General features: G+C 41.7%; 7 protein-coding genes and 1 non-coding gene across 8 annotated transcripts; 2 read left to right on the top strand and 6 right to left on the bottom strand.

The window, feature by feature from the left end:
• Positions 1–20,573: 20,573 nt before the first annotated feature.
• LOC149389909 (uncharacterized) lies at positions 20,574–21,935 on the bottom strand. The gene has a single exon (XM_089623627.1). The coding sequence runs from the start codon at positions 21,730–21,732 to the stop codon at positions 20,728–20,730; it is 1,005 nt and encodes a 334-aa protein (XP_089479753.1). The 5' UTR covers positions 21,733–21,935; the 3' UTR covers positions 20,574–20,727.
• A 44,564-nt stretch (positions 21,936–66,499) lies between these two features.
• CLPP5 (nuclear encoded CLP protease 5) lies at positions 66,500–69,912 on the bottom strand. Its single transcript, XM_089624049.1, has 9 exons — positions 69,686–69,912; positions 69,131–69,250; positions 68,834–68,948; positions 68,173–68,265; positions 68,025–68,070; positions 67,861–67,933; positions 67,702–67,736; positions 67,512–67,600; positions 66,500–67,019 (listed from the first exon to the last, which is right to left on the bottom strand). Exons 1-9 carry the CDS (start codon positions 69,808–69,810, stop codon positions 66,810–66,812), a joined length of 906 nt encoding a protein of 301 aa, XP_089480175.1. The 5' UTR covers positions 69,811–69,912; the 3' UTR covers positions 66,500–66,809.
• A 3,397-nt stretch (positions 69,913–73,309) lies between these two features.
• LOC149389911 (uncharacterized) lies at positions 73,310–74,323 on the bottom strand. The gene has a single exon (XM_089624662.1). The coding sequence runs from the start codon at positions 74,159–74,161 to the stop codon at positions 73,328–73,330; it is 834 nt and encodes a 277-aa protein (XP_089480788.1). The 5' UTR covers positions 74,162–74,323; the 3' UTR covers positions 73,310–73,327.
• A 211-nt stretch (positions 74,324–74,534) lies between these two features.
• LOC149389912 (Protein kinase superfamily protein) lies at positions 74,535–82,141 on the bottom strand. Its single transcript, XM_089622096.1, has 8 exons — positions 81,837–82,141; positions 80,773–81,153; positions 78,599–78,970; positions 77,993–78,208; positions 77,517–77,891; positions 76,920–77,163; positions 76,676–76,823; positions 74,535–75,359 (listed from the first exon to the last, which is right to left on the bottom strand). The coding sequence occupies exons 1-8, from the start codon at positions 81,850–81,852 to the stop codon at positions 74,988–74,990; spliced, it is 2,124 nt and encodes a 707-aa protein (XP_089478222.1). The 5' UTR covers positions 81,853–82,141; the 3' UTR covers positions 74,535–74,987.
• A 2,046-nt stretch (positions 82,142–84,187) lies between these two features.
• On the top strand, positions 84,188–85,801 carry LOC149389913 (uncharacterized). The gene has a single exon (XM_089622761.1). The coding sequence runs from the start codon at positions 84,188–84,190 to the stop codon at positions 85,799–85,801; it is 1,614 nt and encodes a 537-aa protein (XP_089478887.1).
• LOC149389914 (small nucleolar RNA R71) lies at positions 84,197–84,300 on the bottom strand. The gene has a single exon (XR_016301117.1). It is a non-coding gene; the product is annotated as a small nucleolar RNA R71 (small nucleolar RNA).
• Positions 85,802–88,068: 2,267 nt separating the features above from the next.
• LOC149389915 (uncharacterized) lies at positions 88,069–88,997 on the top strand. Its single transcript, XM_089622762.1, has 2 exons — positions 88,069–88,404; positions 88,464–88,997. Exons 1-2 carry the CDS (start codon positions 88,069–88,071, stop codon positions 88,995–88,997), a joined length of 870 nt encoding a protein of 289 aa, XP_089478888.1.
• A 14,737-nt stretch (positions 88,998–103,734) lies between these two features.
• LOC149389916 (HIT zinc finger and PAPA-1-like domain-containing protein) lies at positions 103,735–108,002 on the bottom strand. The gene is made up of 7 exons (XM_089623522.1): positions 107,523–108,002; positions 106,171–106,915; positions 105,029–105,671; positions 104,802–104,902; positions 104,607–104,696; positions 104,277–104,404; positions 103,735–104,177 (listed from the first exon to the last, which is right to left on the bottom strand). The coding sequence occupies exons 2-7, from the start codon at positions 106,831–106,833 to the stop codon at positions 104,033–104,035; spliced, it is 1,770 nt and encodes a 589-aa protein (XP_089479648.1). The 5' UTR covers positions 106,834–106,915; positions 107,523–108,002; the 3' UTR covers positions 103,735–104,032.
• Between the last annotated feature and the right edge of the window lie 6,237 nt (positions 108,003–114,239).

Below are 114,239 nucleotides of genomic sequence, written 5' to 3' on the forward strand. Positions count from 1 at the left end.
AATGTTTATTTTGTTCCTACCTTTGGGAAGAACTTAATATCCGTTGCTCGTCTTCGTGAGCAAGATTATTGTTTAAAGTTCATTAAGAATGGAATTCGTATTTCGTTTCCTGATAATTCTTTTGTCACTGATGCATGTATGAAGAATGCTCTTTTCTACATCTATCCCACTCAACCTTCTCTTTTAGACACCGAAATAGATAATGATCTAATTAGGGAGTCAAAGAGGATCAAACTTTCTGAATCCTCCTATCTAACAAAATCAACACACCTATGGCACTTAAGACTTGGTCATATCAGTCTAGAAAGGATTAAGAGACTTGTGAGGGATGGTCCACTCCAAGTCTCTGCAATAGGTTCACTACCTACTTGTGAATCCTGCATAGAAGGAAAAATGACTAAGCGACCTTTCTCTGATAAAGGTCGAAGAGCCACTGAGTTGCTGGAACTAATACATTCTGATGTATGTGGTCCGCTCAGCCAACAGGCACGTGGAGGATACGAATACTTCGTTACCTTCACTGATGATTACTCAAGATATGGGTTTGTCTATTTGCTTAAACACAAATCCGAGACCTTTAACGTATTTAAGGTCTTTAGGGCTTTAGTGGAAAAGCAAACTGGCAAAGTGATCAAAACCCTTCGATCTGATCGAGGTGGTGAGTATATGTCTGGAGAGTTCGATGACTTTCTTAAAGAAGAAGGTATCGCTTCTCAGCTTACCGCACCTGGCACACCTAAACAAAACGGAGTGTCAGAGAGAAGAAACCGAACTCTTATGGAGATGGTTAGACCAATGATGAGTTACTCATAACTCCTGCTTTCCTTTTGGGGATATGCCCTCGAAACAGCCGCTTACATTCTGAACCAAGTTCCGTCTAAAACGGTTCCTAGTACTCCTTATGAAAGATGGACTGGCCGTAAAGTTAGTTTGGGCCACATCCGAATTTGGGGTTGCCATGCACACGTGCTGAGGCAAAAGACTAGCAAGTTGGCTAGTAGGTCAGAATTGTGCCTGTTTGTAGGATATCCAAAGGAAACCAAAGGTTTTACTTTCTATAGTCCCGAGGACGATAAGACTTTCGTTAGCACGAATGCTCGTTTCCTTGAGGAGGACTTTATGAAAGATGCAAAACCTAGAAGCAAAATTGTGCTTGAAGAAAAGTTGGGTGAGGAAGCTTCTACCTCATCTGTAAGAACTGTTCTTACCCCAACTGAAACACAACCTAACTCATCAGAATCTCGTCAAGTAGTACTTAGACGTAGTGGGAGGGCTACTCAAAAGCCTGACAGGTACATGTCTTATGGAGACTCTCTTGTAGCCGTCTCCGACATGGATGACCCTGTTTCCTATAGCCAAGCGATGGCTTGTTCTGAATCAAACCTTTGGCTTGACGCCATGAAAGTTGAAATGCACTCGATGTATGTCAACAAAGTCTGGAAACTTGTAGACCTTCCTGAAGGGATTAAACCCGTAGGGTGTAAATGGATATACAAGAAGAAAAGGGGCCCTGATGGGAACGTCGAGACGTTCAAAGCACGACTTGTGGCAAAGGGTTGTACCCAACAAGAAGGGATTGACTATGAAGAAACCTTCTCGCCAGTCGCGATGCTTAAATCCATCCGCATACTCCTATCCATAGCTGCAGCTCTCGACTATGAGATCTGGCAAATGGATGGCAAGACAGCCTTCCTGAATGGCAATCTTGACGAGCGCATTTACATGGCTCAACCAGACGGTTTCATGGATAAAGGTCAAGAGACCAAGGTTTGTGAGTTGCTTAAATCCATTTATGGACTAAAGCAGGCATCTAGGTCATGGAATATTAGATTCGATGAAATTGTAAAGAGCTTCGGCTTTGAACAGTCAATAGACGAGCCATGTGTTTACAAGTTAATACACGAAGGCAAAGTTGTGTTTCTGGTACTATATGTCGATGATATACTACTCATTGGTAATGACGTGGGCAAGTTATCTGAGGTTAAGGTCTGGCTGGCAAAGCAATTCGATATGAAGGATCTAGGAGAAGTCGCGTACATTCTGGGGATCCAAATCTTTCGAGATAGGAAAAACCGGACCCTGTCGCTCTCTCAAGCATCTTATATTGATAAGGTGATGGATCGCTTCTCGATGCAAGACTGCAAGAGGGGTCAAACACCCTTTAGGCATGGAGTTTCACTCTCTAAGGACCAGTCTCCCAAGACTGCACAAGAGATTGAAGACATGAGGAAGATTCCTTACGCCTCTGTCGTAGGAAGCCTCATGTATGCTATGCTTTGCACTAGACCTGATATATGTTTCGCCGTTGGCGTAGTTAGCCGTTTCCAATCCAATCCTGGACCAGAGCACTGGATTGCTGTTAAGCATGTTCTTAAGTATCTTCGAAGAACTAGGAACTTGATGCTTACATACTCAGGTACTGACCTGACTATGACGGGATATACCGACTCCGATTTTCAAGCGGATAAGGATTCCAGGAAATCCACTTCGGGATCTGTGTTCATCCTTAATGGTGGAGCTGTTGTGTGGAGAAGTATTAAGCAATCTTGTATTGCTGACTCCACAATGGAAGCAGAATATGTGGCTGCTTGTGAAGCATCCAAAGAGGCTGTATGGCTTAGAAAGTTCCTTAAGTATTTGGAAATTGTTCCAAACGTCGACGAGCCCATGACCCTTTACTGTGATAATAGTGGGGCTGTCGCTAACTCAAAGGAACCTAGAAGCCATAAGCGCTCTAAGCATATTGAGAGGAAATACCATTTGATTCGAGAGATCGCGCAGCGCGGAGACGTGGAGGTGAAGTAGATCTCTGGCAGATCTATTCACCAAGGCCCTAGCGAACAAGGTCTTCGACCAACTTCGAGATGGATTAGGCATGTAGGACTACTCACATCTTCTTTGAGTCAAGTGGGAGTTTGTTGTCAATGGTGCCCACAAGAAGAGTAGTAGTGTCTATTTATGTACATTTGATGTCATATAGTCTTACGAAGACTCTTGCTTGTAATTGCCTATCTATTCATTAATAAAGTTGAAACGTTCATTCATTCTTTCTTTGTTTGAAGCTTTATGATAAAACCTTAGTCTTTTAGTCCATAAAAAAACTTAACAACTTACGAAGAGACAAATGTAGATTTGCATGAACAAACTCTTCGTAGTTTGCTTAAAACGATATATTCGCAATCTTAGGGTCAAAGGACTATTGACCTCAGTATGATTGTTAGAAGAATCTATGATGTCTGGTTATGAGGCATTGAGAGTTGGGGACTCTATAGTTCTTCTAGGTATCTTCCGAAGGTACTGAATTGACCAGTGCACTTCTAGAGACAATATAAGAACAAACCATTTAACCTCTTATGTCTCGAAGTCACTATGTATGAATTGCATCATGCTTACCTTAATCCTGAAATGAGACATGCCATTTCACACCTTAGTATTCTCATTTGAGAAAGTCAAAGTTCGGACTCACTATGTGATTCCGAACAAGGCCTATTGGTGAAGTACTAAGTTGTGAGTCTGTCATGAGTAACTTTGTGAAGTTCTCATAGATATGGAATTCATGTACAAGATTGCTGAAATGCAATGTATGTCACCTCATGCTTTGTTCCTTGGAGTGTGAATAAATGAAATGGCCAGTGTCCAAATTGAGTCCTGACTCTTTTGGATGAAACAATGTGACTTGTTAGCTCCTCGTCAATACATTGTTTCTAACTTATTCACAAGCGACAAAGGAGTTGAGGAAATAACAGCTAGAAGGGTAAAATGGTAATTTAGTAAATCCCGACTAGCTGATGACATTCATGAAGGGTAAACATTGATAATATTCTGTGGATCCGCTCATTACAATTAGGTTGAATTCTTGAGTAGAAAATAAATTCATTTGAACCGAGAGATTTTCAGTGTCGTTGACATTAAGCTAAACTTGGAAAAGGTTTGTGAACTTTTGAGTCCAAGTGTTTAGCTCAAGCTTTGTTCATTTGGGTCCATGAGGTCACTGTCACGAATCACATCGAGTAGGAATAGTTAAACTGGAAGCTAAGCCAAAACAAAAACGAGACAAGTTTTTCGAAAATTGTCAAAAGGGTATTTTTGTCTTTTGGGACATAGGACGAAATGAATGTCAATAAATTATTTTTGACATTGTCATATGATGACAAATGAAATAAATATTGCTCAGCCATATTAGTGTAATTGGGTCTTGAGGATTAATTTCATTTCATAGAATTTTACTTGAAAATTCTTAATGGGCTTTTCTTATGTTGTCATGAACAATTGAAGAAACATCTAGAAGCTCCTTCTAGAAGCTCAAATTTCGTCCAACCCAAGGAAAATAAGGCTGAATTTCGTTCATGCCATAGTGGGAAAGAGAGTTTATTTTGTGCATTGATGTATGAAGATACTTGCCAAAAGAAAAAGAGGAAACAAATTTCCTTTAGAAGGAAAGTGCATTTTCGGCCAACTAAGAGAGAACAAATGAGGAAACAAATCCAAGGACTTGCATGACATGTCATGAACGTCCAACATGGGTAGAAAAGAGGAAATAAGATTTGCTCATGCCTCCCCTATAAATAGAGGCCTCATTCCTCTCATTCTAGTCATCCCACATAAGTTAGAGATTGAGAGCTTCTCTCTCTAGACCTTGTGGCCGATCCTCTCTCTCTCTCTCCCTCTAGTTATTTTCGGTTTTTGTTTTGGCACCTAGGTCCTCATTTGACCTAGTGGTTTTAGCTCTTCGACTCCGAGACTTGTTCTCGAGTCGTCGTGTTTAAAAGTGCCCACTCACTAATTCCTTTTATTTCGAGTGATTTAGTGATAGAAACTTTCGTGGTTGCTCGAGGTGCCGAGGAAAGGAAGAGAGACATGCTGCGAGGTAGACGAGCGTTGCAACTTTCCAAAAGCTTCTCAAAGTTCAAGCTTCATGAAAGGTTAGTAAACTTCTATGCTCATATTGGTTTTAATTACATGTACTTGCTCTTTGTCTAGGTTAGTAAAAACTGGTTTTACTTGTAAAGAAATTTTTTAAAATTCCGCCGCTTACCGAAGCGTTAATTATTTTCTTAAACCCTAGATCGATTCCAACAGCAGTGGTGGCATTTACCAATGCTTTCATGCTTCTTCTCTTTTCCTTTTCCACTTCTCTTGAAGTTCTTCCTTTCCTTCTTAGCGGGACCTTTCCCCTTTGAAGTATTCGGGCGTGCCTTAGATGACTCAGCACCAGAAGTCAACTTTTTTTTGGTTTTAGGCGAAGAACTCTTCTTAGCATAGAGAGCTGACCCTTCGTTCTTCCCATGTCGAGTGATAGACTCGAAAGTCTGTAGTTCATTCAACAGCTGTGACAGTCCATACGTCAACTTGTTCATGATGTAGTTGGACGTAAACTGTATGAAGTCACTCGAAAGGGAATTCAGGATTATTCCCACCTGAGTAACCTCATCCATCTGTGCCCCATGGAGTTCAGCTTCGGTGAAGTAGTTATCTTCATGACATGATCCCTCACCGGAGTTCCCGCAGTCATCCTAGTGCTAGTGCACTTACGGGTGAGCTCAAGACGGGCTTGCTCGCTTTGCATCCCAAACATTTGTTGCAACGAGTCAAGGATCTCCACAGCTGTCTCCATCCCTTCCATCTTAGTTCGCAATGCATCAGATATGCTTGCGAGCATGTAAGCCACCGCCTTGTTATTGGCAGTAGTCTACTTGTCATAGTCCTCCCTCAAGTTCTTGGAGGCACCATGAGCAGGAAGAGGAGGTCTGTCTTCTGTGAGGATAAAGCGAATGCTTTCACTGTTGTCAATGGTGCCCACAAGAAGAGTTGTAATCTTTATATTGTACATTTGATGTAATAAAGTCTCATGAAGACTCTTGCTTGTAATTGCTTATTCATTAATAAAAAGTTGAAACGTTCATTCAATCCTCCTTGTCAGAAGCTTTATGATAAAACATTAGTCTTTAGTTCATAAACAAACTAAACAACTTACGAAGCGACAAATGTAGATTTGCATGAACAAACTCTTCGTAGTTTGCTTAAAACGATATATTCGCAATCTAAGGGTCGAAGGACTATTGACCTCAGTATGATTGTTAGAAGAATCTATGATGTCTGGTTATGAGGTATTGAGAGTTGGCGACTCTATAGTTCTTCTAGGTATCTTCCGAAGGTACTGAATTGACCAGTGCACTTCTAGAGACAAGATAAGAACAACCCATTTAACCTCTCATGTCTCGAAGTCACTACGTATGAATTGCATCGTGCTTACCTTAATCCTGAAATGAGACATGTCATTTCACACCTTAGTATTCTCATTTGAGAAACTCAGAGTTCGGACTCACTACGTGATTCCGAACAAGGCCTATTGGTGAAGTACTAAGTTGTGAGAATGTCATGAGTAACTTTGTGAAGTTCTCATAGATATGGAATTCATGTATAAGATTGCTGAAGTGCAATATATATCACCTCATGCTTTGTTCCTTGGAGTGTGAACAAATGAACTGGCCAGTGTCCAAATTGAGTCTTGACTCTTTTAGATGAAACAATGTGACTTGTTAGCTCCTCGTCAATACATTGTTTCTAACTTATTTACAAGCGACAAAGGAGTTGAGGAAATAACAGCTAGAAGGGTAAAATGGTAATTTTGTAAATCCCGACTAGCTGATGATATTCATGAAGGGTAAACACTGATAATATTCGGTGGATCCACTCATTACAATTAGGTTGAATTCTTGAGTAGAAAATAAATTCATTTGAACCGAGAGATTTTCAGTGTCAACTCTTTAGTGGAGTCAGTTGACATTAAGCTAAACTTGGAAAAGGTTTGTGAACTTTTGAGTCCAAGTATTTTAGCTCAAGCTTTGTTCATTTGGATCCATGAGGTCACTGTCACGAATCACATCGATTTGGAATAGTTAAATTGGAAGCTAAGTCAAAACAAGAACGAAAATTGTCAAAAGGGTATTTTTGTCTTTTGAGACATAGCATGAAATGAATGTCAATAAATTTTTTGACAAGTTCATTTGATGACTTAATGTCACTCGGCCATATTAAAATAATTGGGCCTTGTGGATTAATTTCATGTCATAAGAATTTTATTGAAAATTCTTAATGGGCCTTTCTCATGTTGTCATGAACAAATGAAGAAGCTTCTAGAAGCTCCTTCCTCATTTGACCTAGTGTTTAACTCTGCGACTTCAAGACTCGTTCTTAAGTCATAGTGTTTAAAAGTGCCCACTCACTAATTCCTTTATTTCGAGTGATTTAGTGATAGAAACTTTCGTGGTTGCTCGAGGTGCCGAGGAAAGAAAGAGAGACGTGCTGCGAGGGGAGACGAGCGTTGCAAACTTTCCAAAAGCTTCTCAAAGTTCAAGCTTCAAGAAAGGTTAGTAATCTTCTATGCTCATTATAGTTTTTATTTATATGTACTTGCTCTTTGTCTAGGTTAGTAAAAAACTGTTTTTACTTGAAAAGAAAATTTTTAAAATTCCGCCGCTTTCCGAAGCGTTAAACTTTTTCTTAAACCCTAGATCAATTCCAACAAATGGTATCAGAGCTATGGTCAAAGATATGCATGTACATGTATTTAAAAATATGAGATTGAAAATCGTTTTCGAAAGTTTACTAATTTTGTGACAAGTTAGAATTGTTATCTTAGATTTTTTTTTATAATTTATTGCTCTTGCCTTTAAATTAAAAATCATGTTGATTTTCTATGAGTTTGGGATGTTATTAAAACACATTGGAATCAGTTCTAAAAGTTTTTAATTTTTTATATTGATAAACGTGTTTTAAAGGTTTGAGAATTTTCGAGTAATTTTTGTGACTAGTTTTCTTGTCTTGCTAGTTTCTTTTATTTACTTGAATCGTTTTATGCATGTTGTTATTTCTTTTATATCATGTTATTAACTTGCTAATAAAATACCAATAAAATCTTTAACAACATCCTAAAACGTTCCGTTACACTCGATTCTTTTTCGCACCTAAAAAGGACCAAAGTTTAATTATTTCTTTTTCTTCGAGCTGGAGTAAACCCGCAGTAAAAGTGGAATAGCTCTCGGCTCAGAAATCAAAATTTAATGATTCCTGAATCAAATTAAAGCTCTGTCTGTCCTCTGTCCAGTGCCACTGGTTTCAGGTCAAAAGGACATCGGAGCCGCCAGTTATGACGATTTTACTCCGAGGTGCGCGGCTGTTCCGAAAGTCCAGTTTTTTAGAATTCCGGATTTTCAGTCCCACTACCATGAGTTATAGAACTCTAATGAGAAAAATTTCTTGAGCAAAAATGTTTTTCATAAGATTATAAACATGATGTGTAAGATTAAAATGTTTTGATTTTTGAAAGTTTAATTGAAATTGTTTTTTTTTTTACAAAACTAGTTTGAATTTTGAAAAACCGTTTTCGCTTTCAAACTTGAAAAATATTTTGTCATCCAAATCAAATAAATTTTCAAAACGTTTTCAAAACTATATCTATATCACATATGTTCAAAATCTATATGCTCTTGAAAATTTGAGTGGGATGTCTCTTTGTAGACAAGCCAAAAAATAAAAAGATGTGTAATCTCAAACTTTCAAGTGTTCGAGTGAGTTGAAGTTCACACTTCCCTCATGCACTTTCCCGAAATAGAAAATAGGAAAAGATCGAGTATGTACCTTGTACCTTTATGCACTAACACTGCTCTGAACATGATGATCTAGGATTCTCTTCTAGTTGTCCGCTCTGTCGCTCTCTAACTAGGAAATCCGTTTCCGAACTTACAAGAGTCAATGAACTAACTCCAAAAACTAAGTGGGAGGGTTATACTTGTTGTTTGTAACCCACGATCCCCAACACTAATGAAAGAAGCAATTAACGTGGGACTAGAGCCGCTCTTGCGACCCTCTCTTAAATGGGAGTACTCCAAGGCGTTTTTCCTTCGATCATTGCTCAATGAGCTACGTCCGAGAGTGAGACGATGATGACAAGGCCTCCCCTTGGGGGATTGTTTTTCAAAGTTGATCTTTTGAACTAAGTGGTTGGTTGCACACTTAGGCACAATCCCTAGTAATCCTCCCTTGAGGCTCTGCGAAAGGATTTGAGTGATCAAACCAATTTAAAAGGTGGCTAGTAAAAAATGATGTATTGACATCTTGGCTAAGCATTAATGATGTGTCATTTACTTATAAATGGAGATTTTTTGCGGCCTTCTCTTGAGGGAGTAAATTATCGTTTGGTTTATAACACCTTTGGATTTTATCAAGTCTTAAAATCCTAAACCAATGACTAATCATAAACTTGTTTCAACTTATTAAGCAACATGTCTCTCAACACTCTCTCGATCAACCTTTCCTCGAACAAACTCGAAAACAAAAACTACGTAGATTCGAAACATAACCTCGACATAATACCTACCATTAACAAGCACAAATGGGTACTCACCACCCCGTGTCCTCTTCTGACGAATGATGATTCAACTCAAGAGGACAATGACGCCTTAGCGGCCTGGCTTCGATCCGATGAGATTGTGAGGTGCTATATCTTAGCATCTATGAACAATATTCTGAAAAAGCAACATCGTGACATCGAGACTGCCGCCGACATGCTCTACAATCTCCTGGAGATGTTTGAAGGGCAAAGGCGTCAAGCAAGGCAACAAGCAGTCCGACGGTTTATGAACTGTCACATGAAGGCTAGGACTCCTATTGGAGACTTTATGATACTGATCATTAGTTATCTGAATGAGATGGAAATCCTAAGATCTAAGATTAACGAGGAGATCAAAATAGATATGATCTTGGAAACTCTCCCCGAATCTTTTAATACCCTCAAGTGGAACTACTCCATGAACAAGCTAGAGTACATTGTTACCGAGCTTATGAAGGAGCTCCACATTGCTGAAGGTCTCACTAAGAGAAAGAGGAATCAAAGAGAGGCACATGCTACTGAGCAAAAAGCCTCCGCCTCTGGAACTAATAAGAGACCTCACAAGGCCGATAAAAAGAACTGTCCTGCCTATCTCAAAGCAAAGGAACATAGTATTGTACTAGTTACCGAAGTATGCTTAGTAGCTGATAATGTATCAACGTGGATTCTTGACTCCGCTGCTACTAACCATATTTGCTGTTCCTTGAATGGTTTCAAGAAAACCAAAAGCTTAGAGGAAGGCGAGTTCTGTTTCAAATGGGGTGATGGGTGCCTGGTGTCTGCGAAGGCTGTGGGATCCGTGACGCTGTCTTTTGAAGACCGCAGTTTAAACTTGAATAATGTTTATTTTGTTCCTACCTTTGGGAAGAACTTAATATCCGTTTCTCGTCTTCTTGAGAGAGATTATTGTTTAAAGTTCATTAAGAATGGAATTCGTATTTCGTTTCCTGATAATTCTTTTGTCACTGATGCATGTATGAACAATGCTCTTTTCTACATCTATCCCACTCAACCTTCTCTTTTAGACACCGAAATAGATAATGATCTAATTAGGGAGCCAAAGAGGATCAAACTTTATGAATCCTCCGATCTAACAAAATCAACACACCTATGGCACTTAAGACATGGTCACATCAGTCTAGATAGGATTAAGAGACTTGTGAGGGACGGTCCACTCCAAGCCTCTACAATAGGTTCACTACCTACTTGTGAATCCTGCATAGAAGGAAAAATGACTAAGCGACCTTTCTCTGATAAGGGTCGAAGAGCCACTGAGTTGTTGGAACTAGGACATTTTGATGTATGTGGTCCGCACAGCCAACAGGCACGTGGGGGATACGAATACTTCGTTACCTTCACCGATGATTACTCGCGATATGGTTTTGTCTATTTGCTCAAACACAAATCCGAGACCTTTAACGTATTTAAGGTCTTTAGGGCTTTAGAGAAAAAGCAAACTGGCAAAGTGATCAAAACACTTCGATCTGATCGAGGTGGTGAGTATATGTCTGGAGAGTTCGATGACTTTCTTAAAGAAGAAGGAATCGCTTCTCAGCTTACCACACCTGGCACACCTCAACAAAACGGAGTGTCAGAGAGAAGGAACCGAACTCTTATGGAGATGCTTAGATCAATGATGAGTTACTCATCACTCCCTCTTTCCTTTTGGGGATATACCCTCGAAACAGCCGCCTATATTCTGAACCAAGTTCCGTCCAAAACGGTTCCTGGTACTCCTTATGAACGATGGACTGGCCGTAAAGTAAATCTTGGCCGCATCAAAATTTGGGGTTGCCCCGCACACGTGCTGAGGCAAAAGACTAGCAAGTTGGCTAGTAGGCTAGAATTGTGTCTTTTCGTTGGATATCCAAAGGAAACCAAAGGTTTCACATTCTATAGTCCCGAGAACGATAAGACTTTCGTTAGCACGAATGCTCGTTTCCTTGAGGAGGACTTTATGAAAGATGCAAAACCTAGGAGCAAAATTGTGCTTGAAGAAAAGTTGGGTGAGGAAGCTTCTACCTCATTTGTAAGAACTGTTCTCACCCCAACTGAAACACAACCTAACTCATCAGAATCTCGTCAAGTAGTACTTCGACGTAGTGGGAGGGCTACTCAAAAGCCGGACAGGTACATGTCTTATGGAGACTCTCTCGTAGCCGTCTCTGACATGGATGATCCTGTTTCCTATAGCCAAGCGATGGCTTGTTCTGAATCAAACCTTTGGCTTGACGCCATGAAAGTTGAGATGCACTCGATGTATGTCAACAAAGTCTGGAAACTTGTAGACCTTCCTGAAGGGATTAAACCCGTAGGGTGTAAGTGGATATACAAGAAGAAAAGGGGCCCTGATGGGAACGTCGAGACGTTCAAAGCACGACTTGTGGCGAAGGGTTATACCCAACAAGAAGGGATTGACTATGAAGAAACCTTCTCGCCAGTCGCGATGCTTAAATCCATCCGCATACTCCTATCCATAGCTGCAGCTCTCGACTGTGAGATCTGGCAAATGGATGTCAACACAGCCTTCCTGAATGGCAATCTTAACGAGCGCATTTACATGGCTCAACCAGACGGTTTCGTGGATAAAGGTCAAGAGACCAAGGTTTGTGAGTTGCTTAAATCCATTTATGGACTAAAGCAGGCATCTAGGTCATGGAATATTAGATTCGATGAAATTGTAAAGAGCTTCGGCTTTGAACAGTCAATAGACGAGCCATGTGTTTACAAGTTAATACACGAAGGCAAAGTTGTGTTTCTGGTACTATATGTCGATGATATACTACTCATTGGTAATGACGTGGGCAAGTTATCTGAGGTTAAGGTCTGGCTGGCAAAGCAATTCGATATGAAGGATCTAGGAGAAGTCGCGTACATTCTGGGGATCCAAATCTTTCGAGATAGGAAAAACCGGACCCTGTCGCTCTCTCAAGCATCTTATATTGATAAGGTGATGGATCGCTTCTCGATGCAAGACTCCAAGAAGGGCCAAACACCCTTTAGGCATCTCCTTCACTCTCTAAGGACCAGTCTCCCAAGACTGCACAAGAGATTGAAGACATGAGGAAAATTCCTTACGCCTCTGCCGTAGGAAGCCTCATGTATGCTATGCTTTGCACTAGACCTGACATCTGTTTCGCCGTTGGCGTAGTTAGCCGTTTCCAATCCAACCCTGGACCCGAGCACTGGATTGTTGTTAAGCATGTTCTCAAGTATCTTCGAAGAACTAGGAACTTGATGCTTACATATTCAGGTACTGACCTGACTATGACGGGATATACCGACTCCGATTTTCAAGCCGATAAGGATTCCAGGAAATCCACTTCGGGATATGTGTTCATCCTTAATGGTGGAGCTGTTGTGTAGAGGAGTATTAAGCAATCTTGCATTGCTGACTCCACAATGGAAGCAGAATATGTGGCTGCTTGTGAAGCATCCAAAGAGGCTGTATGGCTTAGAAAATTCCTTAAGTATTTGGAAGTTTTTCCAAACGTCGACGAGCCCATGACCCTTTATTGTGATAATAGTGGGGCTGTCGCTAACTCAAAGGAACCTCGAAGCCATAAGCGCTCTAAGCATATTGAGAGGAAATACCATTTGATTCGAGAGATCGTGCAGCGCGGAGACGTGGAAGTGAAGAAGATCTCAAGGGTGGACAACTTAGCAGATCCATTCACAAAGGCCCTAGCGAACAAGGTCTTCGACCAACATCGAGAGGGATTAAGCATGAAGGACTACACACATCTTCTTTGAGTCAAGTGGGAGTTTGTTGTCAATGGTGCCCACAAGAAGAGTTGTAATCTTTATATTGTACATTTGATGTAATAAAGTCTCATGAAGAATCTTGCTTGTAATTGCTTTTTCATTAATAAAAAGTTGAAACGTTCATTCAATCTTCCTTGTCAGAAGCTTTATGATAAAACATCAGTCTTTATGAAATAACAGCTAGAAGGGTAAAATGGTAATTTTGTAAATCCCGACTAGCTGATGATATTCATGAAGGGTAAACACTGATAATATTCTGTGGATCCACTCATTACAATTAGGTTGAGTTCTTGAGTAGAAAATAAATTCATTTGAACCGAGAGATTTTCAGTGTCAACTCTTTAGTGGAGTCAGTTTACATTAAGCTAAACTTGGAAAAGGTTTGTGAACTTTTGAGTCCAAGTATTTTAGCTCAAGCTTTGTTCATTTGGATCCATGAGGTCACTGTCACGAATCACATCGATTAGGAATAGTTAAACTGGAAGCTAAGTCAAAACAAGAACGAAAATTGTCAAAATGGTATTTTTGTCTTTTGAGACATAGCATGAAATGAATGTCAATAAATTTTTTGACAAGTTCATTTGATGACTTAATGTCACTCGGCCATATTAAAATAATTGGGCCTTGTGGATTAATTTCATTTCATAAGAATTTTATTGAAAATTCTTAATGGGCCTTTCTCATGTTGTCATGAACAAATGAAGAAGCTTCTAGAAGCTCCTTCTAGAATGAGTTTGGGCGCCCAACATACCCATAGGTAGAGAGAATATTTTGTGCATTAATGTATGAAGATACTTGCCAAAAGAAAAAGAGGAAACAAATTTCCCATGCTTGTATAGGGAATTTCGGCCAAGGCAACCAAGAGAGAAACAAAAGAGGAAACTAATCCCTTGGGGATTTGCTTGAGGTGGGCACCTATCTTGGATAGGAATGGGCAATAAAAGATTGCTCATAAAGGCTTGGAAAATAAGAGGAAACTACTTCTTTCCAAGGCCAACCCCTCTCTTATAAATAGGACCCTCATTCCTCTCATTCTATTAATTCCACATAAGTTAGAGATTGAGAGCCTCTCTCTCTAGAGCTTGTGATTTCCGCCCCTTCCTCTCTCTCTCTAGTTTATTTTCGATTTTTAGTTTTGGCACCTAGGTCCTCATTTGACCTAGTGTTTAGCTCTGCGACTTCAAGACTCGTTCTTAAGTCGTAGTGTTTAAAAGTGCACACTCACTAATTCCTTTATTTCGAGTGATTTAGTGATAGAAACTTTCGTGGTTGCTCGAGGTGTCGAGGAAAGAAAGAGAGACGTGCTGCGAGGGGAGACGAGCGTTGCAAACTTTCCAAAAGCTTCTCAAAGTTCAAGCTTCAAGAAAGGTTAGTAAACTTCTATGCTCATTATAGTTCTTATTTATATGTACTTGCTCTTTGTCTAGGTTAGTAAAAAACTGTTTTTACTTGAAAAGAAAATTTTTAAAATTCCGCCGCTTTGCGAAGCGTTAAACTTTTTCTTGAACCCTAGATCAATTCCAACATTCACTCACAAGCACAATGTTGAGATTCGACTTCCACTTAGGGAAGTTATCTCCAGTCAGGACGTCTTTTGACAACATGGCCATAATAGGGTTCGACATGATTACTAAAAACATAAAAGTACATTTATTAACAATATGAAAAGAAACAACCATCAATATAATTTAGGAAATAAAAAATATAATGCAAACATGCACGGGATAAAATACTAATAAAAAGAACCCAGTTTTTATATTCCAAGGTAATTCGACTAATAGCCACAGTCCATTTCACTCTGGTGACGTAACGGAGTGCACCTAGTGAAAATGAGAACCATATCAGATTAGTGAGGAATCATAGTACATGCACCTTTATAACTATGCTCACTAACTACCAATTTTATAGGAATCTTTGGCCACATGAGTAACCACCGGTCAATGGCCGGCCCTAGGGTATGCTCGGCCAATGGCCGGCGCTAGGGTATGCTCGGCCAATGGCCGGCCCAAGGGCCTACCCCGACCATTGGTCGGCTCTAGGGCATGCTCGGCCATTGGCCGGCCTTGGGGTATGCTCGGCCATTGGCTAGCCCTGGAGCGTTCCCCCGACGGTCGGCCGACCATGACTCACACCCGGCCATCGGCCGACCCAAGCCATGCCCGGCCGATGGCCGAGTATGGCTTTCACACGGACAAGGAGTCTCTAAATCACTCCTTGGTCGCCTATAAATAAGAGGCTCGATCCCTCGAATTAGGTAATCCAAAATTGAGTACTGAAACACTGTCAAACTCGTACTTCGCTCGTTTCTCTCAAGCTTTGACCTTCTAAAAACTAAACCCTCTATACTCCATCTTAATACTCCTAATGTTGATCGTCGGAGAGGTAAACAGAGGCAACCCCTCTGTTTTCCCTTTGTAGTCCACGTGTTCTTTCTCTCGTTTCAGGTGTTCCGACGAATGCCATCGACATCCAAGCTAAGGGACGACTTGGGATACCAAGTCCGACACGTTCGAGCTAAAGCGAGACCACTTGGTCCGGCCTTGGGTCTAACCGCTTAAGGCTTCTAAATCGTTGTCCGAAAACGAGCGACAACATAGCAGAACCTTGAGTCCTGTGTATATTGAATATGAACACGACCAATAAGGATCTGCTATGTAATAACCAAGTAATGGAAATTGGTCAATAACAGTTCTTAAAAATATGTTCAATGATATCACACTATAGTTAGTGGTGATGAGATTGAAACATGTTGTGGTACAACTAGTCTTGGTGCCAAATGGATGTACACCTGTGATAAGGGACTTATTATCAAGAAGATATAAAGTCTGGTGTATGATCTATCTGTATGCGAAGTGTTAATGTGTTCTATAGTATATTGATTTACTAACGAACAACTTGACTTGACATTAAAAAGGTAAGTAAAGGATCACTTGCGAAGTAGTATGAACTAAAGAATGTTAAAATGAGAAATGCGTTGTTGAGACAAAATATATTAAGGTGAGACTGCATATGATGAGAATCTCAATCCTGCTCTGACTTCTAGATGTCTGTATGATATGGCTAAGAATAAAATGACTAAAAGGAAATGCCTTATCCTCAGTGGTCAAAGTGGGAGATTGTTAGGAATTCTCGCTCACGAGAGATAATAAATAAATGATTACTAAATAGAATAATGGTTTACTTTATTAGCATCATATGATTAGTGGGTTTAGGTCTGAATATCAGAATCAATAGCAACTAACATCCATAGGTGGAGTTTGATCAAGATTAGACAAATCGATATGGAAAAGAGAAATATTTTTTTTCGTCTTTTCGTTAGATTTGTTAATCTTCTATTAGTAAGTCCATAGTCTCCGATTCGGCTTCGATAAGTCGAATAAAGAAGATCTAATAATAATGTGTTATTATTATTATACTCTCACTAGCTGTAATTGTGATTGACAGCATCAATTATGAAATATGGGTATTTGCTGAATTAAATAATTATTTATGGTAGTATTAATTATTTGTTTATTGTTTGACCAAGTAAATAAATAATTAATTGAGTTTTAAACAATTGGGCCTTGAACAAAATGAGGAAGTCGAAATTTTAGGGTTCTGGGCACATAGGATTTGCATTACTCCCTCTTAGTCATGTGCCTCAATTTTCGTCCATATCCTTAATTGGTACTTACCAATATTTTCTCTTTAGTTGTTTAAATAAAGGAGAGAGAAAAATATATAAAAGGAAATAAGATATTTTCATTTATTCTCTCTCGTGAATATTAGGAGAGAATAATATTTATAAGGAAATACGGTATTGTCCTTTATTCTCTCTCATGAATATTGGGAGAGAATGATATTTAAAAGGATAAGATATTTCCGTTATTCTCTCATTAATAAATATTCTATAATTAAACAAAAAAATAAAATCTCATAGATATTACTCTGTGGCTAAGAGAGAAAGTAAGATTCATGAGATAAGGGGGTTCACTAGTATAATATATTTTGGAAACTACCAAGAATATATTCTTTGCACTACTATAAATAGGGGGTTCATGAGAAGAGAAAATCCAAGCTTTTGGAAGCCCAAAAATTCGTCCAACACAAGTGTGTGGCCGATTCTCTCTCTCTCTCTCTCTCTCTCTCTCTCTCTCTCTCTCTCTCTCTCTCTCTCTCTCTCTACCCCTTAGAATGGCTCTATTCCGTTCTTAGAAAATAAGAGTGAGATCTTGAAACAACATTTGTTTCTTGATCGTGTGAGATTAAAGAGTGTGGTCTCACGCCGTAATTCTTTATTCGTCCGAAGATTATGTTTTGTAAGACTACAGTGTCATCAAGAGGAGTACGAGGATCTTAAAGAAGGAGATCAAGGCGTTCAAAGACGAGGATCTGAAAGCTTGAAGAAAGAGATCAAGGCGTTTGAAGACGGATTGTGAAAGCTAGAAGTTTCTGTTCGTGAGCCCTATCCGTTCTCTATGAACCTTGTCCTTTATTCTTATTGGTTACCTCACATGTTTGAATGCTTTCATTATTTAATTAATAGATTTTGTTAGATAACCATACTTTTAATTATCTCTTGTTAGCGTAATTAATTTATTCTGCAACTTATATGGTTATCAAGGTGAGCATATAAATACAACAAGTGGTATCAGAGCAATTGCTCGTGTCTGATACCACTCGTTCGTCACCAACAATTGGTATTGGAGCGATTGTTCGTGTTTGATACCACTCGTGTTTTACCGACTAGTTGTGTCGGAACAATCGTTTGTGTCTGATACCCCCCCCCCCTCATTTTCCTGCAAGTGGTATCGGAGCGATTGTTCGTGTCTGATACCACCCTTGTTTCTCCAACAAGTGGTATCAGAGGTAGATGATTTACTTTATTAATCGATTCGTTCATGTGATTAATTTAAATGGTTTGATATTGATTTATTTTTTGGACATAGATATGGACCCATATTCTATCCGTGAACCGATTTGATATTGGGTTCATCTCTTTTTATTTATAAAGAAATTGGCTCGCCTCGGATCCGGCATCGACGAAGAAAGATTGTGGACTGTCAAGATCGAATCATTATCTCGACCGACCGTCTCCAGAGACAAAGTCGGGGTAATCGAAGATACGCCTCTGTTGACTTGGATGAGCCCAATGATGGAATTCCTATGAAGAGGGGAACTCCTTAAAGACCGTAAAGAAGTTGACAGATTGAAAGCCCTATACGTACTCTACAAGTGCGGCTACTCGATGTCGCTGCTCCGATGCCTCGACAAAGCCGAGTCGACCAAAGTCCTCTATGAAATCCACGAAGGCAACTGCGGAAACCACTCTGCGGGACACTCCCTCGCCCTTACACAAGCACGGCTATTTCTGACCGACAATGAAGAAAGACACATGCAAATGGTTGAAGAAGTGTGACAAAGATCAACGCTTCTTCCACATCTCAAGGCAGTCGCCAACCCTTTTCCAAATTGGGCATGGACATTATTGGCAAGCTTCCAAGAGCACCAAAGCGGTACGAATATGCCATCTTCGCCATCGACTACTTCTCCAAGTGGGTGGAGGCCGATCCGCTAGCCAAGATCATCGAAGCAAAAATAACAAAGTTCATCAGGAAAAACATCATTTGTCGCCACAGAATCCTGACCTCGATTGTTTAGAGATTCAGGTACACAATTCGACAACGCCTGAGTACGAAAAATCTGCGATCAACTAAAAATCAGAAAGACATTCTCCTCTCTATTTCATCCCCAAGCCAACGGCCAAGTCAAAGCAGTCAATAAGACGATAAACAGCAATCTCAAGAAGAAGCTCAAAGAAAAGGCGCTTAGGCCGAAGAACTACCGTTCCTCCTCTAGGCTTACCGAATGATTGCCCGGAATGCCAATGGAGAAACTCACTTCTCACTTACATACAAGATCGAAACCATGGTGCTGATTGAGATTGAGATCCCCACATTCCGAGTTGAGACTATATACAATGACAACAATGAAACCGTGACTAATTCAAAGAGGTCTCATAGCTACAAGAGAGGAAAACATATATAAAGAAAGTATCAGGTCATCAGGTTCAGGTTAGGCCTGTGAGACAATCACCCCCTAAGACGAAGCATTCTCGGCTACCGCATTAAGCCATCTCGATGGCCCATTTGAGGCCATCTGAATGATCTGCGATGACTTAGGCAAATCATGTCAAATCTCTCTCACTCATCACTTTTTCTCTCTAAAATCTAAAAATGGGAATTAGACCACCACATCACAGTAGGCAGTCTGACTAATATTGAGTGCCGAAAAGTGCATCACGGAAAATCCCTCCATGCCCCTCTAGCTCATTTTCTTCTATTTTACAGGTGACGACAACAAGAATCACTTTTCGACCAGACAAGATTAGCAAATAGACAACTTCACAATCTTTCGATGTGCGGTTCTAAATGTTGATAAAAAATGACATTAATACTCTGATACCATAATATGATCGTGAATGACACTAGGACAAAAAGAGCTTTTGGATGCGATGAAAGTTACATCCGCATGCCCGAAAGTCGCATTCATTGCTCTCAATGGATGCAACATTTGGATGTGATTAGTTGCATCTATTTTGACTCCGTTAAAACTATTTGGCGTGATATCTGATTTTTGGATGCGACAAAAGTCGCGTAGAAAGCCTTCCCACCAAAACGCGGGTACTCTTTGGATGCGACTAGTCGCATCCATTGGTCCTCTCGCGTTTGTTGGTCCTCCCCATATCAAGTCGCATCAAATTGACCAATGGATGCGATTTTGTCGCATCTGAGTGTAATTAAAAATAAATTGGGGATAACAATTTCACGTCATTAAATGAACGAAAATTAAAGGGGAAATTTTATCCTCTTTTAAATTTGGACTTTTGGATGTGACTTTGTCGCATCCATAGATAAAGTTCAGTATTTTATGTGACTTTGTCGCATCTATTGGCCAATATTCCCACTTAAATGAGAAAAAAATATTGTTGATTCTTGACGACCCTATTCGATGCGACTAGTTGCATCTATATAGTCGCATGCAAAAATCGTCCGACGCTAATAACGCAATTTGTCCTAGTGTGAGAGAATAGTATGACTGTGGATGAGAGAGAATGAGAGGTAGATCGGAGGAGAGACAGAAAACGGTGAGAATTCTCTTCAACTGAAAAAAAATGAATAAATAAGAGTATAGTTATGTACACAAGCTAGCTGAAATTCTAACTACCTAATTGATTTGTACCACTAGTACCGATTAACAACAACATTAATATACACGTTGACATCACTAGTGCAAGACTACGTGAATGGTTTGGTTTAGCAAATTTTGTAAACTAATTACTAAATGATTGATAATCAATACGTTATCGCGAAGAGTGTAGATGGCCTTATAAAATAATAATATATATACTTATAATGGAAACATAATGGAAGCTAACTTAGTTGCAATGATACATATTTATTCATTGTTCCATTATTTGGTTGACCATCACACTCGAATTTGATCAACAAGAGTATAGAATTAATGGAAAAAGAATACATATCTTAAAAAAAAAGTATCTTTGAAGCAAAGCAAACACGCCAACCAGACTACTATTCATCAACATTGCTACCTCTTGAGATCATACCCTTTTCTTCATCATCATTATCATCATCGTCATCATCATCATCATCATCATGATCGTCAACTATTATATTTCTGGATCGACCAATCAATAATCTCGTCCTAAACAAGGACATAACAACCCACATAACGCCTTTAACAACCCTAACCATACCTACCGTGACGGTCAAGTAATACAACCACCAACCAACAAAGTCACCGAAACCGACCACCATCAACATCTCTCCTTTGACCTCGGCTGCGACCACCAAAGACTCAACCTCGTCCCTGAGCCGCCAGTACCAAAGGCTCCCAAACCCACCGGCCAGCGCTCCCCTCCGGGCCCACTTCTCCGTGTGCCCGAGAACCTCGTCGGGCCCAAGAACAGTGTCGTCCACTACGGGCCTCACCACGAGACTGCACCAATGCAGCATGGTCTCGTGGAGGCCCACAAAGAATATGACCCGGCTGAACAAAGTTCGATGGTCCTTCTTCGGCGCCTCGAGAAAGGCTGAGAAATCAACCCCGAGTGCGACACTCCCTTCGATTCCTAATCCTACGCAGATTTGTAACGTGCATAGGAAGATCCACGATGCGTAGAGGCGGATCGGACGGTGGAGATTTCTCTTCTTATTGTTGTTGTAAATCAACGGTGGAGATCGGTTGATGTTGGTGAGAAGGGTGGTTTTCCCGGTTAGGTTGTGGATTAGAGTGGACAAGCTCACGGCCGAGACGAGGAGGTAGAGGAGAGCCGGGTTTGTGTAGAGAAAGATTGAGAAGAAATTAGGGTTTTGATGAGAGGAATGATTGCTATTATTATTATTATTAGCTATGGCTAAAAGAAAACGAGCACATGAAAGCCTTGCCAAGAGAAGAAATGAGAGCGGAAGCAAAAGGCTTAGAAATGTTATTGTGATAACTCTAAATGGTTGTTTCACCATTGGCGAGCTTCCGAACTTCTGGGTTTTTATCTGGATTTGAGTACACAAACCCATTTTCTTTTTATTTAGCAAAAGCTTTTGGAATTATTTGTGTGACACAAGAAATGTATATATATGCTGTACTACTTAGGATTTTTATATATTTCTGTTGTCCGAGTCAATCATTAGTTGGGAGATAGAGGAGAAAAAAAATTAAAAGTTATAGTTGCCACGTCTATGTTGAGTGAATTATTTGAAACTAGGCATGTCATACTCATACGTGAAATATATTTTAGTCGTTTCTTTTACTATAAATTATAGATGCTTAGCTATTAGTATATCTTAATGTTTGTTGCGATATTACGTATGTGCATTATAACTTATAATTTATATCATTAAATAAATGATAATTTTTGTGGTATATATCTGCACAGTGTGTATAATATACATATATATATATATATATGTATATATATATATATTGATCGTTACGTGTTGGATCTATTTTCCGTTGACTTTATATATTCCAACTTGACCATAGTTGTAAACCCAATCGACGTGAATGTATCAATTTATGTATTGACATGTCCCATATTTATATAAATATATATATATATATATATATATATATATATATAAACTAATTTACCTACGCAAAATGTACAAGATAATGCAGCTAATAATAATTTCTAGAAAGTATGATCTCAAAGGGGTTTTTAAATTAACATGTATATACATATAGCTGTATTATTTAAGATATACAATTCCAAAGTGATAGAATAAGAACTAAATTGCCATTTTTTTCGTGTAGCATACATGTAGAATATATATATATATATATATATATATATATATATATATATATATATTCTTATATACAGATATGTGTGGATGTTAAGCAATTTAATCCTCAATGGGTCCTCAACATGCTTCCTTAACACCGCTTTATATAAATTGCGTTAAAAAAGTTGGCTGATTTATAACAATAAACGATAATATATAAAGGGTCCTCAACATGTTCAATGATAAACGACAAAGCTACTTTATGCAAAAATGTAACTATGCTCATTTGGCTGATGTTGATATTATGTAATCTTTTCTATCATTACACATGTCTCAGCCTATACTAATATATGTCGGTTTTATTCATGATCAAGTATTTAAACTTTTAAAGTTATATATATATATATATATATATATATATATATATATATATATGTAGATATATTATTCTTCCAAGTTAGGAGCCATGGGAATTTTTCTTTCATTAATGCTAAATTTACATTAGAAATGTAGAAACCGTAATCAAGAAAAAGAAAAAGAAAAAGTCTGACACTAAATTAAAAGAAAAAGCTTTATAAGCTAAATGAAAAACAAAAATTTGAAAATATCTAAAAACAATATCAAAACTATTTGATATCATATCAATTTACATACATTTTTCTCTCAACAGTTCTATTAAAACGTTGATTTTTTTTTCATGTACACATGTAAGCACAATACAAAAGTTTTAACTTCATTTAAAATACATTTTTAGTTATATAATTCATAATTATGCTTATCTGAGAAACAAAATATTGGTTATGAATAAAGATCTATTAAAATTGAAGGTAAATTATGTTTTAAACTATTTGATCACTTTAATTTTGAATGATTACTATGAAATAGATCCTAATTATACAATATTTGAATAACAAAATGCAAAATATATATAGACATAAATATTTCCTATAAATGATTGCAAACATTATAGTAAATTTTTGCACGTGTTTAACTTTCTACATATATATATATATAAATATATATATATATATATATATAAGCGCAATATATGAGGACAGTTATTTTATAACATTGGATATTCCCTATTTACTATAATGGTGTCTAGGGCCGTACAAAACCGAATCGAAAATCGGATAAAACCGATATCCAATTCGAATCGAAACCGAAATTTGGAGCCATGCCAGTTAACCGAAATTCGGATTCGGATAACCGATCCGGTTTACAAAACTGGACCGGATATCGAATTTGATTTTGGGAAAATCTGGATATCGATCGTTTATTTGACCGATTTTTTTATTAAAAATAAATATATATTAAAAAAAAGACTTGATCATGTTGTATTGCGAGAATACATGGATGAAGTGGAAGCATTAAATGATTCTAAGCAAGTTGTTTCGGGTAAGATAATTAATTTGATATTTTATTTGACATATTCATTTTTTGTTTGTTTATTAAAACAAATTTATTTTAAATTTATGTCATTATTATCAACACCTACTGTTACTACAACTTGATTATGTGATCTATAAAGGTAGCATGCAAATTCAATTGTTGTATGGTTTATTATGATCATTCGGGTTGTAATTTTAATTTTATATTATGATATTTACATGTGCATGTAGTTGGAGGGGAGTGTCCTTTTGAATTTTATTTTTTTACTCAGTTTTAGATTATGCATTGTCATTTTGGAGCTTTATAAGAGTCGTTTGTACTCGTTTTTTGAATTTTTACAAACCGGATTTGGATTTTAGAAACTGGATATCTATTTTATAAAATTGGATATTAAACTGGATCTGAAATTTTACAAACTGGATAACCGAATTTTAAAATTTGGATACCGGACTGGATACTGGATTTAAGAAACCAGATAACCGAATATTTAGATAACCGAATTTCGGTTTTTGACTAAATTGGACCGGATACTGAACCGAGTTTTTAAAAACCGAAAATTCGGATTCGGATATTAAAAATATCAAAAACCGAACCGAACCGATCCAATTTCACCCCTAATGGCATCTATGTTTCCCGGTTTTGCCCATATATATATGGTAGGTAATTTGTCAGGTTCATTAACAAAAAAAATTATTTATTTTTAGTGGATGACTGCAACCTATGAGGAATAATATCGGACAAAGTCTAGCTGCTGAAATATATATATATATATATATATATATATATATATATATATATATATATATATATATGAATACGAATAATATATTCTTATTTTAGTTTTGTTTTGTTAATACCAAAGAAAGAGGCAGAGCTTTCTTGGATTCATAGAAATGATGTACAAAATGTAATAGTGTCACAGTTATACCCTGTATATAACGAATTTAGAGTCCTCGCCAATTTTATAATTAAATGTTATCGATGCAAATTCTATGTATATTCTCCTTGAAAAATAGCTCGGAGATTCCTAAAAGAATTAGTCAACGGCGCGAAGCCAACATGAGAGAGTGAGAGCGAGCTATAACCCCTTCTCAATTTTTTTTTTCATTTTTTACTCATTTTTATTTTATTTTTACATTTTTTTACCCTCAAAATTTATAAATCAACCTCCCTAAATTTTTTGTTACAAATCAGCCCCCTAATCTACATTCATGACTTCGTTATATATATATATATATATATATATATATATATATATATATATATATATATATATATATCACTTATGATATATTCTTAATTTATGATTTTTATCCATGTACATTAAACTCTTCCTTGACTGCCAGTAGTTATTCCTGAAATGTATGTTTCAACTGAATATTGTTCTCTTTTATGTGACTGTTTAACAAACGTCACCTACTAATACTTATTTTTCTATGTTTTGTTGATAATACTATTTTTACTTGTAAAATATGATCATTAATCAATCTTTTTTTTTTAGTTCTTTTATTGAAAATTGAATAGGTGTTGCAACTAACCAGTTACCTACTAATCACACAATTGATCTCGGATAATGCCTAATTTTTACATCTTTATTGTTATAAATTATAGATCACAGTGGCCAAAATTATTTAGGCTGAAAAAAAAAATTATTTTTTTAAGTCCGAAATTTTTTGCTTGGGAAATGAGTCTCTTGAGGCTTGCACTTGGTTCCGCCCCTGATAGATCAATACATATACCAATGTTTTAAAATACCCCCCTTGATTTATCACGATATTTGAGTTACTGGGACATGAAAACCAAAGCTTATATTGAAATACCCCCGTAGAACTAGAAAGGAAAATATGCTGAAAAAAAAAATCGTAAAAGAAAGAAAAAAAATTACAGATGGAAAGAATATGATAATATAGGTGCAGAAGAAAGATTAAGATGCGTAACCTTAGTGGACAAATGTTGTAACTGAACCTACGTGCCTTAGCTGTAACACTTACACACAGTAGGAATATATCAAATGGACTTTACATGGCCGTATGGGCCTCGTAACTACACATGTAAATCTATAAAGTATCGCTTATGGGGGATTTTCAAAACTAGGAGTGTTTGAGAAGGGATTTCCCTTTTCCAATAGACTCAAAATTTACCAAATTAGGAATAGTTAACTAGACCTTTACCTCAGTCAAAAAGAGAAAATAAATTTTTCTAATTCTAACCTCAAGTTCTATATTTAATTACATTTAATTTATTTTCTCAAATATATTTAATACCTCACCAACACACCAACTAAAAGATTCTTCTTTTCTCTCTCCACCTATCTTACCATCTTCTCTCTCTCTTGATTTCTTCTCTTTCATGATTCACACGGCCAAGAGAAAAATTCACTCTTCACTTTCTCTCTCTCCATTTCTCTCATCCAAAACTCTCTCTTCACCCACTCTCTTTGCTCCCTCGGAAAACCCCATTCTCTATTCTTCCTCACCGGCGTCTTCGTCTCTTCCCCCTGTTACGTATCGGCCTGCATCTGAGTTCTTCGTCCCATTTTCGTCCAGTTGTGCACGGCATTCCAAACTCATATCAGGTAAGTTCTGTTTTTATATTTTAGAGTTTGTTGAGTTATGGGTTCTGGAATTAGGTTAGGAAGTTCCATCTAGGTTTAATTTGACAAATATTGTTAAAATTAGCGTTATTAAGCTTCAATTATGAAAAACCCAATCGAAATAGTGAATCTGAAATCTAGGTTTCGTTTGAAGAAGTAGTGACAAACAAGTCACTAAAAGCTCAACAAATAGATGTAGTGACAAAATTATCACTAAATCTTCAAACATAATCTAGGTTTCGTTTTAAGATTTAATGACAAAGTTATAACTTTGGGGGCTACAATATTAGCCCCCAAAGTTCGTCGCCGTCAAGATGGAGCGGCGTGGTTGGCCCAGAAAGGATTTTTTTTTCCTATTTTCCATGCTTCCTCTTCCCCTTCCTTGATGGAGTAGGATTAGGACTCCTACTTTATTTACACCCCCCTTATGTCCGTGTAAATCAAAGCAGAACTCTATATATTTTTCACAATTGCACGTGCTTTCTCATACTTTTACGTCTCTATCTGCACGAGTGCATAATGGAAATTGAATTTCTATTCTCAACCGAAGATCCTGAGGTGGATTTCTCTCACTTGTTTCGGGATTCTAAGCACGCAGAGAGCGATATATTTGGGGGATTGGAGAAGATTCCTGTGCACGTGGAAGAGGATCCAAGTGGAGCCAAACAGTGGCTCGGAGCGGTCGAGGCAGACGCGACTGCATCCGTCACTCAGCCTACGGAGCAGGAGGAGGTGCGCGCTGACTTGGCATGGCGCGGTCGAGGAAGAAGGTCGGCGTGGTGTGCCAGGAAAAGGTGTGTCCCGCCTTGTGATCAACCTAGTTGACGGGGGGGAGGGGGGGCGTGACGCGCCAAAGTCTAGTGTGTTGTGCCGAGCGTCCGACTTGGATGCTTCGGGCGTGATGGAGGGAGGCGTTAATGCCGCTTTTCTGGCTTCGTCAGAGTCTGTTCTCGACGAGATCGACTGCATGGACGCCTTTGGTGTTGTCAGTGGTGCCCACAAGAAGAGTATTAGTGTCTATTTATGTACATTTGATGTAATATAGTCTCACGAAGACTCTTGCTTGTAACTGCTGAATAATTAATAAAAGTTGAAACGTTCATTCATTCTCCCTTGTCTGTTTGAAGCTTTATGATAATCTATAGTCTTTAGTCCTTAAACAAACCTAACAACATATGAAGAGACAAGTGTAGATTTGCATGAACAAACTCTTCATGGTTTGCTTAAAACAATATATTCGCAATCTAAGGATCAATGGACTATTGATTCAGTACGATTGTTAGGAGAATCTATGATGTCTGGTTATGGGACTTTGAGAGTTAGAGACTCTATAGTTCTTCTAGGTATCTTCTGAAGGTACTGAATTGACCAGTGCACTTCTAAAGACAGAAAAAGAACAAACCATTTAACCTCTTATGTCTCAGAGTCACTACGTATGAATTGCATCATGCTTACCTCAATCCTGAAATGCGACATGTCATTTCATAGCTTACGTATTCTCATTTGAGAAAATCAGAGTTCAGATTCACAATGTGATTCTGAACATGACCTATTGGTGAAGTAATAAGTTATGAAGATGTCATGAGTAACTTTGTGAAGATCTCATAGATATAGAATTCATGTACAAGATTGTCGAAATGCAATGTATCACCTCATGCTTCGTTCCTTGGAATGTGAATAAATGAACTGGCTAGTGTCCAAATTGAGTCATGACTCTTTTGGATGAATCAATGTGACTTGTTAGCTCCTCATCAATACATTGTTTCTAACTTATTCACAAGCGACAAAGGAGTTGAGGAAATAACAGCTAGAAGGGTAAAATGGTAATTTTGTAAATCCCGACTAGCTGATGATATTCATGAAGGGTAAACATAGATAATATTCAGTGGATCCACTCATCACAATTAAGTTGAATTCTTGAGTAGAAAATAAAATCATTTAAGCCAAGAGATTCTCAGTGTCAACTCTTTAGTGGAGTCAGTTAACACTGAGAATCTCTCGGTTCAAATGAATTTATTTTCTACTCAAGAATTCTACTTAATTGTGATGAGTGGATCCACTGAATATTATCTATGTTTACCCTTCATGAATATCATCAGCTAGTCGGGATTTACAAAATTATCATTTTACCCGTCTAGCTGTTATTTCCTCAAATCATTTGTTGCTTGTGAATAAGTTAGAAACGATGTATTGACGAGGAGCTAACAAGTCACATTGATTAATCCAAAAGAGTCATGACTCAATTTAGACACTGGCCAGTTCATTTATTCACATTCCAAGGAACAAAGCATGAGGTGATATACATTGCATTTAAGCAATCTTGTACATGAGAAGGCCGCAAAAAATCTCCATTTATAAGTAAATGATACATCATTAATGTTGTCGCACGAAAATGAACAACGATTAAATACCTCGGGCGGTTCGATCCAAGGCCGGACCAAGTGATCGCGCCCGGGCCAAAAATGGGAGCTCGTAGACCGAGCTGCACCCTCCAGACCCTGAGGTGTGTTTTGGGGGGTGTTACCGTGCCAAAGGTTGGCTGCCTACGTACCCTTTAGTCGGGATCAGGTCAGAACGTAGTTCAATTTGTGTATGGGGGCTATCTTGGGCTCAAAGGCTTTGGGAACCCAAGTCTTTAGAGTAGGACCCGGCTCGTAGCTTCTGGTGAAGACTTTAGAGGGGTCGCGTGCTCGTAGCTCGGAGTTCTAGCTCAAGGGACAAGAAGCTGGAGAGCAGTGCGTACTGCAGAAGCTCGGGTCGCAGAAGAGGAGCGTGCTCCCTCTCGTGGGGGGGGGGGGGGGGGTCCTTGTTTCTGAGCCGAGGGAAGAGGAGTGCGCGCTCTTGGAATTTCACAAGAGCACGAGAGAATTCTTCAGAGAAGAGAAGTATTGTTCTCGAAAATGTATGAATGTCCTTCCTTTTCTCCCCTAGGGGGGGGGGGGTATTTACAGTATTAGAGGGGAGGCCTTGGGCCGGCCCCTTGAGGCCCACCGGGTGGCCGGGAGCGAGGCGCGCGAGGCCTCACGCCCAAGAGGGCGCAGGGCGCGCGGGACATGTCGCCTGGATGGGCGCGGGGCGTGCCAGGCGCGGCGTGCCTGGCAGCGGGCGTGCCCGGCCGAGGTGGCAAAGACGCTCGGCCGAGGTGGCAAAGACGCTCGGCCGAGGTGGCCGAGCTGACGAAGACGCTCGGCCGAGGCGGCCGAGCTGGCGAAGGCGCTCGGCCGAGGCGGCCGAGCTGGGGAAGGCGCTCGGCCGAGGCGGCCGAGCTGGCGAAGGCGCTCGACCGGGGTGGCCGAGGTGGCAGGGACACCCGGCTGAGGCAGCAGGGGCGCTCGGCCGGGGCGCCGAGGCGCGCGTGAGCCAGGCGCGATAGGGCGCGCTGAGGCCCATTGGGCTGGGGGCCTCAGGGCCGGGGACGCAAGTGCGCGCGACGGCCGTGCCGGGCTGTGGGTGCGTCGGGGCGCTCGGGCCTGGTGGGCCGGGGCCCGTTGGGCTCCCGGCCGGCAAAGCCCGGCCGGCCTTGAATCGTTTTTGAATTTCCGGTGTTCCGATAACGACCGGTAACATTAGCCCCCCAAGTTTATGGCTTACGGGACGTAAGTCGTGAACTTTAGAAAAGAAAAGGGCGTTGAGGTAATTTCACCTTCGATCACATGTGATCATCCGCACGCATATCTTTTGTGGCCGGACCCTTGGGGGCCGGACCGGGCCGGTCGGGCAGCAAGACCCGCGCGCGGCCTGGTGCTGGGGGACTGGCGCGCGCGCGAGGCCGGCCCGCGGGCCTGGCCTTGTGTTGCGTGCGCAAGGGGAAGGAGCAAGGTTTGCTCCTCCTCTTTATAAATAGGAGAGTCCTCGCTCTCTCTGTTCACACTGGCGGCCTGTGGGTAATTGGAAAATTCCTTTGAATTTGAAATTTCCCCCGGGCAGTTGACTTTTTTCCTTTTTCTTGATGGGGAGTGAGCTTGTTTCCCATGTTGATGATCCCGAGGTTGACCCTACCTGCCCTCTCCCAAATAATGGGGGGGCGGCCAAGGGTCCCTTTGAGGAACTCGACGGGATTCCCATCTTTGTCGAGGAAGACTCTGGTGCGGCCGACAAATGACTCGCGGAGTTGGAGACCGACGTCGCGGCGATCGCCGAGCTGGCGGGGCCCGGGAGCGGCCCACCTGCTAGGTGCGGCCCCGAAGGGGATGACGAAGGGTCCAAGGACCCGCGTTCGTCAAGGTTGGTGATCAACCTGGTCTCCCGCGAGGCGTCCTTTGACGCCCCCCCTGCTCAAGCAGCGGGGTGAAGCGGCGGTGAGCGCCAAGCTCCCCCGGGCGTCTAACTTGGACGCCTCGGGTGTCAAGCTTGCGATAGTGCCGTCTGAATCTTTCTTGGACGAGATTTACTCCGAAGATCCCCAAGGGTCTGGCTCGGAGGGCCTTGAAGAGGACTCGGAGGCTCCTCCCGCGAGGGGGAAGGAGAAACATAATGGCAAGGTGCTGGCGACGGCATGGCCGGCCCTCGAGTCCGCGGAGGCTTCGGGCTGCACTTATGCCCGATCGCTGGAGAGGACTCATATGTACGGAGTAGGCGACTCTGTCGCCCCCGTCGGCTTAGACTGCAAGGGAATCGATGATGCGAGCACGCTCACTTCTCGAGTCTTCAGCACGCTTCGGGAGATGTATAACATCCCTCCCTTGGTGGGATTGCTTAGGCCCGCTCCCGAGGACAGGCCCTCTCGCCCCAGGGACGGGTATGCGGCCGTGACGATCGGGAGTCTTGTCTGCGGGTTGTGTCTCCCGTTTCCCACGATCGCCCAGCAGATCCTGACCCGACTAGGGGTCCATGCATGTCAGATGAGCCCGGCGTTCTATTGCCTGTTGGCTACATGTTTCATGGAGTGGCACTGCCAGACGCAGCGTGCCATGACCGTGGACGACTTCCGTAACCTGGTCGCCGTCTTCCCGGCGCCGAGGCAGCCGGGATTTTATATGGCCCGTGCTCGGGGCAATGTGAGGCTGGTCGAAGATTGTGACCCGCCTAGCCGCCGGGCGTGGGTGTGGGTCACCTCGGACGCTTTTGGCGAGGCGCCCCTTCGCTTCGGTCGTCTGGCCGAATTTCCAGCGGACGAGGGGGCAGCGGAGCTTCCCTTCATGAGAGAAATATCGGGGATGTCGGAAGCCCGTAAGGCTGGCGAGCGGTTCCGTTCCCCCGAGTTGATGGCGCTCACTGGGTGGTTCCCGCCCTTTGCTCCGGGCACCGAGGAGGCGCTCCGGGCGAGCAGGCCCCCGAGTCCCGTGGTTCAGCCAGCCGCTCCTGCTTCTCGAGGTAACTTTTACGGTTTTGTAAAAATTTTATGTTCGGCAGAACTTGACTTTCGTTACTTTTCCTTGCGTAGCTGCGAAGAGACGAGCTAGGAGGTTGGCTCTTGCTACTCGGGACCCCGAGTCGATGGCGGAGATTCGCTCTAGGGTCGCTGACTGCAAGGCGAAGGGAGAGCACGTCGAGACCGCCGGTCTAGTCGAACCGGAGTCTCGGGCTTCTTTAAAGAGGGTTTCGACATCGGCACCTCCCGACGAGCGTTCCGAACCCAAGAGGGCGAACTCGGCGGTGGAGCTGGAGGCGATAGAGGCTCAAGGGGATTGTTTCTTCCACCTCAAGGGATCCCCATTATCCTGGTGGAAGGGCGTGGTGTCGAAGGGCGACATCGCTTTCTTCCAGGCGGGTGTTACCGACGCTCAGAGGGTCAGTACTTCTGTTTGTTTCGTTATAAGCGTGGGTTTTAGTTTTAACCCTTGCTTCTTTGCCGTCGCATGCGTATGTGAGGGCCGTGCAAAGAGACAGGATTTTGCACGACTTCATCCGGCGCTTAGGGGCATCTCAGGAGGAGCTCGCCCGGACGAAGGCTAGGTTGGCTCAGGTCGAGCGAGGTTCGCACCCGGGGGCGGAGATCGAGACGCTTCGAGACCAGCTTTGAGAGGCCAAGGTGGAACTCCAGATCGCACAAGGCCAGCGCGACGGAGCCCACCTTTCAGTGGCCAAGATGGTGGGCGAGCTCACCGAAGAACGGCGAGCTTGCGAGGTGGCGACCCGATCAGCGGAGATTTTTCGCACTGAGGTTACCGACCTTCGGAGGCAACTGGACGCTCGATCCGATGCCTTGGAGACGTCGCACCGCCAGCTTACCTCGAGCGAAGCGGCGCGTGTTAGGGCGGAGCGCGAGCGCGACTCTCTGGCGGAGGAAAACGCTCGACTCTCATCCCAGCTTGCTGAAGCAGAGCGGAGAGCGTCCGACTTGCAGGATGACTACGACATAGGGACCGAGGAAGCCCGTCGTGCCGGAGCGGTGGAATGTCGAGACGCGACCGCGGCCGAGAACGAGGCTCGGGGGGTCACTTTTGACTTCTTCGACACCTTGTTCCCTCTGTTGGACGAGGGCGCTCCTTGAGCCGAGTGGCTTTCTTTTTCAGCGCGCATGTTTAGCGCTTTGCTTTCTCTTCCTATTTCTAGGATTTTATTAATTTTTCACGCACTTTTTGTTCAGCACGTGTTTATCAGAGTCGTGGCTCTTTTTATTTATGAGATATTTTCGTTGCTTTCATGTTGAATGCTATCTCATTTTCCGAGCAATTTTTACTCGCATGTGCCTTCTTTGTGGGCTATCGTGGCCCAGTGACTTCGCTTCGTGCCTTTCGGCGATCGAAGAGGTCGTACCGGGTAGTCCCCGGGGGCTTTGCATCCGTGCCATTGGCGACTGGATGTGTAAGTCGCACCGGGTTGGGCCGGCGTCTTTTGGAGCCCGTGCTTTTAAGCGACCGAACTCGTCGGGTTAGGCCGGCGTCTTCGAGCTCGCACTGCTTGAGCGACTGAGCTCGCCGGGTAAGGCCGGCGTCTTTGATCTCGCGCTGCTGAGCGACCGAGCTCGCCGGGTTAGGCCGGCGTCTTTGAGCTCGTGCTGTTTGAGCGACCGAGCTCGCCGGGTTAGGCCGGCATCTTCGAGCTCGCGCTGTTTGAGCGACCGAGCTCGCCGGGTTAGGCCGGCGTCTTTGGGTTCGTGCCCTGAAGCAAGCGAACGCGCTTTGCGTCGGGTTTAGGCCGACGTCTTTTTAGTGTTCACGCCCTGGAGCGTCGGAACGTAGGTGCGCCGAGTTAGGCCGGCGTCTTTTTAGTGTTCGCGCCATTGAGCATCGGAACATAGGTGCGCCGGGTTAGGCCGGCGCCTTTTTTGGTGTTCGCGCCCTTGAGCGTCGGAACGTAGGTGCGCCGGGTTAGGCCGGCGTCTTTTTAGTGTTCGCGCCATTGGGCGTCGGAACATAGGTGCGCCGGATTAGGCCGGCGTCTTTTTTGGGCCCGCTCACCCTGGAGTGAGCGAACGCGGGTGCGTCGGGTTAGGCCGACGTCTTTTGGGCTCGCTCACCCTGGAGTGAGTGAACGCGGGTGCGTCGGGTTAGGCCGACGTCTTTTGGGCTCGCTCACCCTGGAGTGAGCGAACGCGGGTGCGTCAGGTTAGGCCGACGTCTTTTGGGCTCGCTCACCCTGGGGTGAGCGAACGCGGTTGCGCCGGGTTAGGCCGGCGTCTTTTACTCAAACCACATGCGCCGCGTTAGGCCGGCGTCTTTTGGTGTTCGTGCCCTGAGGCTAGCGAACCTTAGTTTGGCTCAAATTTGGCCTTTTTTCAGGTTTGAGCCAGCGCCTTTACGCGACTTACATGCGTCTCGGAAGACGTCTTTCACCTGCGCCTTTACGCGTCTTACGGCACGCCGGGAAGGCAGACGTTTTACTCGAACCCGTATGCACGAAGGGCCGTCGGGGTCCGAGCTTCCTAAGTCTGTATCCCCGTGGGGGACTTAGGCCTTGTGCGTCGGGTTAGGCCGACGTTTTTTGGGCCCGCTCACCCTGGAGTGAGCGAACGCGGGTGCGTCGGGTTAGGCCGACGTCTTTTCTCGGACCCATAAGTTTGATGGGCCATCGGGGGCCCGAGCTTCTTAAGCCTTTGTCTCCCATGAGTGGGGGGCTTAAGGGTTTTTTTTTTTTGAAGGGTTGGCACAAGGAGTATCAGTCGACTCGTAGACTCGGAGCTCGACTCGAAGAGCGAGCTCGACTCGAGGAGGCGTAGATTCGGTGTGGGGAGTACCAGTCGGCTTGACGGACTCGGAGCTCATCTCGAGGAGCGAGCTTGACTCGAGGAGCGAACTGGACTTAAGGAGCGAGCTCGACTTGAGGAGCGAGCTCGACTCAAGGAGCGAGCTCGACTTGAGGAGCGAGCTGGGCTCGAGGAGCGAATTGGACTCAAGGAGCGAGCTCGACTTGAGGAGCGAACTTGAGCTCGACTCAAGGAGCGAGCTCGACTTGAGGAGCGAATTTGAGCTCGACTCAAGGAGCGAGCTCGACTTGAGGAGCGAACTGGGCTCGAGGAGCGAGCTCGACTTGAGGAGCGAGCTCGACTCGAAGAGCGAACTTGAGCTCGACTCAAGGAGCGAGCTTGACTTGAGGAGCGAGTTTGACTTGAGGAGCGAGCTCGACTTGAGGAGCGAGCTGGACTCAAGGAGCGAGCTCGACTTGAGGAGCGAACTTGTGCTCGACTCAAGGAGCGAGCTCGACTTGAGGGGCGAACAGGACTCAAGGAGAGAGCTCGACTTGAGGAGCGAGCTCGACTCGAGGAGCGAACTCGACTCGGAGAGCGAACTCGACTCAAGGAGCGAGCTCGACTTGAGGAGCGAGCTTGACTTGAGGAGCGAGCTCGACTTGAGGAGCGGGGTCGACTTGAGGAGCGAGCTCGACTTGAGGAGCGAGCTCGACTCGAAGAGTGAACTTGAGCTCGACTCAAGGAGCGAGCTCGACTTGAGGAGTGAACTGGGCTCGAGGAGTGAGCTCGACTTGAGGAGCGAGCTCGACTTGAGGAGCGAGCTCGACTCGAGGAGCGAGCTCGACTTGAGGGGCGAACTGGACTCAAGGAGAAAGCTCGACTTGAGGAGCGAGCTCGACTCGAGGAGCGAGCTCGACTCGAGGAGCGAACTGGACTCAAGGAGCGAGCTCGACTTGAAGAGCGAGCTCGACTCAAGGAGCGAGCTCGACTCAAGGAGCGAGTTCGACTCGAGGAGCGGGCTCGACTCGAGGAGCGAGCTCGACTCGAGGAGCGAGCTTGACTTGAGGAGCGAACTGGGCTCGAGGAGCGAGCTCGACTTGAGAAGCGAGCTCGACTCGAGGAGCGAGCTCGACTCAAGGAGCGAGCTCGACTCAAGGAGCGAACTTGAGCTCGACTCAAGGAGCGAGCTCGACTTGAGGGGCGAACTGGACTCAAGGAGAGAGCTCGACTTGAGGAGCGAGCTCGACTCGAGGAGTGACTCGACTCGGGGAGCGAACTTGACTCAAGGAGCGAGCTCGACTTGAGGAGCGAGCTCGACTCAAGGAGTGAGCTCGACTTGAGGAGCGGGCTCGACTTGAGGAGCGAGCTCGACTAGAGGAGCGAGCTCAACTCGAAGAGCGAACTTGAGCTCGACTCAAGGAGCGAGCTCGACTTGAGGAATGAACAGGGCTCGAGGAGTGAGCTCGACTTGAGGAGCGAGCTCGACTCAAGGAGCGAGCTCGACTTGAGGAGTGAGCTCGACTTGAGGAGCGAGCTCGACTCGAGGAGCGAGCTCGACTTGAGGGGCGAACTGGACTCAAGGGGAGAGCTCGACTTGAGGAGCGAGCTCGACTCGAGGAGCGAACTCGACTCGAGGAGCGAACTCGACTCAAGGAGCGAGCTCGACTTGAGGAGCGAGCTCGACTTGAGGAGCGAGCTCGACTCGAGGAGCGAGCTCGACTCGAGGAGCGAGCTCGACTCGAGGAGCGAACTGGGCTCGAGGAGCGAGCTCGACTCAATGCCGGCCTTGTTGATGGGCTTCTGCAGTACGCACTGCTCTCCAGCTTCTTGGCCCTTGAGCTAGAACTCCGAGCTACGAGCACGCGACCCCTCTAAAGTCTTCACCAGAAGCTACGAGCCGGGTCCTACTCTAAAGACTTGGGTTCCCAAAGCCTCTGAGCCCAAGATAGCCCCCATACACAAATTGAACTACGTTCTGACCTGATCCCGACTAAAGGGTACGTAGGCAGCCAACCTTTGGCACGGTCACACCCCCCAAAACACACCTCAGGGTCTGGAGGGTGCAGCTCGGTCTACGAGCTCCCATTTTTGGCCCGGGCGCGATCACTTGGTCCGGCCTTGGATCGAACCGCCCGAGGTATTTAATCGTGGTTCATTTTCGTGCGACAACATTTTGGCGCTAGAAGGAGGGGACTTCCCGACTTACACAGCCCGAAATCCCTTCTACAGCTCGACCCCTTTCTTCTCGACTCGAGAAAGACATGAGTGGTCAACCACCCGTTCGTTCTGAGGGCGTGAACAACCCCGAAAACGCAACCGCGGTGAAGAAATACTTCCTCCGTTCCCGAGCGCATGGCGACGGGGAGTCTCTCAACGATGAGAGCCACACTCCCTCGCCCCCTCCTCTTCAGGACAGTCGGGACGACCGCATCCTTGAAATGGAGGAGAAAATTTGCCAGCTGAAGATAGCCAATGCAAGGTACCACCGCCAACTGGCGGGCAAGGCACCTGCACACGGCGCCCCCCACGGGGAATCTGAGGACCTCATGGACGAGGGACATGATTATGACCCCGACTATGAAGGCTTGGAAATTTCGGCGGACGTCGAGACTTCTCTCACCAAGGACGGGGAACTCCCTGTTGAGATCGAAGCCGGTCCGTCGAAAACGAAAGCAATACCGGTCTCCTCTCAAGAAGAGACCCCCCGACGTTCGGCCCATGACCGACTCGGTCAAAGAGGCAATGTCAGGGAAGGTACAACGACTCGACGAGTAAGGCGTGTGGCTCGAAGCTCACACCCCCATACCGTCGGGCCGGATCTTAGAGATCGACTTACCGCCCAACGGAACAACCGTGGCGAAGACCTCCGAGAGAGGCTGAGCGCTCGTAAGGGTCATAACCCTACGGCCCCAATCAATGGGGACCCTCGCACGGCTCAAGGGTCGAATGAAAGGTGACAAGTGACTCCTCCTGAACAAGGAGTGACCCCCAACACTGGCCTCGACTTCGTCACCATGATTCACAATCTTCGTAACGAGGTGCGTGACCTGCGTGAAGGCGGCTTGGCCGGTAAAAGGAACTTTTCCAAATTCATTACAATACCGTTGGCACTAAACTCAAAGAACGAGTGAGCCTTACTCATAAGAATATCAAAAAATGAGTAATCCCTATTCCATAGTTTGTTACAACAGGCCTAGTTTGAAGATTAACTCACAAATGAACAAGACAACAGCATTTCTAGCTTAAAGCCATCATAAAGCTTTAGCCATTACTTACCGCTCGAGACGAAATTGCATGAGCAATCTTTATATATGCCTGCAGTTACAAGCATTGAAACTTCAGATTAGAACAACTAATACATATAATTCAACACCACATACACATACATATATATATATATATGGATGCATTTATGAGAGAAAAACATACCGGACCAAGCTCTACCAATATTTTCCGAAGCTCAGCAGCTCTAACCTGGAATTCAAGTAGCCAAAAACAATCAACCACAGAAAGAAATAAAAACCTTAACTTCAAAGTGTTTGCAAACACTAATGGTTTAAAAAAAGTGAGACCTTGAACATTTCATCGGAGCGGTCCGCAAGGGCGTCAGAGTAGCGGAGAGCGAGCCACCAGCCGAAGGTGGAGGCGATCTGGAAGAGGCGGCGAGCGACGAGCAGCGGTCGGCTCCTGAAAACGGCGGCGATTTTTGCGGCGTCGTAGCCGGCGAGAGAGTCGGTCTCCGACGTGCCGAGGGAGAAGAGGTAGCCGGACTTCTCCGTGAATGAGTCCCCATCGGCACGGAAGGTTCGCGTCCGAAGAGCCGCGCGCAGCGGAAGACGGCGGCAATAGACTAGGGTTCGGGGCCTGGAAGTGGCGGGAAACGAGTGGAGTGTTGGGAGGAGAATGGCCTAAAACAGCCAAAAATGAAAACTGGACATAATTCAAAAAAGATTTCACCTAAAACAGACAAGACGTACCTCAGTCAAACATTGAAGAGTGAGATTCCTATACGATGGAATAGGAAAAAACTTCAACACTGTTTCAAGCTGCACCACACACACAGGAAAATCAGATACATTAATTTATGAACATCCTTCGCACGGTGTTTCCTCCGACAACAACCGCGTCGCTGCGACCACGCAACTCGAAAACTCTCAATGAACATCACAACCAAGCCAAAACCTCAGTTTTCACTCCGAAATCAAAACCCCCAAATCAAACTCTCAACCCTAACTTTCGAAATTCTTGGCTGAGAATGAAATCTCCTTACCTTGCTCGCGAAATCAACTCCCGGACGTTACTTCTCTCGCTCTCCGGCGTCTCCTCGTGGGCGGCGCGCTCAGCGGCTCGCGGCGGTGCTCGCTTCTTCTCAGCCCGCGCGCGCGTCCAGTGGCCCGGTCTCGGTGGCTGTCGGCCTCGCTCTTCCTCCGTGGGCTCACTCCCTCGTTCTCTTCCTTTCTCTCGGTCTCTCGGTCTCCACCGGCCGATACTCTTCTCTCGGCTCTTTCTCTCTCTCTCATTCTCTCGGTCTCTCTCTTTCCCTTTCTCTCTTCTTTTCTTTTCTTCTTTCTTTTTTCCTTTCCCGATTCTTTGGTGAAAACAAATAAGAGGGAATCCCTCAAAAAAAACAAACAAATAAGAGGGAACAAAATCCCGCTAAATTTTTAGACCAAATGTTTTGGACTTTTGGGTGCGACTTTGTCGCACCCAAAGGTATGATAAACTTTTGGGTGCGACTTTTCGCACCCAAATTTAAAAAAATCAGCGAAATTTTTTGTGCGACTTTAGTGACATTTTGGTGCGAAAAGTTGCACCCGAAAGTAATTTTGGTGCGACTTTTAGGTGCGAAAAACTGTATTTGTTGTAGTGCACTGGATTGCTGTTAAGCATGTTCTTAAGTATCTTCGAAGAACTAGGAACTTGATGCTTACATACTCAGGTACTGACCTGACTATGACGGGATATACCGACTCCGATTTTCAAGCGGATAAGGATTCCAGGAAATCCACTTCATGATCTGTGTTCATCCTTAATGGTGGAGCTGTTGTGTGGAGAAGTATTAAGCAATCTTGCGTTGCTGACTCCACAATGGAAGTAGAATATGTGGCTGCTTGTGAAGCATCCAAAGAGGCTGTATGGCTTAGAAAATTCCTTAAGTATTTGGAAGTTGTTCCAAACGTCGACGAGCCCATGACCCTTTATTGTGATAATAGTGGGGCTGTCACTAACTCAAAGGAACCTAGAAGCCATAAGCGCTCTAAGCATATTGAGAGGAAATACCATTTGATTCGAGAGATCGTGCAGCGCGGAGACGTGGAAGTGAAGAAGATCTCAACGGTGGACAACCTCGCAGATCCATTCACCAAGGCCCTAGCGAACAAGGTCTTCGACCAACATCGTGAGGGATTAGGCATGAAGGACTACACACATCTTCTTTGAGTCAAGTGGGAGTTTGTTGTCAATGGTGCCCATAAGAAGAGTTGTAGTCTTTATTTTTGTACATTTGATGTAATAAAGTCTCATGAAGACTCTTGCTTGTAATTGCCTATTCATTTAATAATAAAGTTGAAACGTTCATTCATTCTTTCTTTGTTTGAAGCTTTATGATAAAACCTTAGTCTTTTAGTCCATAAACAAACTTAACAACTTACGAAGAGACAAATGTAGATTTGCATGAACAAACTCTTCGTAGTTTGCTTAAAACGATATATTCGCAATCTTAGGGTCAAAGGACTATTGACCTCATTATGATTGTTAGAAGAATCTATGATGTTTGGTTATGAGGCATTGAGAGTTGGGGACTCTATAGTTCTTCTAGGTATCTTCCGAAGGTACTGAATTGACCAGTGCACTTCTAGAGACAAGATAAGAACAAACCATTTAACCTCTTATGTCTCGAAGTCACTATGTATGAATTGCATCATGCTTACCTTAATCCTGAAATGAGACATGTCATTTCACACCTTAGTATTCTCATTTGAGAAAGTCAGAGTTCGGACTCACTATGTGATTCCGAACAGGGCCTATTGGTGAAGTACTAAGTTGTGAGTATGTCATGAGTAACTTTGTGAAGTTCTCATAGATATGGAATTCATGTACAAGATTGCTGAAATGCAATGTATGTCACCTCATGCTTTGTTCCTTGGAGTGTGAATAAATGAACTGGCCAGTGTCCAAATTGAGTCCTGACTCTTTTGGATGAAACAATGTGACTTGTTAGCTCCTCGTCATATACATTGTTTCTAACTTATTCACAAGCGACAAAGGAGTTGAGGAAATAACAGCTAGAAAGGTAAAATGGTAATTTAGTAAATCCCGACTAGCTGATGACATTCATGAATGGTAGCATAGATAATATTCAGTGGATCCGCTCATTATAATTAGGTGAATTCTTGAGTAGAAAATAAATTCATTTGAACCGAGAGATTTTCAGTGTCAGCTCTTTAGTGGAGTCAGTTGGCATTAAGCTAAACTTGGAAAAGGTTTGTGAACTTTTGAGTCCAAATGTTTAGCTCAAGCTTTGTTCATTTGGGTCCATGAGGTCACTGTCACGAATCACATCGATAGGAATAGTTAAACTGGAAGCTAAGTCAAAACAAGAACGAAAATAGTTAAAAGGGTATTTTTGTCTTTTGAGACAAAGGATGAAATGAATGTCAATAAATTTTTTTGACAAGTTCATTTGATGACTTAATGTCACTCGGCCATGACTTGATCATTGGGCCTTGTGAATTAATTTCATTTCATAAGAATTTTATTGAAAATTCTTAATGGGCCTTTTTCATGTTGTCATGAACAAATGGAAAAGCTTCTAGAAGGCCTTTCTAGAGCATAATAGGCGCCCACTACCCAAAGAGAAAGAGAGTTCCTTTTGTGCATTAATGTATGAAGATACTTGCCAAAAGAAAAAGAGGAAACAAATTTCCTATTCAAGGCAATGGGAATTTCGGCCAAGACAAGTCAAGGGAGAAGAAAAATAAAAGAGGAAACAAATCCAAGGTGTCATGAAGGCTTATGTGGCCGTGTGACTTGGATAGGAATGGGAAATAAAGGGTTGCTCATAAAGACTTGGAAAATAAGAGGAAACTACTTCTTTCCAAGGCCAACCCTTCTCCTATAAATAGGACCCTCATTCCCCTCATTTTATTCATTCCACATAAGTTAGAGATTGAGAGCTTCTCTCTCTAGACCTTGTGGTGGCCGAACTCCTCTCTCTCTCTCTCTCTCTCTCTTTCTAGTTTATTTTCGATTTTTCTTGTTTTGGCACCTAGGTCCTCACTCGACCTAGTGTTTAGCTCTGCGACTTCAAGACTCGTTCTTAAGTCGTAGTGTTTAAAAGTGCCCACTCACTGATTCCTTTATTTCGAGTGATTTAGTGATAGAAACTTTCGTGGTTGCTCGAGGTGCCGAGGAAAGAAAGAGAGACGTGCTGCGAGGGGAGACGAGCGTTGCAAACTTTCTAAGAGCTTCTCAAAGATCAGGCTTTAAGAAAGGTTAGTAAACTTCTTAGCTCATATTAGTTTTTAATTACATGTACTTGCACTTGTCTAGGTTAGTAAAAAACCGTTTTTACTTGTAAAAGAAAATTTTTAAAATTCCGCCGCTTCCCGAAGCGTTAATTATTTTCTTAAACCCTAGATCGATTCCAACAAAAAGGTACAAGCTAGACGTGCGTTCAACCCCGAACGGTACCTAGCAATAAACGAGGAAGTCGAAAAACTTCTCTCCGCAGGTTTCATCCGAGAAGCCAAGTACCCAAAGTGGGTGGCCAATGTGGTCATGGTCAAAAAGCCCAACGGGAAGTGGCGCATTTGCATAGATTACAAAGATCTTAACAAAGCTTGCCCGAAAGATTGCTTTCCACTCCCACGCATCGAACAACTGGTCGACGCCACGGCAGGACATGAACTCCTAAGTTTCATGGACGCCTACACGGGCTATAACCAGATACGAATGCACGAGCCCGATCAGATCAAGACAACCTTTGTCACTGATCGCGGCCTCTACTGCTACAAGGTCATGCCTTTCGGCCTTAAGAATGCAGGAGCTACTTACCAACGATTGGTAAACCGGATCTTTGCCGACCTAATCGGCAAGACCATGGAAGTGTACGTGGACGACATGCTCATTAAAAGCCTACTGGCTACCAACCACGTAGACAACCTGAGGGAGATGTTCTTAATCCTCCGCCGGTACAAAATGAAGCTCAACCTCAACAAATGTGTGTTCGGGGTCGAGTCCGGGAAGTTCCTAGGCTGCATAGTTAGCCGTCGAGGTATCGAAGCGAACCCCGAGAAAATCAAGGCACTCCTTGACATGAAGTCCCCGCGACGTGTCAAGGAAGTCCAAAGTCTGACCGGTCGGATTGCCGCCCTATCGCGTTTTGTGTCCAAAGCAACCGACAAGTGTCAACCGTTCTTCAAAGCGATTAAGAAGACGGACGGCTTTGAATGGACGGACGAGTGCGAAAAGGCCTTCCAAGAAATGAAGGCCTACTTCGGGAAACCTCCGTTCCTCTCCAAGCCAAAAGAAGGCGAGACGCTTTACATCTACCTCGTTGTCTCCGAACGAGCTGTGAGCGCTGTGCTGATCCGTGAAGAAGATAGGGCTCAATGGCCCATCTTCTACATAAGCAAAGCCCTACTTGACGCTGAAACGCGTTATACAGAGATAGAGAAGCTCTCTCTTGCTCTCCTCGTAGCCGCCAAAAAGCTACGCCCATACTTCCAGGCTCACCCAATCGTTGTCCGAACCGGACACCCAATCGGTAAGGCTCTTCAAAAGGGAACATCGACTCGCATGGCGATCTGGTCCCAAGAATTGAGCGAGTACGGGATTGAGTTTCATCCGAGGCCGGCAATAAAGGCTCAAGCCTTAGCTGATTTCGTGGCAGAATTCTCCTACACTCCCGACATGGGAAGGACAGAAGACGGCTCGACCGACGACTTGTCGGCTCGAAAGAGAAAGGTCGACCCTACGGGTCCCTTCTGGGAACTACACGTAGACGGGGCATCTAATGCCCAAGGAGCAGGCGCCGGCGTGATTCTGACAAACCCCGACCGGGAAAAGTTACGCTACGCCCTCCACTACGGATTCCAGGCCTCAAACAATGAGGCCGAGTACGAAGCCCTCATCGTAGGGCTGGAGCTCGCTCAAAAGCTCAACGTACAGAATTAACGAATACACTGTGACTCGCAGTTAATCGTAAATCAGGTTAAAGGCGACTACGTTGCCAAAGAACCTAACATGATCGCCTACTTGGCAAAGACAAATGCCAAGCTAGATGCCTTCTCCTGGTTCGAGATCATCCAGATCCCACGAGAAGAGAACTCCGAGGCTGATGCCTTAGCTCGCCTCGGATCCGGTATCACCGAAGATGGGTTGGGAACCATCCCAATCGAGTCTCTCTCGCGACCATCTGTCTCACGTGAAGAGGTGGGAACGATTGAGAGCGCCGCTCATCCAACTTGGATGACCCCACTTACGGACTTCTTGCGAAGAGGGGTACTTCCCGAAGACCGCAAAGAAGCCGAAAGGCTAAAAGCCCTCGCATCCAAATACGTGTTGAGAGGCGAAGCCTTATACAAGCGCGGGTATTCAACCCCGCTGCTCCGATGTCTCAACAGCGTCGAGTCGACCAAGGTCCTCCGCGAAATCCACGAAGGCCTCTGCGGAAACCACGCCGCTGGGAGGTCCCTCGCGTTCAAAGCGCTTCGACAAGGCTATTTCTGGCCAACGATAAAAAAAGACGCCTACGACTGGGCGAGAAAGTGCGACAAGTGTCAACGTTTCTCCAACGTTCCACGACAGCCGCCATCTCCCCTAAATAGCATCGTTGTTCCACGCCCCTTCGCAAAATGGGGCGTAGACATTATCGGCAAGCTTCCCAAAGCCCCGAGGCAATACGAAAAAGAAAAAGAAAATGGAAGTCCCCACCTATCGGGTTGACACTTTCGACGAAAAAGAAAATGATGAAGCCATGCGCCTCGAACTCGATCTAATCGACGAGAAAAGATCCGAGGCTCTCACCAGACTCGCTGCACAAAAGCGAAAGGTCGAGAGATACTACAACGCCAAAGTCAAAAGGCGGATCTTCGCCGTCGGCAGCCTTGTACTCAGACGCGTGTTCCAGAACACCCAAGTGCAAGGCGCCGGAGTCCTAGGCCCAAATTGGGAAGGACCGTATAGAGTCCGACAAGTCATACACGACGGGACCTACTACATCGAACACACGGACGGAACTCCAATCCGGCACCCGTGGAACGCCGAACACTTGAGGCAGTACCACCAGTGATCAAGTCCCCTCATTATTGCTCTGATTTCCCTTATTCAATAAAGGCCTATGTGCCACTGTTCAAGGATGTTCCCCGTTAGCAAAAATCAATAAAAAAATAAAGTTTGCGGTCTTTTTTACCCACTTTATAAGAAAAGAAAAAAAAGTTTTTAGTCATCAAAGCACGGCCTGTAAACTAAAAACTTGGGGGGCTAATGGGTCATGCAACATACACTCCAGAATTCACGGCCAAAAACAAAAAAAAAACAAAAAAAAAAAGAAAAGGTAAAAACCTTAATCTCCCCACTTCTGGGATGAGACTTAGGTCGACCTAGCTCGGCGAACTCGGTCGCTCACCAGAACAAGCTCAACAAGGTCGGCAACGAGTCGAGCTCGCTCCTCGAGCCCAGTTCGCTCCTCGAGTCGAGCTCGCTCCTCGAGTCGAGCTCGCTCCTCGAGTCGAGCTCGCTCCTCGAGTCGAGCTCGCTCCTCGAGTCGAGCTCGTTCCTCGAGTCGAGCTCGCTCCTCGAGTCGAGCTCGATCCTCGAGTCGAGCTCGCTCCTCGAGTCGAGCTCGCTCCTCGAGTCGAGCTCGCTCCTCGAGTCGAGCCCGCTCCTCGAGTCGAACTCCCTCCTTGAGTCGGCTCGCTCCTCGAGTCGAGCTCGCTCCTCGAGTCGAGCTCGCTCCTCGAGTCGAGCTCGCTCCTCGAGTCGAGCTCGCTCCTCGAGTCGAGCTCGCTCCTCGAGCCCAGTTCACTCCTCAAGTCGAGCTCAAGTTCGCTCTTCGAGTCGAGCTCGCTCCTCAAGTCGAGCTCGCTCCTCAAGTCGACCCCGCTCCTCAAGTCGACCTCGCTCCTCAAGTCGACCTCGCTCCTTGAGTCCAATTCGCTCTCCGAGTCGAGTTCGCTCCTCGAGTCGAGCTCGCTCCTCAAGTCGAGCTCTCTCCTTGAGTCCTGTTCGCCCCTCAAGTCAAGCACAAGTTCGCTCCTTAAGTCGAGCTCGCTCCTTGAGTCCAGCTCGCTCCTCAAGTCGAGCTCGCTCCTCAAGTCGAGCTCGCTCCTCAAGTCGAGCTCGCTTCTTGAGTCGAGCTCAAGTTCGCTCTTCGAGTCGAGCTCGCTCCTCAAGTCGAGCTCGCTCCTCGAGCCCAGTTCGCTCCTCAAGTCGAGCTCGCTCCTTGAGTCGAGCTCAAATTCGCTCCTCAAGTCGAGCTCGCTCCTTGAGTCGAGCTCAAGTTCGCTCCTCAAGTCGAGCTCGCTCCTTGAGTCCAATTCGCTCCTCGAGCCCAGTTCGCTCCTCAAGTCGAGCTCGCTCCTTGAGTCGAGCTCGCTCCTCAAGTCGAGCTCGCTCCTTAAGTCCAGTTTGCTCCTCGAGTTGAGCTCGCTCCTCGAGATGAGCTCCGAGTCCGTCAAGCCGACTGGTACTCCCCACACCGAATCTACGCCTCCTCGAGTCGAGCTCCGAGTCTACGAGTCGACTGATACTCCTCGTGCCAACCCTTCAAAAAAAAAAAAAAACCCTTAAGCCCCCCACTCATGGGAGACAAAGGCTTAAGAAGCTCGGGCCCCCGATGGCCCATCAGACTTATGGGTCCGAGAAAAGACGTCGACCTAACCCGACGCACCCGCGTTCGCTCACTCCAGGGTGAGCGGGCCCAAAAGACGTCGGCCTAACCCGACGCACAAGGCCTAAGTCCCCCACGGGGATATAGACTTAGGAAGCTCGGACCCCGACGGCCCTTCGTGCATACGGGTTCGAGTAAAACGTCGGCCTTCTCGGCGTGCCGTAAGACGTGTAAAGGCGCACGTGAAAGACGTCTTCCGAGACGCATGTAAGTCGCGTAAAGGCGCTGGCTCAAACCCGAAAAAAGGCCAAATTTGAGCAAAACTAAGGTTCGCTAGCCTCAGGGCACGAACACCAAAAGAAGCCGGCCTAACCCGGTGCATGTGGTTTGATTAAAAGACGCCGGCCTAACCCGGCGCAACCGCGTTCGCTCACCCCAGGGTGAGCGAGCCCAAAAGACGTCGGCCTAACTCGACGCACCCGCGTTCGCTCACTCCAGGGTGAGCGAGCCCAAAAGACGTCGGCCTAACCCGACGTACCCGCGTTCGCTCACTTCAGGGTGAGCGAGCCCAAAAGACGTCGGCCTAACCCGACGCACCCGCGTTCGCTCACTCCAGGGTGAGCGGGCCCAGAAAAGACGCCGGCCTAACCCGGCGCACCTATGTTCCGACGCCCAATGGCACGAACACTAAAAAGACGCCGACCTAACCCGGCGCACCTACGTTCCGACGCTCAAGGGCGCGAACACCGAAAAAGACGCCGGCCGAACCCGGGGCACCTATGTTCCGACGCTCAATGGCGCGAACACTAAAAAGACGCCGACCTAACCCGGCGCACCTACGTTCCGACGCTCCAGGGCGCGAACACTAAAAAGACATCGGCCTAAACCCGACGCAAAGCGCGTTCGCTTGCTTCAGGGCACGAACCCAAAGACGCTGGCCTAACCCGGCGAGCTAGGTCGCTCAAACAGCGCGAGCTCGAAGACGCCGGCCTAACCCGGCGAGCTCGGTTGCTCAGCAGCGCGAGCTCAAAGACGCCGGCCTTACCCGGCGAGCTCGGTCGCTCAAGCAGCGCGAGCTCGAAGACGCCGGCCTAACCTGGCGAGCTCGGTCGCTTAAAAGCACGGGCTCCAAAAGACGCCGGCCCAACCCGGCGCGACTTACACGTCCAGTCGCCAATGGCACGGATGCAAAGCCCCCGGGGACTACCTGGTACGACCTCTTCGATCGCCGAAAGGCACGAAGCGAAGTCACTGGGCCACGATAGCCCACAAAGAAGGCACATGCGAGTGAAAATTGCTCGGAAAATGAGATAGCATTCAACATGAAAGCAACGAAAATATCTCATAAATAAAAAGAGCCACGACTCTGATAAACACGAGCTGAACAAAAAGTGCGTGAAAAATAAATAAAATCCTAGAAATAGGAAGAGAAAGCAAAGCGCTAAACATGCGCGCTGAAAAAGAAAGCCACTCGGCTCAAGGAGCACCCTCGTCCAACAGAGGGAACAAGGTGTCGAAGAAGTCAAAAGTGACCCCCCGGGCCTCGTTCTCGGCCGCGGTCGCTTCTCGACATTCCACCGCTTCAGCACGACGAGCTTCCTCGGTCCCTATGTCGGACGCTCTCCGCTCCGCTTCAGCAAGCTGGGACGAGAGTCGAGCGTTTTCCTCCGCCAGAGAGTCGCGCTCGAGCTCCACCCTAACACGCGCCGCTTCGCTCGAGGTAAGCTGGCGGTGCGACGTCTCCAAGGCATCGGATCGAGCGTCTAGTTGCCTCTGAAGGTCGGTAACCTCAGTGCGAAAAATCTCCGCTGATCGGGTCGCCACCTCGCAAGCTCGCCGTTCTTCGGTGAGCTCGCCCGCCATCTTGGCCACTGACAGGTGGGCTCCGTCGCGCTGGCCTTGTGCGATCTGGAGTTCCACCTTGGCCTCTCGAAGCTGGTCTCAAAGCGTCTCGGTCTCCGCCCCCGGGTGCGAACCTCGCTCGACCTGAGCCAACCTAGCCTTCGTCCGGGCGAGCTCCTCCTTTGATGCCCCTAAGCGCCGGATGAAGTCGTGCAAAATCCTGTCGCTTCGCACGGCCCTCACATACGCCTGCGACGACAAAGAAGCAAGGGTTAAAACTAAAACCCACGCTTATAACGAAACAAACAGAAGTACTGACCCTCTAAGCGTCGGTAACACCCGCCTGGAAGAAAGCGATGTCGCCCTTCGACACCACGCCCTTCCACCAGGATAATGGGAATCCCGTCGAGTTCCTCAAAGGGACCCTTGGCCGCCCCCCCAAAATTTGGGAGAGGGCAGGTAGGGTCAACCTCGGGATCATCAACATGGGAAACAAGCTCACTCCCCATCAAGAAAAAGGAAAAAAGTTAACTGCCCGGGGGAAAGTTTCTATCACTAAATCACTCGAAATCAAAGGAATCGATGAGTGGGCACTTTTAAACACTACGAGTTAAGAACGAGTCTTGAAGTCGCAGAGCTAAACTCTAGGTCAAATGAGGACCTAGGTGCCAAAACAATAAAACGAAATTGAAGAGAGAGAGAGAGAGGATCGGCCAAGCTAGAGAGAGAAGCTCTCAAATCTCTAGAACTCGGGATGAATAAAAATGTGAAGAAATGGGCTCCTATTTATAGGAGAGGTCTCACCTTCAATAAGGTAGTTTCCTCTTCTATAAAATATCACATATTCTTGAGCAAATATTGCCCATTTTCCCTTTGATACACTCGGCCAAGGCTGCCTTCTAGAAGGCTTGGATTTGTTTCCTTTTTTGTTCCTTGCCTTGCCTTTTGTCTACTTGGCCGAAATTCCTACTAGCATGTGTGGGAAATTAGTTTCCTCTTTTTCTTTTGGCAAGTATCTTGATACATTTATGCACAAAATATTCTCTCTTTCCTTGGATATGTTGGGCGCCCATATTGTCTCTAGAAGCTTCTTCATTTGTTCATGACAACATGAAAAAAGCCCATTAAGAATTTTCAATAAAATTCTTATGAAATGAAATTAATCCACAAGGCCCAATGATCAAGTCATGGCCGAGTATTATTAAGTCATCAAATGACCTTGTCAAAAAATTTATTGACATTCATTTCATGCTATGTCTCAAAAGACAAAAATACCCTTTTGACAATTTTCGTTCTTGTTTTGACTTAGCTTCCAGTTTAACTATTCCTACTCGATGTGATTCGTGACGGTGACCTCATGGATCCAAATGAACAAAGCTTGAGCTAAAATACTTGGACTCAAAAGTTTACAAACCTTTTCCAAGTTTAGCTTAATGTCAACTGACTCCACTAAAGAGTTGACACTGAAAATCTCTCGGTTCAAATGAATTTATTTTCTACTCAAGAAATCAACCTAATTGTAATGAGTGGATCTACAGAATATTATCAGTGTTTACCCTTCATTAATATCATCAGCTAGTCGGGATTTACAAAATTATCATTTTACCCTTCTAGCTGTTATTTCCTCAACTCCTTTGTCGCTTGTGAATAAGTTAGAAACAATGTATTGACGAGGAGCTAACAAGTCACATTGATTCATCCAAAAGAGTCATGACTCAATTTGGACACTGGTCAGTTCATTTATTCACATTCCAAGGAACAAAGCATGAGGTGATATACATTGCATTTCAGCAATCTTGTACATGAATTCCATATCTATGAGATCTTCACAAAGTTACTCATGACGTCTTCACAACTTAGTATTTCAGCATTAGGTCATATGTTCAGAATCACATAGTGAGTCCGAACTCTTTCTCAAATGAGAATACGTAAGCTATGAAATGACATGTCTCATTTCAGAATTAAGGTAAGCACGATGCAATTCATACGTAGTGACTTTGAGACATAAGAGGTTAAATGGTTTGTTCTTATTCTGTCTCTAGAAGTGCGTCAATTCAGTACCTTCAGAAGATATCTAGGAAGAACTATAGAGTCTCCAACTCTCAATGTCTCATAACCAGACATCATAGATTCTCCTAACAATTATACTAAGATCAATAGAGCCATTTGATCCTTAGATTGTGAATATACTATTTTAATCAAACCATGAAGAGTTTGTTCATGCAAATTTATATTTGACTCTTCATTTGTTGTTAGGTTTGTTTAAGGACTAAAGACAATAGATTATCATAAAGCTTCAAACAGACAAGGAAGAATGAATGAACATTTCAACTTTTATTAATAATTCAGTAGTTACAAGCAAGAGTCTTCGTGAGACTTTATTACATCAAATGTACATAAATAAAGACTACTACTCTTCTTGTATGCACCATTGATAGCATGGAGTTAGTCTAATTGGTCTCACGTGTTGTGAAGATCATGGATCAAATATAGGGCTTTCAATTATGTTTTATTTTCTTATAAATAGCTTATCATTTGTACGTTTTAATTCAGAGAAAATAGATAAGAAAATTGTCTCAAATACTATCGTAGATATATTTATTTCTCTCATCACCATTACATTATGTGAGTAAAACGTGTGTGTATACTTTGTTTTCACGTTCTGCAACTACAAGTGGTATCAGAGCTTCTTGGTGTTCGATTCAAATCTCTGTAGCCGCAGAGCTTCTTGGTGTTCTATCCAATCTCTATAGCCGATCGGTGTTCGATCCGCTTCGGCAATGCATGACAACGAGAAGAAGGCAAAAACAGCAAGGTAGTGATTTCATCTCCGCCGAAGGCGCGACTGAGCAGCGGTGGTAGCAGTGAGTTGCACATCGTGGAGCGGGTCGTCAGGGAGAGCGACGGTGCAGCGCACTTTCCATCTCTCACGCGTACAAATTACACATATTGGGCAATCCTCGTGAAGGTTCAACTGCAAGCGCAAGGCTTGTGGGACGTCATTGAAGATGGCCTCGGTGATCACAGTGGAGATAGGCGGGCCATGTTGGTGCTGCTCCGGGCAGTGCCGCCGGAGATGGCAAAGAAAGCTTGGAACACACTCAAAATCATGTGGGTCGTCGTCGAGCGTGTCCGAGAGGCCAAGGTGCAGACACGCTAGACGAAATTCGAAAACCTCGTTGTAATGTATAAACTTTTGTAAACGCTCGAGTTGTGAATTTGAATAAAATAAACGAGTTTTATTTTAAATCAAATTCTTGTTGCATATGAGACGTCCTTAAATTTTAAATATCTTGAAAAAAAAATAGATAATATTTAAGGGTGACGAAATTTCAGAATATGGATATTCAAGTAAACTCGATATTATTTTCCGAATAAAATTATTCGGAACATACTCGGAGATTTAAAATACTCAAGAGTAGAAATAAATTCTGAAATCCCTTAAATATATCCAAGGTCATGGGAATTCACGAGAATTTTCTCGGTTATTTTTCAAGAATATTTTCAATTAATTAAAGACAAGGTTGTGAAGTTTTATTTTGAAAGGACTTATGTGCAACAAAATGAAGGACGAGATTGAAAGAAAAACTTACAGAGGGGTCGTTTGGTTTGAAACGTGGCCATTAAAGACGTGGGAAACCTGTCCCACAAGTGGCCTATGGAATGGCTGCCACGTGGATATTTTTTTCTCTCCTCCTCTAATATTTGGCCACCTCACCATTTCCTCTCTCTTTCTTCTTCTTTCTTTCTTCTTCTTTCTTTTTCTTCTCTCTTCCCGCGCGCAAAGGGCATCAGACCTGCAACAAGAAAAAAAAAAAAAGGAAAAATGGTATGAAATAGCCAATTCAAACTATGACTTTTGCAAAATAGTCATAGTTTCATTAGATATAGCAAAATAGCCAATTGAGAGTACTACGACTTTTAATCCTGCCTCGATTAATTTTAATCCAGCCGTCATAAACCTTACATTCTGTCTTTATAGTTCGTTGGGATTAAATTTAATCCAACCTAGATTAATCTTACTTTGGCTAGTTTGCTTATAGTTGACAAACTATGGCTATTTTGCAAAAACTTAAGTTCTATTTGGCTATATAGCCGCTTGACCCAAAAAAAAATTGGCCATTATCATCATCATCACCGAGCCTCACCATCACCACCCGACCTCACCCTTCTCTTCTTCTTCTTTCCTTCACCTTCGCGCGCCATCTTCACCAGCCGAGCTCCTCCATTCACGCGCGGTCCAAGCTGAGGAGAGAAGACGCCGCCGTGAGCCGCCGAGACACCGGACTGAGGAGTAATCACCGGGAAAAGGACGAGGAAGCATCGGGAACGAGAAATTCCTTGGTTTGAGGTGAGAATTTATCTTCCTCGGGTTTGATTTTGTTTCTAGGGTTTATGCTCAGATTTTGGGGGTTTTGTTTTGTTGATGGATTTATGAGGAATTGCTTGGATTTGTTTGTTTATTGGACTCGGTTGTTGATGTTTCTAGCTCGAAGTTGATGTTTAACCTCGGATTCCTTGGTTGGATTGAATTTTTAGCCGAATTTGATAAGCTAGGGTTCCTGAGATTAGATTTGGGGCTTTTTGGATTTTTGCGTATTAATTGATGCTTCTGAGATGTATTGTGGCTCGTTAAGTGCTTGGGTTTTGATTAAAAATGGTTGTTTAATGGTGATTTGATTTTTGGACGAATTTTCATTGAATTTGTTATCTTGGCGGTGTGAAATTTTTCTGAGGTTTAATTTGAAATTCTGTTTAATGATGAGTTCAGGCTGTGATGATGTGTGGAGACTCTGGATTCTGGATTTCTGATTGTTGTCTTGATTGAGTTGCTGTTTTGGCCGAGCCTTGTTTTTGGCTGAGTGTTTTGCTTTAACTGTGTGATGCTTTTTGGCTGTTATGTTTTGTATCATTGAGTCTGAGCCTCGGGAGTTGTTGTGGTTAATCTTGTTGAGTTGTTTTGGTTAGTATGGATTCATATTACGTTTGCTTGAATTGGTTCGAGTTTGGGTTTTAAGTTAAGGTCGGGATTTGAATTTTTGGAAATTGATAAGAGTTTGGAACTGAGGGTATTGACTTGTTGGATTTCGCATTTGAATCACAGATCTAGACAGACGAGCGGGAACCGGACGAGTCGAAGGCGATGAAGTCGGGTTTTGAGGATTTCAAGAGAAAGAATTATTGAAGTAAAGCTCGATTAACTCGTGAGTTTTTTAATCGCTTATAGCGTTTAAATACTCATAGTTTGGTTTAGGAAATGTATTTCCATTATTTAAATAAATAATTTATGATTATTTATTTAATAACGTTTAAGAATTTAATTTAATTATTCGTTTTGGAATTCTCGGTTATTTTGATTTCGGATTGATTAATTTGTTAAGACCCAGAAATATATCGTTGAATTTTATTTCGTATCATTTTCGATACGAAAGTACGCGGGTCTTAAATAAGTTTAACTTCCGAAAAATCAGAGAATAATAAATTAAATTCTCGAATTCCGAACCGACTCGGATTTAATCCCAACAACGAACCCTATCTTCTTCAAGTAATCTCGAATCCAATAACTAACGGATATTCAACTCCGAATGCTAGTTCTTTCGACGTTTCGAAAAGTGTCAAGTGTCTCAAAGAACGTGAGAAGCAGGACATTTTCGGGAATCGTCGAGCTTTCTGTCGAACAATTCAAGGTAAGTGAGGAGACATAAGTCAACTACTTACCAAGGGAATAACCCTGCTTGTTTGTGCATTTATTTGTTAGTAAACAAGAGTAGGTGAAAGCCCTAAAATGAGTAAACTTGAAATTTAAGGCTTCGGCCACTCTTGCTTGAAAACTTAGTTCGGGTATGCCCGTTAGGTTCAGACGCTAACTTGAACCAGCCATGTTTACTATGTGTATAGTTAGACCTCTCTTCTAACTCCAGGAAATAAGTTAGAATCAAGATGACAGAAGAGCGATAGACTCTCAAATTCAATCGGGAGTAGAGGGTTCGAAAGTCACATTTCGAGCTTTCAGCTTAAAACATTTAACGAGCATCAAAGCGAAACAATAAGTTCTTTTGGGGTTTATCCCGTTACGCTCTTCCGAATATGAGTTTAACGTGTACGCTGCTAGCCGCAGAGTACCCAAACTAAAAATTATTGATGTCGGTGGTACCCACAAGTCAATGACTTGTGTTTGGCGGGCCATGCCAGTCCATGCGCCGAGTACTCAAAGCAATGGGTGAAGGTCGCGCATCGCGAGCTCATTGCTAGCTGGGAGACTCACTGGGAGCTGCCTTGAGCGCCCCGGGGCACAGTGGGTGAAGGTCGCGATTCACGAGCTCACTGTGCCAGAGACTAGCGGCGCTGTTGTCATGATGAAGAAAGTACTACTAGTGGATTCCAGACAAATGTTAAAACTTAGGTCACCTGATGACTCCTACTCGAAGTCTGAAGCTGGTCTCTGATTGGACCGGAGGTTATAGCAGTGAGGAGTGTATAACCTTGCGAGACGGCAAGTATGTAGATAGAGTGTGACATCATGCGTCAGTCATGCTCTAGTCCTAGAATATAGCTGCATCTAGCGCTCATTCTGCATTCTTATATGTTTGTTTGCACCTCACATGGCATTAGTCGTTTTACTGTATAGATAGACTCCCACTTACTGAGTCAATCGACTCATAGTTTTATGACTCTTGGTAATGTAGATAACGGAAAAGCTCATAAGCGGGAAACGAGATTGAAGACCGAGACCGAGCGCGTATTGCCTTGACCTATGGGCTATAGGGTTTTTTAATCAGGGATTAGTGTCTTCTGCTAAAATGTTCCGGAACATATTTGTGTCGGAGTCGCTATAAGACTCTAAGTTATAAAAACGAAAAATTTCCCCGAGTTTTCGCAACCTATTTTATTATATACTCTTATGAGATATTATGTTTAATTTATGAGTTTATATTATGAGTTATATACAGATTTGAATCGATCAGTCGCGGTTCGTGGACGAGTTGTCGCTCGCGGGTCGTGACACTCGCGTTCGCCATTCGACTCATAGCAATCGTCAACGACCTCAAGGTGTTGAGAGATCCAGTGACCGAGCACAAGGTGGTGCTCAACTTCCTTCGAAGCGTACCGCACGCATACAAATAGATGGCCATGGCGATCAAATCGCTGGTGGATCTCAAGTCTTTTTCCATCGAAGAGCTCACGGGGCGGTTCCTAGTCGTAGAGGAGCGTGGCGAACTTGATGACCCTCCGCCTTGCAGTGGGCACCTACTCCTCTCAGAAGAAGCATGGCAACCCCGGTAGCGACAACGTGAGCGTGGGGACAAGGCGAAGTCGTCATCGAGCAGCGGCGGCAACGGCGAACGCAAGAAGGGTGATTACCGCTATTGCGGCATAGCTGGCCATTGGGCTAAGGAGTGCCGCAAGGCGATGTGTGACCGAGAGCAGCAAGAGCTGGCCAACCTCGCGCGCGCCGAGTCGAAGGAAGATGATGAACCGACGCTGCTCATGGCACAAACCTGTACATTGGCTCAAGTTGCCGACGACGCACCCAACAAGCTGTATCTGAACGACAAGAAGACGTTCACGACACTCGACGAGACCACGCACGACACTTTGCACTTCAACGACTTCTCGGAGGGAACAAGTCAAGTTTACGGGGGAGAATGTGAGGTGTAATCTTGGCTTGGTCAAGATGTTATTTTTATTGTTTGTACTGTTTTTTTTTTTTTTAAATAATAACGTTTGGCTTGTGAACGTTACTTTACTTCAGGACCTAGTCTTTAGGAAGTTTTATAAGATGTTAGTGTGTGCATGGAGTTAGTGGAAATGGTCTCACGTTAAGATCATAGTAAATATAGGGCTTTCAAGTTATGTTTTATTTTCTTATAAATAGCTTATCATTTGTACGTTTTTATTCAGAGAAAATAGATAAGAAAATTGTCCCGAATACTATCTTAGGTATATTTATTTCTCTCCTCACCATTTCATTATGTGAGTAAAACACATTGTGTTCATTTATATTACTGTACGTGTGTATATACTTTGTGTTCCAGGTTCTGCAACTACAACACGTAGTGTTAAATCTTATTAAACTTATATTCTCGTTGTGCCCTGTATTATGTTTTACATCTGTATTTGAGGAATAATTCCAACTTTCTAATAAACTCTTTTTTCCTTTTTTAAAATAATTGAAAAAAAAAAACTTACATGGTTATTCTTTGTAGTTTGTATTTGTATAATCAAATTGATTGTGTATTATATATGAAATAAAAATAAAATATTCATATAAAAACCCGTAGCAGTTGTTATTTATTATTATTATTATTATTATTAGTATTATTAGTATTATTATTATTATCATGATTATTATTTAAAAACATAAAACATGAAAAAAAAAATAGCTTATATATATATATATAATATATATATATATATATATATATATATATATGAGTTTGTAGTTTAAATTGTCTTAGACACATAAAATTCATTTAGAGTCATAAATTTGTTAGAATATGTTTGTAAATACATAATTAAAATTGATCATTTTAAATGGGGATTTAGAGATATTGCAATTACATTAAAATTCTAGCCGAATTATCTAAAAAATTAATAAAATAGTCCAAACTAAAGCATGATGCATATACTAAATTATACATACGTATGTTATTTCTTCTTCTTTTTAAATTATGTGTATATTTGTGTTTTTCGAGAAAAATACTCTTCATGCCAATAAAAACTCTCTTCCCTCTCTCTTTCATTCTCGTGCAACACATTTTGAGAGTTTTGAGACATTTTGTGAAATATTTTTCATAACTAAGTTAACTTTGTCTTATTTGTCTACTTTATTACTTATTTAAATTGATTTATACCATATAATCTTATAGTAGAGCTGTTTCTTTTCTAATACGCAAATTCTTTTACTTTCTTCTTTTTTTTCCTGCAGATTTTGTTTCTTATTTTCGTTGTGAAAATATGAGATGAAGCGGCGACTACGGGCCACGGCGAGCTTGTGACAGTGTTGCGACGAGGATAGAAGGAGAATAAATGAGGAGAAAAATTTGTTGTGAGAGAACCGAGCTTTCCAAACATCCAAATAGATATACTTTTTAAATAATGGACATATTTAGCTTAAAATATCAATTTCGTGTGTTTTCAAGCATAGTCAAACAAATTCTTTTACCAAAATGATAACAGAAAACACGTTTCGTGTTTGGCATTTTGTTATTGTTTAAATCTCAAATGAACTTGTACGTAATATATAAAGACGTCTAAATTCAGTTAACAAAATGTTTTTTCAATCAATTATGTAAACAAATTATAAGAAAAAAATTAACTTTTAAGTTTTTAGAAGCTGATTAAGAAATATATTTCTTCACCGTTGATAATTCCAAGGATTCAAATACCGGCGACTTTCGCCGACTTTCAACGGCGGCGCCGGTGCCGGTCAAAAAACGGCCGACGACAGTCTTGTTGTTGTTGTTTTTCTTATTGTCGCTGGAAAATCGGTGAAAATGGCATGTCGTTTCCACAAAAAGTGACCGATCGTTTTCGGCGCGGACTGAGTTAGGTTGGAGCCTCTCGACGTTCATCGACGTCGTAGTCGGGTTTCATTGACGGAGCTTGGGGAGGGACAGGGGCGGACCCACGTAAAGCACGGAGGTGGCCCGGGCCACCCTTAACTTTAAAAATTTTAGCTCTATCACGTTGATTTTTCACCGTCAAAACACTCTCCAAAGTTGCTGAAGAATTTTTGGAGTGAGCTTATGGGTGTAAATTTGAACCGAGAGTTAGAAAAAACTACATAGAAGGGAGAGGAGAGAGGAAAGTGGAAAAGAACATAACTTTGCGTCTTAAAAAGTATAAAAGACAACTGAATAAGTATAATATTCACATTTGTTGGCAGGTTTTGAAACGCTCCAATATACGTGATAGCAAAATACAGGTAATTTTCCTCTTTCCTCTATATATATGAATCTATTTTCTAAGATTATTTTTCTATTATTATTATTATTATTATAATATATATATATGTATAAGACAAATAGAGTCTTATTTTTTCAATTTTTTTATATATATTAGTTGTGTTTGTTTAATTATTTTAGTTTGAATCTAAGATTAGACTATATATAAGAAAAATATATATTTTAAAATTATACATACAACATTTTTTTGGTCATAAGGTGAAATGTTGTAAATATCAAATATTTTAAAAGAGAAAAAATCATCATAAACTTATATATATATATATATATATATATATATATTATGAAATAAATATATAAAAGTAAATATATATACTGCATATTAAAATATATCATAACTACCATATATTTTATAAGGTTAAAAATTCTTGTTATTTTGTGATCATTCTTCACCACGTTATTCATCGTAATCACTTAAAATCACGTTTGCAATTGAACATCTTATGATTTGAGTGTTTACATGTGTTTAGGTGAATCCGGGAGAGTTCGGAGCTAAAATGTTAATTTTTGGAGGCAAACGGATCAGCGCACTGAAGAGGAGCAAAGCAGTAGCTGTATCCCGGTACAGCAGTCTAGTACCTAGGGAAAGGAGTAAGAATCAGTGGCAGTACTGCGGTACAGCACACGGGTACCGCGGTACAGTTCCGTTAAAAGCCCAATACGACTCGAGTAAAGCCCATTCGGAGTCCAATTAAAAAGGGACTTCGGGATTTTGACCTAGCAGACTTAGACGGCGATTTTGAGAGCTTTAGAAGACCAGAGAGACGCTTTTGGAGAGGGACGACTCGGCTTGGAGGATTACTTCACCAAAGCGAAGATTAGAGCCATCAATCTTTGCCCTTTTTCATGTTCTTTCTTATCTCTATTCTCTGTCATGAATTCTATTTGTCTTTGCGTATCTTTCATTATGAGTAGCTAAATTCCAAAACGATTAAGGGGAATTTCAATCCCGTAACATGAATCGAAGATTTTGATGTAGACTTTGCTTGTGTTTCTAATATTGAAGTTATTATTTCTTTTCCAATTGTTCAGTGTTCATGAATTGTTGTGTTTCTGTTTGGATTGATCACCTAGATAGGAATATAATTATTCATAACCATACTCGCAATTTTAATCCGTAATTGTTAGAATTGCTAGTAATTAGTGGTGCGACTACGGATACGGGTTTCGCAAGGATCTTGTGCACGTAGTGAAAAGAGTAACCGGAATTAATTGAATCACGCGTGTTGAATTTATATTGTTCTGTTCGTCTCGCTTTCTGAATTCATTGTTATTGTTAGATTAAATCTAGGCGCGTGTTCAGTAGGTTGTTTAATAATTAGGGCTCTTTATCGGCGCAACATCGTGATTAGCTAATATCAAAGGATTGCGGAGATTATAGGCCGCGTGTGTCGATTTTCTGTGGACGTTGATTTCAATAGACTTGTGTGAGCATTGTCAAACCAAAGTTGGATAGGATTGTTACGGGAGCGAATGAAACCTTAATCGTGTCTTTTTCCATTTGATTTTCTCAAGTAATTTTAGTAATCTTTCAAAAACCCCGATTCTCTCTTCTTTTATTTGTTTCTCCTGAAATTAAGAATCAATTGATTACACTAAGTCCTTGTGGGCTCAGCCCTTATTTATCGCTATACGTTAGTCTTATTTAAGGTTATTTTTTATCGCCACGACACTCATCAAATTTTGGCGCCGTTGCCGGGGAAATGCCCAACCTTTGGCACCACCTTCACAAGGTGTGGTAAGACAAACCACCGAGGAATCTAAACTCCCCGAGAAAGATTAATCCATTCCCAAACCCCAGGTAAGTGTCTCTAACCCAAATGTCAATCCTTATCTCACGCCACCTCCTTTTCCTAGTAGGCTTCGAAAATCAAAGAAGGATGACGCAAACAAAGAGATTCTTGACATCTTCCGAAAAGTTGAAGTGAACATTCCGTTACTTGAAGCCATCAAGCAAGTACCCGTTATGCGAGATTCTTGAAAGAGTTGTTCACCAACAAACGGAAATTACGTGGGAACGAAAAAGGTAAGTATGGGGAGAATGTTTCTTCCGTTCTTCAACGAAAACTTCCCCCAAAATGCAAGGACCCAGGTACGTTTACTATACCTTGCAAAATTGGCAACATGAGGTTTGATAGATGCATGCTCGATCTTGGAGCATCAATAAATGTCATGCCCCATTCTATTTATAAGGATTTAAATCTAGGACTTCTAGAAGAAACTGGTGTTGTTATATCACTTGCCGATCGTTCTAATGTCTACCCCATAGGCGTGCTTGAAGATGTCTTAGTGCAGGTCAACGAATTGGTTTTCCCAGCCGACTTTTATGTCTAGGAGATGGATGATGACAAATCAGCCAATCCATGTCATATCCTGTTGGGACGACCATTTTTGAAGACCGCTAGAAAAAAAATAGATGTTCATAGCGGAACCCTCTCAATGGAGTTTGATGGAAACGTCATTAGCTTCAACATCTTCGAGGCGATGAGATATCCTAGCGACGTCCACACTATTTGTTCCATCGATGTCATCGACTCCCTTGCCCAAAAATTGTTCGATATTCGTGGCGAGGATGAGTTAGAGGTTGCAATTCGAGAAAGTAATGTCTAAAAAAATGACTTGTGCACAAAAGAAGTGCGACACGGGGTGAAAGAACTAGAATCCACGACATCATCGATAAGGCATGAGTTGTCTTCCATAGACTTGCAATTAACTAATGAGAAACCTCTACCTTCTGTTGTGCAGGCACCGATTCTAGAGCTCAAGAAACTGCCCGAACATCTCAAGCACGTGTTTTTGAAACACTACCCGTCATCATCGCCAAGGGTCTCACCTCAACACAAGAAGAGCGACTCATTCGGGTACTTAAGGAGAACAAGACAGCAATTGGGTGGACAATCGCCGACATCAAGGGAATAAGCCCATCTTGTTGCATGCATCACATATTCATGGAAGAGGGTTCTAAATCCACTCGAGACGCACAACGACGACTCAATCCACCAATGATTGAGGTGGTGAAAAAGGAGATATTGAAGCTCCTCGGTGTGGGCATCATTTACCCTATTTCTGACAGCAAATGGGTAAGCCCGGTCCAAGTGATACCAAAGAAATCGGGAATCATGGTTATGGAGAACGACAAGAACGAGTTAGTGCCACAAAGAGTTCAAACCGGGTGGCGTGTTTGCATCGACTATCGAAAGCTCAACACCGCGACACGCAAAGACCACTTCCCATTGCCATTCATTGATCAGATGCTTGAAAGACTAGCCGGTCATTCTCACTACTGCTTCCTCGATGGCTACTCCGGTTACAACCTGATTGCCATTGCGCCAAAGGACCAAGAAAAGACGACATTCACATGTCCATTCGGTACCTTTGCATATCGCCGAATGCCATTTGGGCTGTGTAACGCCCCCGCCACATTCCAAAGATGCATGGTAAGTATCTTCTCTAATTACTTGAAAAACATTATTGAGGTGTTTATGGACGATTTTAGTGTTTATGGAGACTCTTTTGATAAATGCTTAGACAATCTTTCTCTGATCCTTAAACGTTGCACTGAAACTAACCTTGTTTTGAATTGGGAAAAATGTCATTTTATGGTTAAACAAGGAATAGTGTTAGGGCATGTTATTTCTGAAAGAGGAATTGAGGTCTATAAGGCTAAAATAGACACTTTGTGTTCCTTACCACCACCCACTTCGATGAGGGAGATCCGTTCGTTTCTTGGTCATGCAGGTTTCTATCGCAGGTTCATAAAAGATTTTTCAAAGATTGCGTTGCCACTTTGTAAGCTGCTCCAGAAGGATGTCACATTTGAATTTGACGAAAAGTGTTTGAAGGCATTCCACTCATTGAAGGACCATCTCACAACCGCTCCTGTCATTCAACCACCAAATTAGGACCTTCCATTTGAATTAATGTGTGATGCGAGTGACTACGCTGTCAGAGCAGTCTTGGGACATAGGGTCGGGAGAGCACCGCTTGCCATTTACTATGCTTCTCGGACACTTGACGACGCCCAACTCAATTACACCACGACTGAAAAATAACTATTGGCTGTGATATTTGCATTAGAAAAATTTCGATCATATATAATTGGCTCCAAAGTTGCGGTTTACTCTGATCATGCAGCACTTAGGTACCTTTTGACAAAAAAAGACGCAAAACCTCGTCTCATTCGTTGGATCCTTCTCTTACAAGAATTCGACTTGGAAATTAAAGACAAGAAGGGGACCGAGAATGTGGTGGCCGACCACTTGAGTCGCATGGTGCTCGATGATGAATCCCCACTTCATACGCTAACATTAATAATCGCAGATTCCGTCGACAAGGATTCCGTGAAGCTTACTTCCTCTTCACCGACAAAAGCAATAATCTTTCAAGCTCCCAAAATCTATGCAACCGAATCGAAGTTAGTTGGTGCGCCACACGTTCGCCAATCATGCCAAGCTTGAGGGCACCCACAACAAAGATTCATTCGTGGTGGCGTACTCGATTCTCCACTGGAGAACACCATATTTTGAATAACATCAACTTCACGTCGGGCCAAAGACGGTAAATCAAGCGCTTCTCATGAGGCAACCGAAGGTTTTTTTTTTAATTTTTGTTTTTAATTTTTTTTATTATAATTTTTTGTTCATTTCTTAAAAAAAAAAAAAAAAAAAAAAAAAAAAAAAAAAGGGGGGGGGGGGGGGGGGGGGGGGGGATTGTACCGCGGTACAGCTCTCTTGTACCGCGGTCTGACACAATTTTCTGAAAAATTCCTTTCTGTGTACCGCAGTACAGCCCGTAAAAAAAAAAAAAAAAAAAAAAAAAAAAAAAAAAAACTATTCCTCTCGTTCTCGAGTTTCTCGACGTGCTCCACTATAGCGAGCGGCTCCAGGGAGACCTTGTAACACCATGACAGAGTTTCGCTCCACCGAGTTGCACAATCATTCCATCATCACCATGACAACGTTTCATCGAGGGAGTTTTTCGTACCGCGGTCTGCACAATTTTCTGAAAAATTCCTTTCTGTGTACCGCAGTACAGCCCGTAAAAAAAAAAAAAAAAAAAAACTATTCCTCTCGTTCTCGAGTTTCTCGACGTGCTCCACTATAGCGAGCGGCTCCAGGGAGACCTTGTAACACCATGACAGAGTTTCGCTCCACCGAGTTGCACAATCATTCCATCATCACCATGACAACGTTTCATCGAGGGAGTTTTTCGTTTCCTTACACTTTGATTTTGTGCAATATTTTCACATCGAGGACTATGTATGTCATAAGTGTGGGGGGGGGGGGGGGGGGGATAACTCATGTATATTAGTCTGCTTTCTATGGTAACTTCTTTATTGTCTTGTTTTGTGGGATTTTGAATACTAAATACTTGCTCAATCTTGGCTCAAAAGTCTTCAAAAAAAATTATTATTGCAATTGATCCCAACACAGCTTGAACTCAACTTCCTAACTTATTTGATATGTGACTTGTTTTTGCTCAAAACATCATTCCCTTGAATACTTTATCATGGACATAGAACTAATGTTCCGCGAGTGTTTCATGTCAACTGTTTTCGGTTCATTTGTTCTCATCATGGCCAGTCTAGAACTCATCTTCGGTAACCGTTCGAAGCGCGATGTGCGATCGTGCCGATGCTTAGAGAATGATTGAGGCAATTAGAATAATAACACCATGGCCAAATCGACCAAGTTCCCTCATTGATGCTCTGCGAGAGCATCCCAATAGTAAGCCCCTCTCAGCCTTTCACGCTATAGTCGTTTTCTTTTGAGCCATCCACATGACCAAGCCAATTAAAAATAATTCCCCTCCAAACCCTTGTTCACGAGTGATTTTGACGTTTTAGGGTGTTACTTACCTAGAAATTAGGGTTGAGAGACATTTTTCTTGGTATCAAAGATGTTTTATAGGATTCGGACATTATTTCCAACTTGTGTAGTTATTTTGAAAAAAAAAAAAAAAGTCTGAATTCCGGGAGCTGAGATGCTAAAAATGATTGAGTTGAAAGAGATGCTGCGAGAAATACTCTTGTGAAATGAAAGTATAGTTGTCAAAAAAAAAAAGTCGATCATTACAAAAGATCAGGTGTCCTTGTTGCTGCAAAACAGTGTTTGGTTGGGTATCAGTGCTTCGAGAGACATTGGGATTTGGAAAATGGGTAAAAAGCTCCTTAGCGTCAAATGAACTCGTGAACCTTCCGAATCCCAAATTCCCTCCGTTACTTAGCCCGCATTTAACCCCATGGCCCCATTACAACCCTTGAAAGACCTCATGACTTCGAGCAGAGCCTTCGTTCAGTGGAGACGGTTCCGGAGTTCGAGCATATCATCTGGTCCTTTCAAGATACAAACTAAACCGGGGGCAGTGGGTAAGCGAGTTGACATGTTCATTTTGCAAAAGAGATACCGGGTAAAGTGATTCATTCTTATTTCCATTCGAGAAAAAACAATAAGTACTTGTGGAGCACTTTAGGAACTTGTATTCCGAGAGGTATTAGGTCATCATCGGTATGTTCTTTCACGTCATCTAACTGTTGAGATATGGATTGAGATTTGAGTATTTCGAATTCTGTTTTTAGTTAGCTTCTTTTTCTATTTGTTTTATTTTGTTGATTTTTAGGATTTAATATATAAGTTTGTACGAGGACGCACAAAACGATAGTGTGGGGGATTTGATAAGTGCATAATTCTTGTTATTTTGTGATCATTCTTCACCACGTTATTCATCGTAATCACTTAAAATCACGTTTGCGATTGAACTTTTTATGATTTGAGTGTTTACATGTGTTTAGGTGAATCCGGGGGAGTTCGGAGCTAAAATGTCAATTTTTGGAGGCAAACGGATCAGCGCACTGAAGAGGAGCAAAGCAGTAGCTGTATCGCGGTACAGCAGTCTAGTACCTAGGGACAGGAGTAAGAATCAGTGGCAGTACAGCACACAGGTACCGCAGTACAGTTCCGTTAAAAGCCCAATACGACTCGAGTAAAGCCCATTCGGAGTCCAATTAAAAAGGGACTTCGGGATTTTGACCTAGCAGACTTAGACGGCGATTTTGAGAGCTTTAGAAGACCAGAGAGACGCTTTTGGAGAGGGACGACTCGACTTGGAGGATTACTTCACCAAAGCGAAGATTAGAGCCATCAATCTTTGCCCTTTTTCATGTTCTTTCTTATCTCTATTCTCTGTCATGAATTCTATTTGTCTTTGCGTATCTTTCATTATGAGTAGCTAAATTCCAAAACGATTAAGGGGAATTTCAATCCCGTAACATGAATTGAAGATTTTGATGTAGACTTTGCTTGTGTTTCTAATATTGAAGTTATTATTTCTTTTCCAATTGTTCAGTGTTCATGAATTGTTGTGTTTCTGTTTGGATTGATCACCTAGATAGGAATATAATTATTCATAACCATACTCGCAATTTTAATCCGTAATTGTTAGAATTGCTAGTAATTAGTGGTGCGACTACGGATACGGGTTTCGCAAGGATCTTGTGCACGTAGTGAAAAGAGTAACCGGAATTAATTGAATCACGCGTGTTGAATTTATATTGTTATGTTCGTCTCGCTTTCTGAATTCATTGTTATTGTTAGATTAAATCTAGGCGCGTGTTCAGTAGGTTGTTTAACAATTAGGGCTCTTTATCGGCGCAACATCGTGATTAGCTAATATCAAAAGATTGCGGAGATTATAGGCCGCGTGTGTCGATTTTCTGTGGACGTTGATTTCAATAGACTTGTGTGAGCATTGTCAAACCAAAGTTGGATAGGATTGTTACGGGAGCGAATGAAACCTTAATCGTGTCTTTTTCCATTTGATTTTCTCAAGTAATTTTAGTAATCTTTCAAAAACCCCGATTCTCTCTTCTTTTATTTGTTTATCCTGAAATTAAGAATCAATTGATTACACTAAGTCCTTGTGGGCTCAGCCCTTATTTATCGCTATACGTTAGTCTTATCTGTGGTTATTTTTTATCGCGGTACGACACCATCACATTTTCATCGTTTTTATTAAAAAAAAAAAATTCTAAAAAAAAAAAATTAATCCCTAAAAACTGTTCGATGAACAGTATTTTGTGAGTATCCCCTTTTTCTAATTTATTTATTTATATATATAGTGTATGCTTTTATCCAAAAACCAAAACTATATATATATATATATATATATATATATATATATATATATACACATTGCAATATATAATTTTATCTTTATTTCCCGGGCTTTCAAGTTTCTAATGTTCATTAAGTTATCTTGCGCCATCATACATATAACCTCACATGAAACCAACCATGAAGAATGGCACTCAATACCTCAACCTATCAGGCGAGATTTTCCGGAAATGAAACTGGTTCCGGACGTAATATTCGAACTTCAGTTTATTCTGCGATAATCAATATGCAGTCCAACCTCACTAGCAATTACTTGTCATAAATTAAATAAAACGCAAATTTGCGAAAAAGTAATCTATATTTCTTGGATCAAAGCCCGCCACCGGGGCGGGCAAAGCTTAATGGATTCCTAACTAAAACAACACTTAGCATCAGAGTGAAACCTTTGAACAACTTGAACTCTACAAACAAGTCTCACATCACATACTTATTTTTTTCTTTTTTTCTAAGGGAGAAGAAGGTTTACATAACCTATTGTAGTGTCGCATCTCTCCCTGAGTTAGACAGGGGAGGCTTCCGCGGCTGCCAAAGGTTGGAAGGCCTTGAGAGGGTTCATGATCACACCGTCGATGAGTCCGTATTCCTTGGCTTCTTTGGCGCTCATGAAGAAATCGCGGTCTGTGTCTTGGTTGATCTGTTCCAGACTCTGGCCCGTGTGGTATGACAGGTAACCGTTCAGGTTCGCCTTGTGAAACAGCATTTCGTTTGCCTACACCAAAAACAATCATGAGTCACGACATCCATTCGTAATGTTAATTGCTTTTAGTTTCTGATTTCGCCACGGAGAATGCAAAATACATATAAAACCTAACTAGTATCCAAGTGGCATTTTGGTCCCATAACTAATTGAAGCAAAATAATCAAGCATTGATTTGGTAGCGTTTTAGTCATTGTAAAAATAAATAAAAACCTTTTTCTGATGAAATTCAACATAACAACTTAAAACATATTTAATACTTAAGTAACTTTTTAATTTTATATAAGAAACTAGTTAAACTATACTTTGACCCTAAAAACACATTAAAGTTTAAACTAACTTGTTTGTGGACTATTCATGCTAAAAGGCCAAAACAAATTAAAAGGAGAAAAACATTAAAAAAAAATATATTGTTTATGTTCTTTGATGATGGATTTAGAAGAAAGCGTTCTTACAATAATTTGAAATGTAGATTAGAAGCCAAGGGAGAAAAATATGACATACCTGGATATCTATATCAGTTTGCCCACCTTGAGCTCCACCAAGAGGTTGATGAATCATAATCCTAGAGTTTGGAAGACTGTATCTTTTCCCTACAGGAATAAATAAAGAGTGACAAATTTAAAAAGAGCAACGCAATCAACAAAAATAGTAAAGAGCATGGAGTTTTTTTATTTTATATACATATATTTACCTTTGGTTCCCGCGCTAAGAAGGAAAGCCCCCATACTGCCATGAAGAAACAGAGATACAACATTAAACCAGGAGAATTATTAATTGGTTTCAAATATTGCCAAATAAACAAGTTATTAAAATAAATAAAATTCATGTGAATGTATAAAGTCAAGTTTACCTAGCTGCTAGGCCAACACAGACAGTGGATACAGAGGGCCTGATATGTCTCATAGTGTCGAATATGGCCATTCCTAGAGAGAAAAAAAAATATAAAAAAATAAATTAGTCAATCAACCACAGAGCTGAGATGCATAGTGATAAAGCTTCTGATGTGAAAATTACCAGCAGTAACCGATCCACCGGGCGAATTTATGTACATGACAATATCCTGATATAATTATGATATTGACATGACGCAATACGGATTAAATATGTGTGTAACCATAATCTGAGGGAAAATATTTAAAATAAATAAATAAGTACACGAAACCTTGGTGGGATCAACGGCATCGAGGTAGAGAAGCTGAGCAACGATTATGTTTGCCATATCATCTTCAACGGCACCGCCACAACGAATGATTCTCTAACAAGTCAACCCCAAAAGAAAGGTTAAACTTTAGGACATATGGGGTTTAATTTCCACTTATATAGATAAAGGCAAAACCCACTCTACATATGGGATATACCACCCAAATTGGAACATCTTATAAAAGTATAAACGAGTTATTTCTATTTTCTAAATAGGATTTAATTCGTTCATGTGTTGAATTTCATAAATTAATAAATTTGATAACCATGGTGTTCAGTTAGACCCGACTAGTATCCACGAGGCCTTAGCATTATCGACCAAGAGACTACCCCAGTGGCCCCAAGAGTTCCATCCAGGGGGAATCAAACCGGAGACATACAAGGTCCCAAGAACAGCCCTTAGCATTAGACCAACCCCTTGGCGTTGTAAATATAGAAAATTAAACAAAAATTTTGTATATGAGAACTAAAATTCAATATAAGATAAATAGTCACGAGGACCATTTCATTCCAAAAATTAACTAAGGGACCGAAATGCCGCTACCATTATTGTTCATGTATTATTTTTTTTGCACTAAAAAGTCATATAATTAGACATATTTATTGAAAAAAAAATGGCTTACATGCTGAAAAAGCTGACTGACAACGCTGTGGAAGCGTTCTTGAACCATCGGCGGCGGTCCCTGCCCGCTCGCGTATGTTGGGAAATAAGGAGAAGACGGGACTTGAACATCTTCCCTGCGATAATAATAACATTAATAATACCCAAAACAATGTTTCTAAAATTATTTATATATATATATGTGTGTGTGTGTGTGTGTGTGTGTGTGTGTGTAAACTAACATATGTATGGTTGATTAATCAATGAAGCCAGGAAATGATTGTTGATAACTACTGGTACTTGTGCCGTTGCGACCTACCTTATGGACCGAATTCCGGTGGGAGAGCTTTTCTCGGGCACCCAAAGTCCGCCGGAGTAAACGGCCTTTATACTTGAATTGGACACGGATTTCGCATTACCGACCAACTTCTTTAGCTTCCTGTAACGACGAAAATCCAGATAAAGCAATGAAAATAAAAACTGCTTATCATTTCACGGCCTATGCTCAGAGAGCATTTGAACCCAATAACTTATAGAATTAGACCAACAGAGTTTCATTTCGGGGAATTTTTCCAGAGCTATATCAAGCCGTTTATGTCTGGCTTTGAGAGTCTCAAACCTAACCCAAAATCGCTCTACGTTAAGCTAAGCAAAATAAAGGCTTTCATTTCTACGCTTTGATGCTTGAAAATCCGAACACCAAATCGCGAATAAACACAGATAAGGAAACGAAACAATTGAGACATACAATAAATTAAAAACTCATTGCAAGTTCAATATTTTCTACTATCTTTCAAATAGGCATAGCTATAATATATATATATATATATATATATATATATATAGTGAGAGAGAGAGAGAGAGGAATTGTTACCTAGAGCGCAAAGGTTCAAAAGGAAGAGAAAGCTTGAGAGAATCGGAGTGTGAAAGAGAGCTAGGGTTTGAAGCCATGTTCAATCTCAGCGACGAAGCCGATGTAGAGACCAAAGTGTGAGCCATTGTTTATGCAGAGAAGACTGGTTTGGAAGAGAGAGCGAGAGAGAAAGAGTGTCTTTAGAAGTGTTTCGTCTTCAATCTTCTTCTTCTCTATGCATTCTTTGCGTTGGCTAATTTACGATACTACCACTCGAACTCCCGTCCCCGATGTACGTTTGGACTTCAGGCCCAACTAAACTACATACTGGCCCATATATTGAGGGTTTAAAGTAGGAATGACAATTTGGTCCAGACACGAAACACGAAACGGTTACGATACGATTTAAAACGGGTTTGGATCTCAATAAATGGATCGGTTCTTAATTGGGTCGAACACGCTAACACGAGTAAATAATGAGTCAAAACGACACGATTACTATAACAGGGTTCAAATCCGATTAACACGAGTATTACATGGTCGACACGAAACACGATTACGACCCGCATGAATATAACTCAATTAATACGATTACGAGTAATAGCACGATTACGACCCAATTAAACAAAATTATATTGTATATGTAAAATTATTAATTTGTAACTATAAACATAAAATCAATATTCAATTAGTTGTTTTCAATTACTTATTTAACTAGTATGTCTAATGGGTGTTCTCATAATCACAATAACAATAGTCTCGTAATAACATATCGTATTCCATTTTATTTTATTTCAATTAAATTCAATTTATATCGAACAATTACAATTCACATACACAATAACAATAATCTCATAATAACGTTCTGTATTCAATTTTATTTGATTTCAATTCAATTCTTATCGAACAATCACAATTCACGATAACAATAATTTCATAATAACGTATCATATTCAATTTTATTTGATTTCAATTCAATTAAATTTATATCGAACAATCACAATTCACGATCACAATAGCAATAGTCTCATAATGACATATCATATTCAATTTTATTTGATTTCAATTCAATTCATATCGAACAATCACAATTCACAATCACAATTCATTAGTTTGCACTCGTGATTGGCTTTATGGTAATTACTTTTTTTATTTTATTTTATCATTTTAGTTTTATTAGTCTTGAATTTATTTTTGTGTTGATATACTTAACTAATTATAATATTTATGTAGGATCAAATGGAGAAGCCGATGGTTTCATAAAAGACGTTTGAAATTTAAGTTACATGATGAGGATGTAGAATCCGAAGGTTCACGTATTCGTATTGACTAAAACTAATAGTATGTCTTTTTTATTTGTTTTTGTGAAAGATGATTGTATTTTGGAGTTTTATTTTCCTATGACAATTATGTTTATGCTAATTTTATTTTGTTAAGAGTATTTCTTTTTCTTTTGACTATTACGTTTTTTTATAATTTAATCGTAATTAATTGAGTCCAAATGTCTAAATACGATTAAATAATCAATTTAACACGACTATTAAATGGTTTAATTTAAACGGTTATGGATCTGTAAAAATAAAAATAAACGGTCGGATTTTGATCTAGACTTCAAACATGATTAATAAATGGTCGGATTTGGTTCTAACAATTATTTATGCAAACACGATTAACACAACACGATTACGACACGAACACGAAATTGTCATCCCTAGTTTAAAGTGCAACCTTTTAAAAGGGTTAATGGAGACCTAAATTAATCTAAAACTATGACTTGTCATTTTGTTTTGTGTACTCTGTTACCCGTTTTCCCACTCATTTATCATTTCATTCATCTCTCTCTCTCTCTCTCTCTCTCTCTCTCTCTCTCTCTCTCTCTCTCTCTCTCTCTCTCTCTCTCTCTCTCTCGTCCATAGCAGAGTTTTATTTATATTTTGACTTGCTGAATGCTCATGAAAGTAAGATTTTTTTTCTTTTTCGTTCACTTTAGAGTTTAGAAGTTTTATTAAAGAAGTTTTTCGTTCTACTAGCGTTTCTTCGTTATCTTTATGTGAACTTAAAAAAAACGAACGATTCTTGGAATTCTGAAAAAGTTAGAAAAAAATTTCTGGGAAATTTGGGTAATCATTGATGATTTATTGACATCGTTATCTTTTTATTGACAATGATGTCAATAATTCTTCAAACGATTCTAAGAAAATTCTTTGAAGATTTGTCAATAAAAAGACAAAGATGTTAATAAATCTTTACCTTTTTATTTTTTTTGTTATGATTTTAAATCTTTAAAAAGTAATTTTAAATGTTTAAAATAAAAAATTAACTTCCGCTACACTCTTTTTATGCAGTAATGGAGAAATTGAAATATATGTCAAGCATAGGGGTATATAGGTTAAACCATGTGTATACAAGGAGGGTGCGTCGTTTGTACTTGTGCTTCCGGACGATTTTGACCACCATCATCTTCTCGAACTCTTCCATCATGTTGTCGAGATCGTCGGGGCACAAGACCGATACGAGCGCGTCGAGATCCTCGTCGGGTAGCCATCTGAACCCGGACTCTAAACGCCTTCCAGATCTGCAACTCCTCAGCACTCCAAGGAAGCGGCGGTCGGCGCGTCGTGGCGGAGACGGAGGAGAAGCCACGCCGGTTTGAAGGTCCCCCCCCCCCCCCCCCCCCGAGTCGGAAATGTGCTAACGACGTCCCAGGCTCCAAGGAGGACGATGGGGGCGGCTGAACTAGATTTTCTTTTTTTTAGAGAGAAAACAGAGAGGTTTGCTTTTTCTTTGGTGTGACTTGCATATTGTTTTGTATGCTTTGTTAAGTATCTGTTGATATTTGAACAACAACAAAATTAAGAGAATCATTTGTTTATATATATATATATATATATATATATATATATATATATATATATATATATATATATATATATATATATATATATATATATATATAGATAAAAGAGTAATTTCTCAATTATAAATTTTGTTCATAACAAAAAAATAATATATATGACACATTTAGTATATAAAAATCAAACAACACCAACAAAATTAAGAGAACCGTGTATCAAATAAAAAATAATTTATCATTTACAAATGTTGTTCATAAAAAATAAAAATAAAATAAAAAGTAATTGAAGATGTGATCATAAATATATCAACATTGCAGACTATATGATACATTAAGTATATAAAAATAAACAACACCAGTAAAATTAAGATAACCATATATCATATATATATATATATATATATATATATATATATATATATATATATAAAGTAATTTATCAATTACAAATGTTGTCCATAACAAACAAACACAAAATCTAATTGAGGAAGGGATCATCAATACATCAACATTGGTCGACAAGGCAACGACTTGATGGCACATTTAGTATATAAAAACCAAACAACACCAACAAAATTATGAGAACCATGTATCATATAAAAAAATTAATTTAAAGAAGTGATCATCAATACATCAACATTGCTCGACAAGGCAACGATTTGAAAACTCTATGACACATTTAGTATATAAAAACCAAATAACACATTATAATTCCCCCATCAATCTTTTGAAAAGACGCGAACAAATGATATACCTCACACATTTTTGTAACATCAAAGTTGGATTGGCAGAGATGGAATATGTATAATTTAGGTGCGCATTGCTGAAGAAATGTCGAAGCAATTGTCGACCAACTTGTGCATAGCAGCAACCATATTGTTGTCCAACGGAGACTCTTCTCCGGCCTCCTTGAAAGAATCATCACATGTCCCTAAATCTGTGATAGCACCGCTGAGCATGCTTGACAGCAAGCCCACATCGTTGGTCTTGAGGGCATCCTTGGCTTGCTTCAAGTCATCCCCAGCCGCCTGGTAGATATCCAAACAAGCCTGCAAGCTTTGGGCCGTGCTCTTGGACGTCGAAGGGTTGTTCAACGAGGAGTTGAGCGTTGCACAAGCTTTTGCCGAAAGGCTCAAGAACGCGTCTATCTCCATCTCTAGGGCCGAGCCCCAATTCAGATTGCCAGATCCTTTCAAGAAAGGTAGGATGGAGTTGGAGCACAGAGTGGGATTTTCGGTGGTGTCGCAAAATTTCTTAACGCTTTCGGCATTCATCGAACCAAAACCCTTCAGCGAATCAAAATTGAAACCATTTGCACCAAGGCCAAAACCAAAGCCGAAATTGAAACCTGAAGATTGGCCATTATCATCCGTTGAGGATGTCGTAGTTGATGTTGGGGAGGATTCGGGGGTTCCAGACACAGTTGGGGAGGACTCAGGGATTCCCGACGCTGGGGAGGACTCAGGGGCTCCCGATGTAGTCGGGGAGGACATTGGGGCCCCTGCTATGGTTGGGGAGGACTCGGGGGCCTTTGGTATAGTCGTGGACGACTCTGGGGCGTCTAGCGTGGTAGGGGATGACTCTGGGGCATTTGGTGCAGATGTGGAGGCTTGTGGGGCTTCTGACACAGTCGAGGAGGGCATTGGAGCCCCTGATGCAACCGGAGAAGAGTTCGGGGGCCATGACGCAGTCGGGGAGGAAGCTGGAGCCTCCACTGTGGACGAGGGTGAAGAAGATGGCGGTTCGGATATGGATGATATGGGAGGGGTGGTAGGGGCATCCAAGGTCGGTGAGATCGGGGCTGGGGGCGGAGGAAGGTGCCGGTGGCATGAGGCTATATGTGATTTGAGCAATATGCAATGGAAGGAAACAAGTAGGAAGATACCAGATTTGAGCTCCATATTTGCTTATTTGGGAAACGTAGAGAAAAGAGACCAAATTTAATAAAGACGATATCAGTTTGGAATCTAAGCTAAACAGACGCTACTGGAAAGATTAATGGTAATGAGACGTGTATGCCAAAAACAAGCTACACCTTGAAATAGCACAACAAAAATACAACTTCACATGCAGGATTAGAATGATTTAGTTACGCTTCATGGGTTCATAAATTTAGGCAGTATTTATAGTAACGGGTTATCTAAAAATAGTAATCAACAACAACAAAAAAAAAAATTACAATCATATAAAGCTTACTTTTACAAGGCATATATATACAAAAATCTCCCCCATCAGAACGAAGAAGCGTTGCCTAAATAAAAAAGATGATATCCCAACTAATCAAACAAACACAACTAGAGACAAAACCCACCCCCTTTCTAATATATATTTGAGGCTTGATATCCGGTTTCTGAACGGGAAAAATCTGCTCTTTGTTTTGCTTTTGCGAGGCAAGTCGTGGTGTAAGTGTAACCAAAGCAAAGCAAAGGACTATTAATTAGAATTTAAATATACATATCTTACTTGCATTCATCTTCCTTCGTGAAGATCCTCGGAGAAAACCGCAGTTCGCGATAGATTTTCGGTATCGAAAGCGCTAAGGCCCGAGAAGGGACCAGACGAGAATATGGAAGAGGTCTCGGACTCAAACGTGGTGGAAGACTGCCTGAGATTGGGCCGGGCATTGGAGGGATTCAAAGAATCTTGGTATTCAGTTACCCGTTGGACCATCTTGAGGGACTGCACAACTTCTCCCATTGTGGGCCTTTGGCCCGCCTCGGGCGCCACACAAGCTGCCGCGATCGTGCACACACGCACAAAATCTTCCTTCGGCAACTTTCCACCGAGCTTCGGGTCAGCAATCTCGTCTAGCCGATCTTTGTCTCTAAGGATCGGTCTCGCCTGAAATAGGAGACAAACGTAAAAAAGAACGCTAATGATAAGACCCTCCCGACAGTTAAAATGGAAAAGAAAATATATAATAACAATTTTCACTCAAAATCTGCCTCTTATCTTTTCATTTCCCTTCGCTCATATAATACTATATACACAATAATGCCCCTAGATTCCTAACACAACACAAATAATGGAACACAAACGACCAGTCTCGCTTGGAAACGAGTCAAAGTAAAAAGGGCGCTTCGTCATGCTTATTTGCATAATTCATTGCAAACTAAATAGGATTATACAAAACAAATAAAACTTACGAGTATATTGATTGGTCTCTCCCAAAGGGAATCAGACCAATTTTCACTCAAAATCTACCTTAAATTTTATTTCCCCTCCTTTATTACCAGTAGGATATGGCTCGGTTGACTAGCTAAAAATCTCTAATTACCATAATGCCCCTGTGCTCCAAACACATTACAAATAACAGAGCTCAAAGCACCGGTCTCGCTTGAATGAAGAACAACCAAACAAATACGATCTTCACTCGAAATCGCACTATCTTTTTCCTTTCCCTCCTCCATTACAGGTAGCATATGCTTGGCTTGACTACCAAATAATATCTATCTACAGTATTGCACCTAGGTTCTTAACACATAACAAATACAATTAATTGAGTAACTAAGCCACCAAAATTTAGAGATTTGCTAAATAGCCAACCTTTTGTAAATTTTAAGTAAATAGTCATGATGGTGATGTTGCATTGTTTGGACGTTTTTAGAATTCCATTTATGCCCTTGGAGTCTAATGATTATTTACAATGATTAACGAATATTTACAACTATTAATGTCGTTTTTGACTTTGTGAATAAAATCTTGTGGCTACTTAAAATTTACCAAATATTGACCATATGGCAAAACTTGAGTTTTCATATGGCTATATATATCTAGAGAGCCCTAACAAATATGATACGAAGTGACTCCTTGTATTAATTGAATTATATTTAAAAGGAAATACAGTATATTCATATCGGACATTCAAGAGGTCTGTGCTATCCAAATCGGAATTTCTTCATCAATCTATTCTTTCATGACCATTCCATCATCTTTCTCTCTTATTCTTCCTTATTTACAGGCTAATATAACTTCCAAGTATTCTATATTAACCCCTAACTTATCTACTAATTATTTTGTTAAAAAATTGATTTAGCTACAAATTATTATAATACCCACAATAATATCTAGTTCCTAACAAATTGATGGAACACAAAGAAACTAGGTGTAAGTTAGAAAAACGGCACACAAAAAAGAATATGAATTGTAATACTAACCCAACTGACGAGGTTCTCTTGTCCGGCCGGTTGTGACATATCAACTGGCTTCCTCCCAGTGAGCAGCTCGAGGAGGACAACCCCGTAACTGTAAACATCACTTTTGACTAATAGATGTCCGGTCATGGCATATTCGGGAGCTACGTATCTGTGAACAAATTGTATTTCAGGTCAATATTTTCAACAGGTACAAACAAAAATCGTGTTGACAAAAGAGTTAATGAGTGGTGGTGTGAGAACCAACCCAAACGTGCCCATAACGCGCGTAGACAGATAGTTCAATCTGCCTTCAGGGGCTTGTTTCGCGAGGCCGAAATCAGCGACCTTAGCGTTGAAATTGTTCTCGAGAAGAATGTTCGAGGCTTTAAAATCTCGGTGTATAACACACGGTTGCGAGTCTTCGTGAAGGTACGCTAGTCCTCTAGCTGCATCGAGCGCAATCTTCATTCTGGTGTCCCAATCAAGAGGACAATTTACTCCCAAGGGACCTGAGTAAAATAATTAAAGTGGATCCTCTTCGACTAAACTAGCCAGAATTTACAAAAATGTGCAAGTACCAATATAAAATTTTTGACACAGTCAAACAATCTTTTTGAGTTTTTCACCGTCAATAAACTTCATATACAAAGGTAGATACAATGTATAGTTTCAAAAATTATATTGACAGTATTTAAAATGTTATAGGCAGTGTCAAACTTTGGCTATTTTGCTAAAAATTGATTTTTTTTTTCTATAAACATAAAATCTTTGGCTGTTTGCTAATCAGTTAGAACTTCAAATGGCCATTTTATATAATTTTAATAAAATAAAATAATAATAATAATGATAAAAGTATACACACCATGGAGCCAGGCCTCCAAACTGCCATTAGGAACAAGCTCATAGCACAATAAGTTCTGCGAAGAATCACGGTTGCTATAATACCCGACAAGCTTCACGAGATTACGGTGGTGTAACCTGCTAAGCATCTCAACCTCGACCAGAAACTCCTTGTCCCCTTGTTGTCCCCCGCTAGTTAGCTTCTTTATCGCAACAAGCGTACCATCACTTAACACGCCCTTGAAAACTTTTCCAAAGCCACCCTCTCCAAGTATGCAAGAGGATTCGAAGTTGTTTGTGGCTTCCTTAAGCTCGTCATACGCTAGAAATCGGGTGCTACTAGGATGGGGAAACGACCCCATTACTGGAACCGGAGCATCTATAGCCCTCGGCTTTTCTGGATATGAAAGACCTACAATGTTAACTACAAAGACCCAGAAAAGAACCTTTGGAAAAACGAGATTAACGCTTGTGATGTTAATATATTTTCTTGTGTACCTGTTTCTATGGGAGGCTCGGGTTTTTTCTCTGGACGGAACATGCATAGACAAACTATAAGCAGTGAAATAATGCCGATAAACAGTATTCCGGCACCAATACCGAGAATGAGAATCAGGCTTGAATGCCTCTCTTTGTTTGAACTACCGAGAGATGAAGAAGGTGTAGCGTGATGTCGTGGAGCTTTAGTAGGCGGCGGTGTCAGACCAAGCGGAGCTGTGTAGAAAATGCAAATTCTGTCAGCAGAATGAGTTAGTGGTTTTGGATGATGCAGCAAAGGGAAAGGCATTTAAACTCATTCTTTGCAAACTATCTTATCAAACTACAATGACCAAACAGCCAATCCACACTCACTAACCAAATATAATTAAATGAATTATTCATTCACAATCTGAATTATTTAAAGGTTTAAATAATAAATACGTCGTCAGATCATGTATTACGAAAGCATGCTAATTTTAGTTCACCTTCTAGAAACACCCGTAAGCTAAAAAGTCTAGTATTTGTAATAAATATTTCCAGCTCAGATGCTTCAGATAATTTAAAACAGTAAAATATCGAGCTTAGCTTCATTCGAAAAGCTTTTTAATGGCATGTCGAAAATACCTGGAGCAGGAGGTGGAGCTGTAAACCATGTGATATTGAGAAGTTTGTAATCACCCACTAATTTTGGGTCTAGACGAACTCTATGAGAAGAAAGTGAAGAGTTAATCGAGGCTGCCTCGCTGGCCGAAAAACTGAGTCCCGTATGTGGAGTAATGTCCATTGAGATATTCAACCGCGACAGACTGAGAACGTAAAAGTTGATCAATTCGATCTGGGAATCTCGCAAACCAAGCTGAGTAGCTAACTCGAATAAGAAAGGATTCCAATCGGGATTTTGAGAGACGTTTAGAAGGAGGAGGTCAATCTTTATAGGATAAACGCAATGACATTCTCTGCTTCCCCGTTTAATCACCATGTCTTGTTTGCAGCAATCTGGAAGGATCAGAAATTTTAAAAATAAACGAGTATATATATATATATTTTTATTATTATAAATAAGGAATATAATACATAAGAGCAATAGTAACCAATTGCACGTTAGTGTTATTATTATATGATAATGCATGAAGTTAGTCAAAGGATCATCTCTTATGTAGTTCCTCAAGACATATTTTTTTAATGAAATAATTGGATTTTTAGCACACATAGTCCCTGAACTATTATGTGAAGTTGCATTTTGGTCGCTAAATTACATTTTTGGAGGAAAATCTCAAACTATTGATTCAGTAGCAATTTAGTAATTTTCTTTACTAAGTTTCTCTTTTTATGCTCAACAGCTAAACAACTTAGAATATATTTACAAATTTAAATAACTTTTTTTTCCATTGCAAAAATATCATTAAAGCAGAATCTTACTCAAACAAACTTCAACTTTTATTTAATACTTTAGGGTAAAAATACAATTTAATTAATTTAGAAAATTAACACGTAACTTACTTGTTTCTACATACGTTAGGGATCAAAATAAATAGTTTAAGGGTCCAAATGAGAGGAGATTTTCACGTCCAGTTCGGATATTTTGCTTAAAAAATTAGTTTAGGGACCACAACGCGACTCTGCATAATGATTCAGGGACTATTCGCGCTAAATTTCCAAAATGAATTGGTATTATGAGCCCAACGGGACGCACCCTAAGGAGTCCTTGGAAATCCATTTTCTCGATCCAAGAAGAATTTTTTAAGCGATGCACGTGGATAGTACGGGACGGTAAGGTCAGGTTTCGGGAGGATGTTTGGTGCGGCGGTGAGACTCTGGAATCACGCTTCCCTGGTTTATTCCGTTTAAGCTCTCTTAAAAATGTGCCAATTAGGCAAATGGTCTCTAACCCTCTTACAGGTTATCGAGTGGATTTTCAAATTCTCACGAAACTTAACAGATAGAGAGGCCTTGGAATATGCGCAGCTGATGGACTCCCTAGAGTCAGTTTCCCTCGGGGACGGAGTAGAGGATCGGAGGGCTTGGTTGGATGACTCGGAGGAGTTCTCGGTAAAAGCTATGCATGCTGCACTCGCGTCTTCGGGACCGACCAATTCAATGCCTTTCTACAAAACAGTATGGAAGTGCACTACCCCAAAAAAAGTTCAAATTTTCGGGTGGAGACTGGCACGCAAAAGAATAAACACGGCGGACGTCATTCAAAGGCAGAATCCTCACCAGGCCCTTTCCCCGAGCTGTTGTATCCTCTGTCACAGAGCAGCGGAGGACATTCACCATCTTTTCATAGACAGTCCAGCAGCCTCAAGCATTTGGGAAGTGGCTCTTCGGGAAGTTAAACATTAATGCCTCATCAATAGTTCTTTCTGATTTTTTCTTGCTTCACGAGACACCGGGGAAGAACAATCGTTGGAAGGCGGCGGTTAAAACGAGGGTGCTGGCAGGCTTCTGGGCTCTGTGGCTAAGCAGGAACAAATGTATCTTTGAGAACGAGGGGTGTGTCAAGGAGTCCGGGAAATTCTCAATCGGAACATTGCTCTTTGGCTTCACATTGCTTGCAAGGAGTTTAAAAATTACTCTTTGGCAGACCTACAAAGACTGGAGTAGTGCTATATAGACCTCCCGGTTTATATAGAACTCTTTTGGATATAATATTTAGGATTTTCTTTTGTAATTTTGGTACCTTTACTGACCGACCTCCCGGTTTGTTGTGGGAGGTTATGAATCGGTCTGGAGAGCGGTTTTCAGCCTGTTAATATAAGATTCTTGTTTTAAAAAAAAAAAATTAGTGCCCAACTTACTGGAGACCGAAGGAGAGAGTGGCGGCTGAACCAAACTAGAAGGCAACATTCCAATCTCGGAGGAGGGCGTTGGAGCAATGCCTTTTAAGCCGATTGCTGAGCTGGCACCGGTCCCGGTCCTCATCACCAAGTGCCTCGACCAATGCGAGCTCAAAGGGGATTGGATCGGAGCCGCCGCTATTTCAACCGACGAACCGAGCCTCGCGAACCGCTTCCGGTGGACCCCACGAAAATGCTTGACCGCCACCGGGGCACCAATCGGAGGTCCTGAATACCCGGTGACTACTAGATCATCTAGCAAATCAGCACCGCTGCTCGAAATCACACACCACAAAAACGCCACTTCAATAAAAAATACCCATCTCAAGCTTCCCAGTTTCCCTGCATATTCACACCCGAAATTATCGAATCAGCAGATATAATTAAAAAAAAAAATTAAAAAGCAAACGTGATTGGTAGTTTAAATATGAACAAGAGAACCAAAGTGCAACTCTCTATAGTCGTTTTAGTATGAACAATCGAATTATACGTGATAAGAAGTCATTCTATCACTAGAACAAATCTCATGTCTTGTCTGAAACTAAAAAGAAGCCGTATTTAGAACAAATCTCTGTATTCAGTAAATCTGGCTAAACGTCTGAATTCTAGTAAAAACTATAAATCTCAATGGCATTGAGGACTAATTTCTATAATTAGTAACTACTAAACCCGATCCCAAAATTAAACATAAAAGAATTAAACAAAAAAAAAAAAAAAAAAAAAAAGCTAAACAAGTTCAACTTCTACTACCATCTCCTCAATTTAGGTGCCCTACATTTTCATTTATATCAAATTTTATTTACTGCCGACACTCGAAATCGCTGCCGAACTAATTCGCATTTTCGTTTCCGCAGCTTAGCTTTTCAAATTCAGACCACATTTTACTTTACCTACATTTTTGTTCAGGAACCAAACAATCCAAAGTAAAAAGCGTCACCAATTTTTTTTTTTCGTAACGAATATACTGAAATTCAATAAAAAAAAAAAAAAAAACGAAGTACGAAATGATCGGAATTCGAGAGTACCTGAGAGCAGAGACATCACCAATCGCCAAACTAAAAAAAAAGCTCAGATCTGTAGAATTGAATCGACAATCCAAAAAAAAAAAAAATTTCCGATATCAATTACTTCGTTTCGAATTTTTTTCCAGCTCCCAAACAGACAAATTATTAGAATCATCAATTACAGAAAAAAAGAGACTCGAATCGGAGAAACAAAGAGTGATGAGACATTTTTTTTTTATGTTTATCAATTATTTTATTCAGTGATGAGTTAAAAGAAAAATAAAAAATTGTGAGAAGACGTCTCGGACAGTGGACGTTGAAGAAAGAGAGACTCGAAGACCAAAGTTTTACTCTAATTTTCACGCGACGCTTTTTTTTTTTTTTTTGGTTAGGCGATAACTAATTAATCACTGTGTAGGGTAATTTTACAAATACCCGTACCTCAAACTAATTCTTAAAATACCTCACAATTTTCAAACCTTCTACAAATATTTAATTTTATTTTTATTTTTATTTTCAGGTGATTTTCCCCTGACATTGTAAACAGAGAAAAAAAAAAAAAAAAAAAAAAACTAAATAAACGGTATACAATAATTTTTTTAAATAAAACTGTTTAAAAAAATAGCAATAGAGAACGTATATACAAAATAGAAAATAAAGAATAATTTGAGGCAATAAATTAAAAAATAAAGGACTTGAACTTGAGGTCATTTTCACAATTGTGTTGGGCTTAACATATTCCCCTTCCTGGCTAAATAGACGAAAGGATTCTCGTCCCAATGAAAACGGCGAAGTGCCTTTTGATAGAGAAATTTCATTTTGTAGATCTAAAAATTATCAAAATATTAAAACTAGACTTATTAGTTTAATAATAGGGTTGTTGAAAAAACCCCTAAAACCAAGAACAGATAACAATTTGAAATGCACAGAAATAACTTGCGATGTAAGCAATCACAGAATAAACAACAATCGAAAAGAACACAACCAGATTTTATCCTGGTTCAGATCCAACTAGGATCCTAATCCAGTTAGGGATGAGATTTCCCTATTTGCTTACACTATATTCAATCGGAGGTTACAAGAAGATCACTCGATCGCTGTCGAGACAAACACTCTAGATCGCCAAGCCCTTGCTTGCGATTCTCTCTCTCTCTCTCTCTCTCTCTCTCTCTCTCTCTCTCTTCTCTCATAAACTCATGAATACAAACTGAATGAAAGACTTGACTAACGCAAGTGATTACAAGAGATTATAAAGCATGATACAGCGGTGACGTGTCGCACAAGCTAACTCGGGTTGTTATAACTAACTCGATGCCGATGCTGATGTGTCCTTGCTGATGTGGCATTGCACTCATCTTCACAAATCTCCACCTTGCGATGCACATCTCAAACTCCTTGGAAGCAAACAAAGTCCTCTCATCCCCATTTTCCCCGGCTACTTAACTCTTCCTAAGCTTGAGCAAGTCCAGGGCATTTCTGAACTTGTCAATAGGAACCACCTTTGTCAAGATGTTAGCCGGGTTAACATCCGTACAAATTTTCTTCACTTTGATTACACCCTCTGCTATAATATCTCTGATGAAGTGCAGCCTCACGTCAATATGCTTAGTCCGCTCGTGATACATAGTGTTCTTCGATAAGTGAATTGCACTTTGTGAGTCACAGTAGTTCTCAGCACAGTCTTGATCATACCCAAGCTCGGACATGAAGCCTTTTAGCCATAGACCTTCCTTTACAGCTTATGTTAAAGAGATATACTCAGCTTCAGTTGTGGATAAAGCAACCACATGTTGAAGGCTTGCCTTCCAGCTCACTGTGTTCTCTCCAACAGTGAACACATATCCTGATAGCGACCTTCTTTTGTCCAAGTCTCCAGCATAATCAGAGTCACAGTAACATCAAACCTCGTTCCACTAAATCTTAAGATCGAAAAATTCTTCAAGACGAACAGAAAGCAATCAAAGGAATGAGAAATGGGAGATAGAGCGAACAACGCAGCGGACGAAGAGCCAAAGACCCTATTCCAATATGGATTACCACTAGCCGACGCCGCACAATCGGCAATCGCTCTCTCGGCTCTTGCAGGTAACCAGAATTTCGAGATCAAGACCGGCATAATACACATGGTCCAAGCGAATCAATTCTCTGGATCACCTGCCGAAGACCCGCAAGACCATCTGACGAACTTCGTCGAGATCGCAAACACGTTCAAGCTCCACAACGTGTCCGACGAAGCCATACGCCTCCGCCTCTTCCCATTTTCACTACGGGACCGAGCCAAGACGTGGCTCAACTCCCTACCGCCGGGTTCCATCACCTCGTGGGCCGACCTGCGCGTCAAATTCATCTCAAAGTTCTTCCCGTTCGAGAAGATGCATAAGAGACGCAACGAGATCCATTCGTTCGCCCAATACGATGGGGAGTCACTGTTTGAAGCATGGGGGCGCTTCAAGGAGTTAGAGAGGAGGTGTCCCAATCATGGCATCCAAGGGTGGATGATGGTGCAGATTTTCTATGGCGGTCTCTCACCATCGTCTCGCACCCTAGTCAACACGGCCGCTGGAGGGTCGTTCTTTCAGAAGACAGAGGAGGAAGCTCACAGCATTCTCGAGGAGCTGTCTTACAACAACGACCAATGCCCGTCCGAGCAGCACAGCTTGAAGAATATGTTAGTCACTCCCGAGATGGAGCTGATGAAGGCACTAGCAGCACAGGTGGCGGATCTCACAAAGTCAGTCCAGGGACAGAAGGCCTCCGTTCAAGCCGTGCACACCCCTGAAGTCTGTTTCTGGTGCAACAGGCAGCACAATAGTGACGAGTGCGCTTATGGGGACAACGGCCAACAAGCCAACTTCATCAACAACAAGCCGCCCCAAAACAACTACAATCAAGGCCCAAGGAACAACTACCAGAATGGGGGATGGAGAGGTCCCCAAAACTACATGCCGATGCAACCCGCGCCTCAAGCCCAGCCTCGTCCACCACAGAATCAGCCCCGACCACCGCCATACCAGCCTCATCCATTTCGGGCGTACAAGGGCGAGACCAACCTAGAGGAGCTCATCGCCAACTTGGCCACGTCAACAACCGCCTTCATAAACTCCACCACCGAGTTCATGCACAAAACGAAGATGTCTCTCTCGAACCAATCGACGCAGATGGGGCAACTGTCGACCGCGGTTAACTCGCGACCTCAGGGAACGCTTCCGAGCAACACCGACATCAACCCCAGGTCACAAGTCAATGCCATTACACTCAGAAGCGGACAAGTGATTGACAACTCCGGCAAGAAGAAAGAGAAGGTGGAGAAAGACGAGTCCCCCGTATCGATGCCCAAAGCCACGCCACCTCCGGCGAGCGCCCCAGCTCCAACAAGCATGCCAAAGCTGCCGTTTCCTCAGAGGCAGAAAGAAGGGAAACTCGACCATCAATTCAGCAAGTTCCTTGAGGTATTCAAGCAGCTTCAGATAAATATCCCGTTTGCTGACGCTCTTGAGCAGATGCCGACGTACGCCAAGTTCCTGAAGGACATCCTCTCGAAAAAGAGGAAAATAGAGGACTGCATCACGATCACCCTCATCGAAGAGTGCTCCGCCATCATTCAGAGGAAGTTACCGGTGAAGATGAAGGATTCAGGGAGTTTCACCGTCCCGTGTGCTATCGGGAACACTTTCTTTGAGCGAGCACTATGCGGCCTGGGAGCGAGCATCAACCTGATGCCGTACTCTATTTTCAAGAAGCTCGGCATCGGAGAAGTGAAGCCGACCCGAATCACGCTCCAGATGGCGGACAGGTCCATCGTATACCCACGAGGAGTGATCGAGGATCTCTTGGTCAAGGTTGACAAGTTCATTTTCCCCGCCGACTTCGTGGTGCTCGACATGGAGGAAGACCGCGACGTCCCAATTATCCTAGGGCGGCCATTCCTCGCCACAGGAGGAGCTCTCATCGACGTCCAGAAAGGAGAGCTAAAATTTAGGGTGTAAAACAAAGAAGTGGTGTTCAACGTGTTCCACGCTATAAAATACCCAAGGGCGAGCGACGATGTCTTCCGGATCGACGTGTGTAACTCCATCATCGCCGACTTCTCTCACCGATCCGAGGACCCTCTCGAGGTAAGTTTGCCGAACTCTATCGATTTCACTAACGAGTTTGATGAATGTGAAGCGTTAGAGCACGTGGAGTACATGAACGCAGCCATGCCATATCGACGTAACTCGATCGAGAGTTTGGGGGAGAGCCAACCTCGAGTGCCCCCATCCATTCAACAGCCCCCAAAGCTCGAGTTGAAAGAATTACTGGCACATCTCCGCTACGCATACTTAGGCGCAGACTCAACCCTTCCGGTGATCATCTCGAATCACCTCACCAAGGGAGAAGAAGAAAAGCTGCTCGTGGCGCTACGCAAGCACAAGGGAGCGATCGGGTGGACACTCTCGGACATAAAAGGGATCAGCCCCTCCTATTACGTGCACCACATACTCTTGGAGGATGGGCATCGTCCCTCGGTGGAGCACCAAAGACGCCTCAATCCGGCGATGAAGGAGGTCGTCAGGAAAGAGATCCTAAAATGGCTCGACGTCAAGGTCATTTACCCGATCTCCGACAGCGCATGGGTGAGTCCAGTGCAATGCGTTCCGAAGAAAGGCGGAATGACGGTGGTGAGAAATGAAAACAACGAGCTCATTTCCACTCGGACGGTGACCAGGTACAGAATCTGCATGGATTACCGCAAGCTCAACAACGCCACGCGCAAAGACCACTTCCCACTCCCCTTCATCGACCAGATGCTCGACCGTCTCGCAGGGCACAGGTATTATTGTTTTCTTGATGGCTATTCAGGTTATAACCAGATCACGATTGCACCAGAGGATCAGGAGAAGACCACCTTTACATGCCCTTATGGCACTTTCGCCTTCAAGCGAATGCCGTTTGGGCTATGTAACGCACCAGCCACGTTCCAAAGATGCATGAGGGCCATCTTCTCCGACATGGTGGAGAAAACAATTGAGGTTTTTATGGACGATTTTTCTGTATTTGGCTCTACATTTGATCAATGTTTGGAGAATTTGTCTCAGGTGCTTAACAGGTGTGAAGAAACTAACCTCGTGCTTAACTGGGAGAAGTGCCATTTCATGGTACAAGAAGGCATCGTGCTGGGCCATAGAGTCTCGAAGGACGGGTTAGAGGTGGACCGGGCAAAAATTTCCACAATCGAGAAGCTACCACCGCCAACTTCGGTCAAGGGAGTGAGAAGTTTCATGGGGCATGCTGGCTTCTATAGGCGCTTCATCAAGGACTTCTCCAAAATAACGAAGCCACTATGCGGACTACTCAAGAAAGACACCAAGTTCTCCTTCTCCACTGAGTGCTTAGAGGCCTTCAACTCCCTCAAGCAGCGACTCAGCACCGCCCGATCATCACCGCCCCATACTGGAGCCTCCCGTTCGAGATCATGAGCGACGCCAGCGACCATGCGGTGGGTGTAGTCCTTGGGCAGCGTAAAGATAAGGCTTTCCACGCTATTTACTATGCGAGTCGGACCCTTAACGAAGCCCAAGTGAACTACACGACGACGGAGAAGGAGCTTCTGGCAGTGGTGTTCGCCTTCGACAAGTTCAGACCCTACATCATTGGCAATAAAGTGATCGTCTACACCGACCACGCGGCCATAAGATACCTCATGGAGAAGAAGGACGCCAAACCCCGCCTAATCCGTTGGGTCCTTCTACTCCAAGAGTTCGACATCGAGGTCAAAGACAAAAAGGGCACAGAGAACCTAGTAGCTGACCACCTATCGAGACTGGAGACGCTCGAGCACGTTCCAGACAAGACGGCACTCATCAATGATGACTTCCCCGACGAAAAACTTTTGGCCGTCCATCAAGCCATCCTCCCATGGTATGCCGACATCGTGAATTACCTCATAGGCAAGGTGGTGCCTACCGACCTCAAGACGTACCAGAAGCGGAAATTTCTTTCGGAGGTCCGGAGGTATTACTGGGAGGAGCCGATTCTCTATCGGCAATGTGCAGATCTAGTCGTGAGAAGATGTGTTCCTGAGGACGAGATGGAGTCAGTCCTACGACATTGTCATGGACTCGAGTGTGGAGGCCACTTCGGCCCAAACCGCACGGCAGCGAAAGTTCCTCAAAGCAGCTTCTATTGGCCGACGCTCTTCAAGGACAGTCGTGACTTCATCATTGCCTGTGACTGATGCCAACGAACAGGTAAACTCTCTAACCGCAATGAGATGCCACTCACGAACATATTAGAGATCGAGCTGTTCGATGTTAGGGGGATCGACTTCATGGGTCCATTTCCGTCCTCCTACGTAAATCAATACATTCTCCTCGTGGTGGACTATGTATCGAAATGGGTCGAAGCAAAAGCTACACCGACGAGCGATAGCAAGGTGGTCCTGAAATTCTTGAAGAGCATTTTCACTCGATTCGGCATGCCACGAGCCATCATTAGCGACGGAGGTGCACACTTTTGCAACCGGCAATTCGACGCACTCCTTGCCAAATACAGCGTCAACCACCGGAGAACGTTGGCGTATCATCCCCAAGCCAACGGTCAAGCGGAGGTCTCTAATCGAGAAATCAAGCAAATCTTGGAGAAGAGACGGTGGGAGCCTCACTCAAGGATTGGTCGGCCAAGCTCGAAGACGCTCTCTGGGCCTATCGCACGGCCTTCAAGACGCCCATTGTTATGTCTCCGTACCACCTCATCTATGGGAAAGCGTGCCATTTTCCGGTCGAACTCGAGCACAAGGCATTATGGGCAATGAAGAAGCTTAATTTCGACTACAAGGCCTCGGGACAGCAACGATTGCTCTATCTGAATGCACTCGACGAGCTCCGTCGTGAAGCATACGAAAACGCCAAGATCTACAAGGAGAAGACTAAGGCGTGGCACGACAAGCACATCGTCCGTAAAGAGCTAAATCCAGGTCAACAAGTCCTCCTTTACAATTCGAGACTGAAGCTCTTTCCGGGAAAACTGAAGTCGAGGTGGTCAGGGCCGTTCGAGATCGTCAGTGTATACCCACATGGGTGGGTGGAGTTAAAGAATCAGAAAGGAGAACAATTCAAAGTCACCGGTCACATGGTGAAACCATACTTTGGAGGTGTGTTCAAAAGCGAGAAGGCAGTCACCTTCATCACAACCATTCCATGACCATACGATATCCCGTCAAGCTATTGACGTAAACTAAAGCGCTTCTCGGGAGGCAACCCGTGTTTTCTTTCGTTGCATTTTGTTTTGATTTATTTTTCGTTGTTATTTTTGTTTGTGTTGTTTTCACGTGTCTTATGATTTTGATTTCTCAGACTTTGTAAAAAAAAAACGAATGCCTCGCGCCGCGAGGACACCGCGACAACGACCGCGAGGAGAACCTGTGAAGAAGCGGGTTACAAGATTTTGGGCTCCTCGCGGCGCGAGGATCCGGGTCGCGCCGCGAGAACGGGTCAACCCGCGCAGGTAAGTTTCTTAAACCCCAAATTTCGAGTTTTCTAACCCTAAAACCTCATTTTCTCTCGTTTCTCTCTTTCTCTCTGAAAATTTCACCTTCCTAACACTCTTTTCTTCACAAAATCCATTATAATCGTGTGCAATCTCTTATTTGTGTGAGGAATTTGGTTGAGTTTTAATTGTTCTTCATCATTATCTCAACATGAACAAGGTACACTCTTTTGTCTCCGAATTTATGAGTTTTATGATGATTTAAATGTTTGTTTGGAGTTCAATAGAGTGTTGTTGTGATGAAAACAACGTATGTGTTCAAGAATCATGGTTTCCGTTGAGAATTTGGCACACCCACTACGTGTTCGATAAAAGGCCCGAGAGAGATGGGGTTTGTAAATGTCGGGTTTTGAGAGAAAATGAGCGATAACAAGAGTTGTTTTGAGTATGGGTCATGAGATTATATGCATATTGACAAGTTTGGGGGTTAACTCAAACACGACACGGCTATGTGCGCACCGAAAGTTTACTCATTACGTGTGTGTTTGGATGTTCTTTGTAGGTGGTATACTCAGCCCGAAAACCTTCGAAGCGTACCCGCGAAGTTCCCCCCGCGCTCCCTCGACCGGCCGGACTCATCGAATGCGCCCCCAAGACTTGGGACATGATCGCCAATGTGGGTTTCATACCCGAAAAGCGACTCGAAGTGGATGGACTGTTGAAATTGATCTAGGTTTTAAGAAAAAGTTTAACGCTTCGTTAAGCGGCGGAATTTTAAAAATTTTCTTTTTCAAGTAAAACAGTTTTTACTAACCTAGACAAAGAGCAAGCACATGTAAATAAAACTAATATGAGCATAATAAATTTGCTAACCTCTTTAGAAGCTTGAACGTTGATGAGCCTTCGGAAGGTTGAAAACGTTCGTCTCCCTCGCAGCACGTCTCTCTTTCTTTCCTCGGCAACTCGAGCAACCACGAAAGTTTCTATCACTAAATCACTCGAAATAAAAGGAATTAGTGTGTGGGCACTTTTAAACACTACGACTTAAGAACGAGTCTTGAAGTCGAAGAGCTAAACTCTAGGTCAAATGAGGACCTAGGTGCCAAAACAATAAAAATGAAATTGAATAGAGAGAGAGAGGAGAGGGGCGGCCAAGCTAGAGAGAGAAGCTCTCAAATCTCTAAAACTTGGATGAATGAAATGTGAAGAATGAGGCTCCTAATTATAGGAGAGGTCTCACCTTCAATAAGGTAGTTTCCTCTTCTATAGAATATCACATATTCATGAGCCAATTTCCTCTTTTCCTTCATGAGATACTCGGCCAAGGCAGCCTTCTAGAAGGCTTGGATTTGTTTCCTTTTTTGTTCCTTGCCTTGCCTTGACTCTACTTGGCCGAAATTCCTATTACCTTGTATAGGAAATTTGTTTCCTCTTTTTCTTTTGACAAGTATCTTGATACATTCATGCACAAAATATTCTCTCTTTCTTTGGGTATGTTGGGCGCCTAAACCATCTAGGAAAGGCTTCTAGAAGCTTTTCCATTTGTTCATGACAACATGCAAAATCCCCATTAAGAATTTTCAATAAAATTCTTATGAAATGAAATTAATTCACAAGGCCCAATTAATCTAATTTGGCCGAGTGACATTAAGTCATCAAATGACCTTGTCAAAAAATTTATTGAAATTCCTTTCATCCTATGTCTCAAAAGACAAAAATACCATTTTGACAATTTTCGTTCTTGTTTTGACTTAGCTTCCAGTTTAACTATTCCTACTCGATGTGATTCGTGATAGTGACATCATGGATCCAACTGAACAAAGCTTGAGCTAAACACTTGGACTCAAAAGTTCACAAACTTTTTCCAAGTTTAGCTTAATGTCAACTGACTCCACTAAAGAGTTGACACTGAAAATCTCTCGGTTCAAATGAATTTATTTTCTACTCAAGAATTCAACCTAATTGTAATGAGTGGATCCACAGAATATTATCAGTGTTTACCCTTCATGAATATCATCAATTAGTCGGGGTTTACAAAATTACCATTTTACCCTTCTAGTTGTTATTTCCTCAACTCCTTTGTCGCTTGTGAATAAGTTAGAAACAATGTATTGACGAGGAGCTAACAAGTCACATTGTTTCATCCAAAAGACTTAGGACTCAATTTGGACACTGGCCAGTTCATTTATTTACACTCCAATGAACAAAGCATGAGGTGATATACATTGCATTTCAGCAATCTTGTACATGAATTCCATATCTATGAGAACTTCACAAAGTTACTCATGACATTCTCACGAACTTAGTACGTCACCAATAGGCCTTGTTTGGAATCACATAGTGAGTCCGAACTCTGACTTTCTCAAATGAGAATACGTAAGGTGTGAAATGGCATGTCTCATTTCAGGATTAAGGTAAGCACGATGCAATTCATACGTAGTGACTTCGAGACATAAGAGGTTAAATGGTTTGTTCTTATCTTGTCTCTAGAAGTGCACTGGTCAATTCAGTACCTTTGGAAGATACCTAGAAGAACTATAGAGTCTCCAACTCTCAATGCCTCATAACCAGACATCATAGATTCTTCTAACAATCATACTGAGGTCAATAGTCCTTTGACCCTTAGATTGCAAATGTATCATTTTAAGCAAACTACAAAGAGTTTGTTCATGCAAATCTACATTTATCTCTTCGTAAGTTGTTTAGTTTGTTTATGGACTAAAGACTAATGTTTTATCATAAAGCTTCAAACAGACACAGAAGAATGAATGAACGTTTCAATTTTTTATTAATGAATAAGCAATTACAAGCAAGAGTCTTCATGAGACTTTATTACATCAAATGTACAATATAAAGATTACAACTCTTCTTGTGGGCACCATTGACAACATGCACGATGTGGAAACATGCTTCGGCAAATCCAGAGCCGAACGTGGGAGAAGTTGGCGAATATCGAGACGCGAGAGGCAACGCGGCTCGTTCGAGAATTTTACGCTAACCTCTCGATGACAACCAATAACATCGTGAAGGTCCGAGGCAAGAATGTGGACATATCGCCGGCGGCGATCAACAAATTCCTCGAAGCGCTCGTACCAGTGGAAGACGATTACTCCCCGATGCTTTTGGAGCCAAAGTGGGACGCGTGGAAAAACACACTTGCGCGGCCGGGTGCGAAATACGCTTGCAAGAAGTCCATTCGACTTCAGTGGGAGCCGGAGTACCTCTCGATCACCGCGCTCAACCGATATGCCAAGGCGTGGCAATACTTTATAAGCGCTACCATCCAACCGAATGCACGGCCGCACCAAGTGAATATGGAGCGCTTGGCCTTGCTCGATTGCATCGCACATAACCGATCAATCAACATCGGCAAGGTCATCCATGACCGCTTGGTGTTTTGTGCGAGCCGAACCACGAGCGTACTCCTTGGTCACGGCGGCCTCATCACCTCCATGTGCATGAAAGCGGGAGCCCAACTCACCGCCACCGAAGACTTACAACATCTCGGGAAAGCGATCGTGGCCGACTACATCCTCGGTCTCGACCAATGGCATCACGGCGAAGCTCACCTGAGCGGAAGTGGGTTCATCATTATTCCCGAGCACATAGTGGAGATGGGATCCGATTACGACACCGATCGTGATCATGACGAGGAAACTCCACATCATGACCAAGAGGAGCAAGGCGACGCTCAAGGATATAGAGGCAAGTCGTCTCAGGGTCGCCAAGGGTCATATTAGGAGATGATAACGATGATGACACGCCTCGACACTCATGTATCAGACCTCAGGCACGACTATCACAACCTCGACCACAATTACGAGGGCCTTCATCGAGACTACCAAAGTCTTGATCAAAACTACGAAAGTCTCCGACATGAGGTCCAAAGCCTCCACCACGATGTACAAGCCGTTGGAGCCGGGCACAATGCAATCGGAGGGTTTCTTAACGAGTTCGGCCAACGCAGCGTCAACTACGCCGGGTTTCAACGCGATGTGTACGACACGTGGACGGCTCGCCAAGCCTATATGCCACCACCCGACGCGCCAGCTAAGTCCAGCCCCGACATGCCAATGTATCCAGCGTTCCCTCCGGAATTCATGACTTCGTACGCTCAAATTCCGCCGTGGTACCCGTACAATTATCCGCAACCACCGCCGGAAGGCAGAGATGAGTAGGGACGTTCGGCCACCCCCGCGAGGTAAGTTTCTATTCTCCCTTATATATGACGATCGACATTGGGGACCATGTCTGCTTTTAAGTTTGGGGGGAGTGTTTTCTTGCTTTGCGGGGGTATCATTTGTACATATTAGGGTTGTTTTAGGTAGAACTTGGTGTGTTTGATTACGTACATCAACATTGATATGTGCTTGTTTATGAAATCGTTGTCCTAAGCGTTAGACTAAGAATATACCCACGAACTACTATGTGTGAAAGAAAGCTTGAGTTTGCAATACCATGTTCGACCCGAATTTTGCATGTCTCGAAACTTAGGAGCCCTTAGGAAAGACCTAACCAATTGTTTGAAAAGGAACCCGACAACGCACTAGAACTTACTCCAATCCTTGATCGAGGCGAAATTGAGTATAATCCGATCTTGTCGAGATGACGTAGGCATTAGGATAAGTCATTCGAGCCAAAAAAGTCGACCCGGAACATCTTTATCCTGTTAGAACCCGCTCACTAAAGGCCAAACACTATTCTATTCTCATGAAAGTCAAAAAAAGCCTAGCCGAAAAAAAAACTTCATCGATCTTTGCGACTCTTGAGTGTACATGTGAGTTTCAGGTTTGTATTTTTGGATTGGTTAGTCTCTTTTTGTTCAGTGAATTAACATCTCACCGCGCCGGTGCCCATTTATTTGCTTTACCTTGTGTTATCTTGAAAAAAAAAAGTTTTGTGGTAGTTGTGTTTTCTTTTGGCGGCGCAATGAAGTGAAAAAGAAAAGTATTGAGAGGGAAAGACTAATCAAATCAGATAAGCTCGATTGTGCATAATTACAAGTGTTGGGGGGTGAAACACGGGAGATAAAGACTTAAGAGAGAGTGAGACGTTCTAAAAAGATGAAATTCTATGTCAAGAACGTGGGTAGTGAGTGAGAAGAATATTTGAGGGTTTTGTGCTCATATTTTTTGTGGTGAGGTATAGAGTCGCGAAGGTTGATGTTTAGTCACAAATTTTTTGTATCCATATCTCACCTTTGACCCTACCCGTGATGATACAAGCCTTAAAGCCCTACGGATCGACTCGAGATGAGGATTATACATTAGTGGAGACAAAAGGTAGGAGTGAGCATATGATTGCGTTGATCGAGCCAAATTGTCATATCCTCGAATTTTGGGTAACTTTGAAAGCAAGAGGGCGGGTAAAGAATTTGGAGCCGAAAGTACACGAGATGGGTAAGCATTGTATAACGGTCGCGGTAAAGCTACTTGTATGATTTCTTTTGTTTTTAGTAGTCGCGTGAATGTTAAAATCGTGAATATCATAGTCAATAATAGGGGATGGACGATAGTGGAGATGAGCACATGTTGATTGACGTATTTCAAACACCAGAAGTTCTTAGAAGGGTTGTTAGGTCTATTTCTCTTGTTGGGTGTGTGTTCGTTTTTGATTTGCTTGAGGACAAGCAATGTTCAAGTTTGGGGAGGTTTGATGAGTGCGTATTTTACGTACGAATCCGCTCTCATTTGACTTGGATTTAACGCGTTCTCAAGTGTTTTTGATGGTTTTAGTGTGGTTATAGTGAATTTCAAGTCAACATAGATGAAAAGTAGCTGTCGGGTCACATATCGATGGAACGGAAGTAAAAGCGATGAATTTGGAGTCAAAATGAAGAAAATGAAGATTTGGAGGCTGGTGCGCAAGACCTCGCGGCGCGACCTCAGCGATCACGAATTCTCGCACCGCGACCATAAGATCTCGCGCCGCGACCCCCGCATTTTCACGAACACAAAAAGTTCCAGGAGCTTCTCGCGGTGAGCCTCGCGGTTATCTCGCGCCGCGACGATACGAAGAAGGAAGCCTCGCGCCGCGAGGATGGATGGCGCGCCGCGAGACGACGAATCTTGACGAAAATAAAGTCGAATTTTGACTTAATCCTAGCCGTTGGATCGTTTTTTAAGGCCCAGATCAGTCCAAAATTGTACTTCGACCAAAACCACTATAAAACATAACTCAGCCTCTATTTTTAGGTTACGCTTTATTTTATTATTGTTTTAGAGAGCTTTTGCCAAGGAGAGAAAGCTTATCAACGGAATTGACAAAATCCGATCAGCCGGAACTCGATTGATAGTTTTTCTTCTTCCTTCTATTTATTTTCTGCTCTTAATTTTTTATTGTGTTCTTGAATTCCTATCACGTTATAATCATGAGCTCTCTTCTTCATTCTATGCTAGTTTTATTGCGTTTAATCACTCTCCTTGTTTTGATCATGGTCATGAACACCGTTAGAGGCTAAGTCTTTAACGGGGTTACGATGTAGTCGGGGTTAGATATAGATTAGGGGATTCGTTAGGGTTTGATGAGTTATTAACTGTTTCATGAATATGTTTGCTTGTGTGGAAGTGTTCTTAATGCATTCTTTATCTTGATCACCTTTAGAATTGTTTAATTGGAGTTTTTAGCTGCTTGAGAGAGAGAGTAAAAACTCGTGCCCTTTTTCATTCATCACATTGTTTTAGGTTGCTTGACGGCTTAGATGATTGTGTAATCGTTAGAATTCTTGCGTTTAGTGCATGTGGTTGTTTTAATAGGATTAGAGGCCGAGAGGATAAGTAATCCGACAATTTCATAGGTTCGCTAGATCACTCGAGAGAGGCTAGGGAATATTATTGAGAGAATGAGATTAGCTTACATAGGAATAGTTGTAATTGGTCGTTCCCGAAACCCCGATGATGTGTTACATGGTGAAATCGTAACCCCATAGTTTTCTTTGCTTGTTATCTCGTGTTTGTTTCTCTTTTATTTTTACGTTAATTCATTTGCTATTTTTATAATCACATCCATCAACAAATCTGTGAAATCAATTTGCTTTAGGTTGTTTAACGTCGCTACAGTAACTAGTCTCTGTGGGATCGATATCCGTTACTTACGTAACACTATTACTTGTTCGATACGTCCACTTGCATGCTAGTTATAAAAATATCGCAACAATGGGCGCCCAAGAGGCTCTCTAGAAGGGGCTTCTAGAAGCTTCTTCATTTGTTTATGACAACATGAGAAATGCCCATTTAGAATTTTCAATATAATTCTTATGAAATGAAATTAATCCACATGACCCAATTAAATCAATTTTGGCCGAGTGGTCTTAAGTCATCAAATGACCTTGTCAAAAAATTTATTGACATTCATTTCATCCTATGTCCAAAAAGACAAAATTACTCTTTTGACAATTTTCATAAAATTCGTCTCATTCTTGTTTTGACTTAGCTTCTAGTTTAACTATTCCTACTCGATGTGATTTGTAACAGTGACCTCATGGATCCAAATGAACAAAGCTTGAGCTAAACACTTGGACTCAAAAGTTCACAAACCTTTTCCAAGTTTAGCTTAATGTCAACTGACTCCACTAAATAGTTGACACTGAAAATCTCTCGGTTCAAATGAATTTATTTTCTACTCAAGAATTCAACCAAATTACGATGAGCGGATCCACTGAATATTATCTATGTTTACCCTTCATGAATATCATCAGCTAGTCGGGATTTATGAAATTACCATTTTACCCTTTTAGCTGTTATTTCCTCAACTCTTTTGTCGCTTGTGAATAAGTTAGAAACAATGTATTGACGAGGAGCTAACAAGTCACATTGTTTCGTCCAAAAAAGTCAAGACTCGATTTGGACACTGGCCAATTCATTTATTCACATTCCAAGGAACAAAGCATGATGTGATATACATTGCATTTCAGCAATCTTGTACATGAATTCCATATCTATGAGAACTTCACAAAGTTACTCATGACATTCTCACAACTTAGTACTTCACCAATAGGCCCTGTTCAGAATCACATAGTGAGTCCGAACTCTGACTTTCTCAAATGAGAATACGTAAGGTGTGAAATGGCATGTCTCATTTCAGGATTAAGGTAAGCACGATGCAATTCATACGTAGTGACTTCGAGACATAAGAGGTTAAATGGTTTGTTCTTATCTTGTCTCTAGAAGTGCACTGGTCAATTCAGTACCTTTGGAAGATACCTAGAAGAACTATAGAGTCTCCAACTCTCAATGCCTCATAACCAGACATCATAGATTCTTCTAACAATCATACTGAGGTCAATAGTCCTTTGACCCTTAGATTGCGAATGTACCGTTTTAAGCAAACTACGAAGAGTTTGTTCATGCAAATCTACATTTGTCTCTTCGTAAGTTGTTAAGTTTGTTTATGGACTAAAGACTAGTGTTTTATCATAAAACTTCAGACAATGAAGATTGAATGAATGTTTCAACTTTTATTAATAAATAAGCAATTACAAGCAAGAGTCTTCGTGAGACTTTATTACATCAAATGTACAAAATAAAGACTACAACTCTTCTTGTGGGCACCATTGACAACAAACTCCCACTTGACTCAAAGAAGATGTGTTTAGTCCTTCATGCCTAATCCCTCTCGATGTTGGTCGAAGACCTTGTTCGCTAGGGCCTTGGTGAATGGATCTGCCAGAGATCTACTTCACCTCCACGTCTCCCCGCTGCACGATCTCTCAAATCAAATGGTATTTTCTCTCAATATGTTTAGAGCGCTTATGGCTTCGAGGTTCCTTTGAGTTAGCGACAGCCCCACTATTATCACAATAAAGGGTCATGGGCTCGTCGACGTTTGGAACAACTTCCAAATACTTAAGGAATTTTCTAAGCCATACAACCTCTTTGGATGCTTCACAAGTAGCCACATATTCTGCTTCCATTGTGGAGTCAGCAATGTAAGGTTGCTTAATACTCCTCCACACAACAGCTCCACCATTAAGGATGAACACAGATCCCGAAGTGGATTTCCTGGAATCCTTATCCGCTTGAAAATCGGAGTCGGTATATCCCGTCATAGTCAGATCAGTACCTGAGTATGTAAGCATCAAGTTCCTAGTTCTTCGAAGATACTTAAGAACATGCTTAACAGTAATCCAGTGCTCGGGTTCAGGGTTGGATTGGAAACGGCTAACTACGCAAACGGCGAAACATATATCAGGTCTAGTGCAAAGCATAGCATACATGAGGCTTCCTACGGCAGAGGCGTAAGGAATTTTCCTCATGTCTTCAATCTTTTGTGCAGTCTTGGGAGACTGGGCCTTAGAGAGTGAAACTCCATACCTAAAGGGTGTTTGGCCCTTCTTGGGTCCGGTTTTTCCTATCTCGAAAGATTTGGATCCCCAGAATGTAAGCGGCTTCTCCTAGATCGTTCATGTCGAAGTGCTTTGCTAGCCAGACCTTAACCTCAGATAATTTACCCACATCATTACCTATGAGCAATATATCATCGACATATAATACCAGAAACACAACTTTGCCTTCGTGTATTAACTTTTAAACACAAGGCTCATCTATTGACTGTTCAAAGCCGAAGCTTTACACAGTTTCATCGAATCTAATATTCCATGACCTAGATGCTTGCTTTAGTCCATAAATGGACTTAAGTAACTCACAAACCTTGGTCTCTTGACCTTTTTCCACGAAACCGTCTGGTTGAGCCATGTAAATGCGCTCGTCAAGATTGCCATTCAGGAAGGTTGTCTTAACATCCATTTGCCAGACCTCATAGTCGAGAGTTGCAGCTATGGATATGACTATGCGGATGGATTTAAGCATCGCGACTGGCGAGAATGTTTCTTCATAGTCAATCCCTTCTTGTTGGGTATAACCCTTCTTGTTGGCGAGAATGTTTCTTCATAGTCAATTCCCATCCGGACCCATTTTCTTCTTGTATATCCACTTACACCCTACGGGTTTAATTCCTTCAGGAAGGTCTACAAGTTTCCAGATTTTGTTGACATACATCGAGTGCATTTCAACTTTCATGGCGTCAAGCCAAAGGTTTTATTCAGAACAAGCCATCGCTTGGCTATAGGAAACATGATCATCCATGTCAGAGACGGCTATAGGAAACAGTTCTTACAGATGAGGTAGAAGCTTCATCACCCAACTTTTCTTCAAGCACAATTTTGCTTCTAGGTTTTGCATCCTTCATAATGTTCTCCTCAAGGAAACGAGCATTCGTGCTAACGAAAGTCTTGTCGTCCTCGGAACTATAGAAAGTAAAACCTTTGGTTTCCTTTGGATATCCAACGAACAGACACAATTCTGACCTACTTTCCAACTTGCTAGTCTTTTGCCTCAGCAAGTGTGCGGGGCATCCCCAAATTTTGATGCAGCCAAGATTTACTTTACGGCCAGTCCATCGTTCATAAGGAGTACCAGGAACCGTTTTGGACGGAACTTGGTTCAAAATGTAAGCGGCTGTTTCGAGGGCATATCCCCAAAAGGAAAGAGGGAGTGATGAGTAACTCATCATTGATCTAACCATCTCCATAAGAGTTCGGTTTCTTCTCTCTGACACTCCGTTTTGTTGAGGTGTACCAGGTGCGGTAAGCTGAGAAGCGATACCTTCTTCTTTAAGAAAGTCATCGAATTCTCCAGACATATACTCACCACCTCGATCAGATCGAAGGGTTTTGATCACTTTGCCAATTTGCTTTTTCACTAAAGCCCTAAAGACCTTAAATACGTTAAAGGTCTCGGATTTGTGTTTGAGCAAATAGACAAAACCATATCACGAGTAATCATCGGTGGAGGTAACGAAGTACTCGTATCCTCCACGTGCCTGTTGGTTGAGCGGACCACATACATCAGAATGTACTAGTTCCAGCAACTCAGTGGCTCTTCGACCCTTATCGGAGAAAGGTCGTTTAGTCATTTTTCCTTCTATGCAGGATTCACAAGTAGGTAGTGAACCTATTGCAGAGGCTTGGAGTGGACCGTCCCTCACAAGTCTCTTAATCATATCTAGACTGATATGACCAAGTCTTAAGTGCCACAGGTATGTTGATTTTGTTAGATCGGATGATTCAGAAAGTTTGATCCTCTTTGGCTCCCTAACTAGATCATTATCTATTTCGGTGTCTAATAGAGAAGGTTGAGTGGGATAGATGTAAAAAGAGCATTCTTCATATATGCATCAGTGACAAAAGAATTATCAGGAAACGAAATTCGAATTCTATTCTTAATGAACTTTAAACAATAATCTTGCTCAAGAAGAAGAGCAACGGATATTAAGTTCTTCCCAACGGTAGGAACAAAATAAACATTATTCAAGTTTAAAGTGCGGTCTTCAAAAGACAGCGTCACGGATCCCACAGCCTTCACAGACACCAGGCTCCCATCACCCCATTTGAAACAGAACTCGCCTTCCTCTAAGCTTTTGGTTTTCTTGAAACCAGTCAAAGAACAACAAATATGGTTAGTAGCAGCGGAGTCAAGAATCCACGTTGATACATTATCAGCTACTAAGCATGCTTCGGTAACTAGTACAATACTATGTTCATTTGCTTTGAGAGAGGCAGGACAGTTTTTCTTTTCGGCCTTGTGAGGTCTCTTCTTAGATCCAGAGGTGGAGGCTTTGTGCTCAGTAGCATGAGCCTCTCTTTGATTCTTCTTTCTGTTAGTGAGACCTTTAGTAGTGTGAAGCTCCTTCAGAAGCTCGGTAACAGTGTACTCTAGCTTGTTCATGGAGTAGTTCAACTTGAAGGTATCAAAAGAATCGGGGAGAGTTGCCAAGATCATATCTATTTTGGTCTCCTCGTCAATCTTAGATCCTAGGATTTACATCTTATTCAGGTAACTAATGATCAGCATCATATGGTCCCTGACAGGAGTCCCAGCCTTCATGCGACAGTTCATAAACTGTCGGACTGCTTGTTGCCTTGCTTGACGCCTTTGCCCTCCAAACATCTCAAGGAGATTGTAGAGCATGTTGGCGGCAGTCTCGATGTCACGATGTTGTTATTGCAACATATTGTTCATCGACGCTAAGATATAGCATCTCACAATCTCATCGGATCGGAGCCAGGCCGCATAGGCGTCTTTTTCCTCTTGTGTCGAATCATCATTCGTTAGAGGAAGACACGTGGTGGTGAGTAATCACAAAAGAAATCCTTTCTTGGGGTCATGTGATAAGTACATTCTGTATCAAGGATCCATTGTTCCTTTGGGTCAGTATTAGAAACTGAAAGGACATCACATGTATCAAGACCATCAAGGATATTTGCAACATCTACATTTTTGGAGTTGTTATTATTCTTCTTTGTCTTTCCATCCCCTTGAGTCTGTTTCTTTTCAGGGCAGTTCCTCCTGTAATGGCCTTCCTTGTTGCAGTTCCAGCAAGTGACAATCGTTGATGAAGAATCTTTGGATTTTGACATTCCCTTGTTCTTTCCATTTGATTTCTTTTCTGATCTTCCTCTGACATGAAGACCTTCTGATGAAGCCTTGTTGGTTTTGCCGCTTGATTTCGGATCAAACTCTTTTGAGTAGGCAGCACTGATCACCTCATCAAGAGAGAGTGCCTCTTTTCCATACTTGAGAGTGTCTTTCAGTTGTTCATAGGGCTTTGGGAGTAAGTTCATGAGGAAGATGGCCTGGTCTTCTTCATCTATCTTCACGTCTAGGCTTTCCAGATCTGAAATCAACTTGGTAAAATCATTGATATTATCATCAACACTTTTACATTCATCCATCTTGAAACTGTAGAACTTTTGTTTCAGGTAAATCCTCGAGGGGAGAGTCTTTGTCATGTAGAGTTGCTCGAGCTTTAGCCACATTGCAGAGGCTGATTTCTCCTTGATCACCTTCCTCAAGACCTGATCGCCAAGACTCGGGATGATGGTGTTTCTTGCCCTCTTCACGACTTCTTCTTTCTTTTCGTTTGGCATTGTCTGTGGCATTTTGGCGAGTCCTTTCAGAGCATCATCGAGCCCTAGGATTCCCAAATGTGCTGTCATCTTTTCCTTCCATAGCAAGAAATCATTCTTGCCGTCAAACTTCTCGATATCTGACTTGAATGTAGACATTCTTCGCAGATCTTGAAATGTCTGATGTTAGGTCTGAGAAAGCTTTGATCGCGTCTCGTGATCGATGATGATTGCGCTTGATTTGGGTTTGATCGGCTTCGACTTCCTCAGCGTGGTTTCGCGGTGAGGCTCTGATACCAATTTGTTGAAAAAACCCCTAAAACCAAGAACAGATAACAATTTGAAATGCACAGAAATAACTTGCGATGTAAGCAATCACAGAATAAACAACAATCGAAAAGAACACAACCAAAATTTTATCCTGGTTCAAATCCAACTAGGATCCTAATCCAGTCAGGCACGAGATTTCCCAATTTGCTTCCACTATATTCTATCGGAGGTTACAAGAAGATCACTCGATCGCTGTCGAGACAAACACTCTAGATCGCCAAGCCCTTGCTTGTGATTCTCTCTATCTCTCTCTCTTCTCTCATAAACTCATGAATACAAACTGAATGAAAGACTTGACTAACGCAAGTGATTACAAGAGATTATAAAGCATGATACAACGGTGACGTGTCGCACAAGCTAACTCGGGTTGTTATAACTAACTCAATGCCGATGCTGATGTGGCATTGCACTCATCTTCACAAGGGCAGTGTAGCAAAAGAGCCAAAATGAAACTATGAAATTTGTTTTTAGCTTACGTTTCACAATTTTTGGGGAAATAACCAACAGATTTATGTGACAATAATTAAGGTCTAATTTGCCCTTATTTATTAACAAATTCGTCATTTTCTCTCTCCTACTTTTTTCTTACATTTTTTTTACATAAAAACTTCAAAAAACCATACTTATCTCATATGAACTCGAAATTGAGTGATTCCAAATCCTACGTATTCGTGACACCTGAGATCTTCAAAAATAGATCCATTGTGTTTGATGAAAAATCATGTTTAATACCATAGATGTAGAAAAATCACGTTACTACCTTAAATATGGAAATAACTGAAATTTTTTGAAATTGTCGGCATAAATATAATTTTTCATCAAACACAATGGGTCTATTTTTGAAGATCTCGACGCCACGAATTTGTAGGATCTGAAATCACTCAATTTCGAGTTCGTATGAGAAAGATACGAATTTTTAAAGTTTTGATGCAAAAAAAATTATTTGAAAAAAAATGTGAGAGAGAAAGTGATGAATTTGTTAATAAATAAGAACAAATCAGACCTTAATTATTACCACGTAAATCATGTGTTTATATCCCTACAAATTGTCAAACATAGGTTAGATCCAAAATCACATGTTTAAAATGACCAACTTAGTTACAAATCTCATTTATAAATATGTTATTATCAACTTTTGTACACGAAAACATTAGACTTGTATCCAAATTTGTAGCGTAATTTAAGTCAAAAAAGAGTGTTTTAGCAATAATAAAGAAATTAATCAAAAGATATTAATTCCATTATGACTTAACAGCCTGTTATTTTCCACGATACATATAACTGTCCTCTTATCTACTCTACTCCGAAAATCAGGACAGATTGCTATAACATGGTTTTTTTTTTCGTTCTACATTAATTAATTGACCCCCCTCAAAAAAAAAAAAAAAAAAATCGCCATACTACAGCGACTAATATAATGTGAAATCATCAAAATGCGTATAAATGTTTCTTTCCTCTCTCTTTATCTCCTGGGTCGTCCTTTTTCTTTTATACCAACATAAATGTGCAAGAGAACTTAGCAAGTAGTTTCAGCTTGAGATTTCCCCTGAACCGCTTTGTAGCACTGTAAGCTACAAAGCGGAAGCTTCGATTTCGAATCCCGGTACTTGTACGGATTCGTACACAAAGGACCGGCACAGTTTTCCCTCGGAGGAGGATAGCTGAAGAAAAACCATATGCATTATGATTTTGAATTTGTAATTATATATACAAGTATAAACACAGTCAAACAAAAGCAAGGCTTTTAATTTTTATTTTACCTATGTGGCTTGGAGTTGAAGATGCTAGGGAGACCCATTTCCTCGGGGAATGTCACAACTGTCCCGGTGGGACCCATTACCACTCGGACGGTGCTCGACGCATTCAACAAAGCCACCGCGGCTTTCGACTGTGAAATGGAAAAGAAAACATGAAAAAAGCCTATACTAATTACCAAGTTCTTGTATGGTAAGCTTCTTTTTTTCTTTTGTTAAAGCAAAATGAAAGATAAACCCTACATGACATAGAATGCACATCTACCGTTCAATTTTGTTGAATAAAAAAAACCAAACAGAAAACGAATATATTATAGTGGTAACGGTTGTGGGTACCTGTGCCAACTCTTCTTGGCGTTTCTTGTTCTTATCCTCACGCTTCTTCCTGCTGGAATCTTGACCAAGGATTTTCTTGATCGCCTCCGCCTGTGTAAAAAGATTCACAAACACTGATAAGCAAAAAGCCATTTGCTAAGCCTAGAAAAGGAAGGGAAAAAATCGAAGGGCAAACAGAAAGCAGAGTGATCAAACCTCGGATTCCCTCGCAGCCTTTTCCACTTGTAACTTACGCCTCTGGGCAGCCTCAGCTTTCTTTAACTGCTGTTCTACATCCGTGAGCTTCTCTTTTTGCCCTGCACACAACAAAAACAGTTAAAGACTGAATCTTTATTCAATAGATGACAAAAACTACAATTTGGAATAGGCGAGAACTGTTAAACGAAATATTCAAATTAATACAAAAGTGTGCAAAAACCCACTTCTTGAGGGAGCTGGCGGCAAACCGTTTGGAAACTCGATCAAGCTTGCACCGGGAGTTGAGGCAGTCTCTTTGCTGGATTGAAGGGCTCTTTGACGAGTTGTCAGAGTAATTTCTCTTTTGCCATCTATCGGCGAATCTACGGGTTCTTTTCCCGGCTGCTTCTTCTTCTTATTCTTACCCATGAGATCACCATCCGATGGAGACTCATCTTCCTCTTCGTAGTCTGTGTCCCCAGATTTTGTATCTGCTCCAGGCTTCTTTTTCCCCTCTTTTGCAGATCTTGATCCACCACTGTTCTCAATATTGGAAACCACAGAGAGTTTCCGATGCTTCTTAGGCTCTTCGTCATCTTCTCTGTGGCCCGCAGAAACCCTCGAGATCTTGAGCTTCTCTAAATAACGGATTTCGTCGTCCTCTTCGTCATCACCAAACTCAGCATCAAGCACACGCCTTTTCGGAACTCGTTTGCTCTTACGCACTGGTTCAGACTTGTCCGCTTCTTTTCCAAAGGTGCTCTTACCCTTACCCATCACTGAATCGTCCTTCCCAAGACTATAACCACCTCCCAAGAAATCTTTCCAAGGAATCCCTTGCAAGCCAGCCTTTTTATCCGAAGACGTTATGTTGTCCTCCAAGTTCCCCTGTTATATAGCAATTTTGTTTGGGTAAAAAATCAAGCCGGAGTCTGACAGCTAGGAAAGTATTTAATGGGTTGGTCTTCAATAATATAAAAAGATTACATGTCATTCTTTTCCATAACAGAAGATCACAGCTTTATTCACTCGCTAGGAAAAAATATTGTCAGATTGTGAATGATTGTTCCTGATACTATAACCTAAATCCCCATAGTGCAAGTTGTTCTAAAAAGCAATTCACCAACATTATCACAAAATCAGCTACAAGACTGTTGCTTAAAAGTTATAAATTCAAATATGCTTCAAGATTTCCTAACCCTTTTCAAATGCACTTGGAAAAAAAAATCAGGATTTTATGCACGCGACTGAGTCTATCTCCTGTTACACGTGATCCGAATAAATTATCCTAATCTCGACTCCTAGCCCATGTTGAACAGGAGGTAAAAGCCCAATAATGATCCAATCGCACCGAAACTCAAGTTGACAGATAAAGACCTTTAAATACCTCAATACTATTCTTTGGTCGTTGTCTAGATGCATCTGGATGCCGAGCACTCTTTGAAGAAGACCCGCCATTCGAAACAGAATTAGGTTCAATGGTACGTGTCACGCCACAAACCCTGAGCTTGACTTTTTTAACCTTGCTATCACTTCCAAATCCATCAGCGGGTAATCCCGACTGCCTAGAACTAGGACTTTCCCCATTCAACCCACCAACTCCCTCTTCACTCCTCGACTCTGTTTCAACACTATCGTTCACCATGCTCGAACTTTTCCAATGGGACGGTGCAAGAACTCCTTCGCTCGAACGCTTACCAATGGATCCACTTCTTGCAGGCTCATTACTGTAATGCGAATTAGCCCCTCCATCTTTCCTATCCCTTTTATAGGGCCTTTCACATTCAAGGCCGGAAGAAGAAGAAGCCCTTGAAATACACTGGTTAAGACTGAACTCTTTTCTGTTTGAGTTCAAATCACAGCCACCATTCTCATCACTGGAAGCTTTATACACATCATCAGAAGCTGGATTTGATGACATGGGTGACTCGTCATTGGTTTCAGCATATGGCTGTGAATCGGGTCGAGGCCGACGGAATGTATGGCTCCTCTTCCTTCTCACAGCAGTGGTCATACTATCAAACCGAGGACCCGCACCAAAGTCTTCCATCTCTTAGCAATTCGGCTATTCTCTCTTTCGCAGCCCAATACTTCTTAGCACGTACGACAAGATTTAAGGTATCAATGACAACCTGTCACCACATGAGCAATGGCCAGAAAAGAAAAAAACCGAACATGAATAATCATATTCACTCGCTCGAAGGCTAATCATACAATGTTGTCTTCAATGACACTTTCTCCGAGGCACAAAAGAAATGAAACTTGCTAGAATTGTACAAGGGATTTGCATCCAACGTAATACACACCGAGCATGAAATGATCTTAAACAACACAAGGAGAATATCACAGCATTCAAACAAGACGAACAAGCCTTAACAGGTAAGCAGATCCAATGCTAAAAAAGGCACCACAAAAGAAAGGTAGAAAACTTGAAATCACTATTGACATGACTGGCATAAAAGAAGTCAATAACAAACAAACAAACAAACAAACAACGAACAAGCAACGGAGATTAAGCAAAATTAAACGTTCTCCAACAAACAAAAGCGAAACAGACCATTAAAATTTTTAGAATCCAAATCCCAATTCAATCACCTAAGAATGATACAAATTTTCAGCATTCAATCAACTCAATCGCACGGCCTCAAAACGAATACAGATAGTAATCAAAACACATAAGAATTCAAAACAAACAAAACTAACCTAAATTAAAATATAAAAAACAAAAAATCAAAATACCTTATCATCGATCGAAGACCAACCCAATCCCGAGCACCAATCTCCGAAACTCCGATACAAAATCGAAGACGATGGAACAATAAACAGAGAGACGGAGAGAGTAAAAGAATTGAAGGAATAGATGAAAGAATCGGAATGGCGCGAGAGTGAGATATGCTAGGGTTAGGGTTAGAGGAAATATCGAAGAAGAAGTGCTTGGGAAAAAGGGAAAAGAGGAGAGAGAAAATAATGAAAGAGAAACAAGAAGAGGTGACGATAATAATCTCCTTCTTCACCATCTTGGCCCAAAGTCCCCTTACCTGACCTGTGTGGTGTTTTTGGGTTTTGGTTTTTTTTTTTCCTTTTATTTTGGTATTTTTATAAATTGATTATTTTTATTAATGTATAATTTTCGTGACTCGACTCGGTCGAACTCGCTCAGTGGTAACTCAATCACTTTCTTCTCTCTTTTTCCTTTGCTTTGATTTTTGGTTTCTCTTTCTTTCCCATTCCAATGCACGGATACATGTATTACGCTGCAAGTTTTTGGGCGTAGTTTAAGACTCTACGCACCAGTGGCTTATGTTAGGGATCCTCCTCCTGTGACACGTGTCTTTTTTAGGTGAAATCTAATAAAAATAAATGTTACATTTCTAGTCCCTGCTTAAGAATATATTATTGGAAAAATGATATTTTTGACCTCTCAGCTTTGTCACCGGTAACAAGTTTGTCTCTGAACAAAAAATCTGCAATTTTACCCATTCGTCATTGTAATTGTATCATATTTGGTCCTTATGTTACTTATATCGCCAAAATAAACGAGATTCGATCGTGTATATCATGTGTTAAAAAACAATGCTATATTGGTTATAACATGAGAGATTAATTCGAGAGAGACTCATCATGGAGACGACAACGGCTTCATGAAAGTCAAACCGCCTCAGAAACACTGCCGAATGGATTCGAATTTTGCGAATTCACGTTATTACCAATATATTTTTTTTATTTTTTTCAACACATGATAGACACATGATCGAATTTCGTTTTATTTTGGCGATATAAATAACATAAAGACCAAATATGATACAATTACAATGACGAAGGGGTAAAATTGCATTTTTTTTTTGTTCATGGACTAACTTATTACTGGTGACAAAGTTGAGGGACCAAAAATATCATTTTTCCTATATTATTTTGATAGAAGGAAAACAACTATTATTTTGTTTCAATTTTTTTAAAAAAACAACTATTATTTTGTTTCAATTTCACACAAAATAAACCACTTTAAAAATTAGCAGAGATTTCATTTTTATATATAAAATAAATAGTCATTTGGGATGATTTTTTTTTCAGTTTATTGATTTGTTGTTTTTCTATACTATAATTTTAATTTTACGTAGAAAATAGCTAGTTAAACTATATATAAGAGATTCCAAGACTTTCATTTATTAATTATACACGTTTGACCAGAATTTTCATTTTTTTCACTTGTGACTTTCCCATTGCGAATAATTCGTTTCTTTTATTTTTTAGATAATTAGGTCAATAGTTCAGTCTATTTTAAAAAAAAATAGAGCAAATTTAATTTTGCTAAAAAATATAGACCACCAGCCTGCAGTAAATTAAATTAATTAAAATGTTAATTAACTCTTTAATTAATTTAATTTAGTGACTGATATATTAATTTTTAATATAATGAAATTTGGGTTAAAATCTTTAAAAGAAGTTAATAAAATAGCTATTTGTAACAAATTCTTGGTTATTTTGTCATAGTGTTCGTTAGATATTAGAAACTTATTTACAAGAAGAACAAAAATAATAATATGAACAGCAGCATGATGGAATAACAATCCCAAAAAATATGTTTATCAGTAATAAGCCAAGAATGAGTGATATAAAAACAAATGAACTCTTTTTTTTTCTTTTTTCTTTTTTTTTTTTTTTTTTTTTTGCATGAACCCTATTTATTAGAAAATTGAACAACATCAGCAATATAAACTGACGAGCTCATTTATAGAATTCATCATTTATCAATAAGTTGGTTCGTTTTAAATTAATGTTCAAAACATGCACAGTAAAATATATATTAACATATTACATTGTGATGTATTGTAGGGTAATTCGATGAGTCTTGTGCTCATTTATTGATACAGCCCTTTCAAAAGAAAGTCACTCATTGGATCAAATCGATCATCAAGCAAAATACTCCTCGAGAATATAGTCTCAAAAGAGAATCTATTTGTGTGACCCAATGCTTATATAAACATAGTAAATGTAATTTGTTAGTTTTTATTTGTTTATATCACCTCGTTTACATTATATAAATTCAACATCTCAAATAAATTACTATCACAATTGTTTAGAAATGAAACAATAATTTTAATTACAAGTGTTTACGTGTTAAAAAATTTTGCATGTAAATTATAAATAATAGTTTATACAATCTATTATAAATAGAGAACGTCAGAACAAGCTCTTCAACGGTATAAATATAATAATTTTAATGAGAACTTTACGCGTGGACATCAAATTTGTAAAAAAAATATGAGAATTATTAGTTATTTATTTTAAAAAAAAGTTTTATTGAACACGGTATGCCAGAATAAAATATTTAACAAATTCAAGAATAACTGATTCCCCTTTTTTCACAATCATAGTTAAAACATATGCTCGAGCAAGCTTGTATGCAGTAACGTTCCTTGATCATTTGAAAAAAAAAAACATAAATATAAACTAGCTCGGATTACATAATTTTACAATGATAGATACAAAATCAAAAGTAAAAAAATATTAATATAACTCTTACGATGTATGAACTTTAACTAAATGTCACCGTGTAGTTTTTCTTGAACAAACTAAATGAGCATTTTTTCGAAAAGTTTTGTCGGGGCACGCTGCGCCATACATGCGGCGCGGCGCGATGACCTCCAAAAAAACAAGTTTTATTACCCGTTTTTAAGCGTCGTTGAGCCTTTGGATCCAATCCAAAGGTCCATATTGCTCCGAAAAATACTTCTTGGTCTATATATTCGACTTTGTAACCTCAAAAACACATATTTCCCTTCCTTTAGTTTTTATTATTATTGTTTTGTTGTTTTTAGAACTTTTGGAAAGAGGATAAAGACCTTTTTTTACGGAATTGACATTCCGACGAGTAGTTCTTCTCCGAATTCATTCATTCTTCTTTCTTTTTTTTTCTTTTTTTTTTTTGGTTACTTTTAATTTATTTTTGAACCTTGTTTTATTTAATATGAATTCGTTTTTCTTTTCCATGTTGATTCTTTTGCTTTAGATTATTATTTTGTGTTTAGTTTTGTTAATGGATTTTTTTAGTGGCTAGATTTGTATGGGGTTGCGATGTAACCCGTACTGACATTAACACGTTGATGATTTTCTAATTTAGCTCGCTTCAATATATGTTTGCTTGATTATAAGCTGTACATCTTATTAGTTCATTAATTAGCTAACTTTGAATTATTATCTAGGAATTGTTTACTACTCGAGAGAGTAAATTTATCATGCTTTTTCTATAATCTTCATGATCGACCTAAGTTAGTAGAAAATTCTAGGTGACAACGCAATTGTTTGAATTCTTGTTCTTTATGCATGTAATTGTATCAATTGTATTAGAGGCCGAGAGTATAACAGTACATCAATTGCATAGGTTCGCTAGAACACTCAAGAGAAGCTAGTTAATATGTTAGAAAGAGTGAAATTGGTAACATAGGAACTAGACAGTAATAGACAAAATAGGGATAGTCAACGTAGGCGGTTCGTGGTGAAATCGTAGCCCCGCTTTTCTCTTTGATTTACAACCCGATTATTGTTTTCTTTATTTTAATTAAATTCGTTGTTTAAAACCATCTCTAATTTACCTTGAAATCGATTTGCGTCAAGCTAAAGAAGTCGTTAAAATCATTGTACATTTTCTGCAAAATAATATCGTTACAAGTCAGAAAATTGACTCAATGGAGGTTTGCTCTTCCATTTCTCGGATCATATGCTCAATTTGACACGTGTTTGACAAAAAAAAAATTACACGTTCCTATGCAAGTACATTTGGAAAGCGTTATATATGACTTAACGGTCCAATTGTACTTGCTTAGGAACTTGTAAAGTCTTTTTTATCAAACACGTGTCAGATTGAGCATATTGGATCCGAGAAAATACAAGTGCAAATCTCCATTGGGTCAATTTTTTGACTTGTAACAATATGATTTTTTTAGAAAAAGTCGTAACATAACAAAGTCAACCAATCCAAGAATACCACACAAAGTCAGCAATGGACGATTTCATTCGCTGAGTATCGATGGATGAACGTAAGTTTTATTCAACTGTAACAAAGTTGTATTTCAACCTCATCCGCAAAGGCTGCCTAGTTTTATTCAACTACATTCGCAAAGGCTGCCTAGTTTTATTCACCCACTAGGCGGCCTCTGCGAATGTAGATAACAAAGTTATAGTTGGCCCAGGCAGCAAGCTCAGGCGGCAATGGAATCCCTGAGCCAAAACGCTATGGAGGAGGCTCCGATGGTTCAAATTCTCGGCATGCGACGTGACTGGGCTACAGGGGTAGGGCCATTGATCACATGTTCAGATCTGCTAGAAGCCCAGGCTCACGACTTCGTGGCTGGAACTTCATCAGCAGCTCGAGTCGCGACGCCCGCTCGAGACGAAGAGATGTTAGAACTACGGGGAGCAATGAAAGACCTAGCTAGTGCGTACAACTCCTTGTCTAGGCATAGTACCGGAGCGATCATCTTGGAGCTTGCGTCGAGGGTGAGCCAAATTGCGAGCCGCTACAAGTTGCATCATCGAGCTCCCCTTGTACATCTGAGTGCACCCCCGATCAGCCACAAAGACGATCACTCGAGGATCATTCACCTTCATCGACTCAAGCTAGTAAAGGACATCGTGGCCCCGACCTTGATGAGCCCGGATATGGACCAGCTAGAAGATGCGGATCATGCGGAGGACGCAGATGAACTCCTAATGTTGATCGCGGTTATTATTAGTATTTGTATTTAGACTTTTTATTATGTTATTAAGACTATGTTTATTTTGTCTAAACTTTTGGTTAGACTTACTACTATATATTTTGATATGAATACAACTTTTGATTTCAAGTTTTTAAATATTAAATAAAATCTGCTAATGTTATTTAGAAAAAAAATATTTAAATTTTAAAAAACTAAACAGCAACATTTGAAGCGACAATCCGCTTCTAATTTCGCTTCCAAATAATTCCCGCGAAATGGCGGGAAGAGTCTGTTGGAATATTAGAGAGGAAAAAGGACAATATTGAGTATTTATTGTCTAATGAGCTGCTGACTTTAGGCAAAGATTTGAGTGGGTTCCACTCAACGGAATTTGATAATTCTTTCGTATTATTCTTCCTTGCGGAACGGGGTATAATATCGATTATAATTTTGCCAAAATCAGAGCTAGAATGAATGAGAAATTGATGTCCAAAGTATGCTCAAAGAACACATTGTTCATGTGTAAGTGAAGTGGAAATCAAGACTCCCACATTGGTTGGGAATGAATGTTGTGGTAGTGTTTATATATTCTCCTCTTTATTTAGTGGTCATCCAAGTGCAAGAGAGGAAAGTGTGTGTGGGTTATCTCTTAACCCCTCACGCGCGCACACACACACACGCGCCGCCGCCGCCGAGCCGGGCCGGGCCCGGGCCCGGGTTTCGGGAATGTCTCGGTCTCGACCTTGGGCCAATTCTTAACTTTTTACTAAAAGTTTCACTTCATAAAGTTGATGAATTCCACAAATAACTTGAGTAGTTAGAGTGGGAATTATTTTACAACCGCGTGAATGCGGTTTGGCTGAGCATTCACTTTGGCGTTTTGGTTCAATAACCGTACATTAACTTGGGCGGTTTTTTGAATCAATGTTCCTGCATTAAGACTGAATTAAGACCAAAACGGTTTGATTTAAATTCTGAAACTGCAGGGATATTAGCCTATAGATAGAGGCTTGCTCATCTCATTCGAATACACTATTTCGACTGCTTCTCTCAACTCCTTCTCTCCCTCCGAAATTGTAACTTTCTTTTGTAGTCGGTGCTCAGCTCTGTTACAGGTTTTGTTCACCGGAGAAGTCGGTTTGGTGCAAACCTCTTCTCGTTTCCGCCGTTGTATCCTAGGAGGTAAATTGCTTGTCCATTCCAGCACCCACGGGAAGGGCAATATTACTTTAAGGACACCGTCGAACGGTCCTCGGTGTTTTGGCTTTCTTTGCGTCTTCTGCTCATTTTTTTTTGTATTATTTTTCGTTTCTCCTTCTTATACCAAAGCTGTTTCCTTTTTATTCCTGTAAAATAAATAATTTATTCGAATTACTTCTAACAGCGTCTAGAAGCCACATTCTGTTTCTAATGTCGCTTCTGTTAATGCGATTTCTCGGATAACATTTGCGGGACACGTGTCGGGGTGCGAGCTTGCGACGTGTCTCGATATTTTGTTGTCAGGGTCACGTTTCCTCGGCTCTCAAGAGGATTTGTGTTTTTTGAGGAACGAGTAGGGTGAATGGGGGGTGTGACCGTGCTCTTCGTGAGCTGCCTACGTACCCGCTATGCGGGATCAGGTCATGACGTAGTTCAGGGCGAGTGTGTTTGCTATGTGAATGGATTCTTGGATTTTTGTTTTTCTTCCTCCCGTCGAGAGGTGGCTCTCGGTCTTTGTTTATGATCCGGGGTAATTTTGAAATTGGAAGAGTATTTGGCT

This window comes from Urtica dioica, chromosome 8 (assembly GCF_054948205.1).
Source record: "Urtica dioica subsp. dioica isolate 48M chromosome 8, U.dioica_male_clone48M_v1_H2, whole genome shotgun sequence".
Classification (NCBI taxonomy): Eukaryota; Viridiplantae; Streptophyta; class Magnoliopsida; order Rosales; family Urticaceae; genus Urtica; species Urtica dioica.

Coding starts and splice junctions, on each gene's coding strand:
- CLPP5 (XM_089624049.1), bottom strand. CDS start 69,810: ATGGCTCACACTTTGGTCTCTACATCGGCTTCGTCGCTGAGATTGAAC. Junction 68,949..69,130: donor ACCGGAATTCGGTCCATAAG/GTAGGTCGCAAC, acceptor TTATTATCGCAG/GGAAGATGTTCAAGTCCCGT. Junction 68,071..68,172: donor ATGCCGTTGATCCCACCAAG/GTTTCGTGTACT, acceptor TAATTATATCAG/GATATTGTCATGTACATAAA.
- LOC149389912 (XM_089622096.1), bottom strand. Junction 78,209..78,598: donor AGCTCCACCTCCTGCTCCAG/GTATTTTCGACA, acceptor TTTTCTACACAG/CTCCGCTTGGTCTGACACCG. Junction 77,164..77,516: donor TTTGGAGGCCTGGCTCCATG/GTGTGTATACTT, acceptor TATTTTACTCAG/GTCCCTTGGGAGTAAATTGT.
- LOC149389916 (XM_089623522.1), bottom strand. CDS start 106,833: ATGGAAGACTTTGGTGCGGGTCCTCGGTTTGATAGTATGACCACTGCT. Junction 104,903..105,028: donor GCCGCCAGCTCCCTCAAGAA/GTGGGTTTTTGC, acceptor TGTTGTGTGCAG/GGCAAAAAGAGAAGCTCACG. Junction 104,178..104,276: donor TTCAACTCCAAGCCACATAG/GTAAAATAAAAA, acceptor GTTTTTCTTCAG/CTATCCTCCTCCGAGGGAAA.
- LOC149389915 (XM_089622762.1), top strand. CDS start 88,069: ATGCCACTCACGAACATATTAGAGATCGAGCTGTTCGATGTTAGGGGG. Junction 88,405..88,463: donor AAGCCAACGGTCAAGCGGAG/GTCTCTAATCGA, acceptor GCCTCACTCAAG/GATTGGTCGGCCAAGCTCGA.
- LOC149389913 (XM_089622761.1), top strand. CDS start 84,188: ATGCATAAGAGACGCAACGAGATCCATTCGTTCGCCCAATACGATGGG.
- LOC149389909 (XM_089623627.1), bottom strand. CDS start 21,732: ATGGGTTTGTGTACTCAAATCCAGATAAAAACCCAGAAGTTCGGAAGC.
- LOC149389911 (XM_089624662.1), bottom strand. CDS start 74,161: ATGCCCTCCTCGACTGTGTCAGAAGCCCCACAAGCCTCCACATCTGCA.